A 105,738-nucleotide genomic window follows, 5' to 3' on the forward strand; every position below is an offset into this window, starting at 1 on the left:
CGGGTAGACAGTAAGGGCTCGTTCTCTGCATCTCTGGTTCCTAGCTGGAGCTGTCCTGGAGTATTTTAATACAGAAAACAGGAATAAATCCATTCTGATCCATCAGACTTTCCCTCATACCCTTGGTGCAAACACTTATTTATGAATCAATAGCCCCAACTGCCTGTCCCCAGAATGTTGTGAGGAAAAACCATATTTTTGATCCCATTTTGGCCATATGCTCCATCTGGATAAAAGCTGAAGCCAAGAATTTTTTTCTGCAGGCCAGATACTTGTTATTTGATGAACCGAGGGAATAATTAATGCAGCTCCCTATAAAGCCAGCTTGTGACCATGCGTGTTCATCAGAACGTGCATTCACCCCTTTACTTTTCTGGGGAGGTTTGGGTTGGAAGGGACCTTAAAGATCATCTCATTCCACTCCTTGCCATGGGCAGGGACACCTTCCACTATCCCAGGTTGCTCCAAGTCCCGTCCAACCTGGCCTTGGACACTTCCAGGGATGGGGCAGCCACAGCTTCTCTGGGCAACCTGTGCCAGGGCCCCGCGCAGGGAAGGATTTCTTCCCAATATCCCATCTCTCCCTGCCCTCTGGCAGTGGGAAGCCATTCCCCCTGGTCCTATCACGCCAGACCCTTGTCCTAAGTCCCCCTCCAGCTCTCTCGGACACCCTTTAGGCACTGGACGGGGCTCTGAGGTCTCCCCGAGCCTTCTCCGGGCTGAACACCCCCAATTCCCTCAGCCTTTCTATTGCCGAATTAACGATCAATATGAAACAGCGAGGAGCGCGCGAAAACCAGGGGGGAGTTCAGACGCTGCTTACAGAGGGTCTGCGCTCCAGAAAACAAGACCCACGGCGAAACGACAGAGCCGCGGACACCGATGACAGACACACCCGCGCCATCCGCGGATGACAGACACACACCCGGACCATCCGCGGATGACAGACACACACCCGGGCCATCCGCGGATGACAGACACGCACCCGCGCCGTCCGCGGCTCTGCCCCCTCAGCGCCGAGCCCGCCCCGCCTCCCCGGCCCCCCCTCCCCTCACGGAGCTCCGGGGCTTCCCGGGGCCGCGCCAGGGGCTGCGCGCGCCCCGCCCGTGGCGGGAACGGGCCCGGCAGGTGCGTGAGGGGGGGCCTGGGAGCGGCCGGGAATAACCGGGAATGGCCGGGAATAGCCGGGGATAGCCGCGGATAGCCGCGGATGGCGGGTGAGGGAGCTCGAGCTCCGAGCCCTCGGGCCGGCGGCGGCCCCGGCACCGCCGGATGGGCCCGACCGGCCTTGCCGAGCACTGCCGGGGCCTCCCCGTCTGTCCACAGCCCCCCTCCGGCCTTGATTCCCGTCCAAATCACGGGACTCCTCTACCAAAACGGGGGGTGATTGTGCTGTGAAAGCTTTTAGTTCGGGGTTTTCCGTCATCCCTCGGTTTTTTTGCGTTTCCTTGTTCCTTACAGAAGGGTGAGTTTCGTTCCAAAAAGGCTCAAGGTGCTCGGTGAGGCAGTGGGAGCGAGGAGCGGAATTGCAAGGATGTCTTGTGGGAAATGAGATCCCCAGCACTCAGTAAGGTGAATAAAAGCATCCATTACGGCGTATTTTTGAGATGTTATTATTGCACACAGTGTCAACGTCTGTCTGTGGAGAAATTTATTTAATGTTTATATTTTTGGTTACATTACCTCCTGCCTGCACCCTTCTTTCGAGGTTGTTGTGGTTTTTTTTTTCAGGGAATTTGACTTTATATTTGTCATTATATCCACTCCTGCCTCTTCTTTTGAGGGTTTTTTTCCTGCATCTCACACTGTTGTCCAGGAAACTATACATTATTAACTTACTTCTGGTTACTAATAGGGTAGACTAGACAGGAACTCACTGAAGGATTTGGCTTAAAATGGAAGTGTCTTTATAAGAGTTAGTGGAACAAATAGAGAAGAATAACAGGCAGGAATAAGTTGCCCAACTGGCAGAAGCAGGCAGGAATAAATTGCCAAACCAGATGAAGTCCCCAGGGACGGTGTTGCTAACGATGGTCTCAGCAGCAAATGTGTCACTAATTTTTAAAGAGGGTTCTAGGGGAAAATCCACGGACTGCAGACCTGGAAGTTTGACCACCAAGTGAATTAGTAGAAAATACATCAAGGTAGGGTTATGGGACAGCTGCATAAATATTATCTAGGAGGAAAAGTCAGCGTGGGTTAAAAGTCATGGCTTAAAAAAAGTTGGAATTCTCTGCAGGTCTAAATAAACATATTGAGAGGTCTGGCTTACAGTCTGTACTCAGATTTCAGGAAGCTTAAACAGAAGCCCTCACCTGAGCAGCCCTTGATATAATAAGGGAGTTCCCTGTCATAAATAGTTCTGGCAAAGGTAGGAAAGAGGATGTGGGTAAATGGGCAGCTCTGGTGGTGGCTGGAGGTCACCATTGGCGTGCCACAGGATGGTTTGTAAAGGACCTGGAAAAATCCAGCTGGCTTTACTTTATTTGAGGTGATAAAGAAGAGGGCTGGGGGATGATGAATTGCAGGTGTAAAGTAATTTATTGTGGGTGGGGAGCAGTGCTAATTTCACACACAAGATGAGTGAGTTTTTGGAGCACTAATAACTAATTCTGTGAAGTTTTCTTCCTCCATTTGGGTTGTTTTACACAGGCTCAGGGAAGAATGTGTAAGCTCACAGTTACTGAGCACACAAACACTGTGCCTGGGTCAGAAGGTTCCAGCCTAGAGGCGTGGAGGATGTGTGGACACGCACTGTGTGCTCATTCTGTTCCTCCCCAGGCTCCTGCTTTTGGCCTGTTGCTGGAGAGCATGATACAGGGAGAGGTGTCCTTTGGTCTGACCCAGCACTGACTGGTCATGTGTTCCCACTTACAGTCTGTGCAGCTGGGAATTGATGTGAGGAATTGTCTCTCCAGAAGTGGCAGTGTTTTATGTACACCTCTTCATCCTGCTGTCAGGAAGACAGATGTGCCTGAGGAAGGCTTTGAGGGTATCTGGACCTGTGAGCCACAAGGACAAGCAAATTGCTGCTGGGATTTTATTTTTTTACCTCCTTTTAGTGAAAGGTCATTAAATACCTAAAAAAAATGCCTGCAAATGCAGTCTTGTTAGAAAGATTAGAAGAAGTCTCTGTAGACTCTGTTGTGCCTTGACTACAGGGTGTATCTGCTGCTGAGCTGTGCTTTACACAGATTCTCAGTGTCTCTCTGATTCTGGCTTGCAGGGTCCTGAGCCTGAGATAAGCCCAGGAGCCCTGAACACTCCAGGCACTTGTGCAGAACTGAGTCAGCTCTTGATCTTCCTTTTCTGACTTCCATGCTTTTTTTTTTTTGTACATGTGAACACACATGTATTAGAAAACCTGTGGTTAGTTTGGTTACAACAGGATTAGTAATAAATGATCAAACCCACGGCTGGTTATTTGAGGCCCAGAGGTGGAATTTGTTTACTACACAAGCAAGAAAATTAAGATAAAAATGAAAAGTAAAGTTGCAGGATTTTTCTGTAGACTTAGATGTGAGGAGGTGATGTCTCTTTATTCCCAAATGCATAGGGCTTGGATATGTGGTCAGTGCTGTCTTTTACAGTGTGTTTTTTTCCTAGGCAAAAAGGGATTATTTGGATATACAAGCAACATCCTTTACAGAAGGCATAGGTGGGCTTTGAGGCATAGGGTTTTCTGCTTCATATCTTTCATATCTTCATGAACAGGGAGACAGAGGGTAGGCTGGGGTTTTTTTGGATTCTGAGATGATACTGCAGCCCCCTCATTCTGCAACCCCACTTGTGTATGTGACCCATTTCTCCTGGCTATAAGGCACTTTCCTACTGCTGCTTCCAATGAGAGTTGAAGATGCTGAGATGTGAGGATCAGCCCTCAGCAGTGGAATTACAAGTGCCCTGAGGGTGCTGGTGGAACATGTGCATGAGAGCCCTTGCAGCTTTTAAGAATCATTTAATTGGAAATGCAGGAGGTGCCAGGCAACTCGGATCATGTTTCTGGTGTCTCATTCCATGGGAGCACAAATTACCAAGTGAGTTAATGCTCCACTCAAAGCAGCCATGTTTGCAGTGTGTCTTTATCTGTGGCTGATGAGCTGGAAGTTCCAGTTAATACTGTCAGAGAAGTCTGGAGGTTTTGTCTTCAGTGGGAAGCATTCCCTTGACTGAGTGTTTCAGAGGGTCAGTCTGATACCGAGATGTGTGAAGAGCCCTTCCTTCCTGCAACACTCTTCCCTGTTCTTATCCTTCTCCTCAACAGCACTCTTTTGCCAAAGGCCACCAAGCAGTTTTGTTTGAGGCAGGCTGCTGAATTTTGGCAAAATTTTAAACAATTCCCACCAGGTGAAAGCCAGAGTTGAGGGCAGAGTACCTGGCATGGAGCTGGCTGTTCTATGGCAAGTCTCTGACACCACTGAATTACTGTAATAAGGAATTAGATCTTTAGGAAAAAAAAAAAAAAAAGAAAACCATCCCACCTCTCTGCCAGTCATACCAATGTGATTTTTATTTTTTTTTTTTTGCTGCCTATTTTTATATGTTTGTGTCTGGATTCTTCTGAAGCGAAACATAACACTGTTGGGGAATTGGCACTGGTGATTCAGAGTGTAGCAATGCTGAATTTGTTTCACTGGAGTTCAGGGAAGCTGTTGCTGGGGGATCTTTCATTATGAGAATCATCAGAGCAAGATAAAAGATTGGTTTTGACAGTGGAAGTTTTTGTGGTCATTTTTAAAAGGTGATGTTCTGGTGAAAAATGAGTGGCAACAACTGATTACTTACATATATACTTCCCTTGCAGGCTGAGCTGTGTACAGGAGTCTTTCTCCATTTCTAATTCTGCATGATGTTGAACCTTTGCTTTTTTTCCCTTCCATCTACGTGTGGATGAATTTCAGAACCAACGAGGCATCTTCTAAAACCTCTTGTCTTTGCATTCTCATTGCAAAGTCCTTTTTTTTGAGGCTGACACTTTCCAAATTTAGTGCCACTGGGGGAAGTTTTTAAAGTTTGGTTTGAGCTTTCTGTGTATTCATTCAGTGCATTCCCCAGTGCTTTCATGGCTTTTGTGTAACAGAGGCTAAAGAGCATCTCCAGCACTGCCCAGCTGGGAGATGGTGCTTTGCTGGACCAACAGAAAACTGCAAATTGTTCTGGAGTTTGAGCCAGTGATACACTGTTGGTATCATATCTCCAGCTCCAGAATCTCATAGCCTATTTCAAAGTGCTTTGTACACTGAATAAATAAGTTTCTTCCTGTTCAACAGGTAAAAGGACTGAAGCACTGAAAAAGAAACATGAGATTTTTGGAGCTTGCACAGACCAACTAGAAGAATAATTCTGGATTATGTAGTTGCCTCAGGTACATACTGTTGACTGGAACACAGGCTGCTCTTGATCCTTCTGGTAGGTTAATTTAAAGCTTACTTCTGGGGGGTTCTACAGAAACATTTCAACAGCATGATGAACACGTTTGTGACTGTAAATGGTGCATCTCCCAGCTCAAATGTTCTGTGTCCTGTGGAGTTTTAGATTCTGACCTGGCTACATTACTGCTTAAAAACATTGATACACAGCTTCTGGGCTTTCTGAGGCAGCACAGTTCCTGAAGGGGTTGTTTTCTGTTTTTTTCCTGTCTGCTTAAAAGATTACATTAGTTTTAGGTAAAAAAGCACATAGCACTGGTTCACCTTTGGTTGCAATTTTTTAACCTAACAGCAAACTTATTTTCACTGCTAAGTGGAGCAGAGTTGCTTTTTATCTGCAGTCCTTAGAAGATGAATACTCAAACTGCTGTGTTCTGTTTGCTTATCAGTAGAGCCCAATATTTGCCCAGCCTGGTGTAAACACAGCTAAATTTGTCACCTGCTTCTGTAGTTTGCACAGGTTATCCAAGGAGCTGTAGATTTCAGGTCCACTGTTGTGGAGAGAAGCATAAAAACAGGAGTTTGAACTTTTAAAAAAGCTTTATATTTCTAATTATCTTTATATTTTTCTAGAACTATGCCCAGAAAAAGAAAGCTGTTGGCTCAGTTAAGTGCTCTTCAAAGCAACTCCAGCTGCCCTCAGACCAATGCCCTGGAGAACCTGAACACTACACCTGGTGGAGATTGTTCTCCAAAAAGCAGCAAATACTTTGTGACAGAGAAAAGAAATTCTTCCCGGCTGGAGGCAGATTTTTTCAACCAGCCCTGTGTTAGTCTGGCCAAGTCCTTTCTGGGACAGGTAAGACATGAATGCTGAGGTTCCTGCTGGAATACTGGAGCATGTGCTAGCTAATAACTTTGTGTAAAAGGATGAAGTTCTTTTCTTGCCATTTGACTCCTGGGCTTGGCTATTTTAGGAGCACAGCTCTCGTTCCCTCTCTTGTTAAGTGCAGTGGAATTTAAAGACTAGTAGCCAAATCTATTTTTGATGAAGTCAGAGGAGTAGTTTTCCAGGTTTTGTTTACTGTCAGATTTTAGAATTGGTTTCTTGTGGAGTTTTCCTCCCTTTTTTTTCTGTTTAATGTACTTTGTGGTTCGAAGGTTGTTTCAGGCCCATTATTTTCCTTTCAAGTCTTGCTTTATTTGTTTCTGGCTCTTGCTTGGCCCGGTGGAAAGTAATCAGCAACATCCCCTCTGCCTCCATTTTACTGTCTTGTGATGCCAAGGATTGCACAGTCCCACAGTTCAACTCTCTTCACTCCAAATATTGCCATTCCCATCTTTTGTTTCTGAGTTTCCCTTGTTCAGGCAGGGACCTTCTCCCTTATCCCATTGCAAGAACTTTGAGGAGTCTTTGGACCTTGTTGCAAGCCTTTGGAAATCAGAGTGGTGGAGATTAAACCTGTCTCTTCTGATTAGTGAGCCCTTCAAAAACCTCTCCTGCTGTTTCCATGGGAGGCAGTTCCTCCAGTGTTTTCCCTAGAAAAAGATCCGGTCTGGGACCTTCTGAACCACAACTGTGTTTAGTTTCATTGCTCTGGTCTTATCTTCTCTGAGTCTTTTTTATACCTTCATTGTCTGCAGGGTGAGCAGACTCTGGGTTCTCATGGGTTTAGATAACTTGAGGAATTTGTTGCACAAACTGTTGGTTTTGGCCTGGTTTGCCGTGTCTGGCCTTTTCTTAGTCTCTAAGGATATTGTCATGCTTATAATTGACGCCTTTGCTGTGCTTTTTAACCCTGCTGGGTTTCTCTCTGCTCTGCCTTCCCCTCTCTGTGGTACTCCACGTGCCTTCACAGACATCCTGCTAGAGGTTTGCCTTTCCAGCCTTAACCTTTGGCTGCCTCTTAAGTTCTTCCCAACAATCTTCCTCACTTTCCGTAGTTTTCTCTTTTTCCTGGTAAGCAGAACTCTGGTAGATTATTTTTGGACCCTAACTCTTCTTAAAAGCCACTGAACTTTATCCTTCATGGTCATGATACAAAGTTGTTTGTCAGGGATGAGTCTTTGGAAGATACTTTGTATTTTGCTCTGGATCCCTTTGAGAGTTGAGTCTTTTCTTGCGGAAGCCCCGATCACTCTGATGATGTCTAAGGAAACATAGCCCCTGTCCTGGTCTGCCTAAGGGCTCCTGAAGCCTCCCATTACTGATGCATTTTTGTTGTCTGAATGACTCTGACATCCTCATGCATTCAGTTACCTGGGCAGATGATGTTCGAGTCCTAACTCTATATTCCTTTTAGTCCTAGAATTACAAGCCAGGGGATTTCTGTCTTAATTTTACCTTTTCTTTAAAGTGTAGCCCTCAGTCTCCCACGACCCAGTCTGTTCTCTCATTTTCTTAGAATGATAACAATAAAGGTAATTTAATGTGCCAGTCATTATCTTCATTCTGCCAAATTTAATATACACCTGGTATATTAGTCTTACTTACCTTCATGATACCTGAGTTCCTGGAAACAAAAAAAAAAATACCCCAGAAGTTACATGCAGTAAGTGAACATCAAGATACATCCTCAATGAGAAATAAAAACCTCTGTGAAACAGTTCACTGTGAGGTGTTGGGAATGATCACCATTTTTTAACTGTGAATATTTGGCATGTCTGAAGAGTCAGGGAAATGAAGTTAGAGTCATAACTTCACCACTGCATTTCATCAGACTGAGAGAGAAATGTGGCCACAGGGCTCTGCCTTTGGGGTGTTCACAGGCAGTTGCTTTTCTGAAGTCACTGCATTTTTTCCTAAACAAAATAAATTGATTATTTTCAACAATTTGGCCAGTGCTGTAGGGAAACTGTGATAGACCGGAGCTGCAGCATTGGAAACTGAGTTCTGGAGCATCCATCCTGGATCAGATCAGTATCTGCATTAGCCATCCAGCATCTGCTAGGAATTAAGCTTTGTTTCCTGAAGGTCATTTTTGAATGGCTGATTTGCCAGTATGAAAGTGCTGAATGTCATCTAATTGAACTGAGAGCTGTTGCCTAAACGAGGCTGTGTTGCAGTATTTCATACACATTAAGCAAAATACAAAGTTTAGAAACCAGGTCAAACCACAAAAACCTTTGTAGAAAGTTCAGTGGTTGTTTTATTTTGAAAGAGAATCTTTTCACTGTCATGTTTTGTTTCCCTTGCATCTGCTTTGTTTTATTTAAGGAGGTACCAGCAGCAAGGAACACACTGTAACAACAAAGATCTGTTGTTGTCTGCCTGGAGCCAATTCCCAGCTCTCCTGCACTGCCCCTCTCTGTGGCACAGAAAACACAGAAATAGGAGAGTGATGCTCACCCTGGTGCTGATTATCTCTGTGATTAGGGACTGGGACTTGTTTGAAACACCTCTAGGGAGAGAAACTGTCTAATCATAGCAGTTATTTAATTGTGCCACTGTCATATTTCTTCTGATCTAGAGGTTATACATTCAGGATGCTTCAAGGCTGATACCAGTGGTGTTTTTTTGCCTCAAACCTGATGGAGGGTACAGAAAATAACCACAAAAGCAACTCTGTGGGATGTAGGATTATAACTTGGTTCTTATGACAGTGCCACAGCTAGACAGTGCAGGCATTTTGTGGGGTGAGTGACAGGTAGGAATTCTTTGCACTGGGCTGTGGCCTGGACAGTGGAAGCTGAAGAAGCTGGAGTTAGCTTTCAGACCCTGCTGCTGTGTGGGGAGGAGAGTATTTAGTACCACCAGCTCCTTTTTTTCCTACTCCTTTGTTTCCACAGCTCTTGCTCCGGTTGTTTTGCACAGAGGGCTGCAAACTGATGCACTCTGACCTCTCTTTTCAGATTTTAGTTCGCAAACTTCCTGATGGCAGAGAGCTCTGGGGCAGGATTGTTGAAACAGAAGCTTATCTGGGTGGGGAAGATGAAGCTTCCCACTCGAAAGGTGGGAAGCAAACTCAGCGGAACGCGGCCATGTTCATGAAACCAGGAACTCTGTACGTGTACCAGATCTATGGCATCTACTTCTGTGTCAATGTGTCCAGCCAAGGTAAGCTGGGCCTCAAAGATTCGCTGCCTGCAGGACAGGGCTGACGTTTCCAGCTGCACTTGTGGTGCTGCAGTGACCTGCCAGCCCCCTGTGGGCTCTGTGAAGTCAGTGACGTGCTCTCAGGATGTTTCCCTGGCACCTGGGCTTTGCCACTGTGAGCAGGAGGGACCTGTGGACAGGCAGCGTGGGAAGCAGGGCCCATCTCCAGTTTGGTCCCAGCTGTGAGCTGTGGGAGCTGTTCAGGCACACAAAGAAAGACTAAGAACTGGAGGAGAATCTGGAGAGGATGGAGCTTTCAGTTTGGATGACCTGGGGAGCTGCCTCATTCCTGTGATTCAGTGAACTTTGTTCCTCAAAAGGGCTGATGTAGGGGAAATATGTGGAGTCATTAATGACAGCCTAAATCTTGGTGTCTGTTGTCATGACAAGAAACTCCTCTGTCTCCTGCCTTTATCTTCAGAGGCTTTAAATGTTGGGGAAAACAAAACAATCTGAGATGTCCTAAGCTTAAGCAAGGAGTCAGTGTAGGAGCATTTTAGCTGCTTTGCTGTCTCTTAAAACCAAAAAACCCCCACCCAAATCAAAATACTCAGACTATTACAGAATCTTCAATCTTCTTTTATTATTCTGAAGATATAATAATCAAGCTCTAATCAAATTATTCTGGAATTTACCGAGACTCTCCTTCCACAGCTCCTCGCTGTTACTCCTGTAAGAACGACAGTATTTGCCTTGCAATAAAGCTGCTGCTTAATGAGACACCTTGAAATGGCAGCAGGTATTTCCTGGGTAAATACCCACTATTTTAGAAAAAAAAATCTCAAAACCAATTTACTTATTTTTTCACCATTTTGAAGATCAAGGTTAAAGAACTCCACAGCTTATATATTCCTAAGTGGAAAGGAAGTGTAAAAGAGTGACCATTAATCCTCAGGTTTTGGCCTTTGGACAGGAGCCAAGCAGGAAAACAGTGCTGGGTTGTGCTGTGGGGGAAGAGCCTGAGTTTCCAAGTGAAAGTCTGGAATCTGGTGGATGAACACATGTGAATTTCATTACATTGGCTCTGCCAAATCTGTTCAGATAATGAAAGCAGATGGTTCATTAGTCAGGGTTTGAAATATTAGGAATAATAATTTTTATTAAAAAAACAAGGGCATTTAGCCTTTGAATTCTAGAAAGATTTCTTTGAAATAGATACTTTGGGAAATTTTTCCTTACATACCCGTGTTCAGTTTCGTAGCAAATCAGTTAAAGAGCTCACTGTGGTGATGGAGTTCCTTGGATTTTTTGTCACAAACTCCCTCCCTGTCTGCACGTCACACATGCAGCTACTCTGACACCAGGCACAGCTGGCACTGCCAGCTTTGTCAGGGCACTGCAGCAGTACTGTGGCTGTGCACTTTGGTAACAAGCAGGAACTACTTCTGTGTGTTTGTCCGTGTGCAGATGGGATGACAGAAAGCATCTGGGCAGGAATCATATCCGAGATGCTTTTCTCAAGGAGTTGTTTAGTTGTCCTGTTGTTTAGTGTGAGGAAGGATTGAGGAAGTTGTCTTTGTGGTGGCACCTGGGTAGAAGGGAAAAATACTGCATTCTCTGGATATGGGACAGATCTCAGAAACTGGTTTGGATCTGGCTGTGCAGAAAACACAAGGAGACACTGGCCACCCCCTGTCTGTTGTGGCATGGCTTGGTCCTTCTTCACAGCACAGAGCACACTCTGAAGGCAAACAGTTGGGAGAGCCAGTGTGTCCAGAGGCACTGGCAGTGGCTGCTGCCCTGCAGCTCCTCAGGCTCCTGCAGAGTGAGCACAGCATGGATTTGGAGCTGCCAGGATAATGGGTCCTGCCAGTGGGAGCAGTGGGAATGCTGCACTGTCCCTGTGCTGCCCGTGCCTGCCCTCCTGGCACAGACACTGCACAGGGCTGTCCCACACACACACCCTGATGGGACTGGGCAAGCTGCAGGAATGGGATAGTTGCAGCAGAGTTTGCTTTAAAAAGTAGTTTAACACTGATTTGAATCGTGCTGGGGCCCTCTTGGTCCCTGAGCAGCCCAGGATCTGCAGCCCCTCCGAGATGGACCAGGCTTTACATGTTGCTCCTCCTTGCTTCCCTCTGCTGAGCTTGTCCAGAGTGGAGTGTTTGGCTCGTGAGACTCTGGCTCTTCAGAGATCACTTGTTTTGATACACAGCCTCGTAGCATTGTCTGGTTTAACTCCAGGTGGAATAAACCTCCCCCTCTGTTTGCTGTATTGGTTTATGCTCGAGTTCAAGCTCAGCAGTGTCACTGAGGCATAGGAAAAGTGTGTCACCAGCAGCACTGTGCTCATAAAACCATGAGTTGAGGGGTGGGTTCCAATACTTTTTGTCACTGAGGAATGTCTTTGTGCATGTCACTAGATAAAGCTGCATCATGTGGGATTTCACTGTGAGAGGTCTTCCCATCACTGATTAAAGTACTGCAACTGCCTGAAGCCATGGCAGGCATCACTATCTCTGGAGAAATCGTGGATGACAGAGGAGAAGAGCTTATAGAAAAAATATAACCAATGTCTTGTAGTGTGCATGAATCCTACAGTATATCCTGAGCAGCACAATAACCTTAGTACAAAGAGCTTTCCCCAGAGTTAAGAGGGATGTTGGGCTTCCCTCGCCTCGGGAAGAGGATAAGTGCCAGTCATCCTTCTCCTTGACTTAGCTGTGATTTGTTTCTCTGCAATGTGCCAAGGTGTGCATTTTGCTGCCAGATCTGAAAGAGCAGCTCATAAAACCAAGAGCCCAGTGATGCTCAGCCCAGGGTCACACTGCATGGGCTTCTCCCTACCTTTCAGATCCTAGACTAGGGCTTTGAAGGAAGTGTTTTGGGAGCAGTGAGTCACACGGGTGAAGAGAGGAGAAAATTTTCTTCTCTCCAGTGGCCAAGAGCTGTTTCCAAGTGGGAGCTGGAGCCGTGTCAGGGAAGGAGCAGGAAGCTGCACAGCGGGGGAGTGGGACTTCACTATCATTTTATGATTTCTGGCTGCTCAGGGAGAGAATTGGCCTCTGTGCTGTTGTTAAATCTGAATGCTGCTCATTATATGGAGTGACTCTTGGGCATCTCCAACTGGCCCTGCTGCCTCTGGTGTGTCAGGGGCCACGTCCGTGTGGGGCAGATGCCAAAGCCAGGTGAGCCCTGAGAGCAAAGTGCTGCAGGCTGGCAGGGGGAGGGAGGCAGGCTGGAGCACCCTGGCAGGCAGGAGTTGAGTTGCAAGGATTCAGCTACTCTTCAGGAGTTAAAATAAAATTTCTAGTATGAAAGTATGTTCAGGAGGACCCAGAGGCATGGGGGCAAAGAAGGCAGTAGCTCATTGTGGCATCCCTGCATTCCTGTCCTGCCTGCCCTCTCCACCTCTTCCCAAAGCTCTTGGGGAGCTGCTGTCACGCTCGGGGGCTGCTGGGTGGGCAGTGCATGATGTCTCCAGCACACAGCTGGAAAGAGCATGGAAACTTCCAGGTGGAAGAGACAGAAATGCCTGGTACCCCCTCCCAGGGCCCTGGGATGCTCTGGGAGCACCTGCAGTTTCTCCAAGTGCTTGTCTCTCTTCACATGAACTCCCAAGGACTCGGTTCAGTTCAAGTGTGACCACAGTTTCCACTTGCATTTGTGATGGATGAAAGCAAGTAGTGTAATTAGTGATTGTTCAGAATCCCAGAGTTGTTCCTGGCAAGTGAGGCAGCAACACGATGTGAAGGATGTTTCTTTGTGCATGGATAAAAAGCAGAATTAGGACATGGAACATGTTCTTAAAAATCTAAAATGACCTTTGAGCTCTAAATCACTGTAGTCCAGTGAAGCGGCTTTTGGCTGCCAGATTAGCATCAATCCCCCTCCTTGGAGAAGGGAGTGCCTGGGAACAGATTGCTGACAGCTGTTGGAAATCAGGCTGTCGACTCCACCGAGCTGCACCGGGGGCAGCAGGGGCTCGGAGAACGTTCAGGGCAACAGGCAGCACCTCCAGAGCCAGAACCCGGGTCCTCCTTGGGAGCCCAGGAGGGTAATTTAGTGTGGGATTTGTACAAAGTATGAGAGGGATTCTATTTTTGGAAATCACAGGTCCTTAGGGATCTGTCAGTGCCTACAAGAAAAGCCTGTGCCAGGCGTGAGCAGGGCTCCAGATGTTCGAGGCTGGAGAGGGAGCGAGTGGATGCCGGCAGCGGGAATGCCGTGGGCGGCCCCGGCACGAGGGGAGCTGTGTGGGGCAGCACAGGCTGTGCCAGGCACTCTCCTTGCCCACTCAGGGTCAGGAGAAGACCTCCCTGCTGTCTACTGGACACCAAGGAAGTGTATTCGTCCCTCTTAGTCTGGAGATCCTTGTCCCAGGGAATGTCTTTTCAGAGCTGCATCTTTGCTTCACTGCCACCAACACCAGGGAAGGCAGCTGGCTGGCTGCAGCAGCTGGGAGGGTGGCGGATCCCATTTGAGAAGAGACTCCATCAGTTTTCCTCAGTTCTTGTCACAGAAAGGTCTTCTCTGCTGAAGTGCTGCTCCCAGGGCTGTGCATCCCACAGCTGGACTGTGGAGCCTGTCCTGCCCCAGGTCCCTGCCTTGGGAGAGCTGCCCTGGCACGAGGGCTTGGATCACTCCGTGCAGTTACCCAAGGCCTGTCACACCTCCATGGCAGTTTGGAATGGTACCACCTGCAGCCCAGGCTCCTTCAGCAGCAGCTGCTCCCAGTGCCTGCAGCTCCTTCCCAGGTTTCTCTTTGTCCAGCCCAACTCTGCAAGCTGCCTCTTTCTGCTGGCAGCATCCAGACTCATTCTTTTTCTCCTTTATTAGCTGGAATTCCTGTAATCAGAGTTTATTAGAAATCCACTGGGTTTGGGAGCAGCTTTGGGTAGCTGTGCCAAAACTGAACCATATGTGTGTTTATTTATTCCTGAACATTGTGCTGACAAAAGAAAAACCTCTTGCCCTCTGGCAAGTCTCAGTAGCAAGACTTGGTACCATCAAGTGGGGCTGGGAAGAGCAAAGCAGAATAAAGAGCTCAGAGCTGTGGGACAGTGGGAGGAGGCAGAGGGAGGCACTGCCCAAGGGCTGATTCCAGAGGCTGGCACTTGGAGCGAAGGGCAGGAGCTGCAGGCAGTTCCCTGCTCCATGGGGCTGGGCCAGGGGCTCAGAGCTGAGCACTGCTGTGGGCTGTGGGCTGAGGTGTTCCCAGCCACCACCCTGCACTAACACCCCCTTCTTGTCCCCCACAGGGGAAGGGGCTGCGGTGCTGCTGCGCTCCCTGGAGCCTCTCCAGGGCCTGGATGCCATGAGGGAGCTGCGCAGGACCTCCAGGAAAGCCCCCAGCAAGCTGCTCAAGGACTGGCAGCTCTGCAACGGGCCCTCCAGGCTCTGCCAGGCCTTGGGCATCGACAAGGCTTTTGACCAGAGGGACCTGACTCAGGACACTGACATCTGGCTGGTGCCTGGACAGGACCTGCCCGGGGAGCAGGACGTGGTGACCACCACGAGGATTGGCATTGGCAACAGGGGGGAGTGGGCACAGAAACCACTCAGGTTTTATTTACGAGGGAACAAATTCGTGAGTGTTGTAGACAAGAAAACTGAGAGAGAGATGGCAGCAAGGGGACACTTGTCTTGCAGCTGACAGGTCTTGCAAGGGTGCCACCAGCCAGGACTTGAGCTGTCTCTGTGCAAGGACCTCAGGCTGCATCGTGGCAGAGGCAGGGGTTGGGGGTTTTTAACAATAAATGTACTTTGTCACAAGGAGTGGGGCAAGGTGGAGTTTATTTGCAGGGCTGACTGGGCCTCCCAGCCAGAGTTGATGTTGGTTTGGACACTGAAGGCCACTTTCTCCCCTACCAACGGATCCAGGCTTAGTTAGGGTGGGTGAGTGGAGAAGGTTCCCAGCTCTGAGCTGCTGTGCTGCTCCCACTGCCCCAGCCCCCAGCAGAGGGGAATAGTCAAAAAATGGGATGGCAGCAGGGCAGACTGAAGGGATGAGAGCTGGGAGAGAAGACAAAGGAGGGATCTTACTGTTATCTGCAACTGCCTCATGGGAGGGTGTAGAGAAGAGAGAGCCAGGCTGCTGTCAGACAGGATGAGAGGCAATGGGCATTAGTGGGAAAACAGGAAATTCTCATTAGCTCTGTGGAAAAAATGTTCACCATGAGGGTGGTCAAACACTGGAACAGGGGCCCAGAGGAGCTGTTGGATGTTCACACCTCCACGGGACAGGCTGCTGAGTGACCTGATCTGACACCTTTCCTTGGAGCAGAGGTTTGCACAAAAGACTTCCAGAGACCCCTTCCAACCTACACCCTTCCATAGTGTCCAGCCTGGAGCCCAGAATGGGTTCTGTTTGTTTTCCCAGCTGCTGGACCTCCCCCAGTGCTTTGCTGCTGGGTAGGTGAGATAAAGCTCCTGGTGTCACCCAGTTTGTGTGGGCCAGTGAGGCTTTCCCGAGAGCTTGGGAAAAACTCCAGCTGCTGAGTGTGAGGGAAGGACTTCAGGAGGAGCCTGACAACCCTTTAACAACAAAGCCCTGCAAGCTGCCACAGTGGAGGTAAAGCTCTCCCTGCCTTTCCCTGGGCACACAGCAGGGAGCAGCTGTGGGAACAGTGGCCCCACAAGGCCAGGGTGAGCTGACACGAGTCCTGCTGTCCCCAGGACCAGAGCTGTCACCTCTTGTTCTGGCCCTGGCATGGCTGGAGGAGCAGTCCCAAACCAGACCAGGAAACAGACCCCCATCTCATTTTTCCCTGGATAGCCTTAACCCAGGCCAGGATCCCAGTCTGGTTCCCAGCATCCACAGCCATGCTTGGGTGAGGAGAATGGCAGGACAAGCCCTGGGGGACAAGCCCAGGTGCCCTTGGGACCAGCCTCTGGCTGTGTGGAACATGTGCACTTCCAGCTTGGCCACTCATTTCAGTCCTGCTCAACAACCCAGCTCCCACCCCCAGAAAAAAATGGAAACACTGAAACCCAGGAGCACACAGGCTGCTTGGAGACAGCCCTGCTCCAACAGCACTTGGGAAGAGGATACTGGGGTGAGGGAAGAACGAGCTGTGACACAGTGAGCAAGTCACTCATTCATTCATGGAATTGTTTACTTGTGATCCTTTGCCTTCCTGTCCACGTCCTCAGGTAACAACGATCAACAGAATTCCTCGGTACCCAGGGTCATTTCCCTGTAATCCAGGCCAGCTCCACTGTGCCTGGAGCAGAGGCTGTGCTGTGGGGACATGGCCGAGTGGCTCAGGAGTCGTGCTGGAGAGCAGAGGAAGCACTTTCTATGCACCAGCATCCAGCAGAAGGTGACAGTCTGTCAGCAGCCCCACAGTGGAACTCTCCTTGTCCTCTCTCACAGTCCCCGGGGGCAGCAGGGGCAGGGAAGGGCTGTGGCTGTGGCACAGCAGGAATCCTGGCTGGGCAGGCACGTGCTGTCCTGCAGCAGGCCCAGAGCCCGGCACAGTGGCCTCGGCTGTCACCACAGGGAGCAGGGGGGACATGGAGGAGGGGGAGAACCTCCTCTGTGCCACGTGGCGAGAAATCACCTCCTTCAGCGTTTAGGCATCTTTTAGACACGGAGAGCGTGGCAGGTTCCCTTCCTGTGCCAGCAGAGTCACTTCAGGAGGGACTGAAAGACGGAAATCACGGGGTCCTCGTGGCTGGTGACCACCAGGACACTGCGGAACTTGTCGAAGAGCATCAGCAGCTGCGAGCGCCGCATGTTCTCGTTGTACATGATCTCCTCCAGGTGGTGCCGCCCTCGGAAGTAGTGCAGGAGCCTGTGGGAGCAGAGCAAGGGGGGCACAAAGGTGGGCCAAAAGCACCTGCACACACCTAGAGCCCATCCTGCCACCCCCAAGGTGTCCCCTCCCGTGGGATGCAGATCAGAAGGTGTTTGGGTTGTGTCCCTCATTTGCGTGAATTAAATAATGGTACCATTAAATCATGCCCAGCACAGAAACCCCCTGGAAAAGCAGGGGCTTTGCCAAGGTCCTCCTTAGATCAAGAGGTTTCCCAGCCTGTGGCATTTCCCAAGGCTGGCAATTTTCAACATAGTTATACCTCCTGAAAGGGGAGAGGCACAAGTGCAAACAAGCCTTGAGAAGTCAGGACGTGGCAGATTTACTTTTGCTCTCTCTTAGCTGGGCCTACAGTGCCCTTTGTCACAGCTCTGCACCAGGGGCCTGGGTACCTACACTGGCTTTTGGAATTAAGAGGAAATTTTCCCTCCCAGCAGCCCAAGGGGCTTTGTAACTACAGGTTACAAAACCCAAACTCACTCAGGGTTTGGGCAGCTTGGGCTGGGTGGAGCAGTCACAACAGGGAGGTGGAAATTTTGGTGACAGGCACCACAGAGAAGCTCTGGGAGTTATAAGCCCATAAACTCTAAAGCCTAAGCTCAAACTGTGCTGGCTTCTTAAATTCCCAGTTGTCTTTAAACAGAGACAGCACAGATATCACCCACATGCTACAGCCATCAGATAAGTTGGGCCCTGCACAGTCAATCACAGCCCAAATTTGCTGCTCAGTCTCTTGTCCCACCCTCCCAAATGTCAGAGCCATCCTGCACGTGTCACTCCAGTGCTCCCACCCATCAAGGCCCAAGTGCCAGAACCCCTCCCCAGCTCCACAGACAGATGTGCATCCACATGTGTTACACATCACACTCTGCACTCCAGCTCGTGTTCCATTACCCCTGTGCAGCTTCATGCCAACTGACAGTAAAGCTGAGTGGAGATGACATGATCTGTTTTCCAACCCATCCATACAGCCCTCATGCAGGAACAGCCCTAAAATACACCCAGTATCCACCAGAGCATTCCTGTCTGTTCTCACATGGCAGCAGGATGGGCCTCTCATGCTTTTCCTGCAGGACCAACACCTGCCTGGCTGCCTTCTGCTGCTCAGGCTAAAAGTGGCCATTCCCAGGGACAGTGTCACTTCTTGTGTGTCAAAACCAGGCTGTTCCCTGAGGCATCAACAGAAATTTTTGTATGTTATAACTTGTGTCACTGTTCCCAAAGTGATTTTGTGTCTTGTCTGCCTGTGCCAGCCCCATGTGCTCGCCTGTTCTGTGCAAATGGCACAGCCTGGCTTTCCACAGCAACACAGACTGAGCAGCTTTCCAACAAATAAATCCATCCTATATTCAGAAAGTTTGGATCTGTAATGGGTCAAGATCAAATATTTTCCACTCCAATAAAAGCTAGGGAGGATATTAAAGAATATCACAAAAATCTCATCTGGAAGACACCTCCAAAGCCCAGTCCAGCATCCTGCTCCAGCAGGACTACTGCCAATGCTGTAGCTTTTCCCAGCCAAGCTCAAACCCTTCAGAGATGGAGATCCCCCCACATGCTTGGGCAATCTGTCCTGGGCTGCACCACCCTCCCAGGGAAGAGCTTTTACCTCAAGTCCAACTGGAGTCTACAAAGCTGTACTTGGGGCTCACAGCTCCAGTGGAGATGGGCACTACCTTCACCTTTTTGGGCAATGAACATTTGTGGGACACAAAGATGGCACTTCTTGGGGCAGTGGCACTGCATTTGAGTCCCTCTGAAGCTGCACAGAGTGTCTGCTGTGGCCAGATCCAGATGCAGTGACGGGAGATTATTGCTTTCCATGGCTCATCACTGCTCTCCCCTCCTCAAGAGCTGCCCCTGTAACAGCACTGTAGTGTCCTTACACACTAAAAACCCCCACAGTTATCTCAGACTAGTCACTCAAACAGAATTAGCTTATTTCTGGCCAAGATATCCCTTCCACAGCACTGCCTGAAAATGGAGCAGAACTGTCCACAGCTTGGTGCTGCCAATGAGCATTCCAAGTGGAGTAAAGGATCTCACCTCCCCATCTAAGAGCAAGAAAAATAAATCCTGAAAGCAACTCCACACCCATGGCTTGGGAGAGAAGCCATGAGTGAAGCCTCAGACTTCTTCAAAAGCCCTGCTTTACATGCAGTGAGGAATGCTTTGTGTGCATTACCCAAGATCCAGCTCAAAAGGAACTTGTCTGCCTCTTAAGCTTGTTCTGGAAGGACATGCCAACCCTCCTCCAGCTGCACCCAAGGAAAGGACTCTGATTTCAATTCCCATTCACTGTTATGAGGGTTAATGCAGCCAGTGCTGGAGCCAAGGCCAGTATTCCTTGTTTCCCCTTGAGGTTTGTGCCTTGCAAAGAGGGGCTGTGCACAGCCCTGGATGGGCAGCAGCACTTTGTGTCCCTGTCATTACACAGTCTGTGTAAGGAGGAACAGGCTCAGAGCTGTCAGCACAGGAAAATGTACCTGGCTGAAGTTCCCTGCTGTGCTGGAAACAGCCCATCCCTCCCTCAGTGTGCACACACAGCTCCCCTTGGAAGGGCAGGCACGGGATATTTAGGGCACTAGCTCTGCATTTGTAGCACTTTGCTCTGGGAGGCAGCTGAGCCAGCAGAGCTGTTTGCCAGAGCACAGCCTCCCGTGGGCTGCTGGTCCTCAGAACTCAGGAGAGGAAGGGCTGGTGCAGCACCTGCATGAGGGTAATGAGGGAGAGCAGCTCCCTCACTGCAGCTTCTCCACAGCTTTTACCCTTTCACTGAGAGCAACAGTTACCCAGACACTCATTTCTGAGGGTTATGGCACAAAAAGAGAGAAAACACACCCACAGTCTCCAAGTTATGGTGTCTAAAACAGCCACTGGTAACCAAGAGGGTCTCACACAAACATTTCTGTGTGTGCCCACAGGACCCATCTGTTTACTGTATCTCCTCCCTCCCTCACTGCCCCTGAGCACTTGTCAATCCAAGCTGTAGCACACTGGAAATTCAGACCCAGCAAGGCCATCCTGGGGATCTGCAAAAGAACCTGGTGCAGGAGCAAACTGCACAATTCACATCACTCAGCTGCCTGGTCACAGCAGCTGCTCTCACAAAGGAATCAGAGTCATTTTTTTGCATCTGCAGTTCCAAAGCTTTTTCAAATGGCTGCTTTACCCAGATGAGGGAAGTGAGAGGGGAGCAATCACAACATGCTTTCCTCTCCCTAGGATAAATAAGAATCTGCATTGGCACTGAACTGGTCCAAAAAGTCCCCCCACAAATTCTGTCTTAAGATATCATTAAATATGATTTTGTTTTTACTTTCGTTTCTCACTGGTTTTGTAATGACTTAGCTGGTAACAGGGAAAAACAGTTGCAGAAGATGAAGGAGGCAAGTGATTCAGAGAGCAGTAACTACCCACAAGCTTCGAGAGCTCTGTCAAAGTCCCTCAGCTGTACTCTACTGCAGACAAGGAAAGTATTTTCCTGCTGTTGCAGTTTCCTGGGCTACCTGACTGTAACCACCCCAGGGTGAGAACCAGATTTCCAGGGGATTACCAACTGAACCCAGGAGTACTGAACAGCTGCAGCCCTTGCCTCGGGTGGTTTTCTGCCCCACAAGTATGAAAACCAGTGAAAGTTGCATTCCAGTGATGCCACTGAGTTTTGCAATCCTTAGGAAGAAAAAGCATTTCCTCCCCTCCCTCCCTTCTTCCCAGATGGCTGCTCAGGAAGTCATTCTGCTCTCACCACGTGCAGAACCACATTGTGTGTGTTATTGTTGTGTGGAAATTCGTAACAACAAAATGTGTGCTACTAATCACACCCCCTAATTCCTTCAACCTAATTAACCTAACACAAGGAGCTCTCATTGCTGCAACACACACCTTGAAACGTTCACAGACTGCTCTGCAAAAGGTTTCAAGGCTGGCTCTGTGTCTCATGCTCCTTGTCTCATATTTGCATGGAGTTCACAAACCTTAAAATGAACAGACACAACAGGGCAGCATCAGCACCACTGGGTCTTATTCACTTTGGCCTGCTCAGAAGGGTTTGTCAGGCTGTGCAGTTTTGTGTGTGTGGACACAGGAAGAACTGGCAGGCAAACAGTGAAGTCCAGCCATAGGCCTGATGCTGCTTCACACCCCCAGGACTCTGTTAACAAGAGTCCTTATGCCACAGGTATTAGTTTTGTCCAAAACTGCTGTGCACACATGAAACAGATACAAGGGGGACAAACCCAAAGGAATGTATCCTCCAGCCCCCCAGGCTAATGGGATTGGCTCAGTCCACACCAACAGAGTTGCATCCTCACTCCCCACCTCGCAAACATGCGCAGGTCCTCAGGGTTCTGGGCAGCAGGGACGTTCAGGATCGCTTCCCGCTCGTGTTCCAACAAGCTGGCGAGGAGATTCTCTGTCATCCTTTTATTCAGGGGTGAGTCCCCACCAGGTATCAACTCAGCACTGGAATTATCCATGCTAGGGCTTGTCAGAGTCATGTCATCACTGCTGGCTATCATGGGGAGAGACACAGAGACACACAACCTTTATATTCCACAGCATAACAATGCAAAGATTACCAATTCAGGCTATTTCCATGCAGCCTTTCCAACTAATCCCCTGGATCTGTGGAGCAGAGAAAGTGGCTCTCCAAATGCCCCATGAATCTGCAATTAGTCATATGACAACACAGCGATTTTCTCAATGGGAAATTCAAATGCTTCAACAAAGTCCTCAATTTGTGTGGAAAAACTCTACTTCTGGAGACCATAAACAGTCCATAAAAAACATCTGATAAGAAAATTCCCAGCCAGCTCTGCTGGAATACCGTGAAGTGGTAACATGAAAAGCCTAACAAGCACAGAAGGTGGGAGCAGGCAGAAAGGCCAAGAAGCAATATCCTCTTGTGAGCGAGCCAGAAGAAGCAGATCACAGACTTTTATCTGACTCACATTCCAAGATTTCTGCCCTAAGTCATGACTTCTGTAAAGCTCAAAGTTGTACAGAGGATCTCTCCCCATACCCAACCTGGGAACACTGCTCAGAACAGCACAGGCAGGAAAGTTTGGGGATTTCAGCATTGTATCTGACTCATGCTCTTTAAAAAACACTTTCCTGGAATCACCCTGAAGAATGGCACTGAGATTAAATAAGTCAGGAGACATAAACAGAAATCAATCATTTGTGAGAATGAGCCAGCTCTGTGTCTCCTCAGGTGGCTCCACAGCCCACAGAAACCAGTGTTTGAAACAAATTCTCAGTTTTCTTTCTCTCCTGAAATCCAAAGTTTGGGCAGTAACAGTGGTGCAGCCAGAGGAACACGGGAGAGCAGCAAGGGAGGAGGGAGCTGCTTTAAAAACAAAAATGGAACCACCTCTCATAAAAATCTTTTACATGACCAAATGAGAACCTGGCAAATTACAAAGCATTGCTTCTTTTTAAAAAGAAGAATTCAAGGTCTACTAGTCCTTAGGACTTTCACCAGTGGCCAGTGTGAATTTAAGAAAGGCTGGGCCTAATGAGCAAGGACTCCACTGAGAGGAGCGGTCTCGTTATCAAGGCCTGCTGGCCCTTGGCAGGGCTCAGAGGAGCTCTAGGAGTGAGCTGGAGTCTGAAACAGCAGAGACAGGTGTGCTCATACTTGGAGAACCAAAGCTGAGAGCGTTGGGGGTGCTCAGACTTCGGCCTCCAACTCTGGCAGTGAAGGGCATGTCTTCGTCCTGCGCCCGGAGATCCTCCTCGTTCGGGGGCACCATCAGGCACACGTAGGTGTGGAGCTGGATCAGGAGCCTGTGCTGCAGCATCCATATCACCATCTGAATGAGCTGGGTCTGCAGAGGGAGGAACGGGGGATTAAACACCCAGGAAATGAAACACAGGGGCAAAACAGCACACAAAGGTCGGACTTTGTGACTGACCGGTCGATGAGAAAGGCTTTTCACCCCACAGGAGAGTTTATCTCTTTTCCAATCATGAAAAGGTGGCCAGGCACAAACATTCCTCACACCCAGAGCCTCTGTGGGTGCTCAGGCTGTAATGGAGCCTTTAATGTTCAACATGTTTTTGTGCAACACTGCCCAGCACAGCCAGTGGCCTCCAAGGAACCAGCCCTGCCCCGGTTTGCTGGTTTCTACACAAGGGCCACTAAAATAAATCACCAAAGGGTCAGTCCCACATGGGCAGACTGAAGGTCAGGCTCCCCTAGAGAGCTGGGAGAGGGCAGGGGGATGGGGCAGAGCTGAAGAAACCAGGAGAGGTGCCCAGGAATAGGAGCCATTTGCTGTGAGATGGGAAACTGCTGAGTAGCCATGGGAGAGGCTCTGGAGATCAGAGCCTGCCAGGGCTGGGAGGTACAGAAACAGCACCACCACCAGCAGCAGAAGCCTTGGCAAATGCAGAGGGTCAGTATCCCTCACTTGCTGCTATAATAACACAGGCCAAGCTTACAAAGGCACCTGGGGTTTCAGGGTGCAGGCAGGCAAGAGGTTCACAAGCACTGAGAGATGTCTCTCGTATCAAACACACCCAACACCTGTGTCAGAGCAGCTGCCCCGCGTCCCCCAAGCCCTGCTCTGCAGTGGGCAGAGCCAGGGGCAAGTGTCTGTAGGATCTTGGCATGGCCTGTTTCCAGGAGCTTGGGAGGAGCATTCAAAATGCATCGTTGTGTCTGATTTCTGCATGAAAAGCCTTTTCATATCACTGCAGGCAACCCTCCCCGTAGCTGAGGGCTCTGAGAACACTGATTCACTGACAAAGCTGTTTGGGGATTTCATAGCAACCAACAGTGTTTTGGTGAGAGAAACACATGCAGCATGAGCTCAGGCTCTGAGAAGGAAGCTCACTCTGCTGCATTAATCATCAGGGTAACAGGCCAAATCTCAATAAAAGCCCCAAACCCAAGTTCATCAGCCCACATAATTTTCCTTTTTCCATAAATCTTATAATTCTCAGTTCCTCCTCTGCTATCAAATCACAAAAGAAGCCTCTTTTGTTTGCAGACAGACCCACACCCTGCCTTTTCAGGGATTACCACTTTTGGGGGCTCAATGGATTTTAACCTCAAAACGTATTATTTGGGATCGCCTTCAAACGTGTATTTTTTGGAAAGGCCATAATTCATTTTACATGTTTAATGAAAACTCTACAGAAGAGGAAGGTTGGCAAAAGACACTAAAGACATAGTGCTTTGCTAACATCTGAAATCAGCCTGGAACAGTGAGGAGGTTTATCCAGTGATTATGTTGCTGTAAACCTTCCTTCCAGATGCAGGGCTGGATGGAAAGATGTCTCATTTATTTTGCTTAAATTTCCAACCTGCTGGCACACAGCGATGTCTGATCAGCAAATGAAAGAGGTCTGCACATTTCACAGCACAAAACAACCCTGGAAAAATCCAAGGCAACTCAAGGAGACAGTAAGACAGGCTCTACCAAACCTGCAGAAGCCTGGCCCAGACCCACCTCCACTGGTCACTTTGGTGGTTTCATGAGTTACAGAAAGAGCCAGTTGCTTTAGTTACAGCTCCAAGTGCATGGAAAGTCTTATCCAACGCTCTCTAATCCTGCACCTTCACGTCTCTGCTCTTGTGGAAATATCTAGACAGCCACCTGGAAATGGGCTGTGACCAACTTCAGAACTAGAGGAAACTTCTTCCATACTGAAGTGAGCCTGAAAAATCCTCCCTAGACCAGGGAGACTGATGAGCCATGATGGTTACCTGCACTAAGCCAAACTTCAGCAGGCATTTGGTACCTCTTAAAATCCAGTCCTAGAAAAAGCCCAAGTGCTGCAGGGTCCTGCAGATGGGCCCAAATGTTGTGCTCTGTGCCACCACTGCAGATGTGCCTCACACCACTCCCACTTCTTCTGGGTTTAAGCCCATTTCTCACCAGCAGGAGTGTTTTCACAGATAAGGTCCAGCAGAGGCTTTGCTAACACCTTCTGCTGCATGGCCTTCTGGACACCAACACTGAATTTCCATCCACTCTCCATCTGCTCCTCCTGGGCTCTGATGGAGTTTACAGACAGGTCTGCAGGAGCAGAGGCTTCCCCGAGCCATCTGTGCTGTGCTGGCTGTTGGAAATGCTCCTCCTCCCCCAGAAGTACAGGGTTATCTTCGTGCCTGGTCTCAGCCTACTTGATCAGAGCTGGGCTCCTTGCTGAAGCCAAAAGGGCTGGGAGTAGCTTCCCAGGCAGGGTATACTTCAATCCCAGGACTGCCTGTGCTCCCTCAGCTATCCTCTGGCACAGCAGGAATCCACAACCAGCCTTTTCTGGCTGAAACACCAGGACCGTGAGGGAAATACAAAGCAAAACATTCTCTGTTGCTTAATTTAACTACCAACCCACTCCAAATTTCATCCAAGTTCCCTTTTCATCCTTCCCATCTGCCCATGCTGCCTCTTCCCAGCTCTGAGGGGTCCTGTCTGCCACAGCATCTGGTCTGTTCCTGCTGGCACAGATCAGCCCAGCTGATCCCATCCCCTGCATCTCCCATCCCACGGCACAGCAGGGCCCAGGCACAGGGAGAGCCCGTGCAAGGCAGCAGGGAAGGCACTGGGACAATGCCCTGCTTTGTGCTGACTGACACAGGCAGAGATGCTGCACTGGCCCCCAAAAACATGGGCACTGCATGTCAGCCCAGCTGGGCAGGTTGGGATGGCCAGAGGAAAGCTCAGCCCCAACTGCTGGAGGGACAAGATCCAGCATTCCTTATTCTCTACTCTCTGGAACCAAGGGGAGCACTTGTGAAACTCTTGAGAAATGTGTTAAATAAAACACATTTCCTGCAAGGAGTCTTCAAGGCTGTTTTCTTTCCCGGGGCTAAAAAGCTAAGGATAACTGGGAGCAGCAACAGGTTCAGGAAAGAGAAATGAAAAAAGCAACCCAGGAGCATTCAATCCTAGCTTGTTTCTCACTACATGAGGAGACACTCTCAGTTAAAACACAGCTTGCTTTGCCTGCTGAAGCACACAAGCCCCTTTCTCCAGCCTGGACCATCCAGTTATTTGACACGTGCACTCTTCAAGGTCCAACTTGAGAACTAAGGGCTGCCTTGTAGGATGGCACCTTCCAAGTCAAGAGGGTGCAGGGATGTTTGCTGAAATATATTATGTTTCTTTAGCATTCAAACCACGCTGTTTTATGGAAAGCAGATCAGCTATTAGAGCTTCTCCCTGTTTTACTGAAAACAGACTCTGAAAACTCCTACTAATGTAATATGAAACATTTAGTGTCTAATCCTTAGGTAACAGTTCTAAATTCTCAGCTTAAACATTCCCTCCATTTAGGCCTAGCAAGAACATATTTTTTTAACTTACTGTGCTAACCCCCCCTGACTTTATACCCGGTCCAACTGAATATAAATGAATCTTAATACCACTTCTCTACCTCTCCCAGCAAAAGCTCCCGTGACTCCTAATGCCTTCCAGATGCCCAGCAGAGCAGTCCCACGTGCAGTGTGGCTCTCTGAAGACACAGCTGCCTATTCAGTGTGTGCAGGCAGCTCCCCTCCCACTCCATCCCCCCACACCCGGGCTCATTTTCCACTGAGCCCCACACAAAGCACGGCACGTTTTCCGGATGCAGAAGGCAGAGGCCTCATCCCCCAGTGCCTGACTCCCTGCAGGACGGCCAGACTTACTAAAACAACAGGGAAAAGTTAAACAGATTTAGTTCAGCAGCAGCTGTCATGCTTCCCCATCTGTTTTTTCCTGCAGTCAACCACGTCCCATCGAGGGAGAATTAGAGAACTACAACAATAACAACGTGCATTATGGATGCAGGGAGGAAATGAGATGTCTGGTTCCCCCAGGAACACTCCTTGGACCTTGTGGTGGAAGGATCCCTCCTGCTGGTCCACCTTTGTTGAAGGCAGGGTAGGGAGATGTTACAGCTTCTCCTGAAGCAGATACTGTAGCTGAGGTTACTGCACAGATGAGGGGAAGCCACAAGCACCATTCCCTGCTCTTGGTCTACAAGGAAACAGTGCAGAGCAGCTGGGTGTAAAACTTCAACGTTGTGGAAAGAATGCATTGCACTGCAAAGGAAGTTAAATGAAGCCTTCCCATGCACCAGTGGCAGTGCCTGGCACAGATCCTGTCAAGGCCATGGGTCACCAAGAGCTCCTGTGCTTTCCTAGGAGGTTTTGAAGGGATGTGCAGCCCTCTGAACCCACCCAGAGCTCCACTCCAGCCTGCTCTCTGCTCACATCAAGGCTGTGCCACGGGGACAGGAACCAGCAGTCACAGGCAGCACAACAGGGACAGTTTCTTTGGGGTCGGGGTAGAGGAGATGCAAACTGCTTCTTTTCCAGTAAAAACACTGAAAGGGAACATGAGTTCTCCTTTGTATCAGCTCCCAGGATCCCCCCACCCAACGGCTGCACCCTGGTGAGATCCAGGACAGTCCCAGGCTGCACTGGATTGCTGAGTCCTGGTGACACTACACAGCCTGGTGGAGCCAAGAGACAACTCCCTGTGAGAAGGGGAGAACAGCTTCTGCTCCCCTCACCCCCCAGCTGCACAAGGTCTGCAGAAATCACCCCCTCACTCTGTGCCAGCCCTGGAGCTCGATGGACCTCCCCTGAGCAAATTCCACCTGCTAACCTGGCAGAAAACTAGTGCAGCTGAAACAAGTGAAAGGAATGGAGTCAAGCTGGACAGGAGCCAGAGCTGTAGCAAAGGGAAGAGGGAAGGGAGGAAGGAGTGTGTGTGCACACACCTGGGAGTGGGAAGGGAAAACAAGGCCTGGGCTCAGCAGCACCCAGATACCATCAGATCAGCAGAGCTGTAGGTGTGGGCTCAACCTCACACTGCTGCAGCACAGCCAGCCCAGCACGGCAGGGAACACAGAGAGAGGGCAGCAGGCAGAGAGCACTGCAGGAATACCAAAATCTTCTCAGCTGAGAGATACACAACGACCAGAGTCCAACTGCAATACACTGCTCAGCATCACAGGCAAGAAAAGAAACCAAGATGGCATGATCAAGGATTCCTGTCCCTGGCACAGGGCACAGCTGAGAGCACTGGCAGGGCTGGCAGACACCACTCCCTGGAGATCTCCCACCTACTTGACTGGCAGACACCAAAGGCAGATTGTAGACATGCACTCCACCTTTCCAGGCAGTCCTGTCCTTGCAGGTTGTTCGTACCTCCAACCAGCCAAAAAATACCACAGCACCCAAGTATAAAAACGAGTGTCACGTTTTTTTCATCCACCCAAAGGAATGGAGACATTCTACCCATGTAACAGTAATCCAACAAAAATAACTTCGTCCCCTTTCAAATACTTTTGTGTAAAAAACAGGAGGAAGGGCTCTGAGAGCTCTCCTTTTTTAAGGAGGGCTCTATTAATGCCTTCTGTATTCTCTACCCACCCAGAAGCAGATGCCAAAAGGAGGGAGCAAATCCCAGGCTTAAGACAAGAATCAAATGGGATGGATGGCATGAAACCAATAACAGTGTCTGCAGAAGATACACCCCCTCCCACAGCACTGACCTTCCAGTACAAATGACCTTCAGAAGCACAGGCAGTGCCCTCAGCCTGATGGAAAGCACGAGATAACAGGCAACTGCTGAAAATCTTCAAAGTTAAAAAACCTCACATCCCCTCCTGTGCACACAAAGAACAAAACCACAGGCAAAGGTCCCAACTTCCTCGATTTTTTTTCAAAGGCAAAGCAAATTTGACAATATTTACAGTTCAGAGTGTAGCATTTTTTATCACTGCACAGTGGAACAAAAACCCATTCACATCTCATTAGATTAATTGTATTGACTGGATGTGTGTTAATTAGTTGGAGCCTGATCACTTCAGGACAGGGATTGGAGTCACCTCTCTTAAAAGGCTAGCACCTAACAAAAAATAATACAGAGTCCTGCATGGGTAAATCAAAGTAGAAGAAAATGTACTGATATGAATACCTCTAGAAACTCTCTCCAATCTAAGCTACCCCAAGAGATGCCACACTTTGCTTCACCAAAAAGCCACTTGCCATGGCTCTGAACAGCCCACTGGTGCATGGTGGGCTCCATCTCCAAACACACACCCCTTCCCAGTGTGGCCCCAAGTCTCCTGCAACCACGGTTTTCAAGTCTTCTTTTCAGCCTGTACCTTTTCACAGCATCATCCTTCATCCTTTCCACACAGGCTGAAAGGATGCTGAAAGCCAGCTGTGCTGCTGACCTGTAGGACCCCACCACGGACAGGTGAGCAGCTAAAAAGCCACATTAGCACCCCATCAGCTCTGGCAAGCATTTATCACACTGTTGTTTCCAGGCAGAACTGCAGCAATAAGTGGCAGACCTTTATTTGTGTATTTTAAACAAAAGTAGGACGCCTGAAAACAGCCAGAAGTATCGAGGGAGAAGTATTAGGGCAAGTAATTAATTTTAAAAGGAGTACTGAGAATGTCTCCTGCAGCTAGAATAAAATTAATGCTATGATTTCAGCTTCAATTTTCAGGACACTGATTTGTCTGTATCTACTGTGAAGTCCTGCTCTTCCCCTGCCTCCCAAGGTGGCAGCTGACCAGCACATACTATTGGGATTAGACCTACATCATGACTTATCTTTATCTCTGATCATCATCTCTGCCAACCTGTAATTACAACAAATTCTTCCCTCCCAGTTGTGCCCGAGTGCACAAGTGATGTTGATCTTCCCAGTCTCTGAGCAGTGGCTGAATTCATGCAGCCAGCAGGTCATCCAAGCCTGAAGGCCAGAAACAACACCAAGAGACACCAGCCAAAGAACTCTGCCTGTGCTTCCTCTGCCACACTGAGCCGTGCTCAGAGGTCTGAGCCCCTTCATCTGGGAACAGAGCACTGTCAGCCAGGAGACTTCATATTATTGAGCTCTTTCTTGCACGTCACCAGTTCCCAGAAGTGCCACAAGCCATGACTGATGCGTGAGCAAAACAGCACACAAATCTCAAATCCACACAGTATTAACCCAAATCTGAACACTAAAAACCTAATGCTGTAACACATGGACTCCTGCTGACTCCACACTGAGTCTACTTCCTCCAACAGCCTTTCAGCAATCCCAGTTTCACAGCAAAACTAAGTGAACAGACAGTTTGCTTTCAAAACCAGATTGTGAACTTGGAGCAGATGGAATATAATAAAATTAAATGTGATTGTGAGGAACCCACAAACTTGCACTCAAGCCCACCTAATTTATGACAGTTTGCAACAAGACCAAATGGAGTTTCAGTTTTCCCTACTACATCACTCCAGGAAAACAAAGATTCCCTTTATTTTTTTAGGGCCGAGCTTTGGTTTTGTTCACCTTGAACATCCCCACCGCTTTTTGGCACGGGGACGTGAAACAACAAACCATAAGCTGGAACTGGAAACTTCTAAACCTGCCACAGGAGGTTCCTGACCAAGCACTCCAGGAGCAGCACCATTCCTTGTTCTCAGGAGCAGGAGGACAAGGAGCTGTTGTGCCCTGCCCCGCTCACCTCCTGCACGGGCGGCGCCAGCGGGTTCTTGAACTCCGAGAGGGACACGGGGAGGGAGAACTTGGAGAGCATGGAGGGCAGGTTGTGGCCACGGAACTGGCAGGAAAACGCCTCTGCCAAGGGAGAGTAACTGCAGGAGAGAGGGAAAGGCAGAGATCAGTCCTGCAGTGCTGGTCAGGGTGACATTTATCCGTTTACGCGCTACAGAAGTGCCAACTGCCAAATGAAATATCCTCTGTGATCTGGGAAAACCCTAAGGATACTCACGGCATGTTGCATCCTGCAGAAGTAACTAGAAGCTTTTGCACTTACATTCAGCTCCAGGACATTATTCAAGGCGTGGAGGGAATCCAGAGGAGGCAAATATAAGTGATAAAAAGTCCAGACCTGCGCAGTGTCTGGTCAAAGGGACAGGGACTGGGCAGTCCAGAGGAGGCAGGGGTGGGCAGGATATACACACAGTCTCTGGATGTGCAGCTGCAGCTGCAGATGTGGCTGTTCCCCCTGCCTTTGCTGACAGGACAAGCAATATGACTGATCAGAAGTGAGGGAGAGTCAAGTTAAATATTAGGAAAACTGTTTTAAGATTTCCATCTCCAAAGGTCTTCAAGAACAGCACTGCCATATATGACACAGGCACAGTTGTTCCTGAATGACCTCAAGGTCCCTTCCAGCCCTATTTTTATACTTTCATCAGAGAAGTTTTGATTTAAAACTATTTTCCTATAACCGAGTTCCAACACAGAGTCTAAAAACATCTCAAAATCCAGCACAGGAAGGGTTGCCAATCTTCAGCACAGCAAAAACACCCACCACTGCCTCCACATCTTCCTTGCAGTGCCTCTGCCTGCTCTCCAAATGGCCACGTTGCCTTTTGTCTGTGACAAGGCACACAGTGTAAAATGCCAACACATGACACAGTAAAACAGTGATGGCAACACTGACTTGATCCGATTCCATCCAGGTGATGCAGTGTGCCAGACACACAGACGGTCCTATAAAACACCCATTTAACTTCATCATGAAGCATTTTGTTTTGTAAATGCTTCCCTCTTGCTCCAGGTCCATACAGCCTTCCTGATATGGACATTCAGTGAGCAAGAGTACTAAAAATACCAACAGCAGCTTCACAGGGTAAATAATGCTCCCAGGGCCCACAGCACCACAGGAGCATATTGATCTGCTCTGCTGCTCCTGCCTGCCCACACTGGCTGTGCAAGTTCAGGCACAGGTAATGGTTTGTGTATTGTAGAGTCTCAGCAAATTCATACATGAAGAACGATCCCACTCTGTGTCCAGTCAGAGGAGGAAGGTGCCTCTGCACTCCTCCCCAGTGCACTGCTGCAGACACTCATCTACTTACAGACAGACACTGGCATTTGGAGAGAGCATGTAGACATTGTTTTCACAGAGAGGATAAATAATAATTGCTTTTCCCCAGTAAACGAGATGTGCAGCAAGCTGAAAAACCTGCATTGAGAAAACAGGGAAAAATTAGGGGAGCAAAAAGCACAATTCAAGCTCTCAGCAAACGTTCCACACAAGGACAGAAAAACCTTGTCTGAACTGAAATGAAAGAAAACTGTTCCATCCTTTCGCCCTGCCTTCAGAATAAACCCGTGGTTTAATATAACATGTGGCACATCAAAAAGCATTTGACAGGGTTATGAAGCTCCAGATATTCACTTCATATTTCTGAGCAACTTAGTATTTCCTGCCTCAAAGGAATTTCTTCAAACTGTATCAGTAGAGGTTTAGTCACTTTTCATGCCCCAAAAAGCTATTTTTCTTTATGCACAAAATGCATTAAGTGTTATACATGAAAAGTGAAACAAAAGAATCAGCCTCTACTATGACACAAACATAAAGGAAACCAACACTAACTTCTTACTGCACTGAGGTATTTCAATAATGAACTACACAAAGTATTTTAATGTGTTAAACAAGTCAGTGGTTGCTAATGGCTCTGGAAAAGCCACATAAATAGTGTCTATGAGACACAAAATCCAGCCTGTATCATTAGATGCATTTAACTGTGCTTTTTTGTGGAGAACAAAACTACAGAAACAGAAGGGAATTTCCAGAGTTCATTCACCCCACAGCTAAATAATGCCAAGTAACACCACAGACCACTGTAGGCAGAGCTGGAATATTATTACAAAGCACGACCTTTCCCTTGGTGCAGACCTATGATCAGGAGCACGTGTGATGATGAGCTGTGTTCTTCTCCCTGTCACACAGATTGTGTCCCTGGGTCTGAACTGACTCCTAGCATGGACTGGCTCTTCTCTTTTATGGAACATCTCATTCCCAATGACCACAGTCATCCATAGGGGTCTCTCAGCAGCCTCATGTTTTGTGTGAGTGCCAGAGTCTCATTCCCTCCACTGGCACAAACTTGCCTTCCCAAGGGCTCATCACATCACCTCCAGCAATTCAGATTTGAGATCTGATTGTCAGTACTGGAAAGGCATTTGGAAAGATGCTGGCTTGGAAAAACTGGCTCAAAATTTTTGGCCAAGCCTAATCTAGAGCTTCTTCCAGGGACTCCACAAAGTGTGTGCACCCATATGGACTAAGGGAAACTGATATGTAGGGTTGCACAGGCCTCCAGAAATCTTTGGTAGAAAAGATCTTGGCAGATCCTGGAGAAGTAACCTACTTGGCCATGGCAGCTGTAAATTTTCACTTGCAGTTTGGGTGCCTCCATTCAACATCAGTGTGGCAAAACCCAGACAAGCCACTGTGCTGTAAGTCAAGAGTGTTATTTGTTCTGGTTTGGGGAACGTGGGAAGGCACAGAGAAGTCAGAGCAAGTCTCCTCAGAGGGGCACAGGGATGGGACTGGAGGCAACACACACAAGGTGGACAGTAGGAAATTCCCATTAGACAGGAGGAAAGTTGCTGGTCACACGCTGGAGCAGAGGGGCTGTGGGAGGTAGCCCTGGACATACTCACAATTTGAACGGACAAGTTTCTGATCACCTGTTTTAAGGGACTTGCTCTGAGCAGTGGTGGGGACTGGAGACCCCCAGGCACTGCTGTCACCCCGATGTGGCTGCAGGGCTGTGCCCTTTGCTCCTCCAGCCTCTCCCCAGGCTCCAAGGCTGGTGCACTCTGCTCACAGCGAGGGAGCCGTGCCCCACACAGACCCACCGGCACACACAAGAGAACACCTCGTGAGCTGAAGGCATTTCACAGCTCTGACAGCTCCCCGTACCTGCAGCAATGCCAAGTCAGCATCTTGAGCCAGTTGCTGCAAATTCTTCACAGCAGAGGTAGTTTTAATTACTCTCACCAGGGCAGGAGAGCAGTCCAACGGGAGCTCATTAAGCAACGACTTCTCATCATTTAAAAGTAATAAGGCATGGTAAGGCCTGCAGAAAAATAGAATACATTTGCACAGTAAACTGCAGCTTGTCCTGAAGGCTTAGTTATTCCCACACCATGATACCTGGGGTCAGTCTAATGGTAAAAAAAGAACTTCTAGTATCATCTTTTTGCTCTAACTGGGTTCAAAATGACCTTATTTTTATGTCACAGGGTAAGATGCTCCCTATAAAAAGGGGATAAAAGATTATATGGTAACTGGGTACCCCAGTGACAAGGAAAAAAAGACTGCACTGTGCTGGCAGGATATGAAGAACTAGTCTGAAAACCACTCATCTGCATTACTGAAATACAGAATGGAGTAGAAGAAAGGAAAAAAGCAAGATTTAGTTACTTTTGCAGGATAAAGAGCTGCAAACACAGAATGCAGGAAATAAGGTATGATGGGGTCTGGGCTCTCTTTCTTCTAAAAGCAGAGTTACTTCTGGGTCAAAGATTAAAATGAACACACAGATCCTCTGACTGCCAACAGTGCAGGCCTCTGTTGCAGCATCCTCTCAGCACAACCAGCTGATGTGAACACAGAGGCTGTGGCTTCACAGCACCACGGATCCAGCAGCTTCAGGGAGTCAGCCCAGGGCCCCCCACCAGTACAGCCCAGTCACACCATCCCCCAGCTGTGCCAGCACAGATGTTTGCAGCACCACCCCCAGCACTGAGGGAGGACTGGCCACATCCTGAAGGGCAGAGCTTGCTCTCACCTGATGGATTTCAGACTCCTCTCGATTGCTTCTGGGGGTATGAAGTTGGTGGCAACATAGTGGATTTTGTGAGGGAGGCAGAAACTCACCTCCAGCCAGTTGTTGATGTGCAAACGAACCACCCCTGTCGTGCAGAGACTAAAACAGCAACGAAATAAATGCATTTACCATGTATCACAAATGAAAGCAGTGGTCCAGACTCACCCCTGCACAGGAATTGGATCAGGACAGGCAAAGACTCAATGCTCTCTGTCTGTCCCCAGGCTGGCTGAGGACCAGCTGATTCCCAACTGCAAGGGCTTCCTTAACTTGTACTTTCAGAGCATCATCCCCTACAGTGTTTTTGGGGAGATCTGAAAGACTTCACCACTGAGCTTCTGCTCCCTCTGCTCTTAACACTGCAGCAGTACCTCAAGTTAAAAAAGTTTCTTGAAGATCTACTCCAAGGCAAAGGAAAACTCCCTAGGCCAGAGCTGCAAAGGGCAAAGATAAATTGGGCACATTGTTTTCACCTCCAATTTCCATCCTCCTCTCCAAGGGAAAAGAAAAGGAGATGTCTGTACTGGGCAAGGGCTGTTACAAGCAGCACATTTCCACAATAACAGCCTCCTTCAGTTCTGCTCAGGTTGTTTGTTTCCTACTAACCTGTTCCTGCTTGTCACAGGGAATCACTAACGTGCTTGCTAAATGCTTTCTTCATTCTAGGAAACCACAGGGACTAAGCTAAGCCCTTAAGCTGAATTCTGACAACAGGATTGGAGTGGAAATGATGGACATCTCAGGCATGACAATAAAGTCTGACCCTCGTGTTCAGCCTGAAAGCAAAGATAAGCCTCTTTTACCGAAAAAAAACCCAGAAAGCTGGAGATTAGAGCCATGAACGTCATTCAGGTGGTTTTACAGGAGTCTGTAAATCTGGACAAGAGGTGGAATATACCTCTGCAGGGAACTATATTTACTGAAAATGGGCAGTGTACCACAAGGAGCTAAGCCAGTACCACCTTGCAAACCCTCACAACACTGCCCAGCCCACTGACAGGGAATGCTGGCCTGGGAACAGCTGTGCCAGAGGCAGTGGGAACGGGCAGGGAGGAAGCAGCAATCTTTTCACGTACATTGAGTTAGAAACACACACAAACAAATATAATACAAATATACAAATCTATCTTAAGCAACAGCTAATCTTGCCTGCACCAGAGAGCTGAATCTCTGAGGATGTCCTTTGATTTTAAACCTTCTCCCAAAAGAACAAGGGGGTTTTTTGGCCTAAAATGACATTTCAAAGCTTGCACTCTGAAAATTCCAGCCCAAATTTTAAATTCAAGTGTGTTGAGACTCGCAATATATGTCTTTTGTGTCAATAACTCCCATGAATTTCCCCTCTACACAAAACAGATTAAAAAACATGCCAGGAGCAAATACACGTCTTAGAAACTCTTCATGTGGTGATTTAGCCATTTATAACTAACATTCAATTGCAGGCCACAAACTAACATGCTCTTTTTCAAGTTCATCTGGCTTTAGAGAGACCTGAAAATTCAGCTTTAAACAAAAACACTGGGGAGCTCTGGCTGCTGCTGTAACTACTCACCAAACCACAACAGAGTGGTGAGGGAGCAAACATGATCCCCTCCTGCCTCGTGCATGATCAGACTCATTAGGGAAAAATCTCACTGCAGACACTGCTTTTGAAAAGCTGAGGCCATGGGTTTGTTCTCATATCTTCCACTGAACTCCAAAAAAACACTGATTTTTCCAGCTGCAAATGGAGCAGACAGTGTATGTGTTTTCCTTTTTTAAAAAGGAACTGAAAGGATGAACCCACTGTCCCTCTGAGCCTCTCATCTGCTCAGAGGCTCCCAGACCCTGCAGGAACATGCAAAGCACAAACACCTCCGTTTTTCTTCATTAAAAGCTGCAGCTCATCCCTCCAGACACACCCCACTGACAGATAAATCTGGATTCTCTCAAAATTCACCAAGGAAAAGGCACACTGAAGCTGTGGTTATCCACACCTTCTCCCAGGCCAAATCCTCACAGGAGAAAACATGACAGTAAATGACCAGGACAAATGACTTAAAAGGCCACCTGAGAGCAACTGGGGTGTTCAACTGGGTTACCCAAAAGCAGCAGAAATACATGAGAACATGAGATGCTTGCAGGGATATTTTCCCTGCATAGTTTAATATTCATGAAACAGAAAAAAAAATCCAGTTGGTTCCTTTCATTCTTCAGTCCAAGTGCACCAAGGCAGAAGCTTTAATTATGTAATTACCCTCTCCACAGCATAATTTTGTCTACAGTGCACTATATAACAAGAGTCTAGAATTAAAGACAACAAGAAAACCAGATTTTCAGTTCTGATCTGGATCTTAATTTCATTCTTCTGCATTTGCATTCAACTGTACAATTTCCAGCCTTCATTATGGCTTTATGCACATGATTTCTCCTTCATCTGCCCCTCCTTGGATGGAAGGTAATTTAAGTGTCTAATAATTTGACAAAGAGTAAGCTACACCCTCCAGCAGCAACACATGTGACTGCCCTTGGCCAGACAGCAGTTAAATAATGTCACCAACGGAGACACAAAGATTTATGCAAAAGGATGGAAAGTGAAGTTCTCACCCACATTTGCCTTCACTTTTACACCTTATTTTAGGGGCAGAGGGAGAACAGCAAAAAGCAGCAACAGAATACCAATAAACAAATATCCAGAGTCACAGTTCTCCAGTTCTCCTTTATTCTCCTTAACCAACTCAAACTGTGAAGCAAAGAGTGCAGGACTTTGGGAAGGTGAGAACACTGCACACCTTGAACCTCAGGGACACAGCTTAAGTAGTCCCTGACAGGAAACCCAGAATCCCACCAAGGTTCCAAGGTGCAGTAGGAATCACACCAGGAATTTACAGATGCCTCTCCTTTGTTCCTTGGTTCTTTCCTACAGAGTCTTCACATTGTGTGGGGATTTTCTGCAGTGTTACTGCACCCTGAGCTTTTCCACTGAGTTGACAGTTCACTGAATTATCAGCTGTTAATTCCCAAAGCTCTTTTCAGAGCACTATGTTTGGCCTGACAGGCAATATTTTACAGTCTATCTATACTGAGTTTTTCCTGCTGTTCTACCAGTTAACTGCTATCCAGAGACTCTGCTGCAACTTTTCCTTTTTCCCCACAGACTTTAAAAGTAACTGGGCAAAAATAGCTTAATTCCCCATACTCTAACTGGCTGTTAAACCCTCAAAGACATTCCATTTTATTCCATGAAAACTTAAGTTTCAACACTTTTTTTTTTAATATCTGGTTAGATAATACCCAATGAGCAATACTGAGGGATACATGGATCAGGATACTGAGGGGGATATCAGAGCCTAAAACTGAGACAGGGAGAAGCAAATAGGAAAAGGCTGTTTAATGTCTCTCCATCATAAGACCCAGGAGACATCTCACAACACACACAAGGAGCAAAGTTCAGAAGAAACAGAAAGAAACACAGAAACTAGTTAAGCCATGCACCTCCTTATCAGGGGATGCTGTGGTTGTTCAATATTTGCTCTGGCTCACAGGATTGTGGGCTGATTCCGGGAAGTGAGATCAGCTGAAAGCTGTTCAATACACAGAAATCCTCTCCAGAGCTGCAGGACCCTGGGGAATATTTTGGGGAAATATCACTGCTCTTTTGCTCTACTCTGCTGTGCCCTGAACAGCAACTGTGAGCCACTGCAACTGTGAGCCACTGCCCCAAAATGGGAACCCAAAAGCTGAGCATTATCTCAGAGAATTGCAGCTTTTTTCATAACTATTGGCAACACAAAGCAGTCTCACTTTAAATTTATAGAGGAGTTATGAATTTTTGCATACACACCCCTCATTTTATGTCTGTTCTATTTACACCAGAAATTAAGAGTATGTTTTCTAGTTTGGTGGAGCTTGTAGCTTTGGAGTTTGGTTTTCCCAGAGGTTGTAACTACTTAGAGCTCTGAAATTATTTCACATTTCCTTATAAAGGACACGTGGACTGTGCTTTGATGAAATAACTGTAGTTGGATGCTATTTTACAGTACAGCTACATCTAATAATTCGTTAAATCTCATATAATTACTGCACTTCTCGCTGAGCTGCTGAGGTAGGCTAGATCTACCAGTCAGTTCATATCCCACCAGACTAAAAATGTATGAAGGCTCTTTGTGTATTAAAAAGAAGAAGCAAACAATTCAATCCTCCCCCAAAAAAGTCTCCAAACTTTTGCTTTTATTCCCATCCAAAGCTAAGAGAAGTTTTCTAAAACCAGACAGGCAGGTAGCTATTATCAAGCTCACACATCACCTGCAGTTGCAGACAAAACTTAGTGAAAGCTGTCTTGATTCCCTGAATTGAACAGTGGCTTAAAAGAGACACACTGGTAAATCTGTCAGTGCTGGAAGTGTTGGCAACTGGAGTTTCTTGGGCCTAAAACAACGGTTTTTGTTTCTCCACACCAATGCTGGAGTTTGGGGACAAGATGAACGAAGACCTTCCATTTTCTGATCAAAAAGAAACATTCTGGTTCTCTCCATTAGAGTCCCAAAAAGGTCCCAGGAACTAGATTCTGATTTACCTCTAAGCTGTGAGTTTAATAACACTCCATTTCTAGAGCAGCAACAGCGTTACAGTCAAGATGTCCTGGGTACTGATCCTGCCCTCCAAAACACAGGCATTTCATTCAGAACACAGGGAGCATCCTGAACCATGACAAGATTCACACACTTGTGGTTTTGCACAAACCAAGTTGCTCAGGGACGTGTTGGGTCTTGCCTGAAATACCTCAGCACCATCTACAGGAAACCAAGGGCTCGGCAGCTCCTCTGGAGCAGCCCTGCAAACGGGGCTGGAACTGCAGAAAGCAGCAGGCACTAGGAAATGCTGGTCTGAGCAAATCTCCAATGGAGAGCTGGGCTCCATTTGCAATTCAAAGTGCTCTCTCCACCTCACTCCCTGTTCTCCTACAGCCAAAGGCTATGCCAGAAGTCTCTGTCAATTAAACCAGCACATTGTCACTGCATGCATTTGAAGGTTTACCCTTCCCAGCAGTCCTTCCTCCTCTAAAATCAACAGACCAAATCTTTCTATCTCTCCTCTGAGGTCATTCTCACTCCTCCACACTGTCTAGGTGGCCCAAATCCCTCTTGATATGTGGTCTCCAAAACTGGATTCACTATTCATTAAGCAGGGGCTTTACAATCCCCAGTGGGGTTGGTTCCTATCTTACAGACAAGACTTTTATTTTGTGCATTCTTGTCTATCTGCCTTTTCTGTAACCCCATGTCACTTATGACTAACCCTCATTTCACAGAAGACCACACAGACTTCACTCCAAAGCTGCTGACACACAGGAATAACTAATTCAGCCTGGACTTGCAGAAAAAAATCCTGTTTCTAGACCACTTCTACCTTATAAAAAAATATTTAATTCTATGCCTGCCTGGCAAGGTGCTTCAGCTCCTCTCAACTCATCTGATACAGGTGTAATAACCACATTTCTAATTCTCTCATAGGAAATACTAATGGAAAAACACTGCAGAACACCACCTTATCACCCAGGCAGACAATCACACTGTTAGCTATTCAAGTACAGCATTACAATAAAGTACACAGGCACTTTATATTTTTACCAACACAGAAGTGTCAAAATCTGACTTGCAGCACTTCTCCCCCACTCACAATGCCTAAATGAGGGAGAAACTGCCTTATTTTACACCTGGGGGACAGTACCAAAGTGTGCTTCTCCGTGGTCAGTCTGTTCCTCCTTATCTCATAGGTCATATCAGCACAGTCCATGAGTTTGGGCTCTGTGTTGCTCCAGTCACAGCTAAATGCCACAAGATGTCACTGTGTCCCTAAAATTTGTCCCTACAATTTGCCCTGTCACAAACACACAGCCCTAGAGGAACAGAAAAATGTAAGTTTAATATTAGAATCACAGGCTACACAAAAAGTTTAAACTTCTAGTACGTGTTTTGTCTGAGTTGTGTGGAACAATATACCACATTCCTTCAAACAAGCTGAAATTCATAGCTCTTAAACATAACAAAGAGCAGCTTATTTATTAGTTTTCTAATGTGCTTTGCAACCATTAAATTCTTTAGGCTCCCAGTGCCTTTGCAGTGATCCCCTCTGTACAAGGGGAGCCACAAGCCAGGGAGGATAAAGGGGTTGTCTGATATTATTCCATGTGCCCTAAGGAGCTCCAGCCTAATTCTCTGAATCCCTGACAAACACCCCAACCAAGGGGCACAGCATCTTCCTGCCCACCCAAGCCTTCTGTGCCCCTTTGTCAAGGCCCTTGCCCAAGCACATATCCTGGATGGAGGTGCCTCTCTTCCCAAGGAGCCACTCGGCTCCTGCTCAAGTTCAACACCAACTCCTTTGAAATCTTCGCCAGAACTTCTGATCCTATCAAGAAACAGCACGTTACACTTTCCATTCTGCTGAAAGTCTCAGCATCTGATCCAAATTCGCTGTCCAGACATGTACAGTGTAACCAAATGAAGCCAGGGCAGTACCTGACTTGCCATCAGTGCTCATGCAGCACTTTCCTCTCAGCTGCAGCTTTGGAGCACTTCTCCAGTGATATAATATCCATATTATGACACTTTTCAGTTCTACAGTTCACTTGTCATTATGTGCCTCCGTGCTAAGGAAGAAAATAATAATTCTTAAAGCTGTGACAGACATCATCAACTTTGAGGAACCACAAGATATCACAGACAGACCAAGGTGATGATTAGGGCAGCAGTTCTGCAAACATTTCACCTGACTGCTAGGCTTCACATTGCTCTGCCTGGTACAAAACCCAAATCCCAATGAGTCAACAGCAGGAGGAGGTGGATAAAATCCTAAGGAACAAGGCCAGAAGGTTTCAGTGAGGAACAGCATACTGTGAGCTAGGAATAAAATCCCATTTACCTGTCATATGTCTCTTTGAGATCTCTGGCCAGTTTGCACTTGGGTAGGATGTGATGAAAAGGTGACTGTGGCCCTTCTGTGGCTATAGAAAATTTCAAAACAAGAAAGGAAACAACTAATTTCAAAGCATTTCAACTGATTTCCTCTTCCCCCACCAGATATCAACCAGTATCTAAGGGACAGAAATCGTCTCTTTTTAATCTACAGTTACCTTTCAAAGCTTTTAGAATAATTCAAGTTACATGTTAAAATAATAACAGTGAATTATTGCCAACTTCTCCTAAACCTCAACTCAGTTAAGCACATGTAACTGTGAATTTGACAAATGATGATTTTAAATGCTTTGTTTTTATAGATGTTGTTTTAATTTTTAATGCTTGCAGCAAGATGATGCATCACTGTCAGAGAGACATTACCTTAAACAGTGCACATTATTATAGTGCATTTTCCTGAAGTACAGTCTATAAAGAGTCTGTAACTATTTGCTAGCCATGGTAACAACATATAAGAGTGAAGCTTCCACACAGGAAGTCTGGTGACTCAGCACACAGCATGAAAGCATGGAAAACCTGCTCTAGGGTGGGAGAAGCAGGTTCCATGTGAGCTCGTCCATCTCAGCCTGACAGGCAGATCCAAAGGGAATGGCTCAGTGCACAGTCTCCAGGGATTGTGCTGAACTGAGCTATAAGGAAAGCAAAGAAGACACTTCACTTCTAAACTCACATCTCTGCATAAGGATAGTGATCCTGGATGAGGTAAAATGCAGCCAAAAGCTGTCAATGCTGAAGAGCACCACAACTTGTCCGTGCTGATCCCGGCCACAGAAGTAAGGTGGCACAATCAACACTTCTCTGAAGAAGCGCTCCTGGACAAACACATTCCTGCCCAAAGCTCAGCACTCACTTTCTGACATGGCAGACACCTCATCCTGGATGGCCAGGATGAGCTTGGCCTCCCTGGTGAGGTACTGGCAGCGGCGCTCCTCGTGCTGCAGGACGATGGCGATCCTGCGGGACAGGTTGTGCAGGCAGTTTATCACCGACGGATCCGCGTTGGCCTGGGGGAACACGGGACAAACACTGAGCCACAGCCACAGCCACGGCACTGCAGGGAGGGAGAAGTACTTAAATAACGAGTTTCCACTGAGATCAAGAGTCAGCCTCTTTGGCTGCTGGCAAAAAAATAAATTTTCTCCAGCAGCAACCAAGCTGGAGCTCAGAGATGTCCGAATGTAACGGGAAGGGTCATGGATTGCTAAGCTTGTCTGTGTGCATCAAAGGAACACCACACCTGGAGCGTGATACTCCTGTCTGGTTTATTTTTCCAGTTGTTAGTGGGCCTTCTACTAGCAGAGAGCAAAGGACTCAATGTCACACAGTGAGAAAAGGAAGTGTGTGCCATTTGAAAAGGCAGAACCTCCCAATATCCAGGTTAAACTCACTGGGAGCAGGAGGGCTGCAGTGCCATAACACAGCCCACATGTTGCTACACTGATGTTTATCCTATCCTACTGACTGACAAGGCAGTAACTAAGTTAGAATTACCAGCACATGACCATCAATTTCATCCCAAATCCAAATGGAGTTGGATTTACACTCCCAAACACTTCACAAATATGGCTTGTTACTCCCACTGCATTCATGCAAGTCCCTGGAAAAATCTATCATGTAAGTACAGCTGCCAAGGGGGACGAGGGGGGGGTGAATGGTGGCTCCAGCATGAGTCAGCAGCTGCTTCATGTTTGTTAAGACATTTAAAGGAATTTAAACTTCTGGCAAATGATCTCCTGGCATGTAAACTAGCAAACCATGACTCATCACTTTTTTGATTCCACTGTTCTTGCTGAGTCACAACACGTTGGTAACCCTGAAGCTCAAACACAGCAGGGTCAGTGCTGATTATAGCACTTGGGTCTTTGCCTGCTCTGTCTGCCCACTGCAGATGGACACTCATCTTTATCTCAGAGGGCCCCCACCCACCCTCTGGGCTGCACTACTCCATCCTAGCAAAAAATTTCCCCTTGCTTCTTGCACAGCACTTTCCAGAAACTTGACTGCTCTCTGTGGACTAAGAGTGTCTCCTCTGGCAAATGGATTTAGTGCTGCATCACACACACAATGACATCAGTGTCATCACACACACAATGACATCAGTGTCATCACACGGCTGAAGTGCAAAAAAAAAAAAGGCAAGTTTTCCTAGAACCACTAGTAATTAGATGCTGGAAAAATGTGAGCTAGATAAAGTCTTCACTGCACTTCACCCAGTTCTTGGGAATGAAAGAGCATTGGTTTCACCCTTTCTGCTGCCACATGACTCAGTGTGCACGAATGTTTGTGTCTGCACGTGCATCTAAACACACTTCCCTACAGCCAAAGCAAGGGGCTCCATCCATACACCAAAACAACATCTCCTGGTGTGTGAAATGTAAAATCAACTCCTGAACTGCAAATGCAGCATTTCCTGACCTAACAGTGTCCCAAAGCACAAAACCACTGGATCCCCTGCAAAGCTCAGTGAATGATTTCTGGCTTGATTTAGACTGATTGCTGGGATAATTGCCTTGTGTGAAACCTGCTCCTCAGCTGAGGACAAGACGTTGGATCGGGGCCACGTCCATGTTATTCACCCCTGGAAAGCCAGTGGTAAAAAAGGTACTAGTGCTAAGAGGAGGAAAAAAAAAAAGGTCCTTTCACAAGAAAAGAGCTGGAGGCTTTTAAATCATGACATTATATCCAGCTGAGCAAAACTCAACCATTTCCATAAAGACACCTATTCCAGCTTCCTCTTTTATTTTTAAACAACCAGTGGGCTGTAAAGAGAAAGCCAGAGCTCAGAAATCAAATAACACTCGAACATAATGAAATTTCTAGGGCTTTATACCACCTAATAGCCGTGCCAGGATCCCTTAACACCAACATTTAGTCAAGAGAAAAGGCCTGAAAAAAATTCCAAGCAGAAACTACATATTTGTTCCAGGTTTCTGCAGAGCATCAAAACCTCTTTATTCCTCATTTGTACCTTCTTCTCATTTAGCTGCTCAGCTGCTGCTCCCTGGCACTCTCCCTCTTAGCAGTGAGATCACTGTAAAGGAGGCAGCTTTCAAACACCATCCATTAATTATAAAACAAGCCTGGAGGCACTGAGCAAAGGCACGTGTCTCTGTATCATACAGCATGAGTAAGGGCTCCAAACAGTGCTGCTGGGAGCCAGAGCAGGCTCCTGACTCTGCATGGAGCAAGTTGGGGTTGGCCAAGGCCATGGTGGGGGGCTGACTCTGGCCAGGCACGAGCCACTGCCCCGGGGGCAGAACCAACCCCCAGGTCTGAGCTGCACAGAGTCACAGGGCTCAGCATCCTGTTACTGCAGCTCTGGGGATGTGGTGCTGCCCTGGGCAGGAGCAGAGTCCTCAGAGAGCAGCCCCTGACACCCAGATCAGGCCCAGGCTGTCCTCTTTTACAGCTTAGTGGGACAGGGCTCACCTGCAGGGTCTACCAAAATCATAGCAGACTTCAGCTCACTCATGACTGGCAGCTGGGTTCATATCTGCTTTGCAAACTGCTTTCCTGCCTTTACACTCTGGGTATTTGAAACCAAAATCTCTGGAAAATGTCCTGAAGCAAACAACCAAAATTGTTTTCCACTGGGCTGGAAAATGTCACAGTTCTTGGTGTCATATTCTACGTGTTTAGATTTTGTTGTTTCAAATTAAAATATTCCAATAAAATCAGGAACTGAATGTTTTGTAAGAGATTACTGGAATGTGGGCCTACTGCACTCTCTCATACATCTGAAGCACATCACACACATCCATCAGATGGAATGAAAACAGTCCTTACCCTTAGTGCAAACACCACGTTGAACAGAATCATAGTGGGCATCTCTCTCTTTGGTGAGGGATCAGTTTTGGATACCTGAAAAACATTTTTTAAAAAATCCCACAGGCTAGTGTCAGCTGGAGCCAGTAACAAAGGGAAAGAAATTTAAAAAAGAAAGAAAAGCCTTAGTTATATAATAAGTTTGCTAAGAGAGCAGGCAAATCAAATTATATCATTAAATTTGACTTGTAAAAAATAAAACTATGGGGTTTTTTTATTATTATTAAAATGTCACAGTTACTCTACAACACTGCCTTTTGCTGAGCAGTTGTGAAGACTTAAACCAAAGCAATTTGGTCATGATGATGGAGATTAGTAAGACAGCAGTCTTACTTGGTGTCTTTGCTATTGCATTTTAGCATCATAAGGGTCTTCTTTAGCACAATTGTCATATATGTATTTTTAACTAAAGAGAAGTCCACAGGATTTATCATCCCAGGCCACACCTATTCTTTCCTTTCCTAAAATCCCCATTCAAATTGCATCCTGTAACAAGCTGTTGCTTTTATCAGAAAAAACATGCTCTAGAACACCAGTGCTAAAACATAAGGTTTGATTTTCCTTTCCTGCAGGATTTCAAACACGTTCTCCAGCCACTCCCTTCTCTCTGCAGCAGAGAGCTCCATCCCTAAGGCAGGCTCAGACTTTCTGGTGGGGAGGAAGGGTGGGAGCCAAGACAAGCAAGTGGAATTTGCACATCCAGAACCGAGTAAGTGCCGCCACAAGATGGAGCACAAAATGCAGAGGACATTCCTGCCTCCCCTGCAGCTCCCTGCTGAACCCAATCCCGATGCAAACAGCTGGAACCTGCCAGGACAAACACCCAACTAACCTAATGGTCAGTCCCAACCTATGTGTAGCACCTGAGATGGGGCAAAAGCAGAGCAGCTGGTGAAGGCACAGCTGCTGCACACCCACCCTTCCCAACAGGTCCCAAGCACTGGCAATGAACTGCTCAGTTCATCTCTGAAACCTCAAAAATAAGAAAAATTGAAAGAGGTGATAGACATTTTGGTGTTTTTTTTTTCCTAAAGTGAAAATGTCATTCTATCAAAGAGGCAGGGGATGGGTGGTAAAGTCACTTTACTGTGTTTTATTTGTTCTGGAGTTACAGGTTCCAGGATTTCTTGGGAGTTTCAGGAAAGACACAAAAGCATTTCCAAGTGTAAGGACTGATCCTGTTCCTTCCTTAAAAATCAAAGAAACTATCAACACTAACATCAACTGGGATGCAGGCTGGATTTCACATCACCTCCTGTCCAGGAAAAAACAAACAAACAAACAAAAAAACACAACAGAAGAAAAGACTAAGCTGGAAAAGAAAATGCTGAAGGAATTTGAAGAATTCAAAACATTGCTACATAAAAGGCAGTCTGGCACACAGGAGGAGGTATTTGTGCTCTTGTAACTCCTGAATCTCATCTGAGTAAGAATTTGCTGAGCTGTCCCATGGATTAATTTACTGCAGAATGAACTCTGAGGAAACCCAAAGCAGAGGCTGCCAAGTTCCACTGGTTGCTGCCTGTGTTCCATGGGAAAGGACCTCCATCCAGCCTCCTCCTGAGTGCAGGAGGGTCTCAGATTTAGACTGAGATGAACTAGCAGAGATGGCTGCCAGGTCTAGAGGATTCTGGACTCCAGAAAGTTCTGGGGTGCTCCAGGCCTGATAAGACACACCCAAAAAGAAGATCCTACAAGAAGTAACAAAAAAGTGTTTACAGCACTTTATAACTTTGTTTATTTACCCTAATTTAATTTACTTAGATAAACTGAAGTGACATTTCATGCAACAAGGATTAAACTGACTGGACGGTGGAGAGAATGTATAATATGTGGTGAAAAAATGCAAATATGAATTTTCAACCTCATTTACACCACATTTAGGAAGTTGGGCCTTTCAGATGAGATTAGTAAAATAAAGGAAACTCATCTGAGGGAGAACAGGCCACTGCTGTCAGGGCCTTGAGGGCACCAAAAGGTCTTCATGGCCTTGACCAGTCCCAGCTGGGTCCCCACAACACACACCCTAGGCCATGAACTGGGGGCCCCATTTAAGCTCAGCCCAGGGCCTAGAGGTGTGCCTGTCTCCAGGATGGAGCTTGGATCTGTTGGATGTGCCTGTGTCCTGGATGGAGCTTGGATCTGTTGTATGTGCCTGTCTCCTGGATGGAGCTTGGATCTCTTGTATGTGCCTGTCTCCTGGAGGGTTCAGCACTGCAGCCCTGTCCTCCAGCCCTGTCCCTGCTCCTGTCTCCTCCTGCCCCTGTCTGGGGTCCCTGCACAGACCCTGGGCCTGGTTCATCACTTGCTTGTCTGATGGACTTGCACACCTTGAGCACACTTCAATTCTCTCTTCCAAGACAGTTTAAACTTTTCAGGACTTAGTCTTGGTGATCTTCCATCACATTTCCTGTAGATTCACAACTGAGTTTCAAAGTGGAACACTTGCATCTTCTGAGGCTTGAGGCCAGCTCCTTGCTGGGATTAAAGCAGTCTGGTCCTCTAAATATCAAGAAGCAGTTACTAACAATCTGTTTCTACCTCTAATTATAGCTAGAATGCATAACAGAATTGGCAAGCAGATTTTTTTTTCCCTGAAAAAAAGAATGACACAGCAAATTTGATGGAAAATGAGACCAAAGCAGCTCAGTGACAGAGATCAGTGTTGAATTCAGAAATTACTAAAGCCTAAATCATTCTTACAGTTCATCAGGCAAAAGTACCAGGACAGGGGATATTTGGCACACAGAATCACATCAATTCTTTCCTGCATCTATGCAGGACCTTTTTAATAGCCTAGGTGGCCAACTGCTTCCATTCCAAACAGCTAAAACACAGGCCATGGAGCAAAGCCTCAATGCAAACAACAGCCTGACCTGGTCCACAAGAAAATTTTAGACCTCTTTCAACATCCTACATGTTCCACCTGAGTCCTGTGGATCATCTTCAGGAAGAGTTAAAAGCCAAACAAGGCTGATGCAGCTTTTAGCATTTGTAAAGGTTCTGGGTGGCGGGTTTTTTTAACTGCCATATTAATTAGAGGTGCTAAAAAGCTAACTTGCAGTAACTAAAATGGTTAGAAAGAGCTTTTTGAGCTGGACTTTTTTTTGAGCTCCCTCAGTTTGCCACTCACCATATTTATCTGGGAGTAAGCAAAAGACAGCTTGGAGCATCAGGAAGTAAAAAACAGGGCGAAAAGCGAAACAGGCACGTTCTGAGTTCCAAGTTTCCTCACTAAAGCCAGGCAGTCTGTGAGGAAGGAGGGTCCCCAGAGGGGAGCTGGGACCGTACCTGCCCCAGGGCGTGTTGGAGCAGCGTGGGATGGCCAACGAAGCGAACATTGTCGATCTTCAGCTCGAACTTTTTGCCACACATATCTGACTTGGTAGCCAAAATCGTTGCCAGGATGACATCTGAAAACCTTGAGGAGCAGAAACAGAAGTTATTTTCAAAAAGCACACCCCCAGAACACTCCTCCAAACACTGATATATTTAACTCGGAAGTTTATAAGGTTGTTGTAAATTGTAAGTAAATTGCTGTACCTGGAGTACCACCAATTAATTAAAATTAAGGACCCCTAAATTACATCTCTCAGATCATCACAATTATAAAACAGGAAGCATTCACGACAAAGACTGCAGGGTCATGCTTATTTAATTACATGCTTGGCAAAATACATTGGAAAGATTAGAGGCAGTTTGCTTAAATATAAAAACAGCTGGAGTTAGCCATTGCCTGGATTTAGCTGCAGGTTAATGAACTTACTAAGCAACTACATATTGACACAGCCTGTCACTCAAGCACAACAGAGATCTTAAAAGCCACCCAGTATGGCAGAGGGGAAGGCAAGAAAGAGCTGATTCAATTAGAGGAAACATACAGCCAACACTTGTCCTTCCTTTCCCAAAGTTCACCAGTGAGATTCCAAGTTTCTCACTTAACAGGTGACCTGTGGTAAGCAGACCTGGCCTGGCCTCACCTGGGCTTTCTCATCTGATAAATCAAATTCATGGCAGGGCAGGTCCTTCCCAACACCAACCACGGTGTTACTGGATCAGTGGTGGCAAGAAGGCAAGTACCTACAAGGAGTCTGCCCTGGAAAATACAGCTCCTGCTGCAAAAATGGGTAAGAACCCAGTGTGACAAGGGAAGAACTCTGCAACTGCTCTTCCTGATGGCATCACAACACTGGTCTGGTCTCTACACACACTTGTTTTCCTCAGGGTGTCCCTAGACAGCGAAGCTCAAAACCACAGGGAAGAGAACCTCAGCTGGTGGAGTAAAACTGTTGCTCTATATAACAGGAGCAGTGCATGGCTTGTTACTAACAAGTTCTTTCCTCATCTGATTTTCCCAGAGGTTCCCATTTAACCAAACGAATTTCAAAGCAGTTTCTGATGAGAGTCGTTTTGTTAAGAATGAAAATGTTTATTTCATCTCCTTTATTTACATTCTGGGATGTGTGCCCCTGGCAGACCATCCCCCTCCAGCAGGCAGGTATCCCTGATAACCCAGTATCACTCAGAGAAGAGGGCAGGCGTGGGTGTGTGCTGCAATCCCCTTATCTCTTGGCCACAAGTGAGCCCTCGATGCCCAGAGAAGGAACTAATGCACCATATTCCTGCTTCTCTCTGAGTTATGGACTACTACAGAAATTAAGACAAATGCACACAGCCAGGTCTTTAGTGGGACCCAGGGGAAATTTCTTTTATTAGACCTACAAGTACTGGAGATGAAGGACCACACAGGGACTTTATAAACTGTCAAAGCCTCTGGTGTTTGCACAAACAGCTCCCCCTGACCACAGCACGCTGATGATGTTTGGTCTATGGAAGGAGCAGCTGTGTACAAACTTCCAAATCCCTGACTGCCCTGCGCCAAACTCCAACCTAAGGACAAGCAGAGACATGGGGAGACTAGTCAGAGACTCCAGAGCCCACACTCCTCAGCCACTGCACTGGGCTGCACAGCTCAGGAAGTTTGGGAATAAAGGGCAGGACCTGGACTGGCAGTCCCTGGAGATCACACTCAAAAGAGGAAAAAGTCCCCATGACAGCAATGAGCTTTTCCTCCTCTTTTTGCCCCGTTCAGCTGCTAAAATAGGCTTGTCATGGAGCCAGGAAGATGATAATAACATGGATCCAAAATCAGCATATGTTTGGGGGGTGAAGGGAGGAGGGGGGCAAAACAGAAAATGTCGGCTTGCTCGTAAGAAATGAGTTCCCCTTCCCTCCTCCAGCCTTGGCAAAGGATACCTTGGGAGCTGGAAAACTGATCATCATGATGACTTTTACAAGGAATTACACCAGCAGATCTTTTAACAGATAAACGTGGTGCTGAAGGTAAGAGCTCAGCAGTTCCCCAGGAGAGCTCATGACACCAAAGCCCTGCCTGCCCTACCTTGTACAGGACTCTGTGGGGAGGAGGAGATTAAAAGGGTGATTTTGGCAAGTCTTCAGTATCTTCTCACTAGCAGGGACTTCTCTGTCTGGGAGAGTGCTGGAACTGCAGCCAGATGACACACTCAGGACAGATAACCCTGAGATAGGTGCTCCCTGATGGGTACAGACATCTGGGATCACTGCTGGCTCTCCCCAGTCACCTGGACTCCAGCCCCATTCTCCTCCTCTGACAGCCTGGATTTATTGGTTTGGCTGGTTTGGGTTTTTTTTTCCCCCAATGCTCTACATAATTTAGACATTTCTCAGGCCTCAGGACAATAGGGAGATTGAGGGACAGCAGATATGTTATTCCCATCATTTCAATTCATCACCTCCTCTTAGAAAATAACACTTTTACTTTAAATATTTTAAGACTCATTTTCCAATCTCTTGAGTTTATTAAGAGGGCCTAAAAATACTGACTTATCAGAGCCCAGGAGTTTGTTAGAAGCAGATTAGGTTTTGCAATTGGGCAGTAACGGTCCCTTCTCCTTTTATGAGATTAGTCTGAGCATTGTGAATTCCAGAGGGAAGCAAAATTCTCCTGTACTAAGGAATTCAGCAGGCAGAAAGTAAATACAATAAACAAAAGCTTTGCTTTGCCCAAAATATCCTACCACTCCTATCACAAGCTCAACATAGCAACAGCACATGGAAAAAGGGGAGGGGGGGGGAACCTCAAACACAAATTCATTTTTGCCCCCAAGAACAGATAATAACTTTTTATGTGCCACAGCAATTCAAAGCAAGGTTTTTATAAAGAATTCTTCTTTGAAGGAGTTTGGAAGTGGATATGAGTATCCAGGTGAGGTTTATGTTATGCAACAACCAGAGATGCATTTTTGACTTCTGGGGCCCTGGGTAGTTGGGCACTTTCACCTCACATCCCATTTAGCTTAGTGGGGCACCAAGAGCAAGCAACCAGCACAGCTGCTCAAAGCCAGGTCTCTGAAGAGCTCCCCATCATTACTCTGGGATTAAATCCTTTGCTCACTGATCTGTGCTTTTAAGTCATTGCTTATCAGAAAGCAATTTGGGTTAGGGCTCCTTGCTGGAATGACTACAATGCCAAGGCTTTATTTGTTGCATTCTCACAGCTTTTCCCAGTTCACAGAAGGGACAGTACCACACCCATCCTGGATTCCCTACAGGAAGCACAGAAATGTTAGTAGGACCTTTGTAATTATCTTGGCACAAACCTTTAGCAATACATTTCCTACAGACACTGTGATTTAGCATATAATTATCTCATCATTCGGTGTAAAACAGAAACCAGAAACAAAGCACAATTAAAAGGATGGTGAGAAAGGAAAGCCATTCTAGACAAAGGTGATTGTTTAGAACGTTTGGTCTTACCCTGAAACCAATTGCTCATCAGTTAGAGGACATTGGTCTCTGAAATGGGAACATGGCCATAAACACAAAACAAAACACAACAAAAGAAAATAAACGAGGCAAGTACACAAAATACAAAAGAAAAAAAAAAGAGATAATATTAAAAACTAGGATGAACTATTAAAGGGTTAAACTCCTGTAAAGGAAATATAATTGTTGAGAGGAGTCAAAAGTTAATGGAAGGTGAATTCCAGGGATATACTGCAGGCTTAGACTGACAACACGGAGAAAACAGGCTAAGGCAATGTAGTCCTTGCAGTAAACACTGGCTGCTGCAACGTGTTTTCCCACAAAACACTGCATTTATGGAGCTGGATTTGCACCACCCTTTTTAATTCATGCTTACCTTAAGAGAAACAGGAGAGGTCGCAGTCTGATTTAGAGCAGGTCCTAAAGTCCAGTTTATTCCTGCCATTTTCACCAAAGACATCCCATGCAGCCCCAACCCATGCAGCCCCAAATGACCCACAGCTTTTCCCAACTCATTCTGCTGCTTCCATACCCACAAGACTTAGGAAAAGAGGGTGCCCAGTGTTTATTGTTGCAGGGTTTTGTAAAGGCCCTGGCCCACAGAACCACTGCTGCTCCCCCAGGGATCCACACAGCAGGTACAAGTCTGGCCAGACTTGCAGCACACGTGAAGTCATTCTCTGTCTGCCCCAGGCAATAAATACAAACTTAGAGAGAAGAAGTTTTCAAGGCAAAGAATCCAAACCCCTTCCTTATAACAGGTGCACAGAGCAGGGCTCTGTAAGCAGCTGTGCTCACTTTTGTATCAGAAATACCTGTTCCCATTTTAACAGTCAACTACTTTCTCCCTCCCCCCAGTTAACAAGATAGAAAAGGACTTGCTTCCTGAAACAGATTCCCTAAATATACTGAAAAATTAATCAGATAAAAGCTTTATAATGTCCACATTAAAAAGAAGAGATAAAATGAAAACCTCCAACATTTACTTAATGCAAAACACAGCAGATTTCTGCTGGTCATGCCAAAAAGAGAACTCAGAGAACCTAAATGACAAACTACACAAAGGCAGTGACATTACAGGAAGGGTGTTTCAAGGGATGGGTGGATGAATGGAAAAGCACAGGCTTACAGAAAGGAAGCCTTTCAGAACAAACACAGGGAAGAACACTGGAGTCCAGTGAAAGAGGGACAGAGGAGACAGAAATGTTATCACAGGAGAACTACTGTTTGTTAGAGAGGGACAGTCAAATCCTTGTTTGTCACTAACTTGGGGTTTTTTTATAACAGAAGCCAATTAATGACATCAGTGCTGCCAAATTTGCTAAACGTCCTCCAGTTAGTCAGCCATGCCACTAAAATGCAGAGTCTGGTGTAACATATGTTACTATACGTGCCTCTTCATTAGAATTTTTGCTTGCTGACTCCACCACCTTCAGAAAAGCTACAGAAACCATCTCAAACCAATTTAATAAAGCATTATCTTACGGCTTCAAGAGGAGTAATTGCCTCACATTTTTTTCAGGGGGAAAAAAAAAAAAAGGCTGGCAGGCATCTCCATAAGCTATGGGGGGGTGTATTCCTGGAAAAGCACTCAGAAAACTGAAGGATGTTTTTAAAAAGAGCAAATGATGAAAGGCTGAGAGGGAGCCAACAAAGAGAGGCACTTGACAGGAAATTTGTTTTGACAGTAACAGTCTTCTGAATACCTTTTTGTTGCATGGCCACCATCCACACACCTCAACCGCTTTTGCTGCTCAACTTGCTTTTAACAGGAAGTAAAATCTATATTCTGAAGACCCAGTACAGCTCCATTGGCAGAATTTAATACAAACAAACACACATGAGTAACCTGGAGGGAGGATTATCATGAATAGGCTGCCATTGTCTATTAAAAAAAAATCAAAAAGCATAACAATGACCAGGAAATTGAGAGTGGACGCTAAAAGAAATCCAATTATGTATACAAATATGTTATATGGAAATGGAGTTAAGGCACATAAACTGATCTAATTTTGTCCTGTCTGAGGCCCTAAAGAAATATATACACCTCAACCCCTGAAGGAAAGGTCAGCTCAGAAGTAATTGATCTGGGTTCCAATAGCTTAGGCAAAAAGCAATAGCAAACCTTACCTAGAATACACTCTGTGCTAGATTGCTAAAAAATTAAATACAGCCATTCAGTATAAAAAAGGATTAATCCAGACCTCATAAGAACTATTGCAGCTACAAGATAAATCTGAAATAACATTTGCTACTAAACATGAAAACATGAGAAAGACCCAACCCTACAACATTATCCATCTTGCCATACACCACCAACTCAGCCTACCAGCCTGCCCACTCCACAGCCTCAGTCTGTGCCACCAAAAACATCCACAGATGCTACTGACATGCATTGATTAAAGTCACCAACTCTTCCTTCCAGAAATAATACAAAACTCCTTTCCTTTCCTAGTTTACAAATCACATGCACCTCACTCTCCACAGGGGATCTGCACCTTTTGCCTCCACTGTCCCCTCAGAATCTCTTCTACTACAAGGCACCAACTTCTGTTACTCCTAAAACTGTCTGATACAAATCAAACACTCAGCAATCTGTTGCACACAGTTTTGAAGACATGTTTTTGTTTTCTGCTGGAAGAAGCATCTGTGTACCTAAAACTGAAATATTTTTTCCACCCCTATCAGTCAGTGAAAGATACTAAGTTTGCCAACAAACCTTCTCTTGTCTAATACAAATTAACAGCTTTTCGATAAACCAACTGGAAACAAACAGGATTTTGCAAGAGACTTTGAATTTTGGAAAGCAGTACAAGTTGTGTGCTGGACCCCTCTAGCAGAACCAACATTTTCAGAGCAACAGAAATGCTGCTCCTCTTCTATTTCCCCCTCATGTGCCTGGCAGATACAGACAGATCCAAATAAATTCTTTTAAACACTGCAAGTTTAGTAACAAATACCTGACCAAGAGATTGAGCACAAACTTTCAAGCCCTGGGTCCTGGACACCACTACAATGAAATAATCTAAGTATTTGTTTAACATAGGTTATGTGCCAGCACATTCACTCTATTTAAAACCAGTTTCAGGAAAACAGTGGCAGTTTTCTCATCATTTGAAGGGATAAAAGCTTTTCCTACATCACTGCAGTGACCACATATTGTATCACACTAATTCAGCAACACAGGCAACATCCAACAAACAGCTACATATTAAGTGCTTGGTCCAACCTGCCAAAATGGCAGAGGCCATAAGAACCAGTATGAGACACAAGCTGGCATCATTCCAACACCATCTTAACCTATTTTAGGGAAATACCAGAGCCAGGGGTTCAAACAGCAACCAACAAAATCCCTGGGATAAGCAGTGCACTGAGCCTTCCTGCCACCCACAGCCCAGTGTGGAACACCATTCACCAGTTCCCAAACACACTCCCACTGGAGTTGTGCCCTGTTTGTACTGCACTCACTGCACATGCACCAAAAGACTGCCTTTGAAGGTTCCAAAGGCACCAGAAAAGGCAGGGGATACAAATGACCTCAAGCAAAATGTGTTTTCCTAAGACCCCAGTCCTGAAAAACCAAATGAATTGATGATGCTTATTGTCACAGGTGATTTTCATTTCAGCTACACCATTCTCAGCCATAAAGTTAAGAACAAGCTTACCTTTCTTTCTGGGGAAAAGTGATTACTTCTTTTGTACTCTGAGTGAAGAGCAACAACTGCCCCCTTTTACTAATCACAAATCACAAAGAAGATCTGCAACTGAATTATGGGCCAACAGACAAAAGAAACCTTTTTCTCCCCCAGATTTATCTCATATCTAGTAGTAATAAATTTAGAACTATGCAGCAGATTTCAAAAGTTCTACCAAAACTAATTAGAGGGTCCATCCATACGTACATACACGCTGAAGAGCACACTGCCTGCTTTCAGTGCAAATGTTACCCAGTGATTTCCTGTAATTAAAAAACTATCTTTAAGTCTCAGTTTCCTTTTACTATGTCACTGACACAACGGCAGCTATATCTGGAGGAACAAAATTAGTTATTCATTAGTGCACAGCAATTCCATACAACAATTACACAAGCTGGGGAAGAATTTGAGGAGACCGAATAATATGTCCAGTTAGAGGTAGGCAGGTAAAGAAAAGTGGAATTTTGCCAAAGGATTAATACTCCTAGTTTTGAAAGGATAGTACTGCCTGATACTGTACAAGCACAAAATACCTGACCTCTACCTTGTCCTGAAAACAAGAGATTCAGTAGCATTCCCTCATCAGACTCATTACTAAGAACCAAGTTGCTCATAATTTGGTGTTAAAGCATTTTTGGGCAGGTTGTCTTCTGTACAGTCAGAGAGAATGTGCCTAGAAGCTAGGAGGCAAGAGAGCAGGAGGCCACCTCTCCTCTGTTTCAAACTCTTAGGCAAGGAGAAACGTTTTCCCCCTACCTGGAGTCCCCATCTTGATCTTCTGTGGTGTCACCAGAGCCATTCACAGCGTATCGACTCCTTGGTTTGTCTAAAGCAGAGGATAAAGATAAATTTATCAAGGAAATACCTCCTTAAAGAAGTGTGATTGTGCGTTTTTCTATTCTCAATCGAAAACACATTAAAAAAATAGGAGAAACAGGTTTTTTACTCTTCAGGGGACGAAGAGGAGAAAGTAAAACATTTACAGAAATTGACACAAACCACTTGCAGAGAGCGGAAAGTGGAATTCTGATCACTGCACTTCCCTCATTATTGCCCAGGTTTTGGGACAATGGTAATGCTACAGAAGTGCAGTCAGAGGAAGGGATATCCTTTACCAACAAAAAGCAGGAGTGGGGTGTGAGGGAAGCAGTCAGCCAAAAAAAGTCTTTTCAGATTTGAGCTATAAAAATGAAAAGGGATTTAAAGACAATTCTCTCCTGGTAAAAAGTGACTCACAACCCAAGCAGGGGTGCCAAACCTCTCACAACACACAGCAGTCAGCACAGGACCAAACAGCCTCATCACTCTACAGCACCTTTAGGCCCTGCACTGACACTGATCCAACTCCAGCCCCAGGCACTGTCCTGGATCAGGAGCCTTGGAGGAAGAGGCACAACCAATGCTGGTATCCAAACAGTTCCACGGTCCTGTTTTTCTGGAGAAAATTAAACCTCCTCCAGCCCATTATTCAACACGAGGCACTAAAGTTAAATAGTTCCTACCTATTTTTGGTTAAAGCCCAAGGTGTCTTCTGAACCTTCTCTCCCTAATCAGTGCCCTGCCTCCTTCTTCCCCTGCAGCTCCCAAAACCCATGGGATTCATCCACCCCAGGAACAGCAACAAGGCCCAGGGTCGGTAATAACACCTGGCACTAATTGGCTCAATAACCCGGGGTGTGAGGGGTGCCTGGGAACCTGGAGGTGTTTGAGAACCAGACTCCTAGGAGGGGTTGTGAAGGGGGGGGTGGTGTGAGGAGTGTCAGGGCATTCTCGGGGGTTTGAGGGGTGTTTGAGGGGTGCCAGGCCCCCATGGAGGGTGGGTGAAGGATGCCAGGTCCTAATGGAGAGTGTGAGGTACACACAGACGGTGTGAGGGGTTTGAGGGGGGAGGGCCAGATACACACAGACCCCCATGGAGGGTGGCTATGTGAGGGGTGCCAGGTACCCCCAGACAGTCTGAGAGATGCCAGGTCCCTGTAGACAGTGTGAGGGGTGTGTCGGGTGTCAGGTACCCACAGACAGTGTGAGGTGTGAGGGGTGCCAGGTACACGGTGACGGTCTGAGGGGTTTGTGGTGGGGGTGCCAGGTATACACAGACCCCCATGGAGGGTGGGTATGGGAGGGGTGCCAGGTCTCCATGCACGATGTGAGGGGTGCCAGGTACCCGCAGACATTGTGAGGGGTATGTGGGTGAGAGTCAGGTACACACAGACAGTGTGAGGGGTGTGGGGGAGGATGCCAGGTCCCCACAGACAGTGTGAGGGGGATGTGTGGGGTGCCAGGTCCCCACAGACAGTGTGAGGGGGATGTGTAGGGTGCCAGGTCCCCACAGATAGTGTGAGGGGGATGTGTGGGGTGCCAGGTCCCCATGGCCAGTCTGAGAGCTGGGGAGGGGGGTGTGCCAGACCCCAAGAGGGCAGTGAGGGCTGCGTGTGGAGCACCAGCCCCCACGGGGAGGATGCCAAGCCCCCACGGGGAGGATGCCAAGCCCCCACGGGGAGGATGCCAAGCCCCCCGACGCGGCAGCGGCCCCGGCGGAGGCTCCTGGGGCGCGGGGCAGGTGCAGCCGCACCCCCGGGCCGGTCCCCGCGGCATCGCGCACTTACTGTCCTGCGCGGCGGGGTGCTCGGCGCCGCGCTGGAACGGGAAGCGGAACAGCAGCTTGTTGCCGCGGCTGCCCGAGCTCACCAGGATCACGCTGATGGGACTGGTGCTCTCGCCCATCCCGGCCCGGCCCGCAGGAAGGGCCCCGCCGCCGCCGCCGCGCCTTCCGCTTCCGCCGTCGCACGGCTCGGCCGCGGCGCCGGGGGGAGCGGAGGGGCCGTGCGGGGCCGGGCCGGCCGTGCGGGGCCTCCCGGCTGCGGGCAGAGCGCGGCTGGACCCAGCGCCTCACGGCCCGGGGCAACCCGAGCGCTTCGTACCCACAGGGCCGGCCCGGCACAGCCCAATGCCCCGGCACAGCCCAATGCCCCGGCACAGCCCAATGGCCCCGGCACAGCCCAATGGCCCCGGCACAGCCCAGTGTCCCGGCACAGCCCAATGCCCCGGCACAGCCCAATGCCCCGACACAGCCCAGTGGCCCCGGCACAGCCCGGTATCCCTCGTTCAGCCCAGTCCCCCCGTTCAGCCCAGTGCCCCCAGTTCAGCCCAGTGCCCCCAGTTCACACCCGCACCTCACACACAGCCCCGTACCCAGCACAGCCCAGTGCCCTCAGTTCTGGGAACGGGGCTTCGTGTGAGGTGAAGTTCGGACCGTCACCTCACACGCAGCCCCTTACCCAGCACAGCCCAGTGCCCCCAGTTCAGTCCAGTGCCACCAGTACAGCCCAGTTGCCCCCAGTTCGGCCCAGCATCTCATACACAGCCCCATCCCCAGTACAGCCCGGTGCTCCCAGTTCAGCCCAGCACCCACAGTCCCATCCCCAGTATAGCCCAGTGCCCCCAGTTGTGCCCCGCACCCCACACACGCATTCCCTCAATCAGCCCAGTGTCCCATGACACCACTCCCTGTTCCACACACCCCCAGTTTATTCCAGTGCTTCACATGCCTGCAGCCAGCACCTTCCAGCTCATCCCAGTGCCTCCAGCATGGCCCAGCACCCCCAGTTCAGCCTCATATCCAGGCCATGGTGGCCTCCAGCCCTGATCTCTCCCCAGGGGCTACCAGGTCCTGGACTGCCCAGTGTTATTTCTCTTGGCCACTTTGGGTCATTGGTGGCTTTTCAGCCAGTTCAGTCATTAACATCTCCAGAGCTGATGGCAAAGAACAGCAAGTGCTTGTCACCCTCAATGGATTGTCATCCTGATGGAAAGGGTGGCCAGGCACTGGAACTGCCCAGGGCAGTGGTAGAATCACCATCCCTGGAAGGGCTCAAAAAACAAGTGGTTGTGAGGACATGGTTTAGTGGTGGGCTTGGCAGTGCTGGGTTAATGGTTGGGCTCAGAGGGCCTTTCCAGCCCAAATGATGCCATGATACCAGGGTGCCTGCGGGAGGCTGGCCGGGGAAGTCAGTCCTCTGGGCTCCCAGTGCTCATGGAAAGGCTGGATCGAGCTTGTTGCTCATGTTCGTGATCTCAGGGAGCCTCACAGCTCTGATACAACCTGCCTTGTGGTTCCTGTGCCTCTGGATTAGGAAGGGTGACGTTACTTCCCTGGCACTCTTTGGTGTCTTCATCTTATTTTTTGCTTAACTGAGATCAGAAATTATCAGCAATTATATTAGAGGATGTCCTGGGGTTTTAGGCAAATTCTTCTGTATTTGATTGCATTAATAAGATATTTGACCACCTTGAGATATTCCCACTGTGGATTTTGCTGTGCAGTCCCCCCAGGGACACAGTGCAGGGGTGGGTGGCTGCTGAGGGAGATGAGCAGCATGGTGTAATCTGCAGGGCCATTCTCCACAGGGCCAGAGATAACAATTGAGCAAGAGGAGGTGACGCTGAGGGGACAGAGTTGTCTAGGGGTGATTAAAGAGCAGTCCCATTATCGCAGCAGAGCACTCCTCATGCACCAGCACTGGGCAGCCACGTTAAAATTTCGCAGTATGTCTGCTTCAAAATATAATTTCACTTTCTTAAATAATAAATTACAGACATATCTGTCATTTCCATCTCTTGGAGGTTCAGCAGCAATTAGTTAGTCTTTATTTCTATTAAAGCAAAGATTGCAAGTTCTTCGAGCACTGGTAGGAAATTAAAGAGTAAAGCCAGGATTTAGACTCCACTTTTAAGACTTCAAAAACTCAATATGCTTTGAATATTTCAGAGTTAGAGCAGATATATGTGCCACTTAATCCACAGCATTCTCCTTGAGACAGTTTCTGCAGATAATACAGGCGTATGGGGAAAGTTATCCCTGATCTCCCAGCAATGCCATTCAAGAGGCCACTGGGTTTACAATCAGGACTGACAGAAATTATAATCCCACTTTTATAATTAGCTAACAGGCCTGTTACTCTCTTCTACTGCTTAAAATGAGAAACTCAGGCAGCTGGGTTTTAGAACAGGATTAAAACCGACCCACATTAATTTAAAAAAAATCACTTTTGGTGATTTTATGACAAAGATCCACCATCTGCCCAAGAGTGGACACTCTGCTGTGAGTCTATGGATCATCAGGAGAAGCAGCAGCAAGAGAGGAAGGCAGGTCTGGTGGAGTTTCCCAGAGGAGATGGTTTCAGTGCCAACCCTGTGACAGAGGAACACCATCAGTCATGTTGTCCAGCTCCTTGTGTTGCTGTGGCCAGGACCCCCCTGTCTCACTGCCCTATGGGCAGCTGGAGCACTGGGATGAGGAACTTGGCTGAGAGGTCCATGCAAAGCCAGAGACAGTCACTTCCCATAGCATGTTGTGTTCCGTAGCTGAGGTCATGCTTTTCCCTCCAGGCACTCTCCTGAGGAGTTTCCACAACCATTCCCAGCACAGCCCCGATCCTGGGGGAGCAATGAGCTCCTTCTAGCAAACCACTGTCACCTTTTGGCTGCTCTGGCTGTTGTGATAGTGCAAGAGTAACTCTCAGAAAAAGAATTCAAATTCCACAATGATTTCAGTGATGATGACTCCTCCTGTGCAGACATCACTTTAAGCATTGTGCCTACACAGACCTTAATCTTCCAGTCACAGAGGACCAATGTTCAGGTTACACAGTGGGCAGCAAAACAGGAAGGAATCCTCAGGGCCTGTGCCTTATCCCTGTGTATATCTGGGTCACAGCATTGATTGAGTAACCCCTGATTAAAAGCACTCTCACTGAGGAGAGCTTGGAGCACAGCCATGGACACGCCGTGTAACAGGCAGCACTTTGGGGAGGAGACAAAAACATTATATAAATGGATACTTCACAACAGCATCTTTATTTTTCAAAGTAATCTTTCTATGGGAAAACTGCAAGTTCTGGAAATGTGTGTAGCAAGGGATGATGAAAGCCTCCTTTGGTAATGCCATCCATTTAAGCTGTATAAACTGAATATTGTGTTGTCCTGTGCCCTGGCTGCTGCCCATGGTGCACTTTGAATTGGAGACTGCACTGCTCTGCATCTGTGTAGCCAGAGTTAGCTCCAGGTTTTCAGGGGACATGTATGGCATTGTCAAAGGAAAGATATACAAAGAGCTCTCTGATAATATTTCCTATAGTAATGTGACTGTTCTCCCTTGGTCTCAGGTGAGCCCCCTCTTGCATCCCCTCTCAAAGTGAATTATCCAGCCCGTGGGCAGGAGGGCTGAGGAGGAGCTGTGGCACTGAACACAATCTGAAATTAAATCCCAGATGAGGTGTTGGCCTCCACAGAGGGGATGATAATGCAAGATCACCGAACCCAACGGGGCTTGCAGATCAAGAGGCACCGAGTGCTTTGTGCCTGCCCTTTGGGGAAGTCCAGGGTTTCTCCTGATTCATGTGGCAGGTGGCATGCAGAGAGGCTTAAATTCAGAGCCCAGCACAGACTACAAGGTGTGGGTAAGAGTCCTTCTGCAAGTGCCACTTGCCCCAGGGCACGGGGGACACCAGAGGATACAGAAGTTGCTGTCTGACCCCATCCCTACCACTTTTCTGGTACCACTGGTTCATTCCCAGCCGATTCCAGGATGCAGTGGAAGAGCCACACTCCCAGGAAAAGCAGGGTTTGTAGTGTATGGATCAACTCCTCCTGGCTATGGAGTCTGCCCAGAGAAGAGAGACCTATCACCACGTGACAGCAAAGAAGAAACTCCTGCCACACACACAACACACATGGCTCCCACCCCAAACCCAGCACCTGCCCAGCAGCACAGCATGGCCATACCATGGCTCCCAGGAGAGGCTCCAAGGCTGCTGCATGCTCCAGGTGTGACACCCATACTTTGGTACAGGCTGGACATACTGCAATCCACACATGATCCAAGGACCAATAGATCCCTAGAAGGGTTTTCCCCTAGCTGGGGATCACCCTCTGGAGCAGTGGGGCACCACTGCTGTGAAACACAGACACATCTTGGTGAGGAATCTGGCTGAGACAGACCAACCTTCTCTGCTCAAGTGTGCAGGACTGTTTGGGCAGAGCACACCGTCTGACCCCTCTGACTGCACCAGCCAACAGGGCTGCCAATGCTCAGGGGTGACTTGTGACACTGCTGCAGCTTATCAGCATGGCAGAGAGATTTACCTCTGCTTCATGTGCTGGCAGGATATTCAAGCCCAGAAGTTCAGCAGCGACCATCTCCAGTAGGGTATTTCTTTGACACTTTGCCCACTTATCTGTGATTACAGGCTTGTGCTGGTCTTCTTTTTGCTTGTTTGGTCCTTCACCCATCCAGTGTGCCTGTGTTCTGATGCTACCAACCATTTATTATGGGACCAGGCACTCCTGTGCATGTCCAGCACTGGCTGTGGTGCTGAGGGCTATTTTACAGTACCAAGGGTAAGGAACAGCAGAATCACACAGTTAGAAATTAAAGACATGCAACAGGAGGCATTTAGTGATGAAAACAAAAAGTCTGACTGGTCTTCCTCAACACACACTTTTTTTTAGGACCATACTCAATTTCACCAACTCTCTTATCCATAGGAAACATTACTACCACTGCTGTTATAATCCATATCAATTGCAGAGTAGGTCTCTAATTCTCTGTAAGAGGCTGGCAAAGTGAAGTCCTGGCAGTGATGAAGAAAGTAGCAAAATCTCTACTTATTCTCACAAAATCACTGTTTCACTGACCCTCTGAACTATACCACACATCTCCCAGCCTGCCTCTACCACCACCTAGGAATCATTTCATGTGAAAAATTGTGGCACAGGGCAGCCACATATACTGGAATTGTATTATATGGCCCAGAAAGGCCCAGAGTCTTGTGTTCACACTTGTGAACCAAAGGAGGAAATGCAGATTCCTCTCCAAGCTCCTTAGTATGCTTGAAGCCCATATGCTCCTCAGCTTAAAGACGTGTCCTAACGCTTCATCAATGGAATTTCCCAGCATTATCTCTCTGTCCATGTATCAATATGTGTCCAGACAATTTCTTTGGGCCACACAGCTGTTTTGTTAACGAAGCAAGAAGCTGATAAGGCCGGCGGGAGAGGAGGGCAGTGCGCTGACCCTGGCCGAAATGGCCATTGCTCCTCGGGGAGATAAGTGTCTCCCGCTCCATGGGAGGGCTCTGGAGTGACCAATGAGTGTGGACAGGCACCAAGGTCCGCTCTCCCCTTCCCCTTTATAACCAGGGCTGCCGGGGTGGGGAGCCCAAACCTGCTCCGAGCGGTCACTGCGAGGGACAGAGCCGGCACCTCCCGCACGATGACGCTGACCCAAGCCGAGAAAGCCGCCGTGGTCACCATCTGGGCCAAGGTGGCCACCCAAGCCGATGCCATCGGGGCAGAATCACTGGAGAGGTAAGGCCCCAGCACTCCCCCAGAGAGAGTCCCTCACAGGGCATCACTGTTGGGATGCATCCCAGGGAGAACTTGGGTGAGCGAGAGCAGGCTGGGACCGCTGAGAGTTGGTGGGGAGTTGTGTTGTTTGCAATGTAATCATCAGGAATTATATCTGGGCTACTAAATGCTTCAAAAATCTCATGGCAAGCCACTATTTTCTAAACAATTCAATAGGCTTTTTTTTCCTCTTTATAGCAATTCAGAAGAATTCATAGCCAGGAGCGCTGGGAAGGAATTCAAAGTCATTTATACTCAGTGTCCTGAAACAGCATTATCCCTGTTAGGGGATGAACTTGAAGTGGTTTATTGTACAAATGATGCACTTTCTCTTACTATTTCTAAAATAATAGCTATCCACTAAATTCACTGAATACTCAGATCTCATTGTTCCAGTTGATAAGTAAAAAAACCCTTAGGAAAAAAAGACAACTGGATGCCCTGCATGCAGCACCACACAGTAATCCAAGATTCATACCAATTAAGCATGCTGGCAAAAAAGAGATAATAGTCTGGAAATTGTTCAGAAATTCTTATCTTATTCCATGTTATTTAAATTTTATTTACAGCTCACTATAAAGTATTGTGATTCTCCTTCCAGGACTCTGAGTATCACTCACACTGATACTGGTTTGTTCAGCTCATTTTAGTTTGAAGGTCCTGGAAACTGGGTTATAGTGTATGAGAGGAAATTTGGTACAATTTGGGGCTATTTATTAAAAACAAACAAAAGCATAAATACATCAGGTTTTAGATTATTTAATTCTTCTCAAGTACGCACAGATGAGCCTGCTGTCCAATCTGCATGTGCTGCAGGAGAGCTTTAAGAGCAGAAAGACCTTCCCAACGCAAATTTCAAACCCCCAAAGCTCTGTTCCACCACTGAAGGAGCTGAAGGTTTACACTGCGCTCGCTCAGGGTTTTTACCACCTCACGGATGCCACTTCTACTGCTGAACCTCATTCTCGTGTCCTCCTCCAGGCTTTTCTCCAGCTACCCCCAGACGAAAACCTACTTCCCTCACTTCGACCTCAGCCAAGGCTCGGCTCAGCTTCGTGGCCACGGCTCCAAGGTCATGAACGCCGTGGGGGAAGCCGTGAAGCACGTTGATGACATTCGAGGAGCTTTGGCCAAGCTCAGCGAGCTGCACGCTTACGTCCTCCGCGTGGACCCCGTGAACTTCAAGGTGAGGGAGCACGGACACTGCCAGGGGGGGAAACTGCCATCCCGGAATTAGAGACCACAGTTGGGCCAACGGCAGCTTGATCCCTGACTGCACTGCACAGCGTGTTGCCCACCTGATTTTTAACCTGATTGGATCTTTTAGTGAAAGATCTGGCCTAGTGCAGGCAAAGAACTGCTCAGGGGGCTCCTGTGGTTTGTGTTAGACAGACTCGAGTCTCTGCTGCCTTTGCTGTAATTCATGAATCCCCCTCACACATCAATCTACATCACCTTGAACAAAGTCTTAATAAATTCTAAACATTTCCACTTTGTTGCATTTCCCTTTGGTGAGGAAGGAAGGGACAATTGGAAGAGGGAGTGGGAGCAAGCAGTGCCTTTTGCCCTTTTGGTTGAGACATGTAGTTGTCATCCCAGAGCATGCTGGGCCCAAACTCCATTGCAGACCCCTAGACTAACATCTGATACTGATTATGATGGATTTAATCCTGGTTTTCCCTACAGCTGCTTTCCCACTGTATCCTGTGCTCCGTGGCTGCCCGCTATCCCAGTGACTTCACCCCAGAAGTTCATGCTGCATGGGACAAGTTCCTGTCCAGTGTTTCCTCTGTCCTGACTGAGAAGTACAGATAAATGGCCTCCACAGAGGGTGAGGGAGGCATATCCCAGGCTCTGGGGAATCTCCCCTTCCTAGGCAGCCCTCTCAAATCCCCTCTGCAGGGGGGTTTGGTCATCTGCAAAACCCAATAAATAATTCAATTGTGAGCAATGGTCTCTGTGCTTTTATCTCCGTGTGTGCCACCTGCACCTGACTGTGCAGGCAGGGGTGTTCTGAAATGGAGGGGGAAAGAGTAAGCTTTGTAAATTCATGTACTAATTCACATACCCATGAATTAATATACCAATTCATGTGCTAAGATGTACAAATTCAGTGGGAATAATGTAATATTCAGCGGGAACAACAATGTAATATTCAGCGGGAACAACACACCATTGAGCAGGTGCCCAGAACAGGCTACAGCCCTGTGGCTGCTGCTGCTCACCAAGGTATATCCACCACAGACTGTTTACAGGCTGACCAGGAAAGAGTCTTTTGCCCTGCTAGGATATGGAATAGGCCCAGGCTTTCTGTTAGACGTATCCAAAACCCATCCCAGCCTGTTGGGAACAAAACCTGCATTGCCATGTGTTGTGATGCTGGGCATTGTCTTCTCATGCCTCTGTCCATGGGGTATGGACATGGTATCTAATGTGCTTCATGAACACCTGCTAGACAGGTTTGCTAAAGGGACCATCCCCTCAGCTTGACATCTCTGATTTTAACATGGGGAATTTTACATGGATTTGAAATTTGGGAAGATGAGGGATTCTCCATACATACCTGTTATGGGTTAACCCCAGCAGGCAGCCAAGCACTACACAGTCACTCACTCACTCACTGCCCCCCTTCAATTGGATGAGGAGAAGAAAGGAAGAATAAAAGCAAGAAAAATTGGGGGTCGAGATCAAACAAACAGAAATTATTGTTTAATAAGTGAAGAATAAGTGGAAGAAGAGAGAAGAAAACAAAACAAAACAGTTGATGCAAAGGCAATCACTTCATTTCGTGGGTAAACTCATGTCCAACCAGTTCCTGAGCAAAAAAGAAGGTTAACTCCCCTAAAACTCCCTTAAACCCTCTCTTTTCCCTTTTATTGCTGAGCATGGGGTTATATGGTATGAAATACCTTTTTGTTTAGTTGGGCTCATCTGGTTGTCTCCCCTCCCACTAGCCTAAAATCAATTATTCCCTGGGTGGGGGCAGAGTGAAAAGCAGAGACAGCCTTGATTCTGTGCAAATGCTGCTCAGAAAAATCTGGAACATCAGCCTGTTACCAGGGCCAGTTTGGCCGAAAATCTAAAGCACAGAGCCACGGGAGCTCCTGTCTCAGAGGACTTCTGACATGAAAAGGTGGGTGCAAAGCCTTAAGCCTGCTCTGCTAGACAGCCTGAGCTGGCACTGCAAGCAGTGATTCTTGTCTCATTCATGGAATTTAGGGACTGCATTTGGAAAAGGGGGAAAAAGGTGGTGCAGAAGCTCTCAGGCCACCAAATGGCTCTAAACCTGTCACTCAGTGTGCCACAGCAGCTTTTAAAACATTCTGCATCTGTGGGTCTTGGCTAACCTGCAGGTTTAAATCCACGACTTAGGTGGTAGGTCAGCATCTGGTGTGTCCCAGAGGCTGAGAGAAGGATGTGGCAGTCAGAGGAGATGGCCTCAAGTTGCACTAGGGGAGGTTTAGGTTGGATATTAGGAAAAATTGCTTAGTGGAAAGGGTTGTCAAGCCCTGGAACAGGCTGCCCAGGGCAGTAATGAAGCCACTATCCCTGGAGGGATTTAGAAGGTGCGTAGGTGTGGCACCTGGGGACATGGTTTAGTGTTGGCCTTGGCAGTGCTGGGTTAATGGTTGGACTTAATAGAGGGATTTTCCAACCTGAATGATTCTATTATTCCATAATTCTATGGTTGTATGACCAACCACCATGTACCCTTACCAGATGTCCCAGTGTTTATGGGGAGAGGCAGGAGCACATGTCATGGTGGGAAGAAGGGAAGGAGCCCAGGCCTGACAAGCATCGCAGGACAGACTCTGGGTCACAGCACTTACCCTCCATCCTCAGGCACATCCCCTTCCCTGCCCAGGTGTCTCCAGGCTGCTGGAGGGATGGTGTTTCTCATGGCAGACCCCCAGCATGACCCATGGCTCATACTCAGAGGCCATGGGGTCCCTTGGGGCAGAGAGGGGCTGGATGTGCCGGAGCCTGGAGGACATAGGACCAGGGACACTTGTGGGACTCACCCCAACACCCACAGAGCCAGGCAGGGCCCTGGCCCATCCAGGGGGACTGGTGGGTCACAACAGGAGGCTTGAGGACATTCTGGCTGGGGCAGACAAGGCTGTGACACCCACGGGACATCCCCATGGGGCAGCCTGGCAAGGTGCTGCCCCCAGCCTGGTGTGGGGCTGGTACAGTGGGGCAGGGCAGGGTAGCCGAGCCCCCCAGGGGCCTCCTTAGGGCTGGGCCCCCCAAGGCAGCCGGGGCCCCCAAGGCAGAGCCACAGCCACTCCCTGGGCCAGCCGTGCCCCCGCCCCTCGGTGTGATAAGATAAGGCCAGGCAGGGGTGCAGGCAGCTATAAGAGGGCGTCCCCAGGGGTGCTGCTGCCACCAACCCCTGCCTACTCCAACCGCCGCCATGCTGACTGCCGAGGACAAGAAGCTGGTCCAGCAGGTCTGGGAGAAGGTGTCCGGCCACCAGGAGGATGTTGGAGCCGAGACCCTGGAGAGGTGCAGGCTTGGGGACCCTCTGGGCAAAGGGGATGAGTGGGTGGGAGCCCCACGGAGGGGCCGGTGTGGGGGGTCCGGCTGGGCGAGCCCCACTGACTGTCCCGCTCCCCCAGGATGTTCGCCGCCTACCCCTCGACCAAGACCTACTTCCCCCACTTCGACCTGCACCATGGCTCTGACCAGATCCGTGGCCATGGCAAGAAGGTGGTGGCTGCCCTGGGCACCGCCGTCAAGAACCTGGACAACCTGAGCCAGGCTCTGTCTGAGCTCAGCAACCTGCACGCCTACAACCTGCGTGTGGACCCCGTCAACTTCAAGGCAGGCGGGGACAGGGGGCAGGGGTGGGGGACAGGGATGGGGATGGGGAATGGGGGACAGGGGATGGAAGATTGGGATCAGGATGGGGGACGGGGGACGAGGGATGGGGGATGGGGATGGGGGATAGAGGATGGGGGAGAGGAGGTGGCTGATGGGGATCAGGGTGGGGGATAGGGACAGGAAACAGAGGATGAGGGACAGTGGACAGGGATCAGGATGGGGGACAGGGGATGGGGGATGGAGACTGGGGGACAGGGGATGGGGGATGGAGACTGGGGGACAGGGGATGGGGGACAGGGACTGGGAAGGGGCCCTGGGGCTGTAGCAGCGGTTCTTAGCCCCGTTTTTCCTCGCAGCTGCTGGCGCAGTGCCTCCAGGTGGTGCTGGCCGTGCACCTGGGGAAGGACTACACCCCCCAGATCCACTCTGCCGTCGACAAGTTCATGTCGGCCGTGGCCTCCGTGCTGGCTGAGAAGTACAGATGAGCTGCCACCTGTGCCCGTGTGCCGCCAATAAAGACTCTTTTGCCGCAGCTCTGAGTCCGTCTGTGCCGGGGCCGAGGGCTGGGGTGGGCTGGAGAGTGGCAGTGCTCCTGCCGGGGGGAGGGGGCTACCAGTGAGACCAGCTGTGGTACAGGAAGGGCAGCACTGGCCACGGGCTCCCTGGGTGTCCCTCGGCGTCCTACCTGCTTCCACCCCTCCCCAGCATGGGATGCAGCCGACAGCAGGACCCCTGGACTGTAGTTCAGCCTGGCACTGTCTGTGCCTTCACCCCTCCAGGGAGCAGGGGAAAGGCTGTGCCAGGACAAATTTGGCTCTTGCGTCCCTTTGAAGGATTCTCGGGGTGGGGAGGGAGGATAAATCCTGCCTGTCTCCATCTATCAAGACAGCTAGCTGTTTAGGACTTTATTAGGGATGCTGTGGGAGCTAAGTTGCTTGCATGAGCTCCAAAAGCAATCAGAGAATTCATGGGAGTAAAAAAAATCCACCACAGATCATTAAGCACAAAGCCCCTGAGCCACAAATCCCAGCTGGCTGCCAGGGAAGAGCCCCTGCACCCATCTCAGGTGTCTGCACCTCCCCTGGGACATGGGCAGGCTTGGAGTGGGGTGTGCAGAGCTGCAGTCCAGCACAGGGACGCTGGTTTCAAGGCTTTGGAACCTGAATTTAAAAAAATCCCTGATCACGGTTGATGGGCTGTGAGACACTAAACTAGCCCTGGGTTTGCTTTGTGCTGTGACACCGGAGGAGGGAGATGAGGTCCTGCAGGAGAGGGGTGCCTGGGGTGTCCAAGTACAGGCAGAAGGCAGGTATGGGGTGTGCAGGGACCCTGCCTGCACACAAACAGGGCTGACAGTCCCCAGCCACGCTGGTCCCTGCTCCTACAGGTGAACCCACAGCGCTTTTCCTCCATCCTCAGACACATCCCAGTCTACATCCCACTGTGCTCATGTGCGTTTACACCCATTTATTCTTGTGCCACCGGTCTCAAGTGTTCTGCTGCCTTGGCAGCTTCCCCCCGATGCACACAGGCTGTCCCGCCGCTGTTTCCCAGAAGATCAGCCCCCCCTCGTCCCTCCCCAGTCCCTCCCCACTCCCTCCCCACGCTGAATTGGTGCCAGACCGAGCTAATCTCCCCCAAACACAAACGATAAGAACCGTCGGCAGAGGAGGAAACACGGGCGTGAACTGTCCCCTGCTGGACTGTGCCAGCTCCCGAACCTGCTGGAAGCTCCACAAGCCCCTTCACCCTCCTCGTCTTCCTCACCATCCTCATCTACCTTGCCCTTGTTACCCTCCTCGCCTTCATCATTTGGGGCACACGGGGCTGGCCATAAACCACCGTGGCCCAGAGTGTCTTCATTCCCACAGCACCGGCAGCAGTGCCGATCCCCGTGGGCTCTGCCAGGTGTCCCCCCTTCCCAGGAGTCCCCCAGTCCCCACAGCACTGGCACCAGCACAGGCTGTGAGCAGGAGAGAGGGCTGGGGCAGGGGAGCTCCGGGGTCTGTGTGCAAAGGGGTGGGACAGTGGTTCGAGGAGCAGGGGCTGAAGAGGGCACACACTGTGGGGTACAGGGGTTCAGGGGCACTGAGGGAACGAGAGGGGTGCAGCAGGGCAGCTGCGTGCTCAGGGGCTGTGTTGGATGATGGGGGACGAGTCTAGTGTCTAGTGTATGGTGTATAGGGACGGCACAGGTGTGTGCAAGGATGTGTCAGACGGCAGTGTGTGTAGGGGCATCGCATGTACCAGGGCAGCTCACACGTGTGTGGAAGCTCTGCTGGATGGCCCAGTCTGTACGTGCAGGGGCCCACGGGGCCGTGAGTGGGGGTCGGGGATGTTGGGCTCAGTCTGTGGGGCACAGACTCCCCCACGCTCCTGTCCCCGCCGCCTGGCCAGAACCCATGCAGGCTGTGCCCGGGGCTCCTCAGCCCGTGCCCCGCTCCGCGCTGGGAGGGGACACGGGGCAGCTCCTCCGCCGGTGCCAGTGCAGACCTGACCTCAGCCCAAGCCAGCCCGAACCCTCTACCTGAACCTAAAGCTCATCCTAACCCTAAGCCTAACCCTACTGTCAGCTTGCGCCAGAGGGGCAAACCACTGCCTGCGCTGAAACAAGCCCCGACCCTCCCCTGGCCCGGCCCGGGGGTGCCGGGGCACAGCCCCCCCGCCGGTGCCGGTGCCGGTGGAGCGGGCGGGGGGGTCGGGCGGCGGCCGCTCCTGGCCGGGGTCCAGCGCCCCGGGACGGGGCCAGGGCGGGGCGGGACGCGGGGGCGGGCGGGGCCCCAGCACCGCATATAAGGGCGGCGGCCGCCAGCGGGGACACCCGTGCTGGGGGCTGCCAGGGCGAGGGTGACATCATGGTGCTGTCCAGTGCCGACAAGAGCAACGTGAAGGGCGTCTTCGCCAAAATCGGCGGCCACGCCGAAGAATATGGCGCCGAGACCCTGGAGAGGTACGTGTCCGTTCCTGGCGGGACCCTCTCTCCTCTCGTCTCCGTCCCCGAGTCCCTCCCCTCTGCCCCCATTCTCTCCCCATCCGCAGCTGTCTCTGCCCTATGTCTCTGTCCCTGTCTCACCTGTCCCTGAATCCGTCTGTTCCGCAGGATGTTCGCCACTTACCCCCAGACCAAGACCTACTTCCCCCACTTCGACCTGGGAAAGGGCTCTGCTCAGGTCAAGGGTCATGGCAAGAAGGTGGCGGCTGCCCTGGTCGAAGCTGCCAACCACGTCGATGACATCGCCGGTGCCCTCTCCAAGCTCAGTGACCTCCACGCCCAAAAACTCCGCGTGGACCCCGTCAACTTCAAAGTGAGCGTCTGGGAAGGGGCGACCAGCCCCGCTCCCCTCCTGCACCCCTTGGCCACCCCCTCGCCTCACCCCCTTGCTCACCATCTCCTTTTGCCTTTCAGCTGCTGGGCCAGTGCTTCCTGGTGGTGGTGGCCAGCCACAACCCCGCTCTCCTGACCCCGGAGGTCCACGCTTCCCTGGACAAGTTCCTGTGCGCCGTGGGAACCGTCCTGACTGCCAAGTACCGTTAAGACGTGTACCGTGGCTGGAGCTGGACCCAAGGGGCACCACCAGCCCTCCAACAGCGAGCAGTCAAATGTTCTGAAATAAAATCTCTTGCATTTGTGCTCCAGCTCTGGTGTCCTGCTCTGTTTGCTGCCTGCGGGGAGGGAGCAGGAGGGATCTGCTTCGGGGATCTGAACTGGGGGTCCCCCCGCCAGGTGGGCGCATGGAGGAAATGGGCACTGGTTCAGCAGTGTTTGGGGGGTGGTTGCCCAACAGGGAGACGCTGCTCTGCCAGCCCTGGGGCTCGGGGAGCAAGCAGAGCATTTCCAGGCACCAGCGGAGGGGAAAGACTCACAGAGGATCACGGGCTTCCTGCAGCCCCAACCTGTCCAGGCTGTCCCACCAGGGCTCCACGCTGGGGTCCCCACCAGCCCCATGCACCCCTTGTTCAGGGCGAATTGTCACAGAGCATCTCCTTCTGGAAATGCTCGTGGGAGACGGTGGGGTACAGGGGCTCCCTGCACCTCTGCCCCTCTGTGTGGTGGCACAGTGAGGGCACCCCAGGACATCTCTCTGTGCACCCCCAGCACCCAGAACTCTGCAGTGGTGTAGGACTTCTTCTGTCTCCACCTAATGCTGCATTGCTGGGGTGTCGCTTTAGGGGAGTGCTGCAGAACCACAGGGGGAGCAGATGGGGCCCAGCTCCAGATCCAGCAGTGTTGGGGGGTGTCAGGGCAGGGAAAGGAGCCCAGGCAGCAGAGGGGTGTGGGGTGTTGTGGTGTTGGTGTCTGCACAGCCCCCAGCCCTTATCACAGCCCACAGCAGGGCAGCCGTGGGGGGCTGATAAAGGAGAGCGTGGGCTCTCCTCCAGCTGTGGGTGTGGTGGAGATGGAGCAGCAGATAGTCTGGGGGGGCTACAACCTGCCAGGTGCTGAGTAAGGCTGCCCTGTCCCTGCCAAGGCTGGGAGGTGCTTGGTGAAGGGGGGAAGGTCCAAGGAAGCCCCATGGTTCACAGGTTCATCTTGCCACGGGCCCCTTTGATCCCTGGCACTTGCAAGGATGGACACTTGCCCCAGCCCCATGGCCTCCAGTCACTGTCAGTGAATGCACAGAGACAGGAAAGACTCCAAGGAGAGAGAGAGGCCCTCCAGCCCCTGGGGTTTCACCTGCAGAGCACCATCACACCATGTGCCCACTGCCCCTGGGCACGGTGAGGAAGGAGGAGAGAGCTGGTCAGGGCATCGCTGGCCAACCTGATCCACCTTTGCACGGAGCAGGTGTTGGAGCAGGTTCCACCCTTCCAGCCAACGTTACCCAGACAGAGCTGTGGGCACAACTGTGCTCCACAGAGAGCCTCTGCTCCCTGGGGATCCTGGAGAGAGCGGGGGTATGCTGGGGGCTCAGGGCACAGAGGTGTGCGAGGCACTGTGGGCTGGTGTGTAAAGCACTGGGAAGAGCCAGCACCAAGTCCAGCACAGACTCAGGCACCTCCAAACCCTCATGGTCCCGAGTGTGGTGGGTGCCAGAGGCAAGGTGTAAGAGCAACATGGGGGTGGTGTGTATGTGGAGGGTGACACTTTGTCCCTAAATTGGGTTTCACTTCCAAGTGCTCCCAAGCCGTGCTGTGCCCTCGGGCAGGACACATGGGGTGGCAGTGGGCAGTGCCCTGGCCCTGCAGCACTTTCCCAGAGTTCTGTTTTTGGCCAAAGAACCTCTGATCTCGTGATTTCCCAGCCATTTGTCCCTGCTGCCACAAGATGGGGACCTCCAGCCGTGGTGCTTTATCGGGGCCAGGCAGAGTGTGCGAGGGGCAAGCCTTGGTCCTGCCTGCAGGGGTGGAGCAGGGAGAAGCAGGTCTGATGGGATGGGTTTCCAGCCAGCCCGAGGTCCTGAGTGCACTGGGGACTCTGGAGCCAGCTTGGAGGGGTCCAGGACCCTCCCCAGCAGCCCATGTCCAGTGCTGAGTGCCCCTCCTGGCTCAGGCACAGGGGCTCCCTTCCCTGGGCATCCTTTGGTGGCCGTGGCGTTGTGTGCCCCAGGACACAGCCCACCCCACGGGACAGACACAGCTGGGCTCTCCCTGAGCTGGTATTCCTGCCCAGCTGCCTCAGGACCTGCTGGCACCTCAGCAGCTGTGCCCTGGAGCAGGGCAGGTCCAATATTCACCCTAGTGCTGGCCCAGGGTGATTTTGCAGCTGGCATTGCTGCAGCTCCAGTGCTGATGGGAGATGTGGAGGCAACCACTGCATTGCCACAGCAGCAGCAGCCCAAAATGCCCTCGGGTGACATTGATGAGGTGGAATTTGGGGACAAAGGCCCCTGATCCAGGCCATGGCAGCACTCAGGAGGCAGAGTCACACCAGGCAGCTTCAGGGCAAGATGGGAGATGGACATCTCCAGGTGAGAGAAAAGCCTGCTTTGATGCCTCCACTCTCTGGAGCCCTTTCTTGGCTCTCATTACTATTTATTTTGGATGGATAAAGTACCTGTGGTGCAAAGATATCCCTAGAACAGCACAGTGTTTTGTTATATGATGTCACCAAGGCAAGTGGCATCTCAGAAACCCCATTTTTATTAAAATAAGGAGCTAAAATGACATCAGGAAATGAGTTTGGTGCTTATGACTCACCTGATCAAAACACTTCCATCAGTCTCTTGAGGGGCTGCAAACAGCATTGACCACATAGGTTGGATCCTGCTCTTATTAGCATTGGATGAATAGTCATGGCCCTAGAGAGAATGTCCTGGAAAGGGACACAGAAACACATACTTCTGGAGGATGTCATGCATCCTAGGGGAGTCCACCAGGAATTATCTATGATTTACAGAAAATGCTAGATCAAAATTCAGCAAAGAAGCAGCGGGAACATAGAGAATTAATTCCTTACTGGAAGCTGATCTTAGGAGACCAGTTGAGAGGTCCTCTTGCTGGAACGAGGAGGGAAAACATCACGTGTTTTACAAACTGTTCTTGTTTGTACATCCCCTATTGGAATTCAATATGGCAATAGAATAACTCACAAGTGGTGCAGCCAATAGATCTTCTGCTTGTTTGCTGTGTGTCTGGACAGTCACTCTTTCCTAAATGTCAGAATTTCCCTACTGAACTGATCTCTCTGATTTGTCTGGATCAATCTGAATTTTCAGCCAGTGCTTTGGGCTGCTTTCAGTCCCTCCAGCTCAGGAACATCTGAGAATTTAATAAGCACATTCTCCACTACAAGTTATTGATGAAAGAACAGTGAATGATAATGTTAAACCAAGGACTAGAGTCTGCCACAGAAGGAAAACACACTCATCTGAAATGATTCATTCTTGGAGATGGCCATGCTTATTACTCATTTCTTTCTTTGATTAAATGTCCCACTGGTTTTTTTGTGACTTGAAGTTGACTGGTTTATAGTTCCTTGGCTTCCTGTTTCTACCTTGATAAGAGACCCCATGATCTCATTTTCCATGACCCCCTTCCCCTCCACCTTTTCCCACAGATACTGGATGTTTGGAGGTGGCTTCAATCAATTTTTGAGGTGAAGGGGATTTTTTTTAGGCAAGCAGTCTGAAAATAAGGAATGATTGAAATATACTTTAATTCAAACTTTCCAGGATCCTCCCACCTCCTCCACCAGCTGTTTTGCCAGTGGGAGAAGGAAGAGCAGTAGAAGACAGAAAATAAGCATTGATTAGATTTTCACTACAAAGATGGAAATTGAATAGAAATGCAAAACTTCTCTTCCTGCTGGTTGCCCTATCTTCCTACCACACAGCAACCACCTGGGAAGATCTGAATTTGCTTAAGGATGGAACTGAGATCACAGGCAATGGTAACATCCGTGGTTCCTCTCTCCCAGTGTTGTTTTTGTGTTGTTTTCAGCTACAGGAGGTGCCATCTGGGGAGGGCACAGGCCCCTAGCCAGCTTTGGTTGTGCTCCTCAAGCTCCCACAGCAGCAGTAACAGCAATTCCAGCCAACATTCCTGCCTGTTGCCTTCAGCATCTGTCAGTTGACCTGCAGCTGCTCATGAATTTGCTATACCTTTTATAAACCTGCTGATCCTATTTGTTTCCACAGCCTCCTGTGGCAGCGAGTTCCAGAAGTTCATTCTCCCACCTGGCCCATGTAAAGTCCTTTTCATCCATTTTGAACCAACCTACCAGGCTGATCAATGGCCTCCATCCAGTCATGCAGCACCTGATGTGCACCAGGTCCACGTTCATTTTATGACTGTGCAGAGCTGGCCCTTTTTGTCCCCCCTTCCTCAGGGAAAAATCCCAGCCTCCCCAGGACCCCCTCACACTGTGCTGCCCCATCCCTGGATCATCTCAGTTGCTCTGCTCAGGGCTCTAAGTCCACTATGCTCCTACAACCTGTTGTGGTAGGGCAAGAGGTGATGGTTTTAAAATAAAAGAGGTTTGATTTGGATTAGATTTAAGGAAGAAGGCTTTTACAATGAGGGTGGTAAAACACTGGCACAGGTTGCTCAGAGAGTTGTGGCTGTCCCATCCCTGGAAACATTCAGTACTGGGCTGGATGGGGCTCTGAGCAACCTGGTCTAGTGGAAGGTGTCCCTGCCCACGGCAGAGGGGGTGGACTAGATGACCTTTAAGGGTCCCTTCCAGCCCAAACTATTCTATGAACCTATGATCAGGGGCCAGAACTGCACAGATGTGGGTGCACCAAGCTGTAACACAGCATGCAAGAGATGCCCTCTTTCTTGTTCTGTGAGGCCAAGCCCTTCCTGATGACATCACCACATTTTGTTGGCTTTTTTTTTTTTTTGCTGCACATCAAGGCTAAAATTTTAGTGAACCATCAGCAAGGACTCCAGCATCTTTTTCCTGAGCTATAATAGCCAGTTTAAGTTCAACCTCCTCTGTTTTAGATCATTTCCCTACCTGTGTGACCTTCTTTATCCACACTGAAAGGATTGACCTTCTATTTTTCCATTTGTGAGTAACACTGAGAGCTGCACATAGCAAAGCTCCATGGACTACATCAAATATATCCTTTCACCAGCCTCCTGCAGTGAGGGAGCATCATCTGACTTTTCTGTCAAAATCCAAAGCATGCAACTCCAACAGATCTTTGGTTCACATTCCTGGGACACAGTTTTTCATTATGCTCTTCCTTCCCAGATCCCCTGTCATGGTGACTTCAAGTCAGAAATGAGCTGCTGGGTAGACACAACTCAGTGAGGATCTATCTGGAGATAGCTAAAACATAAGGTTTTCAGCCAGCACCACATTTTCACTCCTTGTACTGGGACCAAACAGAGACAGGGGAGCTGACTGTGCCAGCTCTGTGCTCTCCAGAGACCTTTGTACATGGCCAGGAGGATCCCAGCTATGGATTTATGGAAAGCAATACAGCAAAATGTGCATTGCAGCTGCTCATCCAGAAAGCTTTTATACCTCCCTCAATGGTTGAGCAGCTGAGTGCCTTTATTAATAGTAGAAGTATATTTATCAAAATTCATGGGTCAGCATTGTTAAAGCTCCATAAATTCAATTTGGACAGGCCACCATTATTTATTTTCCAGGTCGGTGCCTCAAAGAGGGATAATTTCAGTATATAGTCCAGACTTCTCCCCAGGCCTGTTTGAAACACTGTAGGAAATACACTCTCCAAAACAGGGTCTTTCTCTCTTGTCTGACTCCCTGATGAAGGGCTGTGGTTGGACCACAGAGCAAGAAGCAGAAGTGGTGAGCCCAGACCATCACATGGGCACTGTACCCAGAGTGAAGTGTGTCACTGAGTCAGACAGAAGCCCTGGCCATGGTCCCTCAGGTTTCAGCACAGTCAGAACCTCATGTGGGTTTTTCTAAATCCTGTGGTGTTTTGTTGCCACCACAGGAGGAGGCAGATATCACTGTAGCTGGATCTTCTGCCTGGCTGCAGGTCATGGTGATCCACCTGCAGCACTGCCTGTGGAAGTGGAGGAAGCTTCAGCTTCTCCAGCTCCAGCTTCAGCTCCAACTCCAGCTCTGCTGCAAAAGGGAGACCCTCCCTGATCCAAACTCACCCCTTGGTGAGGCTGCTTAGCTAAAGGGGACAGAGCAATCCAGACAGTCACTAAGCCAATGACAACATTTTCACGTCCCCATGTGTTTGGAGCAACTGTCAGTCTGGAGGTGACATGTCCTATAGCATCCCCACACAGTTACAGTGAACACTGGAGTGCTTTTCTAGGGGAACAGGAGCTACTCTAAGGGACACAAGTTGTGAAAAAATAGGTATTGTAACATGCTGTGGATCTGACTCTGTCTCGTGTGAGATAAGCTTGATTAATGCTCAGATCTTTGACTTTGAATCTCAGTTTTTCTCCTTTAAGAGGAAAATAACTATAAGTAGAAAGAGCATCGCAGGAAAGTAATTCATAAGGATTGGCTGAAGATGAGCTGATACCTTTTAAAGTGGAGTTGAAGGCTAAATTAATGTAGAATGAGAACAGAGGATTGATTTGTTCTTCTCTTAGAAGGAGAGCTCTGAAAATCCAAGGATAGTATCATGCAGGGACAAATGGAAGTGAACTAAGAGTGAGCAAATTTAAGCTGGGAATGAGAAGAACAGTCCTTTCCCATCCCAGGCTTTATGTGCTCAAGCTTCTGGGCTGACTTCAGGAAAGTCTTCTCCTGAATGAGATGAGGGCATTGCTAGCTCTGAGCACATAAGGTGTTCTGACTGGGCTTTTGGTGATGTCAGACCTCCTAGGAAATGACTGGCACTTCCCTATGGGATTTCCTTCCTGTACCTAATGAACTTATCACAAGTGTATCAGGTCTGTGAGAGCAAGAACTAAAGATTTCAGCTCCCGAAGTAGAAAGTCCATCTGGACTGGAAACAGGTCTGAAGTCCTCAGCCAAGCTGACCTCGAGTGATGGGGGTTTTGCCTGAGCAAGGACTGAGATATTTCCCAGGCTGCATTGTTCTGCTGGGAAACACGAACACATCAGAAGGTATCCCAAGGAAAAGGCACGTAAAGGGGAAGATTCCTGACTCTTTTGAAGTCAGCTGCAAAATCAGAGAATGAGTTGACCATGCCTGTAAAAGCCACATCTCCCGTGAGTCCTATGAACGCGGCAGATACGTGGGAGCAGAGAAGGCAATCGGACTTTCTAGGAACGAGTATAAAACCACCCTTCAGACTGCAGGGCCGAGCCTCCCCAGTCATTTCCCTTCTGCAGGGCTGAGCGTCCCCAGTGATCTCCCTTCCAAGCGAGGGCACAGTGGGCTGCCCGGTTATGACCGAGGCATGCTGATATTTGTGATTTCAGCTTAAACCCATCTTAAATCACCATCTGACTCGGCCTTCACGGCAGGGAGAAGCAAACCCGCGGGGCTCCCGCGGGAGCATCACCACCGGCACCACCCCGGAGCTGTCTGCCATGGGGATGCTCCGGTCCCCGGCGGTGGCACTCGGGAGGGCAGCCGCGGCTCCTCGCTCGCCGTGATCGGGAGGCGGTCCCGCGGGGGGGGCCGGTCGGAGGCCGGTCCGGGGCCGGTCCGGGGCGGGGCGGGCGGCGGAAGCGGCGGCGGCGGCGGCGGCGCTGCGGGGCGGGCGGCGGGGCCGGGGCAGCGGCGGACGGGCGGCCATGGCCATGGCCGGGGCAGCCGGGCCGCCCCTGCCGCGGCTGCTGCTGCTCCTGCTGCAGCTCCTGGCGCTGCCCGCCGGCCGCGGAAACCGCACCGGCCCCGGTGAGTCCCGGCGCGGCGGGAGCGGGGGGACCGGCGGGGCTCGGCGGGGCCGGGGGGCGGCCGGCGGGGTCCCGGGAGGGGAGAGGCGGCGGTGGGAAACCGGTTGGGTTGTGTTAGAGGGAGCCCCGGGAGCTGCCCCGCATCCCGCGGCTCCTGCCGGGGTGGCTCGGCGGGGACTTTGGAGTGGTTTCGTGCTCTCCCGAGGGATTCGGGGGCTCCTGAGCATCCCCGGGGGGCAGCGCCTGTGCCGGCCCTGCGGAGCAGCGGGAGGTCGGGCCAGACCCGGAGCGTTCTGCTGTGTTGGCAGCGGTTGTTTTCCTTGGCTTTGCCTTGTTTTTAGGTTACTTTACTTCCAGCGCATCCAGACGGATGGACAGGAGCGGGGCTTTTGGCAGAGCGGGGGGTGCTGGGGGTGCGGGAGCCGTGTCCCTTCTCTCCGGAGGGTCAGCCAGCTGCTGTGGCGGTGGAGAGGCTTGGGGAGGTGAGGTTGTTCACCTGCTCACCCCGTCGCGGGGGTCGGTGGTTATCCGCTGTCGATGGTGGTTATCGCTCCCACATAGTCCGCAGAGCGCGGGTTCTGCTCGGGGAGCCAGGGGTGAGATGGCCCCGTGCCCCAGGCCCACCCTGCTCTGGCATCCTGCTCGCTGGGTTCCCAGCCCTTGGAGAGCTCCGCTGTGCCTCAGGTGTGGTGCTGGGTTTGTCCCGGCGCCGTCCCGCCGGCTGTGGGAACGGCTCTGCAGGGAATGCCTCCATAGGGAATGCCTCCGTAGGGTTACGTCTGGGCACTGCGAAAGATCGGCTCCTTCACAGAGGAGCGAGAGTCCCTCGCTCTGCAACATTTCTACGTGGATTTTCGACCCCGGAGAAAGGAACGGGGTTTTCTGTTACGTTGTAAATGGCCAAACATCCTGCCACATAGTCCTGTCTTGTCTCCAATCGGGCTGAACATCAACTCTGTAGCTTTAGACAGCGTCTGCTTTGAAATGAGAGCTTCGTCCCTTTGATGGGAAGCCCTGTGAAACCACCAGTCAAGGTATTATTTCCTAAAACTACCATGAGATCATCTTTGGACAAACAAACTCAAGCTGTACGAGGTGACTCTTTACTCTGAAATTGAAATAATGCGTCTCCTCTCAGCATCATCAGGGATTCTACTGCATTCTGTTTCTCTTAAAAGCACTTTTGTTTTTTGCATAATACATTTGAAACCTGCTTATGCAAAATCTGTATGGGAGAAGATGAAAACAGCATCCATTTGACAGGTCCCTTGCTCAGTTTAAAGCTTGTTTTACGTCATGGGACAGTCGAGGGGGACTTTCCAGGTGTTGCCAAGCAGACTGAATAGATTGGGATGGACACATAGGGAGCACAGCTAATACCAGAGTACTCTGTCGATGCAAATGGAGTACACACCTCCTCTGCTGTGACCTGTCTTTCTGGCTTTTCTCTACTGATGTTCCGTTTATCTGCCTGTGGTATTTCCTTGTCAGCCCAGGCAGAGGTGCCCTGGGAGTCACATACCTGCTCTCTGGGTGCAGCTGTCCAGTGCAGCCTGTGAGTGGGGGCTTGGCCCTTGTCACCACAAGAAGCTGTTTCTCAGTGGACTTTGTCCACAGCCCCAGCTGCTGCTTACCTGGTGACAGGCAGTGTGTGGGCAGGGCAGGTCTGCCTGCCTTTGACCTGCTAATGCGCTGGAGCTCACTCTGTATAATTGACCAGTCCTTAATAAATAGCACTGCTGATTGCTGGAGTTTTTAATTTTGCAGTCTGCCTGCCCTCTCCTCCCCAAAAAACCACACAAATCATGCTTTGGCTTTGTGAGGACGTGCAGGATGGGTGGTGACCGTGGCTGACAGCTGGTGGGGTTGGAGCAGCAAGTTGTAGGTTGCCTGATGGGACCTGTTGCGTTGAGCAGGACTGCAACCCTAATCATGCCTTGTGTCCCTGCCTACCCTCATCCTGTGCCCAGAGATCTCCATGGACTGCCAGAAAGGAACATGCCAAGTGCATGCAGGGTGTGCTGGGGACATAGACACCACTGATGAAAGCTCCTTTCCATAGGCTTTGTGTGTGAAATGTTCCCGGGCTTGCAGGGGATCACAGCCAGCTCTTGTCCGCAGTCCCCACGCACTGCGCTGGAGTTCCAGCCAGGGAGCATTTGCTTGAAAAGCCCCTTTTGTGCGTGACCCCGGTGTGGGGACGGCAGTGGGACAGCTCTGCCCACAGGCTGTGGACTCCTGGCTGTCCTGCTCGGAGCTCACCTTCCCCGTGACCTTTCCTGCCTCCGTGCACTGCTCTGATCCCTCGGCCGGACCCCGCGGCAAGGTCAGGCGGCCGCGCTCTTCCTCCATGAGCAAATCCTCCAGCTGGCTTGCGTGGCTGGTATTTCTTGCTTTCCTGTTTCCTCCTTTCCCTGCTGGGCTTGCAGGGTGCCCGCAGGCTTTGGCTTGGTAATTTGCCAGGGAGTTAAACCCATGATTACCGTTCCTGTCTCTTTGCGGTGCCGTGGGTGCAGGCCGGTGAGTGTCCTGCTTTGGGGCACAAATCGTAGTTCCTGCTAGGATTAGATCCCTCTTGGCAAGAAGTAGGATCTGGTCCCACTTGAGGGTCGTTCTCCTCTTTCTCTGGCATCTTTCTTGGGTCCTCTGTGTTTCCAGCATGACCCTGTGCAGCAGTGGAGGAAGGCAACTTAACCCACACTCGCTACTTATTCTGTAATAGAAATGATGAATCTGCCTCTGAAAGGCACCACAGTTTCTCTTCTCTCCAGAGAACTCCAAAGGAGAAAAGGAGCATCTGGAAGCACTCTGCAGAGATGTGAAGACATATCTTCTACCCCCTTGCTGAGTGTTATGAACCTTGTTTTTGGAGGGGCAGCATGGTCTTGGCTCTGCTGTCTCCGTGCTCTTTTATCCCTTTCTCCGCTCTGGTGTGATGCTTCTTTTCCAGCCCTGAGTTGCAGTCTGCTTGGTTTCATTAATGTATAACTTTGCAGGTGAAAGGATCATCAGGCTGGGGGTGATCCGTAGGTATAGCTACGGGATGGAAGGAGGGATAGTTAGTCCTGATGTCACTTTGACTGAGTAGCTGTTGTCCTCTTGCATGCCCTTTCAGCATACCCTGGGGCTGTTCTTGCTATCCCAGCAGCCCTTCTTTCAACTAGGAAAATCTTTAGAGTTTGGAAGGTACATCTGAAAGCAGAGTTACATTTGCAGCACATGAAATTTTCATCATGCTGTGTGTCACAGGGAGACACTACATGTGCCTGAGCTGAGTAAAATGGATACTCACAAAATGGTTTGGATTGGAAGGGACCCTAAAAATCATCTGTCCCTCTGCCATGGGCAGGGACACCTTCCACTAGACCAGGTTGCTCCAAGCCTTGTCCAGCCTGGCCTTGAACACTTCCAGAGATGGGGCATCCACAGCTTCTCTGGGCAACCTGTCCCAGTGTCTCATCACCATCACAGGGAAGGATTTCCTCCTAACATCTAATCTAAATCTCCCCTCCTTTAGTTTAAAACCATCCCCCCTGTCCTATCACTCTCTGCCCATGTAAAACAAACAAGGGCACAGCTCTTGCCTCTTGGCACCATAAACTGCTGCTGGGTCCTGGGGCCCCCCTGTGCTACCTGCACCCATCTGCTCTGCACTGTCTGCCCCAGGGTTTGCTGCTGCCTATTCCATCACCTTCTGCCATCAACCTTTCCTCCTCCCTGGTGTCTCTGGTGGTCTCTCATCTTCAGAGCACATCTCTCAGAGCATGGTTTAGGCATCTTTTAGTGCTCTCCTTCTCTGGGTGATGGTTCATTGCAGGGGTGTGGGTGGTTCTGGCTGGTTCATATCTGGGATATGTGATGATCATCATGGATCATCACATATCTAGTGGGACTGGGATGAGAAATCAGGGACTCAAAGGGCCCCTCTCCAACAAGATTAAGCTTCCCATGTGCTTCTGTGGGTGGATAAAGCCCTTGAGCCTGCCCTCAGCAGCTCCCCCACCAACTGCTGTGCTCTCTCCCTTCCAGACTCCCTGTATGTCTCCGAGTACTTCTCCCAGAGTGCACAGAAGCTGTCCTTCTACAGCTGGTATGGGAACGCCAAGCTCTTCCACTTCCATGTGCCAGAAGACACTGTGCTGCTCCGTTGGCTCCTGCAGGCATCCCGGGGGAAAGGACCCGAGTGCACCAGCATGGAGATCACAGTGTATGTATGTCCCTGTGCCAGGGATTGCCCACATGGGCATCCTGTCCTCTTGTCCTGGTTGCTCATGCTGGGGCTGGTTGGCTGTAGGAGGCTGGGCATCTGTTCCTCAGCTGCAGGAGCCACAGTTTCTTAATGTACAAGCACTGGATCTGTGTTTAAACCTGTAGGAGTGTTTTGTGTTCATGTTGCCAGTGAGTCTGGGGCTGCCTGTTGGACCTGCTGTCCAAGAGACCCCTTAGAGATGCTGGAGAGAGCTTCACAGTGAGGATGGTCTGCTGTTCACACAGAGGTGTTCCTGGACCTTTCTGTGCCTGGCAGGACCCTGCACATGGTGCCAAAGGATGTGGCAGGACTACAAGGGGCTTGAGTGCACCCAAACTGATTGGATGTGGACAAATTCTCCAGTACAGAGGAACTGAAGAGACTGGGGGCACTTTGGGAGGGCTGTGGCTGTGTGTGGAGCACAGGTAGAAGAAGAATGTCATGTCCTGCAAACATAAGAGCATGAGAAGATTGTAAATGCAATTTAAGTGCAAGAATTGGGGTTAAAGCAGTACTTGACTTGTTGGAAGATTTGAGTTCAAAAACCTGGAAGAATGTTTGGAGGGTAACAGGTTTCCTGGGCAAGTCGTGCCCATGGAGACATGTGGGTCTCCGACACCCAGTTCACAGAGGTCTTGGGAGTGACTGAAGCTGCTTGGCTTGTGCTTCCCTGGTCTGTCCTGGGCACAGACCAGTGCTCTTAGAAGCTGCTCTCCTGAGCAGCCTGTCACAGGCTTTCTGCTTCCCAGAAAGCTTTCCTGTAGTTTGGGCATGTGAGGGACAAGATAGCAGCTAAATGATCCCCTAAGAAACAAAGGCTAACCCAGACAAGCTCCAAGGGGTAACAACATACCACCTGTCACATTTGCTTCCTGGACCCATTACATTCTGCTGCAGAGCAGCCCAAAAGCGAGCAAATTAAATGCCAAATTGACTGAATAAATATCTTGCATGTTACTCAACTGCATGTGTTCCTGCTACGTCAAACGCTGGGCTGCTTATCTGGAAAGCAGAAGTGCTGGGGAACTGAAGTCTGCAATATGGGCCTCCTTGTAAGCATCTTTTTAGTCTGTCTGTCTACCCTTCTTAAAAGAGGAAATAGGAAGATTCAGATCTTAGCTGGAAAATGAAAGCTCTTTGTGGATGGCTTCCCCTATAAGGGGAATTTGCTGATGGTTGTAAAGAAGGAGTAGTCTTGCAGCTGGGGCTTAACCTCAGTAAGTGTTGGAAATTTGCTTCCAGGCTTGATGGAACCATGTTAATCCTTATCTTAATAATCAGCCAAGTTACAGCAATCTCTGAATAAATCCTGGATAAGCTAATAGCAGCCAGTCCTCACCGGATGAAAACGAGGGCTCCTGTGTTCCACTTGGAAACGTGGGGGTTTCCAGCCTGCTCCCTCTCCGATCCCAGGCCAAGCTGGGTGTCCTCTGAGTTTGTACCCCATTTTATCTTTCCAGTGCCTGTACAGCCCTCGGTTCATTGGCACTCTGGTTTCTCTCACAGGCACTTTCGCCACGGAGCCCCTCCCGTGATTAACCCCCTGGGCACTCACTTCCCTGCCAACGCCACCGTCCGTCCCTCCTACAACATCAGCATCGCCCTGAGCAGCGCTGTGCAGAACACCACCTTCGTGAACGTCACCACCCCGGCGGCAGGGGACTGGTTCATCGCTGCCCACCTGCCCGAGGCCGCCGGCAGGATCGAGGTGAAGGTGAGGAGGGTCCTGCCGAGGGTCCCGCGGAGGGTCCCGGCCGCACGGCCCTGCCCGGTGTGTCTCCTCACAACCACAGCTGACCCCTGTGCTCTCCCCTCCCGCAGGGTTTCTCCACTCCATGCCCCTATATGTTCCAGGCAGATATGTTTGTGCTCAGACTCACTGATATGCCTGTCCTGGAGCCTGGTGTTCCCATGCCACACACCGTTGTCTCGCCTGCTAAGCCACTGCATGTCAAGTGAGTGAGGGCAGCGGGTGAACAGAGGGGCATGGGGGGGGGGTGTGAGGGATTTCCCAAGGGAGCTGCTTAGGGGGAAGCCACTGTTGTTCCCATGTGGGGCTGGAGCTGTGGGGGGTCTCTGAGCCTGTCTGCTGAGCCCCCTGCAGCAGTGGTAGGGTTTGCACGGGGAGCACACGAGCACCCTTCTCCAAGTCTTCCCACGTGGTCATAGAGGTTCGACTGCGTGAACTTTAGTTCTTTGAGATGTTTCCCTTGGGAAGGATTTTCACACCACCAACCAGGGCAGTCTAGTTCTTGCCGCAAAGCCCTGGGGACTGTGGTGGGTCATGGCTGGCTTGCACTGAGAGTACAAGCTCTGCAAAGTGCTGTTCCCTCCTCCCGCAGGGTCTTCGTCCCCAAACACGCCGCGGGGATGCGGTTCCAGCTGCGGAGCTGCCTGACAAGTGACCAGAAAGCGTGTGCTGTGCGGGTGGTGCTGGGCTCCATCACACTGCCCCAGTCCTTCCAGAAGACCCTCACCTGCACAGGGAGTGCAAACTGCAGCCTGGCCCTGGACTCGCCCCCCTGGGAGAAGTGGCTGCAGATCATGGTGGAGAGTCTCGGCACTGCCAATGCCAGCGTGTCCATGGAGATGCTGGCTTCTTTCACAGGTGGGATCCCGCTTCCTCCAGCCCTGTGGAAAGGACCAGAGGGAACTTTGTGTCTGCTGTGTCTCTCCTGGGCCTTTGGTTGCCTGGCTGTGGTGGCCTGCATCCCCCAGCATGCTGGTTGCCTCCTCTTGGAGGCCCAAGGCCTAATCGTTGCTTTGGGGTCAAAAGTGAAGGCTCCAGTGTCCACTCCAGAGTGACACTTACTAGAGCTGCCTGTTTTGGAAATGCCTGAGAAGTTCAGGGTCTCTGAAGCAATGACCTTTTCCAAAGGTTGTTTGGGAAGCAGTGACTGGCTTAAGATTTGGTGTGAAGAATAGTTTGGGGTGGGTGTACCAGACTAATGCTGTGTTGACTATCAATTGGCCACAAGCAGGTTACGGACAGGAAACCATCTCACAGAGGTTTACATGGGGAAATGTCTGGGGCTGTAGTGAGGGGATGTCCCCATTTCAGGTGACACCTTGTGACTCAGGGGGTCACAAGTCCCTTGTGGTGTCTTTGCATCCTATTACCTGACCATAATCCCTGTTTGACTGCTGGAAGCTCACCAACTAGGTACATTTTTAAAGCTTTCTTCTGCTGGGGGTTCTGCCATCCCCTCCTCAAAGCAGAGCCTCATCCTGTGTGCTGGAAGGCCTGGCACAGGCGTTAGAGGGGAACATAAGAGTCTTTGGGAGCAATGGACAGGCTCCAGCACTGGGACTCTTAAGTGTCACACTCAACTCCATCTGTCATGATGGCTTGTGCCTGTAGCTTCACTGGGTTGGCTTCTCCTTCCTGCTCAGCCTTGTCTGCTCATGTTTGGGGAGCTGGGAGAGACTTTTATGCAGCCTGTGGCTCTGGGACAGCTGAGTGCTCAGCTCTGCTGCTGGCTAGTGAGTAGTCCCTGGGTACCTTGAGGATGCTGTGTTATCCCTTCTTCTCTTCCCCCGTCCCTGCAGCTCCAGGGTGCTTCCACCCACTGTACTGCTGTCTGGCTTCCAGCACTGTCCCAGCTTGTGGATGCTCCTCCTGCAGAGGTGGTGCCTTTCTGGGGCTGCAGCCAGTGCTGCAGTGATGAACACCCCCCCAGTTTGTGCTATCACTTGGAGGGCTGGAGCTGCTGGGGTCTGCCTGGGTGAGGTGCTGGTCCTGGCTGTGCTGATTCCTCTCCTTCTTATGCTTTACAGTTTGCAGACCAGGAAGCGCCAGTTCCTTCCTTAACTTCATCAGCCTAAACCAGAGCCAAGCTGGTGCCAAACCAGGTACCACAGGGGCAGCAGGGAGCTCTGCTCAGGCTGCTGGAGAGTCTCCACACAACACGTCTGGCCAGAGGAGCTCCTGCCTGCAGAGCCAGCCCGTGGTCCGTGAGGACCTGGATGTTGTGTCCGTGCGCTACAGGCTCCTCAACGGTCCCAGCGTGCCCGTGAACTCCCTGTCCCCGACCCTGCTCCTGCTCAACCTCAACACTGGCATGGACAGTGGGGGCTCCCTCGTGGTCAGTCTCCTGCTTAACAAGGTGAGGGGGCTGACTGATGGTTGTGCCCCCTTTGCGGGGCTTTGTCCCTGCTCTTGGGCGTGTTTGCCAGCACACTCCAGGGGTTGTGGGACTACTTCTCTTTCTTTCTGTTGCTACAAAACACTCTGAGCCTGTTCTAGCTGCTTCCAGCATGTCCCACCTGCCAGTTCCAATTCGAATGCCTCAGCTTGCGGCATGTGGCGGCGGTGACGCAGAGGAGACAAAACGGGAAGCAGCTGCAGTGCCATCCTCTCCACGGGAGCCTGGCACCTTGCCACCAGGAGAGGAGGCTGAGCAGGGAAACCCAGGGATGTTCCTGCCCAAGTCACTCATTCCCAGTCTCCTACAGTGACCCCCCCAAAATCAGCCACCTGAAATTCTATGAAACTTCCCGAGGGCTGGAGCAGGGCTCAGCCCTGATGTCCTGCAGCCTCTGGCTTGTGCCACCCTGTGGTGGTGTTGATGTGTCAGTGTCCCAGCTTTGGGGCAGTTCCCCCAGGAGGGTCTCTTGCCTTTTAGCCACTACATAACACGGTGGCAGCACAGGGTGAGGTGAACATGGGTTTGGTCAGAAACCTGCTGAATTGATGATGGGTGACCTGCAGGATTTACTGTCACCTGCTGCTCCCATCTGCCATGGGCCCTGTGGGAGATAAACAGTGCAGGGGGATGGCATTGGGGTGCTGTGACATGGGACACTGCTCTGTTTGCACAGACATCTGTGAGCCTGGCCAATGCCACCGTGGTTGGATGTGTGAGTGCTGCCTCCCCGGTGCTGTCCCTCAACGCCACATGGAACTGCAGCACAGGTAGGAGAGGCTGGCACCTGCCACCAGCTCAGCTGGGCATCTCACTGCTCTGCTTTTAGACCTCATGGGCTGTCAGCTGACTCAGGACTTCGTGGGGTGTCCCAGGGAAACTGATTTTGAACTGACTCAGGACTTTGTGGGGTGTCCCAGGGCAGCTGATTTCGGAACAAACCCTCCTGAGGTCTTTGTGCTGGCACATTCCCAGGGTGCTGGGGTGCAGGTGGTGGTTTGGCACCAGGAGTTAGCCTCCACCAAAGAAAGGTCTGGTTACCAGCTGGGGCTCTTCCAGCCTTCTTAGCAGGAGGTTTGGGGATGGTCAAGGCATTGCTGGTGTGCAGAGAAGCTAAGCTCTGCACTGGAGGAGTAGCCAAGACAACAGGCTGTTCCAGGTGCCCTGTGCTGTGCAGACAGGTACTGAGAATTGAGATGAATGAAAAAACAAGGGTCTTGGGAGCAGGGGTCCTCTCCATCCCCCTGGTGCCTCCTGAGCATGGGAGCAAGGAGCCACTGGAGCATCTGATTCCTGTGTGATCAGTCTCAGCCTGGGGTTGTTGTGGACCCTTCTTCCCAAGTCTGGTCCATCACAGCACCCTGTTCCCTTCCAGCTTTTTCCCAGGGCTACCCTCTGAGCGTGAGCACATCCTCTGCAGAGGCAATGCTGATTGTCCTGTACCCTCAGACTGATGACTGGTTCCTGTCCCTGCAGCTGCTCTGCCCAAAGGGCCAGGGGTGAGTCTGGTGTGTCATCCCACCCTGGGGCCTGTTCAGAGCACTCTGCCTCCAAATCCCACTGGCCTTGGCTCGTGTGAGCAAAACTGACCCTCCATCCTCACCTCTGGGAGGGGGGAGGCAGTGGGCACCCAAACAGCTTAACCAGTGTCAAGCTGGCACATATCATGCAGACTGCAGATGGCAGAGCCTGCCTGGGTGAGCTTCCCCTTCCCCTGGTGGATTTTGAGGTGATAAATTGGGAAATAATTGCTGCTGTTACCCTTTTGGGAGGTCTTAGAGTTGTAGGCAGCTGTGTCCATACTCCTGCAGTTTGCCTCTGCTAGTTTTCTGCCTGCTGGGATGAGTGCATGATGTAAAAGAGTGGTGGTGACAGTGGTCTGTCATGGGGGTCTGGGGAGAGCTGACACCCACCCGGACATCAGTTTGGCAGTCCGGGTGGAGAGGGAGTAGACTCTGCTCTGAGGTCGTAGGAGGGATGGAGCAAATCTCCAAATAGCAGGGAGCTTGCATGCAGGAGCACGGTTAGATCCTTGGGAGCAGGGCTCAGGGCTGCCCAAAGGTCTGGGGTGCCAAGGGGACCCGCTGTCCTTGCAGAGAATGTCCCAGTGCAGAAGCCAAAGTGACGGTGTTTGCGTACCTCACCCCCTGCTTCAACGACTGCGGCCCCTACGGGCAGTGCAGCCTCCTGAGGAGACACGGGTACCTCTACGCTGCCTGCAGCTGCAAGGCTGGTGAGTGCATTTTCCTGGGAAGCTCTGCCATCCTCCCCGAGGGGAGGACGCTTTGTAGGGCGGTGGTGTTTGGGATGGGGAGCCTGGGGTCTGCTGTGGCTGCCGGCGTCACAGCGCCCGGGGAAGCGCAGTCTGGGGAAACGCAGGGCACCCCAAGGGTGATGGGGAATTGGGCTTGGAGGCTCCCCGGGGCTTGGAGAGGTGTTTCTGAGCATCCCCAGAGAGATTAGGGAGCTTGAAAACGCCTATGTCAGAGTCTGTGCCTTTCAGGGAGGTTTGCTGTGTAGGTTCCTGGTATGGGATACAAGGAGTCCCTGTCTGTCTCCTGCCAAAAGCCTCAGACTTGGAGGTGCCCCTGGAGGAGGAACATCTGTGTCAGCTGCTAATTATCTTAATGGCCTGAGAGGATGGTGCAGTCTGTGCTGTGGGGAAGATGAGCTCTGCTGTGCTTGGGTGGCTCCATGTACCTGTTCTCAGCAGAAGGACAAGGCAAACTGTGGTTCCCTGCTGCTCTGGGCCTGAGCCAGGACCTCCCTGCTGCAGTGCTGATGATGGGTGAGGAGCGAGAGGGAGAGCAGCATCCTAATTTCCCCGAGGGCTGCCAGGTTCTGGGAAGCCCAGAGCACCTCAAGGGAACTGGGGAATCAGGCTGAGGACAGCTTTCCGCTGAATCACTCGCAGCAAAATGCCCCATCTGCATATTGGTGGCCCAGAAATAAACCAGGGAGAGCAGCTTCCCTGCTGCTCTCCAGGGGCAGAGCTGCTCTAGTGACTCTGGAATGGGATGGATGTTACTTTTAACTAAGCTCCTTGACCGTGGAGTGCCTGCACATCCCTCATCTGCCCTGAGGCTGACCTCCTTTCCTCCAAAGGAGGGCATGGGCGTCTTAATCTTTAATTAAAATCATTTAAATAATAAAAAAATGCAGATTTGTGTTTATAGAGGCTGTCTCAGTTCAGTCCTTGGTATCCAGTCAGAGGCTGAGAATTGTGCCCTGTGCCAGGCACTGTCCTTTAGGAAATTTTCACTCCCACCATCCTGTGCAGCCCTGGATGTCACCGTGGGCTGAGGCAGTGGGTTTGTTCACCTTGGAGGAGTTGGAGTGGGATCAAATTGCACTTTCTGCTGCCCATGGGGTACACCTAGAACTGGCTCTGCAGGGGGAGCACAGGGAAGGGCAGGAGCCCACAGACATAGGCTGCAGCAAGGAGGCTTCCACCTAAATCAAAGAAGACCAATCTTTTCCCCACCAGGCTGTGTGTCTTTGCACAGTATCCAGGTCTCCATCCTTGGAGATCTTAAAAAGTCAGTTGGACAAGGCCCAGAGCAGCCTGACCTGGGTTTGGGGTCTGCCCTGCCATTACAGGTGGTAGGAGAGAAGCCCAATGGCTTCCTCAATGGTGGGGATCATTCTCCACCCTGGTTCCTGGGACCTGTAGGGATCTTGCAGCCAGCTCATACCATCATGTGAAGCAACCAAGCCTTGAATGCTGTTTCACAGCAAGGAGCGTGTGTGTTGAGTTGCTGTGAGGATGGAAAGTACCAGTCTAGGTGTAGGATGGCCTCTGCTACGTGGGAACAACCTGGGGGATGTCCTCAGAGCAGACATGGAGCTCTGCTGGGGTTCCCCAGCTTCCCACAGCAGAGCATGTGATGAGTAACGAGACCATCCTGAGGACTGTGTGTGGCTGATGGAGCGAGGGAGAGGAGGCTCTGGGATAGTCCAAGTGTGTGACTGCACCTCCTGAGGCATCCCAGGCTCCTGCTGGGGGCTGTGGGATGACAAGGTAGGGCCTGTGAGATCCACAGAAGCCTCTCTGCTCCGCAGGTTGGGGTGGGTGGAGCTGCACGGACGACACCAAGGCCCAGTCCATCGGGGCACAGAACTTGGCCACCCTCCTGCTCACCCTGAGCAACCTCATGTTCCTGCCAGCCATAGCAGTCGCTGTCTATCGCTACTACCTGGTGGAGGCCTCTGTCTACACCTACACCATGTTCTTCTCCACGGTAGGGACTGCCTTCTGTCGGGTCCCCCTCCAGCTCCCCCTGGGCACTGGGAATGCTGCACCAGAGAGAAGTCCTTGGTAGAGCAGCCCATCCTGGAGCTCCACAGGGAGCTTCTAGGATCATTAGACAAGCACCTCCATGGACATGTCGTGGAATCATGGAATTATGTTAAGGGGTTGGAATGGACCTTAAAGATCATCTAGTCCCAACCACCCTGTGTCATGGGCAGGGACACCTCCCACTAGACCAGATTCCTTAAGGCCTTGTCCAACCTGGCTTTGAACACTGCCAGGGTTGGGGCATCCACAGCCTCCCTGGGCAAGCTGTTCCAGTGTCTAACCACACTCACAGTGAAAAATTTCTTCCTAATATTTAACCTAAATTTCCCCTCTTTCAATTTGTACCCATTACTCCTGGTACTGTCACTACAGTTCCTGATGCAGAGTCCCTCTCCAGCTTTCCTGTAGCCCCCTTCAGATACTGGAAAGTTGCTGTGGAGTCTCACACAACCTTCTCTTCTCCAGGCTGAGCAGCCCCAAAATTCTCAGCCTGTCTTTCTCTTCTCCAGGCTGAGCAGCCCCAAAATTCTCAGCCTGTCTTTGTAGAGGAGCTGCTCCACTCCTCTTACCAACTTCATGGCCTTCTCTGGACTTGTTCCAACAACATGTTTCAGAGCTGGAAGGGGTGTTCTTTTCCCTGGGATCTTCAGCCCACACTGAGGGTGCTCATATTTGGGGCCAGGACCCCAGGGATGGAGATGGGTTGGAGCATTTTGCACTGGAAGGTGCTGTCCCAGGAGCTCCTGGCTGCTGCTGGGAGGGTGCAGGTTGATGTTTGTTCTTGCTTGCTTTCCATAATGCCACAGTGGTTTGGTGGAGCTTCCTGGAGGCACTGCCTGCTGTGGGCTGAGCCTTCTCCTGCCTCTCCTTCCCAGAGCACTGTGTGGTGCTGCTGGATCCACCTGGCCTTTGCTTTTGTCCCTGGCTGCAGTTCTACCACGCGTGTGACCAGCCGGGCGTTGCAGTGATGTGCATCATGGACTACGACACGCTGCAGTACTGTGACTTCCTGGGCTCCGTGGTGTCCATCTGGGTGACCATCCTGTGCATGGCCCGGGTGAAGAAGATCCTGAAATACGTGAGTGTCAGGTAACCCCGCGTGGCCCGGCCAGCCCTGAGCCAGCCAAGCCACAGGTGGCCACGCTGAGCCCTCTCACCTCTGTATTTTAATGACCAGCCTGGTGACAAAGCCTGTTTGTCACCCAGTGCCACCCTGATTTTTAAACCAGTGGGTTTGTTTTGTCCCAGGAGTTTGGCTTGTGAACCTGCATGCTTGGAGGGACTGGGCCTGAAGGGACTGAGGTTTGGGGGAAAGGTTTGTGGGTTTTCTGGTTTCTCCATCTGAAGGTGTTTCTCCCAACTCTTGCACAGATGCAGGGCTGGGTGGCCAGGAGAGGTCCTCCCTGCCTCTGGCATGGCTGGCTGTGCTCTGGCAGCAGATGAGCTGCTGGTGGTAGTGGTGGTATCTCTTTTCCAGGTCCTTTTCATCTTGGGGACCCTGTTAATTGCCATGTCCCTGCAGCTGGACCGCAGAGGGGTGTGGAACATGATGGGTCCCTGCCTCTTCGCCCTCGTCATCATGATTGCAGCGTGGGTAAGTGAGGGCAGCCAGGCAGGACCTGCTGCCCTTTGCTCCCCTGCAGAGAATGATGGTGGCAGAGCAGCCTCAAGGCTCCAGCCCATCCACAGGTATGGCTTGGTCACCTTGAAACACCCAGCTGGAAGGGGCAGGGCAAGGGATTCACCTTCCAGCCCTCCACTAGCTGTCAGTGTGACCTGGGCACCACCAGTGTGACCCAGAAATCCCAGAAATCCCTTGGTTCTGGGTCTCAGCACAGTCCAGTGAGTGCAAACCTGGAGCTGCAGTGCTGTCCCAAAGCACTTGGCTGGTGCCCTGGCCAGGACCTATGGCATCTGTGCTGGGCTTTGGTGCCACAGCTGGAGGGGGCCTTTTGCACACAAGAGAAGGGCCCAAGAAGGGGAGAGGCCGCATTTCTCAGGGGCAGCAGGCACACCCTGCTGCTGGGAGGCTGGCAGATGCTCCAGGGTCAGGCAGACCCTGCCTGAGCTTCTGCTTGGCTGCTCAACCCCTCTGTGCTCTGACCCTCCCAGGTTCACCACGGAACCAAACGCAGACACTGCTACCCTTCCTCGTGGAAGCGCTGGGTCTTCTACCTCCTCCCAGGGATCACCTTGGCTTTCATTGCCATCTCAGTGTATGCATTCATGGAAACCAATGAGAACTACTACTACACCCACAGCATCTGGCACGTGCTGGTGGCCTGCAGTGTCGCTTTCCTGCTCCCTCCTCGGGACAAGCATAAGGAGCCCTGGGCTTGGTCCAAGAAGCTCACTTGTCGCTACCAGATCTGCCAGAACGACCGTGAGGAGCTCTACGCTGTGACCTGACCTGCCCAGCTCCCTCTCGTGGGGGTGGAGGGCTGGGGAAGCTGCTCTTTGCCTGGGCTGCCCCTCACACATGGTCAATCCTCTTACTGCTCATCCCCTGGCCAGGGGGGCCCAGTGTGGACCGGGTTTAAAGGTGAAGATGGTGGGCTGGTCTTGTGGAGACGAGTTTGAGGCCACCTCTGCTTTTCTGCTGGGATGGGGCAGGCTCTTCATGGTTCCAGATCAAGGAATAGCCTGTCCCCCACCTCCCCATGGCCCTAGGGGAAATGGCCAACCCTTTTTCCTCCCCCTGCTGCATCCATGAGGCTTGGGCTTTGCCCACGCTGAGCTGGAGCCAAGGCTTTGGCTGCTGGGCTCTTCTCTCTGCCCCCTGTCCTGGCAGAGGCCTGTGGGACAGGGGCTTCCCCTGCCATCCTGCAGTCAGCATTTGAACCCAAGAGAAGTTCTTCTGATCTGGGGGGCAAATGCTGCTGCATGCCCTTGGTGCTGATGGGGAGGGAGGAAGCTGATCTCTGGGAGTGCTGGGCCCTCGGCCTCAGCCTCCACCGGGGTCTGGAGCCTCTCTCCCTGTGAAACAGGTGTTGCTGCTCCTACCTGGTCCTGATTCGGGGGGGGAAGAATGAGGCTGGGACTTGGGCCCTGGATTCAGGATCAGACTTGGCACGAATGTGAAAAACCCCATGTGGGTACATGCAAGAGGCAGCAGTGGCATCTCAGCCAGAGCTGTGAAACCTGCAGCAGTGCAGGGTTTAGTGTAAGTTTGACTTGAGCTCTGTAAGGATCCAGGCTGCTGGTGTTCAGGGATTCACTGTTTTCCTCCTTTTTGGGGGGTTTGGTGTGGGCAGAGCTCTGCCTGGGTGGTCCAGGATGGTGCCTGAGCTGTACAGCCCTGCTTCTCCAGCCTGCTGTGCCTCAGAAGCTGGATGTGCTGCAGAGTCCTGGCTGATCTGAGGACACTGTAGTGTCTCACCCTGGCCAGGAGCATCACCATGGTCTCCTGAGGTGGCCATGGTCTCCTTTGCAGCGTCTGTCTCACTTTAGCCTTACTTTAGGGCACACAGAAAGCAAGGGCAGAAACTTGGCAACCAGGGAAGTTGTCTTTGCCCATCCTTAATCTACAGAAAAGGGCTCAAATCCATCGTTCCCTGCTGGTTTCATTCCAGCTGTGGTCGGTCTGGTGTGTGCTGCTGGGAGCCCCTCAGGTGGCTTTGGGGAGGAAAGAGCTACTAATGAAGGATTTGCCTCCTCGGGGTTATTTCTTTGCTTTGAAGAGCGCCCAGCTCAGCTCTGCACTTTATCCCTCTGCCTCCCCTTCCTCTGCAAACTCCCACTTTTTAAGCAGGACAAGCGAAGGACACTTGTCTGCACCCAGCAGTGTCACCCTCCCATCACCACCCGTATCCCCCATCTTTCATTTGCTGCTGCCATCCAGGACAGCATGGCAGGAGGGGGGATGTTGGGCCCTCAGGGCTTCCTCCAACTTTGACCACTTTTAGGCACTTTTTTCCCCCCTGTCTTGGTTTGCACAGCGGCGTTGTGGCCCCAGCCCTGTGGAGGTGACCGCCGCTCCTTCACAGCCGTGCCGTCCGTGCCAGGCCGCCGGGGTGGCCTGGGGGCCACCAGCGTGACCTGGGTGTGCTGCCAGCGTGACCCAGGTGCCACTGGTGTTGACATGGGTGCTGTTGGTGTGACCCAGGTGCCACCAGTGTGGCTGCATGCTGCCAGTGTGACCCAGGTTCCACTGGTGTGACCTGTGTGCCACCAGTGTCACCCAGCAGCTACCACTGTGATCTGGGCGCTGCTGGTGTGAGCCAGGTGCTGCCAGTGTGACCTGGGTGCCACCAATGTGACCTGGGTGCTGCCAGTGTGACCCAGGTTACCTTGGTGTGTCTGTGTGCTGACAGTGTCACCCAGGTTCCACTGGTGTGACCTGGGTGCCACTGGTGAGATCTAGGTGCTACCAGTGTGACCTGGGCACCACCAGTGTGACCCAGGTGCCACCAGTGTGACCCAGATGCTGTCAGTGTGACCTGGGCACCACCAGTGTGACCCAGGTGCCACCAATGTGACCCGGATGCTGTCAGTGTGATCTGGGCACCACCAGTGTGACCCAGGTGCCGCCAGTGTGACCTGGGTGCTGCTGGTGTGACCCAGGTGCTACCAGTGTGGGTGTGTGCTGCCAGGGTAACCTGATGCCACTGGTGTGGCTGGGTGTCACCGGTTACCATAGAAAGCAATAATTCCTCATCGGGCCTTTCCCTTCAGGGATTTCCGTGCTGGAAGCAGGAGAAGCTTTGGGGTGAGAAATCCCACTGACATGATTGTTTATTTTGTGTTTGATTGTTCGTTCTGCTTTGCCCTCCCACTGCTGGCCTGGCCCGAGCTTGGGTTGGTACCTGCAGCAGAAGGGGGGGTGTTAATTATTCTGGGTAAAATCTGAGCAAATTCCTGTGTCTGGGAAAAAAAAAAAAAAGGTTATTTTTTTTCTTTGCTGTTAATACCTGTGATTATTTTATACGGTAAATTTTAAAGCTTACGGTTTTATAATTTAATAAAGGTGACGGTATTTGCGGGCAGGCACGTGGTGGGTGCAGTCACAGAATCACAGAATTATTGGGGTTGGAAGCGACCTCTGGAGATCATCCAGTTCAACCTGGAGCGGGTGACACAGGAATGAGTCCAGGTGGGTTTGGAATGTCTCCGGAGAGGGAGATTCCACACCCTCCCTGGGCACCTGTCCCAGTGCTCTGACCCCCTCAGCGTGAAGAAGTTCTTCTGCACAGAATCACTGAATATCCTGAGCTGGGAGGGACCCGCAGGGATCATCAAATCCGCCTCCTGGCTCTGCACGGGACAGCCCAACAATGTCACCCTGTCCCCGACAGCCCTGTCCGAAAACTTCTTGACCTCTTGGTAGCTTTAGACCTGCACTAAAACATTCAAGGCAGCAGCTGTTGAGCCTGGAGAAGAGGAGACTGAGGGGAGACCAACTCAGGCCGTTGCCTCGGGGAGCCTGTTCAGTGCCCGAGCACCCTCTGGGGGGAAGAACCTTCCCCTGATATCCACCCAAACCTCCCCTGACACAGCTCCAGGCCGTTCCCACGAGCGTGCTGAGGTGCAACTCATGTGTTTTAGTTCAGCCCATCGCTCGTCCTGTCTCTGGGCTCCCCAGGGCGCCATCCCCTCGCACCGACCAGGCGAAACGCGGGCGCGGCGCGGCCCCTCGCGGCCGCCGTCGCGCCCCCCCCGCGGCAGCGGGGCGGAAGCGGAAGTGCCGGCGGTGGGTCCCGGTGCCGGCGGTCGGTGCCGGGTCCGGGGGCGATGCCGCTGCACCGGGTCCCGCCGCGGCTCTGGGCGGCGCTGCGTCTGCGGGAGGGCATCTGCGCGCGGCTGCCGCAGCACTACCTGGCCTCGCTGGAGGACGACACGCCGCCCACGCCGGTGCACTGGCGGCCGCACGGCCAGCGCTACCGGCGCAACCCGCGCACCGGGGCCCGCGAGCGCGTGCAGGACGTGCCCGTGCCCGTGTACTTCCCGCCCGCCGCCAACGAGGGGCTGTGGGGCGGGGAGGGCTGGGTGCGCGGCTTCCGATACGCGCGGAACGACAAGGTGAGCGCCGGGCCCGGGTCACCGGGCCCGCGGGGGGGACCGGGAGAACGGCCCCGTCCCTGACGGCCCGGCCGCGCCCAGCTCTCCACCAGGCTGCCCAAGACGTGGAAGCCGCAGCTGTTCCGGCGGCAGTTCTACAGCGAGATCCTGGACGCCACGCTGACCATCACCGTCACCATGCGCACCCTCGACCTCATCGACGCCGCCTTCGGCTTCGACTTCTACATCCTCAAGGTGCTCGGGGGCTCCCGGTGCAGCTCGTGGGTCTGTGCCCACTTGCCCATATGAGCTTGGAGGTGGTGGAACAGAGTCAGAATGTCCCGACCTGGGAGGGACCCACAAGGATCATGAGTCCAACTCCTGGCCCTGCACAGGACACCCCAACAATCCCACCCTGTCCCTGAGAGCATTGTCCAAACATTCCTTGAGCTCTGGCAGCCTTGGGGCCATGACCACCACCCTGGGGAGCCTGGTCAGTGCCCAACCACCCTCTGGGGGAAGAACCTTTTGCTGATATCGAACCTAACCCTGCCCTGGCACAGCTCCAGCCATTCCCTGGGTCCTGGCACTGCTCACACAGAGCAGAGATCAGAGCTGCCCCTCTGCACTCCCCATTCTGAGGAAGTTGCAGAGGAGTGATGGACTAAACTAAAACACATGAAGTTCCACCTCAGCATACTCACAGAGATGGCCCAAAGTTGTGTTGGGAGGTTGGGTTGGATATCAGGGAAAGGTTCTTCACCCAGAGGGTGGTTGGGTGCTGGAAGAGGTTCCCCAGGAAAGTGGGCTGAGTGGTGTCTCCCCAGTCTCCTCCAGGCTGAACAGCTCCTGCTGTTAATGTTTTAGTGCAGGCCTAAAGCTCCCAGCCTTTAATACCCTCTTGACTGGAGCTCTTGATATTAAAAACCAGAACCATGATCATGGTGGCTGCAGAACAAACCCAACGGATCTCTCCCCTCTCACAACGTGTGTCCTGAGCACCTCTGCAGTGCATGGATAACTTTCCAGTGCTGAGTGCTGGCAGACCAGCATGTCCCCTGTCAGCTGGTCCCTGGGTGCAGTTTGACTCCAGCTCTCTTTCCCCAGACCCCCAAAGCTGACATGTGCTCGAAGCTGGGGATGGACCTGAAGCGGACGATGCTGCTGCGCCTGGCACGGAGGGATCCCAGCCTGCATCCCAACGACCCAGCCAAGAGAGAGGCCATCTATGACAAGTACAAGGTGGGTTCCTGGCCTGCAGTGCCCACCCTGGGGTTTGTCCAGGCTGTCCAATCACCACCTGGTGCTCCAGGGTGTAAGGCAGAGAAAATCTAAACATCACCAGGTTTTCCTCGTCTCTCTGTGGGTTCCCAATCTCTGTGCTCACCATTTAGGAGCACAACAAGCAGTACTATGGCTGTGATTTGAGATCAGTGAGGGTCTGCAATAAGCACAGGTAGGAGCTGGCACTGCCAAAGCAGTGAGGATTTGTACTGACCCTGCAGTGAGGAGCCCAGAGTGCCCCTGGGCTGTTCAGTTTTGTGAGCTGGGGGTGGTTGCCAGCGTGGAAACATCACCAGCACCCACAGTCCATGGAGCTGTGCTGAGAAACAGCCCCAGAACTACACAAAAGAGAGCTGCAACTGCAGATCAGATAAAGCAGGACCTCTGCTAAGGAAGGAGGAGAGCAGGGAAGTGGGATTTGGTTGCCAGAAATGAGGGAAGAGTGTTATAAGATTTGTCCACAGTAATGTTCTTACTGGATCATCTTTATGTCCTGGACATAGAGAGGATTTGTATCTTGGTCACCTACAAAGATTGTACCACCTGCTCCTCCTTTTACCACAGGAATTTGTGATCCCAGAAGAGGAAGCTGAATGGGTTGGCTTGAGTTTGATAGAAGCCATAGAAAAACAGAGGCTCCTGGAAAAAAAGGTGAGTTCCTGAGGCAGTGCTCAGCACTGAGGTGTCATGGCTGCACATCCAGCTGAGCTGAGCAGCCTGAACACTCCTGAGCCACAAACCCTGTGGGGCTCCAGCTTCTTCAGGGATGTGTTCACCCACGTGCTTCAGGGCAGCTCTGATGGTGGGCAACGAGGGGAGGGAGGGAAGCTTTTTAGAAGGAAAGGGATCTCTGGGAGCTGCTGATGTTTCTCATGTGCTGTCAGGACTGGGGAAGCTGCTGAATGTCCCACAGGTGTCTGTCACCTCTGAGGGAGGACTAGAGAGCTGAGCAGCAGCTGTGGCTGGAGGATCAGCCAGTGAAAAAAGCCTGGTCACATCTTCCTCTGGTTTTACCTGTCAGCACTCCCTGAGCTCCCCACTGCACTGCTCAGGTTCACTCCTTCTCAGTGGTGTCTCCTCTGCTCTGCTGCAGGACCCTGTCCCACTCTTCAAGGTGTATGCTGAGGAGCTTGTCAACCGACTGAAAGAACAGGCAGCCCAGAAACAGTAGAAGAAAACAAGCTTCTGGAGCAGAACCTCTGCTGTGGATGGAGCTGTGGGGTTCAGTGGGTCTGCTGTCTGAACCACTCTGGTGGGGAAGGGGCCACATGAAGAGTGTGCCCAGGAGCATGTTATTGAAGTCTAATGACAGCCTAAATTCAGTGAGGACCTGCTCCTGTGGGCTGAGGAAGGAGTTTCTGTGCTGTGGCCTCTGAGAGTGTTCCTGTCAGACTGACTTAGTGTGGTTTTTTTGCCTGTACAAGCAGTTGGCTGCTGTTGAGAGCTTGATCATGATATAAAATGAAATATATTTTGGGAATATCAGTAAACTTTTCTAACTTTTCTCTGATACTTACTGCTCATGAGTGTGTTACAGCAGGGACTGTGAGACACTGTGCTGGTGTAACTCAGATCAGTCCCAGCCTTGTGCAGCAGACATGGTTGTGCCCCCAAAAGTGTGGCCCCAAACCCCTGCCTCAGCAGGTGGGGCTGGGCCACACAGCTCACTAACCTCTGGGTTACTGCCCTGTTTCTCTTTGAAATTGGTGACTTTTAAATCTTTCATTTTGTACAAATGTAGTCGAAATGGGTGTTGAAGCCTTTGCTGCTGTCTGGCAACAAGGGAGTGCAAAGCACTTGCCATAATTACAGGCTGGTGAACAGCACTGTGTCCCTGGTGTTGTTTGGAAGCTTCGTGGTCCTGCAGTGGGTTTCTGGGTGGATCAAAACCAGCCTCTCCCCCTCTCCCTTCAGCTCTGAGGGGAGGGACAAGCACAGAGCTTGCAGGCTGGACCTTTTGTGAGCTGTATCTCTGGATCATTACTTGCCCCCAGAAGAGACTTCTCCTTAACCATGTCTTGGGCTGAGACATGTTCCCCCTCTCTGGTTCATCAGGGCAAGTGCACTGCTCCATTTGTGAGCCACAGTGACTGAGGAGAGAGAAACTGGGCTTGTAGAGCAGAGTGTGGTTCGTCCCCTCTGCACTGGAGTGGAGGAGGACCACGGGGGAGTGGCACCCAGTTCCTTAAAGATTTGGGGGAGAAGAGATGCAGAGGCAGGTGCTGGGTAAGCACAGAGCCTCTGCAGGGCTGTGCTGGGGGTTGGGGTGAGGGACGTGGTTGAGTTGAATGTGATCTAAACAGCGTTTCATGAAGATCAGACTTCTCTGCTGCTCCTTGGGCCAGAAAAGGGGCTGGAGCCCTCCCCAGGGGTACTTGAGCCCCCCAGGGGAGTGTGGCACAGCCCCTGACTGGTAGGGCTGGCTGGTTAGGACTGCCAGGCTGAGGCTGTGCTGCCTCTGCAGGGGCACGGGAGGGACAGGTTGGGTGGCAAAAGCTGGGATGTTTCCAGCCTGTGTGTCCCAGCTCCAGTGAGTCCAGGTTCTCAAGAGCAAACTGGCACAGAAGGTCACATTTGCCTAATTAATGATTGTGCAGCTAGGCCAGCACAATGAGATTTGCTTATCTCCTCTCTCTGCTGCAACTGAGCTGAGTGGGAAGCTGCTGCCCAGCTCCTCGGGGACCCTGACACTCTGCCCTCATTAGAGATAATTAGCTAGGACAAGCTCCTTGTTTGACAGCTCTGCTCATCATTAGGGCCAGCGCAGCTCATGCATTTTAATGGAGCTCCTAGCAAAGCTCCAGACCGTGGCTCTGTCCTGGCCCCCCTCCATGGCTCTGCTGGAACGTGCCAGCACAACCCCGGCCCCTCGAGCCCGGCTGGCGCCTGCCTGGGTCCTGCTCTCAGCCCTGTGGGGGTCCCGGGTGCCTCACAGCTTCCCAGCAGTGAGGGGGCTCTTTGGGATGGCTGGGGGGGCAATTAGGAGCTGCTGCTCTGGACCAGGGGTGGGAGGGTTGGGACTGGGAGCTCTGGCTGCGTGTCCTCCCAGGGCCAGTACCGCCTGTCCTTGGACCTGACTGTCCTTAGTGCTGCTCACTGTGCAGGATCTGCGGCCTGGGGAAGGTTTGCTGGGTGATGAGGGGTAGAAGGAGCTTTTGGGCAGACCTGGGGGGAGCTCCTGTAGCACTGGGTGCAAGGGGTGCTGACAGAGGCACTGCAAGAGTGCAGCAGGAGCTTCTCTGTGGGAAGGGGGATGTGGAGAATCCTGACTTCTCAGCTGGAACCCTCCATTCTCTCATCCTGCCTTTGCTGAGAAACCTTGCCCTTGCTCTTTTCCTTACACCCATGTTGCACGTGGCCAGGAGATTCCCCCCAAGGATGTTCTTTCATGGAGTGCTCTGCTGCCTTGAGGAAAACTGGAAGCTGTGGACCAGGGGTGCTGCAGGCTCCAAGGAAGCAGAGTTGGAGCACAGAGAGCTGGCTGTCCCTCTGCTGGGCACAGAACCAAATGTCTCAGGTGGGGAGGGAGCCCCTGTGCAGCATTTGGGGTAGTCTGGGTTATGCCACCCCCAGCCAGGCTCCCTTGAGGAGGTGGAGGAACAGCTCAGGGCACAGTGTTAGACCTGTCCTGGTTTTACACCTGCTCATCTGCAGCCCTGGCTGCAGCCAGAGAGCTTGGTTCTGCCTGGGGGAAGGCGGTGGTGGTGATGTTTCCCAGTCTAGTTGGGCTCAGTCTGGCAGCTGGCTGGTTCCTGCACTTCCCTGACAAGGGGGGGTCAGAGGAGCTGGTACTTTTCCATTACAACATGCTCCCAGGAAGCACAGATGCCACAAACCCCTGGGTGTAAGTTGGGTGCTGTCAGCTTGAGGTTGCAACTGCACCCCAGGACAGGGGAAGGGCCTGGCTGCCAAGCACAGCTCAGACCTGAGCACTGCCTCGGGCTTCCACAAAGGTCACCAACCCACTGCTCCTGGCCCCAGGCCAGGCACTGGGAGTGCTGGAGGATCCTGAGGATCCCAGGCCCTGCAAATACCAACACGGGGCTGGGAGCAGAGAGCAGGCAGCTGGCAAGGACGTGACAGCCACCAACAGACTGCCAGAGCACCCTGCCCAGGGTCACCTTGGGCTTGGCAGCTAAAGACAAGGCTGGGATAGCAGTGCTTGGAAGGGGGAACAGGGAAAATGATCTCACTGAGACTGCAGTAGAAGGAAGGCAAGTGGAAGGCTGAGAGAGGCATGAGTGCTGATATCTGGGAAGGTAGAAGGTCGATCCAGGACTGAGGGATTCCTGTTTAATTCGTTCCTCGGGTGACAAAAACATGCCATTCTCTTTAACAGTCCCAGCAAGCCACAAACATGAAACTGCCCCTTGGAACATGATATTTGGTCCCACGTGCCAGCTGTGGAGGGGGCTTGGTGTGGAACCATCCCCAAACCCAATTCTGCAAAGTAATAAAGCAGAGGAAAAGGTTAATTGGGGAAAGTACCTAAACTGGAAAGGCCTTGAGTGGGATGGCTGGACTAATCCTGCTGTTTAGCAGTGGCAGGACACAAATACAGGCTGCACAGTTCTGAATTCTGAGGGCTGGGATCTTGAATCAACATTTGAATTTTGTCTGTTTCATTGTGACTCCCAGCAAGTCATGGATCCAAAAACCAGCTTGAGGTGAAGGCTGTGTTTCTCAACAAACTCACTTCCTTGTAAATTCCCAACTAACCTCTCTGTACTTAAACAGAGGAATATTTGGGGAGTATTAGTAAAAGCATCATGTCCCTGCCTTTCCTGCTGGTCTCATAGGTAAGCCTGTCTTTTCCCTCCTGGCTTGGAGGTTCTTGGTTTGGAGTTGCCACTGCAAAAGGATGTGACTTTTAGGAATGCTGTGAATCATCCCAAACCTGGTGTCAGCACAGGTCAAAATGTAGCCTGAAAGTCATCCCACATCCTATGGAGTTTATTAAGAACAGTTGAGAGCTAGAAACTCATCTGGGCAATTCCAGCAAATCTTTTCAAACATTGCTGTGGTGTTTGTTTTCAGATGAAATGGGGCTTGATTCCTACCAGAAAGCTGGACTGGGATGCTGAGGCTGTTGGGGCTGGGGGTACGTGCTGTGCTCACCCTCACAGCTTTGCTCACTCCTTGGGATTTGCTCTGTGGTGTTTAGAGGCAATGATAAACATCCTGGTGGCTCTGCCAGTGAGTAACACTTGTGACAAATCATTCTG

At 50.5% G+C, this 105,738-nt stretch overlaps 7 protein-coding genes and 1 long non-coding RNA gene across 18 annotated transcripts; 6 read left to right on the forward strand and 2 right to left on the reverse strand.

Annotated features, from left to right (window-relative positions):
* The first annotated feature begins 1,027 nt into the window (after positions 1 to 1,027).
* On the forward strand, positions 1,028 to 15,562 carry MPG (N-methylpurine DNA glycosylase). Of its 3 annotated transcripts, none has more exons than XM_051782404.1 (6): positions 1,028 to 1,128; positions 1,462 to 1,572; positions 5,271 to 5,365; positions 6,003 to 6,228; positions 9,222 to 9,426; positions 14,667 to 15,562. In XM_051782404.1, exons 4-6 carry the CDS (start codon positions 6,007 to 6,009, stop codon positions 15,059 to 15,061), a joined length of 822 nt encoding a protein of 273 aa, XP_051638364.1. In that variant the 5' UTR covers positions 1,028 to 1,128; positions 1,462 to 1,572; positions 5,271 to 5,365; positions 6,003 to 6,006; the 3' UTR covers positions 15,062 to 15,562. The 3 variants fall into 3 exon arrangements, with proteins under 3 accessions (XP_051638364.1, XP_051638343.1, XP_051638353.1); XM_051782383.1 differs by having other exon boundaries at positions 5,271 to 5,409; positions 14,667 to 15,556; XM_051782393.1 differs by lacking the exon at positions 1,028 to 1,128 and adding an exon at positions 1,147 to 1,217 and having other exon boundaries at positions 5,271 to 5,409; positions 14,667 to 15,556.
* A 936-nt stretch (positions 15,563 to 16,498) lies between these two features.
* On the reverse strand, positions 16,499 to 58,873 carry NPRL3 (NPR3 like, GATOR1 complex subunit). 8 transcript variants are annotated; one of them, XM_051782310.1, is made up of 14 exons: positions 58,712 to 58,873; positions 56,862 to 56,931; positions 52,402 to 52,440; positions 48,895 to 49,024; positions 45,565 to 45,639; positions 42,629 to 42,782; positions 41,726 to 41,807; positions 34,784 to 34,921; positions 33,913 to 34,069; positions 32,057 to 32,163; positions 30,694 to 30,823; positions 22,867 to 23,056; positions 21,546 to 21,738; positions 16,499 to 17,204 (listed from the first exon to the last, which is right to left on the reverse strand). In XM_051782310.1, the coding sequence occupies exons 1-14, from the start codon at positions 58,827 to 58,829 to the stop codon at positions 17,039 to 17,041; spliced, it is 1,749 nt and encodes a 582-aa protein (XP_051638270.1). In that variant the 5' UTR covers positions 58,830 to 58,873; the 3' UTR covers positions 16,499 to 17,038. The 8 variants fall into 8 exon arrangements, with proteins under 8 accessions (XP_051638270.1, XP_051638300.1, XP_051638277.1 ...); XM_051782340.1 differs by having other exon boundaries at positions 58,794 to 58,810; XM_051782317.1 differs by lacking the exon at positions 52,402 to 52,440 and having other exon boundaries at positions 58,712 to 58,872.
* A 4,604-nt stretch (positions 58,874 to 63,477) lies between these two features.
* On the forward strand, positions 63,478 to 66,396 carry LOC127468824 (hemoglobin subunit pi). The gene is made up of 3 exons (XM_051782464.1): positions 63,478 to 64,472; positions 65,493 to 65,697; positions 66,198 to 66,396. The coding sequence occupies exons 1-3, from the start codon at positions 64,378 to 64,380 to the stop codon at positions 66,324 to 66,326; spliced, it is 429 nt and encodes a 142-aa protein (XP_051638424.1). The 5' UTR covers positions 63,478 to 64,377; the 3' UTR covers positions 66,327 to 66,396.
* A 2,465-nt stretch (positions 66,397 to 68,861) lies between these two features.
* Positions 68,862 to 69,870, forward strand: LOC127468831 (hemoglobin subunit alpha-D). Its single transcript, XM_051782477.1, has 3 exons — positions 68,862 to 69,020; positions 69,134 to 69,338; positions 69,695 to 69,870. The coding sequence occupies exons 1-3, from the start codon at positions 68,929 to 68,931 to the stop codon at positions 69,821 to 69,823; spliced, it is 426 nt and encodes a 141-aa protein (XP_051638437.1). The 5' UTR covers positions 68,862 to 68,928; the 3' UTR covers positions 69,824 to 69,870.
* Positions 69,871 to 72,123: 2,253 nt separating this feature from the next.
* On the forward strand, positions 72,124 to 72,974 carry LOC127468817 (hemoglobin subunit alpha-A). The gene is made up of 3 exons (XM_051782451.1): positions 72,124 to 72,288; positions 72,439 to 72,643; positions 72,745 to 72,974. The coding sequence occupies exons 1-3, from the start codon at positions 72,194 to 72,196 to the stop codon at positions 72,871 to 72,873; spliced, it is 429 nt and encodes a 142-aa protein (XP_051638411.1). The 5' UTR covers positions 72,124 to 72,193; the 3' UTR covers positions 72,874 to 72,974.
* A 7,431-nt stretch (positions 72,975 to 80,405) lies between these two features.
* Positions 80,406 to 97,136, forward strand: PGAP6 (post-GPI attachment to proteins 6). 2 transcript variants are annotated; one of them, XM_051780590.1, is made up of 13 exons: positions 80,406 to 80,539; positions 84,568 to 84,745; positions 86,294 to 86,501; positions 86,609 to 86,742; positions 87,130 to 87,395; positions 88,565 to 88,893; positions 89,609 to 89,702; positions 90,308 to 90,431; positions 91,029 to 91,165; positions 92,995 to 93,173; positions 94,164 to 94,310; positions 94,710 to 94,826; positions 95,345 to 97,136. In XM_051780590.1, exons 1-13 carry the CDS (start codon positions 80,437 to 80,439, stop codon positions 95,639 to 95,641), a joined length of 2,313 nt encoding a protein of 770 aa, XP_051636550.1. In that variant the 5' UTR covers positions 80,406 to 80,436; the 3' UTR covers positions 95,642 to 97,136. The 2 variants fall into 2 exon arrangements, with proteins under 2 accessions (XP_051636550.1, XP_051636560.1); XM_051780600.1 differs by having other exon boundaries at positions 86,642 to 86,742.
* A 97-nt stretch (positions 97,137 to 97,233) lies between these two features.
* LOC127468634 (uncharacterized) lies at positions 97,234 to 97,801 on the reverse strand. Its single transcript, XR_007903626.1, has 3 exons — positions 97,672 to 97,801; positions 97,493 to 97,611; positions 97,234 to 97,352 (listed from the first exon to the last, which is right to left on the reverse strand). It is a non-coding gene; the product is annotated as an uncharacterized LOC127468634 (long non-coding RNA).
* A 1,101-nt stretch (positions 97,802 to 98,902) lies between these two features.
* Positions 98,903 to 102,023, forward strand: MRPL28 (mitochondrial ribosomal protein L28). Its single transcript, XM_051781699.1, has 5 exons — positions 98,903 to 99,250; positions 99,332 to 99,484; positions 100,337 to 100,471; positions 101,078 to 101,164; positions 101,607 to 102,023. Exons 1-5 carry the CDS (start codon positions 98,963 to 98,965, stop codon positions 101,682 to 101,684), a joined length of 741 nt encoding a protein of 246 aa, XP_051637659.1. The 5' UTR covers positions 98,903 to 98,962; the 3' UTR covers positions 101,685 to 102,023.
* The last annotated feature ends 3,715 nt before the right edge of the window (positions 102,024 to 105,738 follow it).

The sequence above is a fragment of the Manacus candei genome, unplaced genomic scaffold (genome assembly GCF_025592945.1).
Source record: "Manacus candei isolate 608988 ecotype Guabito, Panama unplaced genomic scaffold, ASM2559294v1 h1tg000002l, whole genome shotgun sequence".
Taxonomy (NCBI): domain Eukaryota; kingdom Metazoa; phylum Chordata; class Aves; order Passeriformes; family Pipridae; genus Manacus; species Manacus candei.

Excerpts from the sequence above, each read along its gene's own strand:
- MPG (XM_051782404.1), top strand. The coding sequence starts at position 6,007 with ATGCCCAGAAAAAGAAAGCTGTTGGCTCAGTTAAGTGCTCTTCAAAGC. Across the intron at positions 6,229-9,221 it reads CCAAGTCCTTTCTGGGACAG|ATTTTAGTTCGCAAACTTCC; the intron begins GTAAGACATGAA and ends CTCTCTTTTCAG. Across the intron at positions 9,427-14,666 it reads TGTCAATGTGTCCAGCCAAG|GGGAAGGGGCTGCGGTGCTG; the intron begins GTAAGCTGGGCC and ends TGTCCCCCACAG.
- NPRL3 (XM_051782310.1), bottom strand. The coding sequence starts at position 58,829 with ATGGGCGAGAGCACCAGTCCCATCAGCGTGATCCTGGTGAGCTCGGGC. Across the intron at positions 41,808-42,628 it reads GGTGTCTGCCATGTCAGAAA|CCACAGAAGGGCCACAGTCA; the intron begins GTGAGTGCTGAG and ends AATTTTCTATAG. Across the intron at positions 34,070-34,783 it reads AGGAGTCTGAAATCCATCAG|GCCTTACCATGCCTTATTAC; the intron begins GTGAGAGCAAGC and ends ATTTTTCTGCAG.
- LOC127468824 (XM_051782464.1), top strand. The coding sequence starts at position 64,378 with ATGACGCTGACCCAAGCCGAGAAAGCCGCCGTGGTCACCATCTGGGCC. Across the intron at positions 64,473-65,492 it reads GGGGCAGAATCACTGGAGAG|GCTTTTCTCCAGCTACCCCC; the intron begins GTAAGGCCCCAG and ends GTCCTCCTCCAG. Across the intron at positions 65,698-66,197 it reads TGGACCCCGTGAACTTCAAG|CTGCTTTCCCACTGTATCCT; the intron begins GTGAGGGAGCAC and ends TTTTCCCTACAG.
- LOC127468831 (XM_051782477.1), top strand. The coding sequence starts at position 68,929 with ATGCTGACTGCCGAGGACAAGAAGCTGGTCCAGCAGGTCTGGGAGAAG. Across the intron at positions 69,021-69,133 it reads GGAGCCGAGACCCTGGAGAG|GATGTTCGCCGCCTACCCCT; the intron begins GTGCAGGCTTGG and ends CCGCTCCCCCAG. Across the intron at positions 69,339-69,694 it reads TGGACCCCGTCAACTTCAAG|CTGCTGGCGCAGTGCCTCCA; the intron begins GCAGGCGGGGAC and ends TTTTCCTCGCAG.
- LOC127468817 (XM_051782451.1), top strand. The coding sequence starts at position 72,194 with ATGGTGCTGTCCAGTGCCGACAAGAGCAACGTGAAGGGCGTCTTCGCC. Across the intron at positions 72,289-72,438 it reads GGCGCCGAGACCCTGGAGAG|GATGTTCGCCACTTACCCCC; the intron begins GTACGTGTCCGT and ends TCTGTTCCGCAG. Across the intron at positions 72,644-72,744 it reads TGGACCCCGTCAACTTCAAA|CTGCTGGGCCAGTGCTTCCT; the intron begins GTGAGCGTCTGG and ends TTTGCCTTTCAG.
- PGAP6 (XM_051780590.1), top strand. The coding sequence starts at position 80,437 with ATGGCCATGGCCGGGGCAGCCGGGCCGCCCCTGCCGCGGCTGCTGCTG. Across the intron at positions 80,540-84,567 it reads CGGAAACCGCACCGGCCCCG|ACTCCCTGTATGTCTCCGAG; the intron begins GTGAGTCCCGGC and ends TCTCCCTTCCAG. Across the intron at positions 93,174-94,163 it reads ACACCATGTTCTTCTCCACG|TTCTACCACGCGTGTGACCA; the intron begins GTAGGGACTGCC and ends CCCTGGCTGCAG.
- MRPL28 (XM_051781699.1), top strand. The coding sequence starts at position 98,963 with ATGCCGCTGCACCGGGTCCCGCCGCGGCTCTGGGCGGCGCTGCGTCTG. Across the intron at positions 99,485-100,336 it reads TCGACTTCTACATCCTCAAG|ACCCCCAAAGCTGACATGTG; the intron begins GTGCTCGGGGGC and ends CTCTTTCCCCAG. Across the intron at positions 101,165-101,606 it reads AGAGGCTCCTGGAAAAAAAG|GACCCTGTCCCACTCTTCAA; the intron begins GTGAGTTCCTGA and ends GCTCTGCTGCAG.